The sequence below is a fragment of the Panthera leo genome, chromosome C1 (genome assembly GCF_018350215.1).
Source record: "Panthera leo isolate Ple1 chromosome C1, P.leo_Ple1_pat1.1, whole genome shotgun sequence".
NCBI lineage: Eukaryota > Metazoa > Chordata > Mammalia > Carnivora > Felidae > Panthera > Panthera leo.
Window position 1 is genome coordinate 8,515,970 of NC_056686.1, and position 137,050 is coordinate 8,653,019.

Here is a 137,050-nt window from a genome sequence, read left to right on the forward strand (position 1 = left end):
TGTGGTTTTTTTTATTTTTTTAATCTTTATTATTTATTTCTGAGAGAGAGAGAGAGTATGAGCAGGGGAGGGGCAGAGAGAGAGGGAGACACAGCAGGCTCCATCCTCTGAGCTGGTAGCACAGAGTCCGACACGGGGCTTGAACCCACGACCCGCGAAATCATGACCTGCCTGAGCTGAAGTCTGATGCTTAACCCACTGAGCCACCCCAGAGCCCCTCCCTGCCCCCACCCCCCGCTGCCTTAAGTGTTTTATCTGTTATCTGCATCCCCCACAACCAGCGCCACTGACCCAGCTTCCTGGACGGAGCCTGACGCTGAGGATAAGCAGGGGGTTGGGCGGCAGGTCTTTCAGATGTCTGTGATCGGGGGTGGGGCACACATATTCGTTCAGTTGGTGTATGTCGGTCCATTCCCTGAGTGCCTACTAAGGCACCAGGCAGGGGGCTGGGCACTGAGGATGTCACACCCTCCTAGAGCTTACAGTCTAGTTGGGGGGTGGGGGGGGGGCAGATAATAAGCAGTAAGCAAGTACACTGATAGGGCAACACCTTCCGACAGTGATAAGTGCTACGTGCTACAGAGAATAAAAGATAGGACGCTGCAATCACCTTGGAAAGTGGCCTGGCAATTTCCTCTAAAGGCAAATATGACCTGCCATATGATCTGGTCATTCTGCTCCCAGATGTTTACCCAAACAGGTGTTCCATAACTCTCCCCTGAATGAATGAATGAATGAATGAATGAATGACTCAGTGTTCTTCATGTCTCTCTCTGTACTGAAAGTGCAAAGATAAAACTTGGCTGAGGCACACACGGTTGGTGAGGGACGCGACAGATTTAAACTTGAATTCCAAAACTGTGCTCACTAAAGCTATGACCCCAAAGCCTTGTGGGATAGGATTTGGGGAGGGGGGCATTTGTCCTTCCATAGTCGGGACTGGGTCATGGCAGAAACTCTGACTCCTTTGAGAATAGTCACTTTCCTTTGTTCCTATGAGCTACCCCCCCCCCCAACCCCAGCCAGCTGGGTCTTCTGCCCCCTCCCCCATGCCTCTGGCCCCAGCTGGTCGGGATGAATGCAGTGTCACTGTGTGAGCGGCAAGGACCTTCCACAGACCCAGCCTTGTGCTTCATCCGCAATCTGTCTTGCCTCCTCGCCTCCCTCCGTCCTTTGCATCCCAGCCAGGGCTGTATTTTCCCTCCCAAGATGGAGGCAGTGGAACCGAGGGGCTGAATGTCAGGGAGGGTCCCAGAGCCAGACCTCCTCGGTCCCCAGGCCAGTTTCATACCCACCAGTGATTTGGATAATCTTTCCAACTTCTCTTAACCTCCATCATCTTACTGTAAATAAGGATCAGGATAGCACCTACACCATGGGGTCATTGTGAGCATTTACTACAGAACGCTTTTCACACCGTGGGCCACAAAATAAGTACTTAATAAATGTCAGTCTTAATCCTAGGAGTTGTTTTTTATTTTCTCCTTCTAATGGGATTGCAGTCTTATTACACCCCTACAGGCTTGGATGAAACACCTCTAGGATCTCAGGCGGATGGGGACTTTTTCTTAGAAAAAAAAAATTGATAAATAATAATATAGTGTTATAATATCCACCATTTATTGAGGAATTACTCTCTTCTCGGTATCCAACAGCAATAATTAACAATAACTAATACTTAATGACAATAGCAGCCAATCCTGATTTAGTGCTTACTATCTGCCAGGCACTATTCTAAACGCTTTTTGTGTATTAATTACTGACAACCCTTTGAGGAAGTTACCATTACGATCTTCCTCTTACACTTGCAAAAACTAAAGCACAGAGAGGTGAAGCAACTTGCCCAAGTTCAAACAGTAAGTGGCAAAGCCGGGATTCAAACACCTGTTCCGCTGTGTGCTAAATCACAAAAAATCAAACTAGGTGTAGCCGTTTACCAGGTCTCAACCACGGTGGCCAGTTTGCGCTTCTCTGCCCCCTGGGCTGGAGGACTGCATCTCCAAAAGGGCATTAAATTAGGCCAGTAGGCCCTGGAGTCTTGCAAAAGTCTCCCTTCATGTCCGGAGAGAGTATGTGTCTTGTTTTTGTTTTTGTTTTTTTAAGGTTTGTTTGTTTATTTGGAGGAAGAGTGCGTGTGTGCAGGCGCGGGGCAGAGAGAGAGAGGGAGAGAGAATCCCAAGCAGCACAAAGTCCCAGTTGGGGCTGGATCCCATGAACCGTGAGATTACGACCTGAGTCGAAAACGCTTAACCGACTGACTGAGCCACCCAGCCGCTTCCAGAGGATGTGTCTTGATTTGATCTCAGGACCCTCCCACGCCTCACCTCCCACCGCCAATCCCAGGTAGTTTTGTAGCCTCCCATGAGGTTTCTCCCTCCTAAAAGCAAGAACAAGCACTCAGACGCATCCGAGGGGGTCTCTTACCCCAAGTGACTCTAATGGAAGCTGGTGCTCTCCAAATGAAAATTTTCTCTGGTTACGGGTGAAGGATGAGGTGGGGAGGGGGATGGAGGTAGGGAGAATTAATGTTCCTGTCTGGGTTGGGGAGAGGGTGGTCAACAGTCTAAGAGAGGTGCCAGGTAAGACGGCCCTTTCCTTCCTCAATTCTTTCCATTTACAGCTGAGGGGCAGACAGTGTTTAGATACAATCTTTTGCTCTCCAATCTTCTTCTTTCTGGAGACAGTTGTGTCCTGTAGGTTTTCTGCTGGTTTTCCAGCTAGATTTTCCAGCTAGCTTTTGGTATACTGACTCAAGTGGGCCCAACCAGTATAGTGATAATAACCTTCTGTTTGGCTAATAACAACAGCTCATGTGTATTGCTCACTTACTAAGTGGTAGGCACTGTTCTGGGCATTTTACCTTCACAAAGACACTATCCGTGATCAAATTTTAGCTAGGTTCCTTTGAGCCCTCTTCCAGACTAGGCCTGGCCTTCTGTATCCAGCCTATCCTTGCTGGGACTGCAGAGCCCTAAGAACCCTGCTAAATCAATTTAGTGAGACTCTCCCCACCCTTGATATCTGATCACCGTCCATATCTGATCAAGTTTCCTATCCCCCACCTTTGGTGTCCTCGCCCGCCTTTAGCAAGAATCCTGTTGGGTCAGTTTAGCAAGAATCTCCCTACCCTTGATGTCTGTTCTTGGTATTTTCCATCCACTGACCCTCCCTCTGCGCCTGTCCTTGCTGTCCTGGGAGGTGAGCTTCCTCAGGCTTCCCCATTGCAATACCCCTACGGCAACAGTCTTCCTTACCCGTCCAGCAAGTGTCAGAATAACTTTTTCATTATCAACAGGAATCAGTTCATTTAACCTCACCAGGATCCTATGAGGTAGGTATTGTCAGTGTCTCCACTTTGACGCCAGGAAGCAAGGAGGGGGGTACCCGCAGGGACGAGACCAGACACCAGCTGTGGGCACCTGGACGTTCCCCCCAATTCTTCAGCTGCAGGTGGTCCCCTCGATCCACCTGTCAGGTTACTAACCAGGCGAGATACTGCGCCCTTGGCGACACGAACCCCAGCGTTCTCCAACCGCCTGCGGGAACTGCCTCCGAGGCGGCCGGAGCTGGAAACCCGGAGGAGGGCGGGCGCCGCCGGACGCCGTCTCCTAGCAACGGGGCAGCGATCACGTGGCCCGCCTCACGTGGCCCGGAGCGGCTCTGGAGGTGGAGTGGCCGAAGCGGGGCGGGGCGGGGCAAGGCAAGTTTGCGCCCGGAGTTCGGAGCCCAGGAGCCCCCGCGGCCGCGGCGCAGGTGCCCTCCGCCTAGCTCGGGATGGAGCTCCCTACCGTGAACTTGAAGGTGGCGACGGGCAGGGAGGGGCGCGGGCGGGGCGGGCCCTCCAGAGTGTGTCGGGCGTTTGCTTTTTTTTTCCAAGAAGGATTTTAGAGGTGAGGGGATCAAGAGCTTGGGGCAAGAGGGGTAGTAGAGAGAAAGAGTCCGTGGAGCCGAGCCGGGAAGGAGATGCGCAGACCGGAAAAGGAAAGGGATCCAGGGAAGGGCCGGCAGGGAAGACCGCGAGGGAGCTGGAGGCGGCGGGGGCGGGAGGATCGCTTCGGCCCAGGAGCCCAGAATTCCCCCCGGAGAGGGTGGGAGGGGCGGACTTGGGGGCGGGCGCTGAGAGCCCGAGGGGGGTCTCGGCGGCTGGACACCTGCCCTTTCCCAGAGAGAGGGGGGCAGACCTTTCACCTGCACGCCCAGCACCGCCCTGCGGCTTTGTTGGCTTAATCGGGTTAAGAAAAGCCGAAATTCCCAGACGAGTGCTTTTTCCAAAGTTGATCAGTGGAGCGTCCCTGTTTCTTAAGAAAACGGGAACTCCGAGAGAAGTTACTTAAAAGCAGAAAACCCCCACCGTATACACTTAGGAGGACGCTGAGAGCCTTTCTGGGGTGTCTTCATTTCCTGTGGCGTGTCCTCAGCTCCTCAAGATGCCAGCGGCTTCTTCATTTTCTCCCCGCCCACCGCCGGCGGCCTCCGCTTCTGGGCTGAGTTTGCCAGCGAGGGGCTGGGACCTTTGGCTCTGGGCAGCAAGGTGTGAGCCTTGGGCCAGACCTGCCATTTTGGGTCTGGGCGCCCTCCCCCTTGAGGCTATATCCAGGAATGGCCTCTTACTCCCCAGTGACGAAGCACTTAGCACGCGTGGCGTCCAGCACCAAAGGAATCTAACGCCTAGAGGGCTACAAGACAACACGTGATCCGTCTGCGGATTGTTAGACGGGGTCGTGTTCGGACTCCACATGGGCAGGTTTTCCTTAATGCCATTTGCCTCCCTGAAGCTTCCAGCCTAAGAGGTTTACAGGAGGGCAGCTGCGGTTTGTTGGGGTCAACATCCCCTGTGTTCCGGGCAGTTGTGAGTCAGTGCCGGCTGCCTTTTCTCTGATGACAGATTTGCCTACAATAATCGCTAGGAGAGAATCAGGTGAGGGGCAGAGCTGCGGGAATGGAGAGGGCAGGGAACCCTCCTCATTCCCAGGAGCCAGGTTGTTTACTCGATCGCAGCCACCTTCGATCGCAGCCACCTTCTGAGAAAGCCAATACTGTCACCTTTTTACAGAGGAGCAAACTTCCGGCTCAGGTCCGATAAGTCACCTGCCGAGGTCCCACAGGGATTCAGTGGCAGAGTCAGGCTTTGGACCAACTGGGGTCAGACTTCAAAGCCAGGTCCTTTCCTGGCCTCCAGTTAGGACTGACTTCTGCCTTGATGGTTTCCATCCACTGGGGGAGCCTTAGTCCGTTTGGGGCTTCCTTTGTTTTTGAGCAACTTCATGTGCCTAACAGGCCAAATGTACCCACAGGTTATGTCCTGGTATTCGGTGCCCCAGAGTGACATGGCTGGCTGTTCCCTAGGCAGAAACAAGACCCCATGTTTCCAAAGGTCACCGATGCTACCAGTCAGAGATAAGGAAGTACTAGGAGGCTCTGAGGGGACAGGTTTGCCAGGTAGCATACAGGACAGCCAGCTGAATTTGAATTTCAGACCAACAACGAGTAACTTTTAGGCATAAGTATTAGGCAATATTCGGGACATACTAACAAACTGTTTATTAACCAAACTTCAGAGTTCACTGGGCGTTCTGTCTTGTTGTTAAATCCGGCCACCCTATAGAGAGCGGCTGTTAACTCCTTCCCTGGAGGCACCAAAGTGGGATGTTCTGAGATCAGGACCCCCGGGGAGCTGGGAAAACGCACCCCTGTGGCCCCGCACCCCCTCATTTCATACATTCCTTGGCAACTGGTTGGATGCCGGCTTGTGCCCAGCCCAGCCAGAGTGGTCAGTGGTGACAGGTGAAAGAAACAGCTGCCACAGGCCCTTTACCCAAAGGGCAGCCCCTAACCGAGCCCCATCCGAGAGGCAAGTCCTCAGCTGCAGAAATGACATTGCGACAAGCTGAGAACAGAGTAGACTTGGGTCCGTGAGGTCTTGTGAGAAAAGATCTTCGGGAGGAGGGGCCAGGGAATAGCGGCATTCGGTTAAAAATTAGGAAGCCGACTTCCTGACGGGAGTAACGAGGATGGCCGTGTGCTGAGGGCTGCCTCCCTGGCAGGCACTGTGTTGCGTGTTTCTACCTCCCTGTGCCGCTAGATCCACATGACAACTCTATGACCCGGGCGTTATTGTCCCTACTTCACAGATGAGCAAACAGCAGTTCCAGGAGATCCGGTAACTTGCCCGAGATCACACAGCTTCTACATCATGGAGCCAGGATCAGATCCAAATCTTTGGCCTCATTGCCCAGGCAGTTAACCACCGCCCGACTCTGCCTCCCCGCTGTGGCGTTCCTGACGTGGGTCCCTCAGCCTTAGCTGCCCTGGGCGGTCTTACTGCCTCACGTAACAGGCTGCTGAATGTTTACACAGGACTCATAGAACTATATTCCAGACACTGATCTGTAGGTTGACCTTAGGTCTGTCTACCACCTGTCTAGGAATCTCCCCCGCACCCAACCCCATTCGTCCATGGGCCCTCTAGTGGCAAACAAGGGGTCTAAGTCATGGTCCACATGACCGCTTGGGTTCCCCTTAGCCTTCCCTTCTGCTTAAACCTCATTTCCATCCACCCTTGCCTTTCTCCTCCAGATCCCGACCGTGTAGCATAGACTTTGCTACTTATTAGCTGTGTGACCTTGAACAGGTTTCTTAACCTGAGTATCAGTTTCCTCACTGTAAAAAGAGGATAAAAATAAACCCTACCTTCTAGGGTGCTAAGAGAAGGATCCAGTGGTCCAGAAGTTGGTGGAGCATTACACATTTTTTTTAATGTTTATTTTTGAGACAGAGAGACAGAGCATGAATGGGGGAAGGTCAGAGAGAGAGGGAGACACAGAATCTGAAGCAGGTTCCAGGCTCTGAGCTGTCAGCACAGAGCCCAACGTGGGGCTCGAACTCATGGACCGTGAGATCGTGACCTGAGCCGAAATCCAGGGTCGGACGCTTAACTGACTGAGCCACCCAGGCGCCCTGGGGCATTACATTTTTATTAGCAGAAAAACTCAGACCAGACAGACCGATTCGGAGATTTGCATCTGAGCTCTCTTGTTTATAAGTGTTCCAGTTTGGGCCAGTGACCTAATCTCTCACTGCCTCCGTTTCTTCACAAGTAAAAGAACCTTCATACTCTCTCCCCCATACAGTTGCAGGGTGACATGGTCCAAGTGTTCAGGGCAGTGTAGACACATGGCAGACAGGTCCTCATCAGTAACAGGAATTGTGTTATTGACGCTGTTCCAAGATGCCTGTTCACGGGGGTACTTGGCATGACTGGATACGTACAGTAACTATCAGACGCTGTCTCTCTACAGTTGAGGCACCCCGCTGGGACATATGGGGACATAGGTATTGCCTCCATTTCACAGAGAAGGACCCTGGGGCACAGACACAAAGGGACATGGCCCCTGGATCAGAACCCAGGTCTCCAGTCCAGCATCCTGTGACCCCTGGCCGCCATGGCCCATTGGCCCTCCCCTCCCCAGTCTTCTGACACATTGGATGCTGCCTGGGGAAGAGCCAGGCAGGCCCCCTGTGCCGAGCACTGTATGAAGAGTCCAGGAGCTCAGGTCTCTGTCCTCTTGCCCAGCCAGGAAGGGCTGCCCAGGCACGTTCTCAGAGCCCAGCGCCCCCCCCCCCCGCCCCATCCCCCAGTCTCTCAGGCAGTACCTGAGAATCCCTGGTGTCCCCTTGGTTCCCAGAAACCTCCCCAACAGCCGGCAGACAGTTCTCTGTGCTGAGATGAGTCACTGTTCCCTCCTGTGTTGGGAAGGGCAGGGCCCATTTGGCTCGGTGTCTGGTTGGAGCTCTCCTGGACTCTAGGCCTGGGTGGGCGTGTCCTCTCACTACAAAGATGAGGAAACTGAGGCTTAGTCTTCTGTGGGGGTTCCTTTTCCCAGGGCCTTAAGAGACATGATCAAAAGGTGCTTAATTTCTTCAGTATTTATAAAACAAAAATGATGTCTGTCACATGGTGGGGACACCCTGTGTCTTCAAGGATCCTCAGTATTTCCAGGTTGCACTCTTTTCTTCCCCAAACAGATGGCATAGTTTTGGACGTTAGGCAGGCGCTCGCTGCATTTACAGGTCTTTTCGGCTCCAGGACAAATCTTTATCTCACAGGTGACACAGAGCGATTTCCCCACAGGCTTGCCTGGGCATCGGCGGGCACCCTGGGGGCCTGCTCCTCATCCAGCTCCCCTTAATCAGGCAGAGCTCTGCGGGGCCCGTTGTGTGCATGGTCTGAATGGAGGAAGCAGAGCACTTGGAAATTAAGACGGTTCCTGGAATAGAAGCCAGCAGTGCGGAAGGCTTAGGTGTTGATTTTCAGGAGGAAGGTGGTGATGTGAGCCGCCTCCCCTGTGCTGTCTTTCTCAGTGTCTTCTCTTAGTCCAAAAGCCGGACACCAGGACTCTCGCGACTGGTCACGTGCTGTGGCCTTCGAGGCAAGACTTCTCCCCTCTTGTGGGTAGGGTTTCCTGTTAAGACAGACCGGGTGGTGGTGGTTAGCTCTTGAGATAAAGATCAGAATTCTTTCCCACACCTCCCAGGCCCAGCCCTGCCCACCCCCCAGCTTCCTGTCCGTCCTCTGCTCTCCTCTTCGGTCCGACTGCATTGGCTTCTTTTCAGTTTCCAAAAGGTTCCATGTTTCCTTCTGCCACAGAGCCTTTGCAGGCTCCGTCCCTTCTGCTTGAAAGGCTCTTCTTTGATCTTTGCCCCTAGTTAATCCCCTGCTTAAAAGTCACTCCCGGGGCACCTGGGTGGCCCAGTGGGTTGAGCTTCTGACTTTGGCTCAGGTCATGATCTTGCAGTTCACGAGTTCGAGCCCCGTGTCGGCTCTGGGCTGACACCTCGGGGCCTGGAGCCTGTTTCGGATTCTGTGTCTCCCTTCTCGCTCTGCCCCTTCCCTGCTCGTGCTTTCTCTCTCTCTCTCAAAACTAAATAAACATAAAAAAAAAATTTGTTTTAAAGTCACTCCCTCAGAACCACCCCACGGCCCCACCCCACCCGGCTGTAGAATGGGTCTCCGGTTCCTTTGCTATCACCCTCCTTCTGGAAGAGGTTCTCACTGGAGCCTTCGTTTCTAAGGTGATGATCTGATCAGCAGGTGTCCTCCACCATGTAAAAGTTCTGGAAGGCCCGCAGGGCACCACATCTCCTCTGCTCACCGTTGAGTCCCCAGGGCGGGTGCCTAGCAGGTGCCAGGGATGCCGGGTTAAAGTATAAATGCCTGAGAAAAGGAGCACCATGAGATCGCATCTCTTAAGCCTCTGGGGAAAAAAAAAAAAAAAAAAAAAAAAAACCTATGGCAGGGGTACCCGCATGGCTCAGTCGGTTAAGCATCTGACTCTGGATTTCAGCTCAGGTCGTGACCTCATGGTTCATGAGATCCTCTATTTTCTCATGTTGCCCTACTTTATGCCCCGTGTCAGGCTCTGCACTGACAGCACGGACCCTGCTTGGGATTCTCTCTCTCTCTGCCCCTCCCCCCTCTTAAAATAAATAAACATTAAAAAAATAAATAAAAGGAAAGGGTGCCTGGGTGGCTCAGTCAGTTAAGCGTCTGACTTTGGCTCAGGTCATGATCTCGTGGTCCGTGGGTTCGAGCCCCGCGTGGGGCTCTGTGCTGACAGCTCAGAGCCCGGAGCCTGCTTCGGATTCTCTGTCTCCCTCTCTCTCTCTCTGCCCCTCCCCTGCTCACGCTCTGTCTCTCTCTGTCTCTCAAAAATAAACAAACATTGCAAAAAACATTTTAACAACCCCGTGGCAGACTAAGACTTCTCTGCCTCAGTTTCCCCATCTTTGTAACGGGAAGAGCACATCTGCCCAGGCCCAGAGAGGCCTGGCAGTCAGACAACACTGGGCTAATGGTCAGATTTGAATCTGTTGAGTGGCTCTGCCACTGACTTACCTCTGAGCCTCAGTTTTCTCAACTGTAAATGGCACCTCCACGGACTGTAAGAATGAGGTGCGTCCGTGTATAGAAAGTACCTAGTATGGGGGTCTGACACTTAGGAAGCGCTCGGTAGTAAACAAAGGTAGCCAGTCGTGAAGATTCCTTTTTCTTTTTTAAGTTTTGTTTATTTAAGTAATCTCTACACCCAACGTGGGGCTCGAACTCCCAGCCCTGAGGTCAAGAGTCGGATGCTCTAACGACTGAGCCAGCCAGGTGCCCCGCGAAGATTCCTTCTAGCGCCAGCCTCCCATACTGTACAGACTTGTTTTTTTCAGAGTCTTGGGACCTCCATAAAGTCAGGAGCATCAGTCCTTACAGAACTATTCTCCTAGTCTGTTGAGCTTTTGGGCCATGGCACCAAAGCTTTTTTGGTTCACTCGCACTGGGGCGGAACATCCCAGCCATCTGCTCTGGATTTCACCTCCCCCATGTGCAGAAAATGTCCACATTTGTCGAAAGTTCAAATGGCTTTTCTCCGCTGAAAGCCCGGGCCTCCGCTGCAAAGTTGGGTGCCCCGGAGGCACACTTACAATTGAACTCTGGTTTTACCATTTGCCATCTCTGGAATCCGGATCGACTTGATATTCCTCGGAGACTAGTTTTCCCATCTGTAAAATGGGAATGATCTTTTATTTTATTTTATTTTTTGAAGTAATCGCTACCCACGCAACGTGGGCTTGAACTCATGACCCAGAGATCGAGAGCTGAATGCTCCCCCAACTGAGCTAGCCAGGCCCCCCAAAATGGGAATGAGCTTCGTGTCTGTTCCAGAGGCTGTTCTGAGGCCCCAAGGAGGTTGTGTAAGGCTTTTGGCACAGAGTATGTGCACAATAAGTGGTAACTCCTCTCGAGGGGCTTCTCCCTCCCTAGCCAGGGTTCTTTCTTGCAGGTGGCGACCCCCACTTCTGCCCTTTCACCAGTCCAGAAGCCGGGGCCGTTCGCTATACACCCTTGCTCTGCCTGCCCTGGCTCTCCGCTCTCCGGGCCGGCGGGCACGCTATCCCCTCCCCATGCTCTCGGCATTCCCCCCCCTCCCAGCTTGACCCCCACCAATCCCTTGAGTAACTCCTTCAGGGTCCCCCATCCACCACTGGGACCCCATTGAAGCTCCTGACTTGGGGCTCCTGGCCCCCCATGGGTTCAGCACCACTCCCTCTTCCCCTTCCTGCCTCCCCGTTCCTGTTGTCACGTGCCAGCTCAGAACACCTTTCTCTCCTCCCCTTCGCCTGGCGGGTCCCCGCTTACCCCTTAACACCGAGTGCCCTCCTTCGGAAACGCCAACTCACAGCCGCCCTGCCCTCCCCATAGCATCTGCTCCCTCCTCCGTCTGCTTTCCAAGCAGGGCCCTTTTGATTACCAGGAGGAGAGACCAGTTCCAGTAATGGGGGCTGTGATTTTAAGGACATCTGGGGCGATAAGAGGGGTGGAATAGTGTAGACATTTAGAAAAGAAGCCAGAGGGATTTTTTTTTTTTCTTAACCAGGTTACTTCGTTGCAGAAAAGCCTTTGGTGGTGTCCCCTCCATGCACTGAGGATGAAATCCACGTTCCTTGCCGAGACCCTCAAGGCCTGCCTCCCCACCCCCAACCCTCCTCTCCTCCTGCTCTTCCCCTCCTGTGTTTGCGAAGCCCTCTTAGGTGCTAGACAGGGGCTTGCGTCCTGTGTTTTCTGGCTGCAAAAGCTCCGCCGCGCCCCCCCCCCCCCCCCCCCCCCGCCATTTGGTGGTCACATTCATAGATCTTTTCTTTCCCTCTCCCCTATTCTGTGCCGCAGACGATCCTCCTGGTTCACTGGCTGCTGACGACCTGGTGAGTGACTCCACAGGTGTCCCGGCTCTGTGTCCACCTGTCTCCCGGGATCTGGGTGCACATATCGCCAGGGTCTTGTCCGTGTGTCGCTTGGGTCTTGTCCGCGGGTCTCCTGGCCAGTTCCAAAGCCAAATAGCACCTCCGCCAAGAACGTCCTCAGCAAGCTCCCCACGTCCCAAGAATGTACGAGGGGCAGGCAGTTTCCAGAGGAAACTTAGACCCCCTGAGTCATTTTCTCACCTGCACAATGACGGTATTACCGATACCCCTCCTTACCTTGTAAGGTCGCTGGAAGGTGAAAGCATAGCTTTAGAAACTGTCATAACCGCTAACATTTATTGAGGGTGTCTCGGGGCCGGCCGCTGGGCTGAGCGCCTTCTGTGGCTTAGCTCAGTGGCTCAGCAAGTAGATATTGTATGAGCTGAGAGACGCAGGGTGGTCACTTGCTTGGGGACAGACCCTTACTCTTCCATCACACTCCTGCCCAGAGATGGCAGATTCAGGATTATATGGCCCCGGGCAGGTCCTGGCCCAGCCAGGGTCCAGCCGGGTTGCCTTAGGCAAGTGGCCCACCCACCGCTTGGGGCCTTGGTTTCCATCTGTCAGATGGGTATATGGATGGCGCATCCCTCAGGAGCTGTGGGGGAGAGGCGTGGCTGTGCTCATCCCACACTCCCTGGGGCCACAAAGGGAGGCTCAAGGATTGCAGGGCTGATTTTCATTATTGCCGCCTAATGAAATAGACGGTTGAGCTGCTGGGGAGATTTCTCTGCCAAACCAGGACTGGAAACAGGTGAGCCTCTGTGTGCGTTTTGCAGACTTCAAGGTACACTGCCTGCGTCAATGGCGGTGTCTTCCAGTGTCTTCTGGAAAAGGGCTAAGGCTGTTGGAGTTCAAATCCCAGCTCCCCCACTTAGAAGCCGAGTGGCCCTGGGCACGTTACCTGATCTCTCTGTGCCTCACCTTCCTCATGTTTAAAAACGAGGCCGGTAATTTGTGCTCCCTTTCTAGAGTTGCGAACATAAATGCACATAGATGAGTTCCTTTAAAGCATCTAGAACTGTGCTAGTCGCTAGCAGGGCCTCTGTGCTAATAGCGTCATTGGGTTGACAGGTCGTAAACACATCCGTCGGGAGTTGGTAACGATCCCCCAGAACAGAAGATACGGGCGGGTGTTGTGTTAGAAAGTGACAAGGTGGTACTTAAAATTAGGTGGTCGGGGAAAGAGTCTCAGAGGTAACGTTTGGGCTGAGACTAAAGTAACACAACAGGGCCAAGTGTTCAGGGTAGAGGACACAGCACGGGCAGTGGCTGGGCCGTAAGAGAGTCTGTGTCACGGGCCGGATCCCACAGGGCTCCTTAGGCCACGGGAAGGGTCTGTATTTCACTGCAAGTGGGAAGGGAAACTGCTGGAGAATTCTTAGCAGGAGAGCGACATCGTCGCCCCTGGAAGGGCAGGAATGGAAGTGAGAGACCGGTGGGCAGAGGCCACAGAGATCAGTCCGTGGATGTATCCAGGGGAGGATGGTGTTTTGGAGCTGGAGGGATATGGCCGGATTCGGGGTCCCTTTGGGAAGTGATGCCAAGGGGATTTGCTTGCTGACATTTCCAGGGCAGGGGAGGTGCCCTGGAGCCGGGCAGACGGCACGTCAGAGGGTCCTGAGGCCCGGGAGCTGGAGGGGGCGGGCACCTGGGGGGCGGTCACCTCATGTGACTCCGGTGCCTCTTCCCACAGGGGCTGCATAGCGTTCGAGGGCCCCTATCCCTGGGCAAACTTCACCATCCTGGCCTTGGGCGTGTGGGCCGTTGCTCAGAGGGACTCCATCGACGCCATAAGCCTGGTGAGGCGGGGGACGCAGCGAGAGGACTGGCTTCAGGGTGGTCGCGGCCCCCCCCCCCCGGTCTCCCCCTCACCCATCCGGATCCTCTCTCCTCTTAGTGCCCCCGTTTTCCATTCTCTAAAGCCTTGTGAATAAGCCCACCCAGGCTACCAGCCCACGTGTGTCTTCACTAGCCTGGCCTGCTTCTCGGCCTGCCGGGCCCAGAGCGCCCCGAGTCTGCTCAGGGCCTTCCCCGAGAGAGTGGCACGGGTGGGGTCCCCCCAGGCGCCCCAGAGTGGCCGCTCCTCGATGGCACTGGACCCCTTTCCTGTAACCCGCCTCTAGGTTCTGGTGGGGAGGGATGTGGCTGGAGACCCACGAAGAGGGAGCTCCTGTACTTACGAGGTCAGAGTGGACACAGCCCTGCTGAGCTCTGTCATGGACACCCGCTACGCCCCGGCGGGTGGTGGGCGCTCCAGCACCGGCCCGTCAGGATGACCGAGGAAGGGCTTCCCTGGTGCTGGAGACAGATTGGGCGAACTCCAAGGGACCTCTGTCTTGGAGGTTCTGGAGCTAAGTCTCGTGCCCCATCATGGCCTCAAGGGCAACAGGGGCAGTGGTGGGGGGTGGGGCTCTGGTGGAGCCACAGGCTAGGTCCGGACCGGGTCCCCGCGTCCCCACGTCCCCGTACTCGGTGCTACAGTCCTCGGGCAGGCGCCTCATCCACAGGGTCCTGCCTGCTTGCTGATGTGTTTTGCAGCAAAGCCTGAGGACACAGGAGGGCACAGACAGAGCTTCCGGTCTGGTATATGGGAGGGGTGGGGGGTGGGGGCATGAGGGCATGATAGGGCGCCGGCACGCTCTTAAGCCCTGGTGACACATGGTCACCACGGGCCCTGCGCCTGGCCTGTCTTGCAGTTTCTGGGTGGCTTGGCGGCCACCATCTTCCTGGACATCGTCCACATCAGCATCTTCTACCAGCGGACCGGCTTCTCGGACACGGAGCGCTTTGGTGCCGGCATGGCCATCCTCAGCCTGCTCCTCAAGCCCTTGTCCTGCTGCTTCGTCTACCACATGTACCGGGAGCGCGGGGGTGAGCTCCTGCTCCATATTGGTGAGGCCACCACCTGCGGCCGGCTCCCTGACTGTCCTGTCCCCGGCCCAGGTGCTGGCAGCGCCTTCCTCGTCTCCCCTGACTCTGTCTAGCCTGGCCCACAGCCCCTGCCCGAGTGGGCCGTCCTTGCCCTGGGGACAAAGGCTCAAGGTGCAGGGAGGAGTGTGGTGTGGATGCTGAACCCCAGGCCAGGAGGCGTACAAGCTCCGGCTTCTGCTGCACCAGCCCTGTGCTCCCAATCCAGCCTGCTGGGAGCTTTCCCCGGCATCAGGCCGTGGGCAGAGTTGGGGGTGGCGACCGGACCCCCCCTATTAGCCCGAGCACGGATACAGCTCGGTGTGCCCCAGTTCCGAGGCAGCTCTGGGCGGTAGCAGCCTGGAGCCTCCCCTCCTGCCATGTGGGGTCTGGGTGGCCAAGGAAGAAGGCGCTGGCACGGCATGGGCCGCGGGAGCCTCGGCTGAGCCCCGGGTGCTCTCCCTGCTGACATCTGTGTCACCCCGCCCCGGCCCACCGCTACCCCTCCAACACCGGCTTTGAGCTGTACCCCTCTCATGGTGGCCAGGCCGTTCTCCTGTTCTCTCTGACATCTCATCTCAGACAAGTAGGGGGAGGCTGGGGGGCAGTCTTGCCCTGTTCCGTCTGGAGAAGAGAGGCCCAGAGGGGCCCATGACCTGCCCAGGGGAGCAGCCGGGCCAGGGCAGGGGTGGCCTGTGGCCTCCCCCTGGCTGACCTCAGCACTGCCGGGGGGTTGGGGGAGCCAGTAACGTTCCTCCGTTGGACACATGAAGGAGCTGGCGCCCTTAGCCCTTGGGACCTGCTCCGGATCACGGGACAGATGTGCAGGGCAGGGATGGGAGGGAGGGCATGGGCACCTCGAACCCTCTCACCTACCTGGCACCCCCAGCCCAGCGCTCTGGGCTCCGCGGCTGTGCCAGCTCTGGGCCTTCTGGACGCAGTAACACGGTGTCCATTGTGCCTCGGAGAGGAGCCTGTGGGCCCAGGGCTGGGCACCCTCTCCTCGAGTTGCTAAGCGTGCACTGTGCAGGGCCAAGCGTGGTGGCCGAGAGCACTCGTGCTGCCTTGGCTTGACTTTTAGTGTCCCCAGCTTCAAGCTCCCTGCTCGCAGGCAAGTCAGTCCACCTCTTTGACCCTCAGTTTTCCCGTCTGTAAAGCGGGGGCAACAAGACGCCTGCTCTGTAGGGATATGGGAGGATTGGCTGCACATATGCCAGTAGCTTGGGGGCGGTGCTCTCGCCATCCCTGTCCCAGGGCCCCCCTGGTGGGGGTGGGTGGGTAGAACATCGCGAGTCCTCACCCTTCATTTTTTTCTCCCCTACCCCCATGTCCCCCCGCCCCTAGGTTTCCTCGGACCGTCACAGGAGCGCAGCGACTACCAGACGATTGACTCATCAGAGGCACCCGCGGACCCTTTCGGAGGCTCGGAGAGCAGGGGTCACGCCCCGCAAGGGTACTGAAGCCAGGCTGCTTTGCCGGGCCCCAGCCTGGGGCCAGTATGACAGACCGTGGAGGCGGCTCAGGCTGCACCACCTTCCTTGCGCCTCGGATGGTGTTCTAGATGCCCCCCCCGCCCCGCCCACCTTGGACTGTGTTCTCCTGTTCCTCATCTCAGGGGTTGCCTGAATCAGGTGCCCCGAGTGGCCAGGAGCCCCATGCATACCTGTCCCAGACTCCCTGAGACCTCCTCTCCCTTCAGGGTAGCTCACTGGCCCGTGCCAGTGAGGCCGGGAACCTGGTCTCTCCTCACCCGCCCGTGCAGCCCCAGGCCGAGCTCCGCCTGGGCCAGGCCTTGCCCACAGTTTGTTGACCCCACCCGCAGAAGCTCTGAGAGCTTTAAGTGGTACTCAGCCCTCAGTCCCAGGAGCAGTGCAGCGTGGCAGTGAGGTCCCTGGGCTTCTCGCTGCCTGGTCGCTCGGTGCTTGGGGACCTTGGGGCCGGAGACGGAGGGGTGTCGGCAGCACCTGAGACCCTCTGCAGCCTCCAGCTGCCCTTCCCAGAGCCACGGCATTAAAAGCTTGGGGAATCTGTAGCTGGGTGTGTTTTGAGCCACGTTTAATCTCCCAGCCGGGCTGGGTCCGGGACCTGTCATTCCTGAGATTTCTCCTTTGAGTCCCCAGGGAAACTGGGCTTAGTTGCCAGTTCTGTCGTGGCGGGAGGAAGCCTGGGCTCACGACCAGCTGGGCCTGCCGTGCACCCAGCTTTGCCCTCGCCGGGGCCTGGGCAGAGGAGGGCCCTCTTTGGTGTGGCAGACGGGCATGTGTGTCTCTGAATCAGATGACTTGGGTATTGGTTTGAATCCCTCTCTGCCACTTCCTGGCTATGTGCCTTTGAGCAACTTAACATCTCTGACCTCAGTGTCTTCTGGAAAAGGGCTAATGCCCGCCCGGAGGGTGATGCCACACACAAAGAGTGCAGTGCCTGGCCCTTGGAAAGTTCCCGAAGTAACAGCATTGGTGGGTTGCTCCTTGAGCCTGTGATGACGTGGGGTCAGTAGGCAAAGGGTGACATCTCCCTGGCAGACCCTGTGTCTTGGTGTGAGGGCTGAGCAGGACCAACACCTGTCCAGAAGCCCCAAGCGTCCCGTGGCCAGGGTCCCGCTCCACTCCCACTGGACTGAGTGTTGATCTCCGGGCCTCATGTGCCTGGACTTCCCCAGGCCGTCCTGGATTGTCCCCGGCACAAAGAGATCAAAGCCTAGTGCACAACCCCACCATCCTCCTGTGTCCATCTGTCCTAAGGGGCTTAGTGCCTGCTGCGGCAAGTGCCTGGGGCTGCAGGGCTGAACCCTGGTGCCTGCTCTCAGGGAATAGACATTAGGAGTCCGCTGTCAGGAGGCAGGAGCTCCGAAAGGAACCTCTGGGACCGAACCTGTGCTCTGGACCAAGGGTTGGTGAGTGGCTGCAGCTGTAAGAAACCTGGAACTAGCTTCACCATCAGAAGGGGACGGATAGATAATCCGTGCTGTATTCATCCTGTGGCTATGGTTCAGCAGTTCAAATGAATAAACCAGACCAATTTCTTTTTTTCTTTTAAAGTTTATTTTATGAGAGAGAGCGAGAGTGCAAGCAGGGGAGGAGCAGAGAGAGAGAGAGAGAGAGAGAGAGAGAGAGGGAATCCCAAGCAGGCTCCTCGCTGGTAGTGCAGAGCCCATCGTGGATCTCGATCTCACAAACTGCAAGATCATGACCTGAGCCAAAATCGAGAGTCGGATGCTCAACCAACTGAGCCACCCAGGCGCCCCAGACCTGTTTCTTATGGACATCGGTCCCCCTGTTGTGAGCAAAACAGGTTGCAGAATGGCGTGTGCAATATGAGAGTGTTAGCATGACTTTAAAAACCTCCAAGCAATCCTGTATGTCGTTCATGAGGGTACGTGTGGTGAAATATTGAAGAGTGGACTGGAAGGAAACACCCCTCAAGGTCATGGTTGAGGTGGCCTTGGGTTGGGGAGGGGTGTGGCCTTCGAGGAATGGGACTAAAACCCAAGTTCCAATTCTCTGGTTTCTACCAGTTCCTGGCACATGGGAGGCCTCCAGTGGGCACATGCTCCCGTGTGTATGTTGTGAATATGTCAGATTTCCAAAGGGAATGAAAAGGTGAGGGGGGTGGGGGGGGGGGGACAGCTAAGAGAGCCTGTGTCAAGCAGAGGGGATAGTATAGCCAGAGATCCCTCAAGTCTGACCGGATCTTTATGGGGGGCAGAGGAAGGTTCCTATCCTAGGTGGGCATCCCCAGAAGCAGACCCTGAATGCAGCGTGTGACTCAGTACAAAGCAAGGGAGCTGGGCTTTCCGGTCACTGGCCAAGGGCTGCTCCGGGGGCGGGGGACCGTGACTTAAACTTCCAGGCTACTCTGGCGCCCTGACCATGCAGACCAAGTGGCCCCAGGAGCCAGAGGACTGTCCTGCAAGAAGAGTGCCATCAGAGGCCCAGAGAGAGCGAGGGCCACCGGCAGGGTGCCCCCTTTCCACACAGCATGTCTCAAGACTGATTTTGTAACATCCATTCAACAAGCAGCCAAGAGCCTATGGGAACTGGGAGGTTTCTAGATGCTGGGCTACCAGAATCAGACCAAAAAAAAAAAAAAAAAAAAAAGCCCCAAGTGTCAGGGGATTGCATCTGGCGTGAGGTTGCAGGCAGGGGAACAGCTCATAGGAAGGCCTGAGCGGGTGTGTTCCTGTCCAGCCTGTTACCGAGCATGGCCAGGAGGGCCAGGAGGCCGATCGGCTGGAGCCAAGGGAGGGATGGAGGAATGAGGTCAGAAAGGCAGCAGGGACCAGCTGGCAAAGGGTTAGTAGGTCATTTCGAGGACTTTGGCGCCTTTTTTTTTTTTTAATGTTTATTTTTGAGAGAGAGAGAGAGAGAGAGAGAGAAAGTGAGGGAGGGGCAGGGAGAGAGGGAGACAGAATCCGCAGGAGGCACCAGGCTCTGAGCTGTCAGCGCAGCGCCCGATGAGGGGCTCGAACCCACGAACTACGAGATCTGACCTGAGCCGAAGTCGGACGCTTAACTGACTGAGCCACCCGGGCGCCCCAGACTTGGGCTCTTTCTGAGTGAGATGGGGGCCACTGGAGGGCTTTGCACAGAATGGGACACAATCTGACGCTCTGAAAGGACAATGTTGGTGGCTTGGGCTGGGAGGTGGGGGTGGGGACAAGTGGCCACATTGAGCAGAACACCACGCACCGGGTATCAGTTCCAGGGAGGACATCAGACAGCTCTGCCCGCTGCACCCTGTGGCCAGAGGCACCCGGGAAAGGGATGCAGTCCAGCACTGGATGAATCATGCTTTGCTCACGCCGAGGAGGCAGCAAGATGAGTTTTGGCGGTTGGCGGCAGTCCCCCGTGGCCAGCAGGCCTCTCCCAGTAACTGGCACGGGGCCAGTGGCTCGCTCTCCCCGCCTTCCTGCCACAGTGGCAGGACGCTCCCCTCCCCGAGAGGGAGGAGAGGGAGAGGACAGATCTAGCAGTGGGGCTTGGCCGGCTGCCCTATGACACGCACCCATAAGCAGAACAAAAGAGCTCACCTTGGGCCTGAAACCGGGAAAGATATTCCCGCTCGAGGTGACAAGGTCAGCACGGGCTGTGTGGGGTGGGCTCTTTATCTCTTGGTAAGGAAGTGTTCCAGCCTCAAGGCCCCTGTTACCAGGCATGTGGGGTTGAAAGACCGCATGGAAGGGGTGCCCGGGGCGGGGTTCAGTCCGTAAAGCGTCTGACTTCGCTCAGGTCAGGATCTCGCGGTTGGTGGGTTCGAGCCCCGTGTCGAGCTCTGTGCTGACAGCTCGGAGCCTGGAGCCTGCTTCCGATTCTGTCTCCCTCTCTCTCCAACCCTCCCCTGCTCTCTCTCTCTCTCTCTCAAAGTAAAATAAACATTAAAAAAATTAAAATAAAAAAGACAGCATGCAAGAGACTGCCTTTCCCCACAGGGCAGCTCAGGGGTATGTTTTGGAAACTGCCCGCCCCAGGAAGCAGATTTCCTCCTGCCTCTGGTCTCTGGCTAAGGAGGGCTGAAGCCACTGGTCTGGTTCCCAAATCCTGTATTTCTTGCTTACACAACGCTGAGCCTTCCAGATGAGGGAGCCAGAGACGAGCCCTCCTCCTCCTGGGAGAGATCGAGGTCTTCTATTGGCCCAAACTAGACCAGAGCCAGCCATACATGCGGGGCCCTTGCTTTGGGCCCGGGGGACGAGTCTCCAGAACACCCTGGAAGTTCCAACTCTCCCAGCCTCCCTCCAAAACAGCTCTAGAGCCAGCAAGGGCTTGGTCAAATCCCTACTGCACCCTGTGACTGGCTGTATAAGAGACAGGACAGTGTCCTAACCTCGCCGTGACTCAGTTTCCTCATCTGAAAAGTTGGATAATAATAGTGCCTGACTTATGGATTAGTAAGGTCTGAAAATGTGTCACGTCAGTGTTTCTCATTACCTGTGTTGCCACGTTTAATTATTCAGAGAGAGGGAGGGAGTGAGGTAAGGAAAGAGTTTTCCTCAACCCTTTTAGGGTCACTGGCTGGGTCTGAAAAGTGAACTGACAAAATTAACCGGGAAATCGTGTACGTTTTATGGGACGTTTACACGTCTACGAGAACCTTCACAAGAGAAGGAAGGCCTGAAGTGACAACAGCAGGAAGCGTTTCTACCTTTCACACAAAGAAACAAATGTGTGAGCGGGGCGCCTGGGTGGCTCAGTCGGTTGAGCATCTTACCTCGGCTCAGGTCATGATCTCGAGGTTCAGAGTTCGAGCCCCACGTCAGGGGCGGGGGTCTCTGGCACAGAGCCTGCTTTGGATCCTCTGTCTCCCTGTCTTTCTGCCCCTTCCCTCTGCACCCCCGCTCGCTTGCTCGCTGTCAAAAATAAATAAACATTTTTTAAAAATGTGTGAAGAACCTACAGGACAAAGGGGTGTGGGCTGGGGTAGTGAGCGGTGAAGAAGTGTCTAGGGATATAAGGGTCCGTTTAACAAAGGTTGGTTTCTACAGATTTCTTGGCCATACGTTCCCTGTCTCCGGTGATAAGAATGTCCTCTTTCCTCCCGGTTCAGGAAGGGTAACTTTCACGTAGTAGATTTGGGACCTGTTTCAGGAAACGACAGGGGGAGGGGTCAGAGTGACTTTCCTGCTTCTGCCATTTTTTCAAACGCTCAGGTTAAGATGTCCATGATGCCAAGATGTCCACGATATCCAAGATGCCGTATTCTGGGGGTAGCATGTCGTGAGTCCCATCACCAGTCTGTCTGACCGCCCATTCCTTTATTGATTCTTTATTAGTCCTCTAAACATTTATTGAGTGCTTTCTACAAGTTTTGAAAAAATTGTCAGGAAGGAACACAGAGGTTTTCCTCTGGCAACAGCAGACCTCTGTGGGTCCAGTTCTTCAGGTAGTTGAGGGCTTACGTTCATACCTATTAGTCTAGCGACTATGGACAGAGCCAACCCGTTATTATAAAACATTATCAGGGCGCCTGGGTGACTCAGTTGGTTGAGCGTCCGACTTCGGCTCAGGTCATGATCTCACAGCTCATGAGTTCGAGCCCCACATTGGGCTCTGTGCTGGCAGCACAGAGCCTGGAGCCAGCTTCAGATTCTGTGTCTCCCTCTCTCTCTCTGCCCCTCCCCTGCCTGTGCACGTCCTCTCTCTTTCTCTCTCTCAAAAATAAACACTAAGACAATTTTTTTTAATGTTTATTTATTTTTGAGAGAGAGAGAGAGAGCAGGGGAGGGGCAGAGAGAGAGGGCGATGCAGAATCATAAGCAGGCTCCGGGCTCCAAGCTGTCAGCGCAGAGCCCAGCGCGGGGCTCAAAGTCACAGACCGTGAGATCATGATCTGAGCCGAAGTCGGATGCTTAACTGACTGAGCCACCCAGGTGCCCCTAAAATATTTTTAATTAAAAAACAAAAATCCCAAAAGCAACCAGGTAGAAACGATGTTGTCCTAAAAGAAATGACAATTACACTGGCAATTGATGTCTCAACAGCATCAAAAGGAGTCAGAAGACAGGGAACGATATGTTCAAAGTGATGTGAAAAATAACATAAACCTGAAATTGTGGACTAGGAGTTATCTTTCAGGAACGAGAAAAATAAAGGCCTATTCAGAGAAATGACAATAGGGTTTATCACAAACAGACCTTTGATACAGAAACGTATAAAGAATCTTCTTGTAGAAGAAGGACATTTTTCCATGAGGAAGATCTGCCATTCACAAAGGAAACAGTAAACATGTGGCTTAGTGTTCAGAAAAATGCTGGTATATTTCAGGAGGAGCTCACCAGGGACAAAGTGTAATAAAGACCTTTTCTGTCTGGAAGGAGAGTAAACACTGGATTAACTTTAGGCTTTGTTAAATTAATGTCTTGGAGAACCACTGAAAGAATAGAACTAGAATGTGTGATTTCCAAGACACCATTGGAGGGAAAAAAGGAGGAAAAAGACAGCCTTGATCAACTCCTTTGTTGTTGCTATGTGAGCAACTCTTCAAAAGGCAAGAAAGGAGAAGAAAGAAACATGAAGTCTGACCACTAGCTAACACAAAAATAGATGTTTTCATAGATACACATCATGATCATACCTTGTAAATGATTTTCCAGGAACTTCCAGCTCTATTGTGTTTATAAAAGACACACCTAGGGGCTCCTGGGTGGCTCAGTCGGTTAAGCGTCTGACTTCGGCTCAGGTCATGCTCTCACAGTTCGTGAGTTCAAGCCCCACGTCGGGCTCTGTGCTGACAGCTCAGAGCCTAGAGCCTGCTTCACATTCTGTGTCTCCCTCTCTCCCTGCCCCTCCCCCGCTCACACTCCGTGTGTGTGTGTGTGTGTGTCACTCTCTATCTCTCTCGAGAATAAACATTAAAAATTTAAAAATTAAAAAAATAAATAAATACAAGACACACCTAAAATATAAGAACACAGGAAAGCTGAAAGTACAAGAATGAAAAAAGTTAAAGCCTGGCTGGCTCAGTCTGTGGAGCACAGGACTCTTGATCTCAGGGTTGTGAGTTCAAGCCCCACGATGGGTGCGGAGATTACTTAAACATAAATCTTAAAAAAAAAACAAAAAAACTTTAGGGACATCTGGGGGCTCAGTTGGTTAAGCATCAGACTTCGGACTTCGGCTTGGGTCATGATCTCTCAGTTGGAGGGTTTGTGTCCCACGTGTCCGGCTCTGGGCGGAGCCTCGAGCTCTGTGCTAAGCCCGGAGCCTGCTTCGGATTCTGTGTCTCCCTCACTCTCTGCCCCTCCCCTGTTCACACTCTGTCTCTCTCCCCCCCCCCCCAAAATAAATACACATTAAAAAATAATTTAAAAAAAACTTTACTAAATTAGTATCAGACCAACTTGCCTTTAAGGCATAAAGTACTACTTGAGATCAAAGAACACCAAGATCTAAATAACAAACGATTCCATCCACCAGGTTTAGGAGGAAATGTCGGATACACCGACTCAGGAAGTAATAAATACCCCCGCCTTTAAGAATTGCTTTAGACTTTAAGAAGCTCTTTGGCATTTATTTATGAAGTTCTCACGTCAAACCTGTGAGATGGTAGAGGAGGCCTTACCACACCCTTTTTGCAGATGGGAAGCTTGAGGGTCAGAGAATCGAAGGACTTGCCTCAGGCACACAACTGCAGCACCCAGGTAAGTCACCGGTCACCTGCCCCGAGGCCGAGGGCTCTTTGCCCTCCCATCTCGGGGAGGAGAAAGCATGAAATCTGGACTGAGGGTGGAAAGGCAAGGCAGGACTCCCAGGGAACAGCATGGGCAAAGGTCGCAGGTGGAAAATGCCGAGAGGGCAGTGGGACCGGGCGTCACGGGGCACTGGAGGAGTGGGGAGGGTGCACTCCGGGCGGGTCCAGCGGTACACGGCCACGGCCAGCTTGGCCCGTCTTCCGCACGCCAGCCACTTGCACGAAGCCACGAGGCTGGATCTCAGTCCCCGGATGAGGGGCGGAGCCGAGACTCCGGCGGAGGAGCACGCGCTGCCCTGTAGCCCTCGCCGTGGGAACCTGCGGCCACGCTCGCGACTCGTGGAACCGCCCGCGCGCCCCCAGGCTCCGCGAGTTCTCTGACGTCCCGCACCTTACCCGCCTGGGTCGTTAGCCCTCGCGGGAGGTCCCCTCCAGGTTCAAACCGGACCAGGCGGAGGACCTGAGGAAGACAGACGCCCGGAGGACGGGTCCCAGAGGCCAGGAGCACTGACCACCGGTTCTTTGGGGGGGAAGAGGAGGGAGGCTCTGATGTCCCTAACTGGACAGGGATGGGGGTGGGTAGCCAGGGAGCAGAGGGTGGGAGTGAGGAGCACGCAGATGAACAGATGAACCCAGCCACGGGGCGGGGACACTAAAGGTAGGGATACTGTGGGTTGAGCTGTTTGAGATCTCCTTTGGAAAGAGGTGGGGGCAGGTGGTCTTGGTTATGAGCATGCGCCTGGAATCAGCCCCTCCTCCATCCGTGACCCCTCTGCCGCCACTGACCAGCTATAGGCTTTGGGCCGGGCAGGGAGCCCCTTTAAGTTCCAGTTTCCTCATCTCTAGTTCTTAGGGTTAAATGACAGGGTGTCTCCTAAAGCTGCATGAGGTTTACGACGGTCAGTCGCTCGTTTCACACGGTGTAGAAGCCCCTGTTATGTGCCCAGCACTGTTGCATGTGCTGAAAATACTGCAGGGGGAAAAAAAAAATAACAGTGGCTCATAGACCCCTGGAGGGATAGGAGCAAACAATACTTTCTTTAGTCTGTTAGGTGGTGGCAAGTCATGGAGAAAAACCACGAAGGGTAAAGAGAGGACAGAGTGGAGAGGGTGCTAAAGTCTGGGAGAACAGTCATGGAAGGGCTCACTGCTGCGTTTGAGGCAGGCCTTGAAGGAGAGAGGGAGAGACAGTTCTAGGCAGCGGGGACAGCAAGTGCAAAGGCCCTGGGGCGGCAACATGCACAGCATTTTTGAAGGACAGCAAGGAGGCTGGTGTGTTTGGAGCAGAGAGAGCAAGGGGGTCTAGGGGTGAGGCCGATAAGGTAACTGAGGGCCAGATGATGCAGGACAGGGATCAGAAAACTTTCGTAAAGGCCTAAGAGTAAATGCTTTAGGCTTTGAGGCCCATAAGGTCTCTGTTGCAACTACTCTGCCTGTATCAAGAAAGCAGCCAGAGACAAGCCATTAAACCACTAGATGTGGCTGTGTTCCAAGAGAACTTTACTTACGTAACAGGCACCCTGCTGTGGGGCCTTGAAGGCAAGAGCTCAGCAAAGGAGGAACCAGCAGAGGTGACTGGGAAGGAGCTGGCAGGCAGGAGGGAGGAAAGGAAACCCAGTCAAAAGCCAAACTCAGCATATTGAGTAAAAGCAGGAAGCCTGAGTAATTGCAAGGCTCTCAACCTGCAAGGCAGGAAACTCAGGGCTCAGGAAGCAAGGAGTTCCGATTGCTCGTAAAGGGTTTTTATGGGATAAATACAGAAGTGATCTGGCTTTTAGAGCTGGTTGGCTGTCTAGTGGTCATTTTTATTTGGATCAGGATAGCTAAGTCAGGGGGACAAGGACGTCCAGAGAGACTTGAACAGGCATGAACAGACTTGGTGGTTGGGGGATTGGCTGGTGACCTCTGCTGATTTCTGAGAAGAGCTGTGAGTTCCTGTAAGGTTAGGTTAAGTGTCCTTTATGCACCTGCGTTGACCTGTCTCCATTCTGTTCTTGATATAAGTGACTCCCTTTGCGTTTGGTTCGATACCCAGGGGGGAGCACCCTGGAGTCAGGGAAGCAAGGGGTCCCAGGAAGATGAGTGAGTGACCACTGTCCTGCTGTTGCTGCTGCCTTAAGAGAACCCAGGGCCGGCCAGGGGTGTGATGTCTCGGGATCACCTGGAGGAAAGCAGCCTCGGGCAGGTGGGGGTGGGGTGCCGAGTGCAGTGAGGCCAGCAGTTGGAGATGGGAGAGAAATAGGGGGACTTGGGTGTGGTGTGAGGGAGCGATGACCTGGGACCTGAGGCTCAAGAAGGGTGGGGGTGGGGGTTTTGCTTTCTGTTTTTAATTTTGTTTTTTAACATTTATTTCATTTTGAGAGAGAGGCAGAGTGCGAGTGGGGAAGGGGCACAGAGAGAGGGGGACAGAGTATCTGAAGCAGGCTCCAGGCTCCGAGCTGTCAGCACAGAGCCTGATGCGGGGCTTGAACTCGTGGACCAGGAGATCATGACCTGAGCCGAAGTTGGATGCTTAACCGACTGAGCCACCCAGGCGCCCCTGCTTTCTGTTTTACAAAGTTGGAAGACATAACCGCCTGCTTAAGTGCTCATGGGAATGACCTTGTAAAAAAGGGGGAAGTACTGATGGGGGTGTGGTTTCTCGAAGCAAGGACATGGCCCTGACCCACCATAGCCTGTGTCCCACCCCCCAAGCTCTGTGTCCAGGTTCGGGCCTGAGTCTGCCGTGGGGCTGTGGGGGTCATGGGTGCCTGTCTTGATGTCCAGAATGGCACCTCAGAGGCCAGTGGTGGCTCTGGGTGCTTTCCTTGGGGAGATGAGATGGGATGGTCCCCAGAGCGCAGGGGAAGGTCAGCCTGGGAATAGGACCGCACGGGATGGAGCGGGAAATTGGGGGGAGGGCAGGTGGGGGAAGGCTGTGTCCTGGAAGCTGGCCAGGAAGGAACACGGAGGCATTTCTCTTCTGTTGCCCTATTTTGTGAGTGCAACAGAAAGTAAGGTCTGCTGGGGGGAGAGGGGAGGGGAGAAGAGGTGGCAGGGGCTTGAGGACAGAGGGGAAAGTGTGATTGGCATCTAGGAGGGAGGGGGGAGGGAACTAGTCTCATTCTCCAGCAGCCTTTGCACCCACGTGGGATCAAAGGCGGTCATTTGGAGAGAGGCTGTCGGTGCAGCAGTAAGGTGAAAACCAGTCATCAGTGTTGTGCAGAGGGAGGAGGGGCGCGGTCCAGGGGCGAGGTGTGCGCACGGGTGTTTTTACGTGGAGGGAAGGGAGAGACAGCAAGCAGCAAGGGACAGTCAGAGGTGGTGGGGCCAGAGGATGGGGTCTGATGGGGGAAAGACCACCGGCATGGGGCACTAGAAGGTGGGGGTGGGCTCCAGAACTGGAGCAGGTACAGTTATTTAGGATGCTAGAGCCTGGGGGCACCATGGGAGGGGATGGCTGAGGTGGGACAAAGGGCAAGATGGCAGGAAAGGAAGAGGTCAAGGACTCCGCAGGCCAGGAGTGAGAGGCATCAGCCATGTGGACGGTGAGATCGCCAAGGACTGAGGCGTGTGTTGGTGACTGCCACAGTGAGCCAGAGCTGAAACCTTCAAGGAACGAGGGGACGGGGCCTAGACTGTTTTCAGTCCCGTTCAGCTTTGCGCTGCAGTGTTCTGGGGTCGGCGGGGAGAAGGAAGGAAGTGGTCTGAGAGAGCCGCTCCCCCCCCCGCCAGGAGGGCTGTCTGGGAAGCAGGGGCCACAGAGAGGTCTGGGGTCAGTGTTAGAAGGAGGGGGCGCTGGAGGACATTCGAAAATCATCAGGGGAAGGTGGCGGTGTGGGGGCCTGACCAGGACAGCTGGGCTGGGCCCCAGGGCAAGCAGAGGTGCTGACGGAGGGTACGGTGCGGGCCAGGGCCAGGGCTGGGGTGTGGCCCGGTGGGAGCTGGGCATCCTGTCCTTGCCCTTCAGGACCTATCCGATCAAACAGGCCAGACCGCTGGCCTTAGTGTGGACCAAGGACGCCTCCGCCTTGGCTTCGCCCTCGAGTCCATGGAGCTGAGACAGGACGCCAGCCGCAAGGAGAATGTGCCCCCCAGGCCTGCGACGCCCCTGAGGCCAGGCAAGAGGCTTGGTGGGTCTGGGTTGGATGTGGCGGGAACAGGGTCCCCTCTCGCTATTGGCCCAGAGCTTCTTTTCCGCCAGGCCAGCCCAGGGCCTCGCTAATTCCGGAGGTTAACCGTACAGGGCCAGCTGGGCCGGGACGAAGTCTTCCTAGCCTGGGACGGAGGGAGAGTCAGGATGTCAGGAAGTGAGGCCAGGAAGAGGAGGACCAGGAGTGGGCCTGGCTCCCCGCCCGCCGCCCCCTGCTAAGGCGCTTGGCTACAGAGCCAAGGCTGGAAGCCGCCCCCAGACAAATTCAGATTCTGATGCACGTGCCAGTTTCTCCAAGTCCTAGCTGCGTGACCGTGGGGCAAGTTGCCAAACCTCTCTGGGCTTTAGTTCCTGTCTTCAAACGCACACCTCCTATGGCCCAGTATAGCTGCTAGGTCCCCAGGCGTTTCCTGGTCTCCGGCTGACGCATGGCCCCGGGAGCTGGGGAGACTAAGCCCCACCCTGAGTCACCCAGAGCAGCTCACCTGCAGCTGTTTGCTGTGTGGGTCTTGGCCCTGACCCCCAGCGCTGCTTCCCCATCACCCCTGCCCAAGCCAGGAATCAGTCATCCTTGATTCTTCTCTTTCCTTCACGGCCCCCAGCCCCCCAGCCCCGAGCCTCCACGGCAGATCCGCTTCTGCGTCCTTCTCTCCCCCATCCCTGATCCCAGCCCTGTCCTCTCTCGCCTGGGATGCCCTCAACAGCCTCTTTACTGTCCCCCTGCTTCCCTCTGCCCTCCTCCCCCCTCGCACCCCAGCCCTGCTCCCTGCAGCCAGGCATCGAGTCAGACCACCCCTCAGTCCTGGCCCCCTCCTGCCTGGCATCCTGTCTCTGACCCGCTCCCCCCAACCCACCCGAGCACTGACCACCGCGTCCGCCCTCGGCTCACGACTCTGTCCTCTCTTAAGAGCGACGGAGATTTCCGAAGAGCAGAGGTGTCGGCCGGGGCAGCGGACATGGCCGGTGGGTGCACGAGTGCCCGGCTGAGAGGGAAGGGCCTGCCACCATACGCTCCCCGGGGGCAGAGCGGCGCCAGGAGCCCTGCCGGGTCCAGACCAACCTGGCCGGCCCGAGCCTCGTCCTGAAGGACGCAACTGGCCGGCTGGTGAACTCAGGCTTGCAACAGCAGAGCAACCTGCAGACCCCGGCCGGCAGGCCCCAGGGGAGAGCTCGAGAGCTTGTCGTCCAGCAGAGTAACCTGAGCATAAGGGGGACCAGCTTGGCCGAAGGCAGGAGTCACCTCAGCCCCCGCCTCCGGTCAGAGCTTCTGGACAGCTTCTGGCCCCACCCGATACCCCAGGGAAGCCCTCTATCCCGAGCGTCGCTGGCTAACCCACTCACCAGCCTGAGACAGTCCCGGTGGCTGGGCACAGACACCCCCTGCCCAGACGTCCAGCCTGCTGCAGGCTTCGCCTCTCTCAGTGGGCACACACTTCCAGGCTCCGGACCCTGGTGTGTCCTGGGGAACTGGCCCCCTAGGCTCATGGGGGAGCCCCTCACCCTGGAGGACCTGACTGTCCCGGTCCAGAGCCAGGCTCGGGCCCCATCCCAGACTGCCATCCACCAGCTGCTGGCCTCTGTGCGACACCTGGAGCACGAGGTAGCCCTTCTCAGGTGCCGGGCCTCCCAGGAACCCCCAGGCCCTGCTCACCGGGACCCCTGGACCAGCAGTGGCCGGGCTGGCGGGGGGCAGGGAGGGCCCGGCCAGCCTGTTCTTGCATCCTGGGAGGGGAGGGAGAAACCCGTGCGAGGCCTCAGGGAAACTGCGGATTTCCCAGGGACACAGGGGGCCCAGGCTGGCCTCTCAGACAGTCGGGCAAGCAGTAAGCCTGCGTCACTGGAGGCCACGCTGAGGATGCTGACAGGGGATTTCCTCGACCCTAAGCAGGGGGCCCTTCTGGCCAACCCCGCGAGGCAAGGAGAGAACTTCTCCCCGGGGCCTACATATGGCAGCAGGCCGAAGAGGGACCCCCGGCTCCCTCCAGGGGTGGGTAACAGGGAAGCCAGACCCTGCTCTTCAGCTTGCTCCCGTGCTGCCCGGGGCGGCCCACCTGGGCAGGAAGGAAGGGAGGTGGCCCTGCAGGAGCTTGTCAGCAAGGAGGAGGAGAGGACAGCTTCCTGCCCACCAGATGCAGCCCCAGCAAGGAGCGCCCTGCAGGTAGAGGCCAGAGGAGGCCGGGCGCGGAGCCGGGGGACCTCAGGAGTGCTCCCAGGAATTCCCTTTGCCAGCTGGCCGCCCCTCCCCTGTTACATTCCCCGCCCCCAGGGAGGGAGGCCGGGGACAGGCAGGCTTGGTGTCCCGCCCTGCTTGCTCTTCAGCCTGAGAACCGAGACCTGTTCTTTTGCTTTCCAAGAACAAAGCCCGAAACGTTGGGAGCCTGGAGTCCGGGACGGCCCGGTGAGGCCATGGGCTATGGGGGTGCGGAGGGGGGGTGCCAGCCACACTCCTGGGACAGCTGCTCTCCAAATTGCCTGGGCCAGTGGAGACAAGCACCTGGTGGAGGGCAGGCCCTGGGCGGGGGGGCAGATCCACACAGGACTTAAGGGGGGAGGGGACTTCCTTCACCCTGTCCCTGCTGGGGGGTGTTTCAGATGTTTCAGAGCCTGGTGGCATCGGGTGCGGAAGCGGCGGGCCGTGGCTGCGGCGGTGGCCCTGGGCCGCCGGCGGCTGTTGCGCAGGGGCCTGCGGGCGCTTCGGTGGGCACTGCGGCTCCGGGAGGCCCAGCTGGAGGTGGCATGGAAGCGACACACTCAGGCCCTGCTGGCCCAGAGCTTCCGAAAGGTCAGGGGCCTCCAGGTTGGGCCGTGGGGAGGTGATGGAAGGCTGGTATGTCTGGGGAGGAGGCCACCTGTTTTATACCTCCTGAGTGATCAGCAGTACAGTGGATGATGGCTCGCCCAGACACCTGACCCAGCTCTGCTCGAGTTCAAATCCAGCCTCCACTACTTTCTTTTTTCCACAATTTTTTTGCTGCGTGGCTTTGGGCAGGTTACTTAACCTCTCTGTGCCTTCGTGTCTTTAGCTCCGAAATGGCATAAAAATAATGGTACATACGTCTCGGGATTGTTGTGAGGTTAAATTAATAAATATAAAGGACTTAGGACCCTACTTAGCACATAGGAAGCACTCTGCCAGATGAGTAGCTGCTATGTTTTTCTAACCGTTAGCCAGCCAGGACTGGGAGGGCACGTCTGTGGTCTTCCCTCCTTGGGAAAGGAGTGCTCTGGGAGGGCCCAGCTCCAGGTTTTGCCCCCCAAGGAAAGCGCTGCATTTCTCCATGCATTCATTAATTCCCAAAGGGGCAAGGTAGTCTATAGGTTAAGACCGGAGACTTTGGAGTCTCACAGAAATGTCCCACTCCTGTCCACCATTGGGGCACATTTGAGGCTATGGCCCACATCCTTCTTTCCCTTCTCTCTTGCCCCAGTGGAGAAACCAGACTCTGCAGCAGAAGCAAGGGCAGCCCCGCGTCCAGGCTGGGCCGGGACCCCCACCGTCTGGGACGGGCCAAGGCCAGAGCCCCTCAGGAAGGGAGCCGGTGGCAGACCCCGCCTGGAGAAGCAGGTAGTCTGGGACACCCCGGTGGTCAGTTGGTCAGTGTGGCCTGGGCAGCGCTGGGGGCCTTCCCTCCCCCCGCTTCCTGCCTCAGTGTCCCCTTCTCGACTCCCCCACAAGAGAATGAGAATGACACCAGCAGATGTGGACAAAGATCTCTGCTCAAGTACGTCCACTGCAACATTATTTATACTGGTAAAAACCTCAAAACAGCCTAAATGCCCGATAGCGATTGAGAAAATGACGGTTTAACAACGTGGTGAGCATTTGGCAACCGTTCCGTGTGACGTTTGTCAAGACTTTACAATTTTCTCCCCGTTCTTTTTTGGGAAATTTTTCGTATCGAGTGGCTTTTATTGGTGTTATTTCTAATTATAACAGTCATGCGTGCTTGCTTTGAAGAACATTCCAAATGGTTGAAAGTTTCATCCCTCTCCCTTCCTAGAAGTAGTTTCACGGGTCTTTGCATGGAATTTTTGCTGACAAGGAAAAATGGTTATGATGACGTTAAATGGGGGGGGGGGTGGAGAATGAAAATAGTGTGTAAGATATGCTTTCTGCACGTGAAACAGTACAGAAGGAAAAATCTGTTGCTCAATGAGTTAGCACTATGGGACTGCTCACTCAGAGATGATTAAGGTGGTTAAGTTTTATGTTTGGTGTATTTTACTGCTGTTAAAAATGAACATAAGTAAATATTTCACACACACACACACACACACACACACCCCAAAACATGCTAAGATAAGCAGGTCGTGCTTATCTCTGGAGCGGTGGAATTCAAGTTGACTCTTTTCTTCTCTCTTCCCTCAATCTTCCACCATAGGGGTGTACTGTTTTGTTTTTTTCTCGTTTGCAAATTAACTAGATGTGCTTGACATCATTATTCCAATAACATTTGTTTTATTTTATTTATTTAATGTTTATTTTTAAGAGAGAGAGAAAAAGAGAGAGACAGAGTGTGAACAGGGGAGGGGCAGAGAGAGAGAGAGGGAGACACAGGATCCGAAGCAGGCTCCAGGCTCCGAGCCGTCAGCACAGAGCCCGGCGCGGGGCTCGAACCCCCCGACTAAGCCACCCAGGCGCCCCACTGATAACATTTATTTTAACACACGTTTGTTGCAAGAGCCCAAATAGCACTGAAGAGAAGGGAGCAGAAACAGAACCTCCCTGCAGACTGCTTAGATAATCGGGGTGAAATGAGAAGGGGGTGGGGGAGGGCCAGCTCAGCGCATCCTCAGCGTGGCCGGGTTGGGACTGTGCGCCCTCCCTCTGATGCCTGGGCATCGGTTTCTCTCTGGGCAACTTTACTCTCAGTCCAGGGAGTCAGAGGGAGGAGGCGGGAGCCTGGCCGGGACCAGATGGAGGCGACGGAGAAGTACAGATGCTTCAGGCCTTGCAGCAACTGGCTGGTGAGCCATGGGCCTGCGGGGGAAGCAGGGGAGAGGGAGCTGAGCCCCCACACTGGGCAGGGCAGGGGGTCCTGAGCGAAGGTTTGCTGAGCATCTACTCAGACGGCTTTTTGGACATGATCTCATGTGAGCCTTGGGGGACCCGGGCGAGGCACTGTGCCTAGTTTACGGATGGGGAACTGAGGCACAGAGAAGTTAAGTGGCCAGCTAGAGGACACGCAGTATGAGAGGCACACGTCCTGCATTGGTGCCACCGATGCTAGTTCGGGTCCAGCCCAGGCTTGCATGGTAGAACCAGAAAGTCCCTCAGACATCCCTCACTCACAGGGAAACTGAGGTCCAGAGATGGGGAGCAACGTGGCCGCCTCCTGTCCCTGAGCCTCCCCACTCACTCATTCTCTCTTCTTGCTCTCTCTCCTCGCTTTCCAGGCTTCCTCTTATGGTGCCATCAGAAGGAATGGGCCAGGCAGGAGAGGAGGGTCCAGGGAGAGGCCTCCAGGGCCACGCTGAGGACTCAGAAGAAGGGGAGACCCCCCCAGGCCCGGTGCTCTCATGCTGCAGACGCACCCAAGGTGGCCTCGCTGGACACCCAGCAGCAGAGAGCCTGGCTCGGCAGGTAGGGAGAAGGGGAAGAAATGTGGAGTGGGGACCCCTCTCCTGGAGGCAGGGGCTGGGACGCAGCTGGGAGGTACCCTTTGAGTCCGTTCTTGACTCCTGGTATCCAGAAACAGTGATAAAAATAAGAAATGAAAACAGCTGCGGTTTGCTGAGAGCCGAAGGCACCTCCCCGGAACTCTGGAATTTGGTCCAAAGCAAAGCTCAGTGGTAGTCCTGCCCCCGCCACCCTGGTGGAACCATGGCAGTCACAGAGGGTGTGCTCCAGTCCCGCTGAGTTCAGTGTTGTGAAAGGAAGGAACACAGATCTGTAAGAGGGGTTTTCTCTGGTTAACGTTTTATTATGGGACATTTATATCTTCTACAAAAGGAGAGAGAGAGGGTGTCTGGGTGGCTCAGTTGGTTGAGTGTCTGACTTTGGCTCAAGGCCATGATCTCGTGACTTGTGAGTTCGAGCCCCCGCGTCGGACTCTGTGCTGACAGCTCAGAGCCTGGAGCCCGCTTCGGATCCTGTGTCTCCCTCTCTCTCTGCCCCTCCCCTGCTCATGCTCTGTCTCTCTCTGTCTCAAAAACAAAAAAATAAATTTTTAAAGAAAATTTAAAAATTAGAATAGATCCTAAACCCCAGGGTCCCCATCACCCAGCTTCAAGAAAATCACCTCCTAAAAAATTCATTTCATCTGTACCCCAACTGTTTCCCCCTACGTTATTTTAAAGCAGGTCCCCCACATCATAGCGTCTCATCCGTAAGTACTTCTGTAGCATCTCTAAAAGATGGGGACTCTTTTCAATGACACAACCACAATGCCACGATCACCCTGAAAAATGGACAGTTGTTCCTTAACACCAGAGAATACCTGGTCAGCATTCAAATGTTCAATTGTTTTTTATAGGTATGCATTCTCTTATAGTTTGTTTGAACTGGGATCTAAATCAAGTCCACACGTTACAGTCTTTGAAAACGATTCCAAAATAAGAAATACAAAATATTTTGAGGGGTGGTCACTCACCAGAATATGTGTCCAGCTTCCTAAATGACAACCCAGAAGAGGCCGACATTCATTCAAACGCCAAAACTTTGTACTGTGTTTTTAAAGAATCAGTTTCTTTTCTTTATATTGTACCCAAATAGTGCTTCATTAATGGGGACTTTTTTTCTGACAGCCCACAGACTACTTATAGAAAATACTAGTTGTTGAAACATTAAATTTAATATTTTCTCTTTGGAGTACTTCAAGAAGTTAAAATAGATGTTGGGGGGGGGGGGGTGCCCTGGGTGGCTCAGTTGGTTAAGCTTCCAACTTCGGCTCAGGTCATGATCTCACCGTTTGTGGGTTCGAGCCCCGAGTTGGATTCCAAGCTGACAGAGACAGCCTGTTGCGGATTCTCTCGCTCTCTCTCCTGCTTTCTGTCTGCCCGTCCCCAACTCGTGCTTTTTTCTCTCTCTCAAAATAAATAAATAAACATTAAAAATAACATAAAATAGGCGTTGGAATTTCATTAGATTCACTTAGATTCATTAGATTCATTAGATTCACTTAAAATATGATCTGTTGCCTTCAAAAAAGAAAGAAAGGCAACATGTTAAAGTCGGCTGGAATCTTTAGCAGGCTGCACACTTATCATGGAGCTTGACTCTGGGCTCTCTCCCAAGACCCTGCAATCATGACCTCAGCCGAAATCCACAGTCAGATGCTTACCTGACTGAGCCACCCAGGCGCCCCTCATTATGGGGTCCCCTCTAGTTTTTTTCTCTGCAGTTTATCTGTTGAGGAAACCAGGCCGCTGGTCCAATAGAGTTAACCCGTCGATGTCTGCATCCTGCTGACTGCATGTCCCCCCGGTGCGGTTTTCATTTTTCATATATATATTTTTAAGTTTGTTTGTTTGTTTGTTGAGAGAGAGCTCAAGGAGCAGAGAGAGAGAGAGAGCAAGACTCCCAAGCAGGTTCCACAGTTAGTGCAGAGCCCAATGTGGGGCTCGAACCCACGACCTGCAAGGTCGTGACCTGAGCCAAAATCAAGAGTCAGATGCTGGGGCGCTCAGCTCGTTAAGCGGCCGACTTTGGCTCAGGGCACACGATCAAGCCCCGCATCCGGCTCTGTGCTGACAGCTCAGAGCCTGGAGCCTGCTTTGGAGTCTGTGTCTCCCTCTCTCTCTGCTTCTTCCTCACTCATGCTCTGTCTCTCAAAAATAAACATTAAAAAAAAAAAGAGTTGGATGCTTAACCGACTGAGCCACCCAGGCATCCCCCCCCCCCCCACCACACACACACCGCCAAGTGCGGTTTTCCATGAGACCTTTGAGTGAAGGTTGCTGAGCTAGACTGGGGTTCAGTGGAGACGTGAGGCTGGGTGCTTGGCCGGTTAGTTGAGGGAGAGCCGGCAGGAGAGTGCCCGGCGAGGGAACAGCACAGGCACAGGCCTGTGACAGAGGAGCATGAGAAGCGCAAAGGACACCAGTCAAGTTGGAGCCCCGCGGGGGCCGTGCCGGGGCCAGACCTTGCGCGGCCTTGTGGGCCGTGCAGAGTAGCTGACATTTTGTCCTAAGAGCAAGGGGGCAGTCACCGGACGATTTCAGCAGGGGAGCGAGATTGACCGCGTTTGAGATTTGAAAAAGATCACTCTGGCAACTGAGCAGCGGCTGTCTGGAGAGCCGTTGCAGGGGGCCGGGCAGGAGGCTGCTGAGGCCATCCGGGCACCCAGAGGCCCGGGTGTGGCGGCCTGAGCAGGTGGCGCAGTAAGTCCTTACAGCTGCCCCATTTTACATACGGGAAGCCTGAGGCTCTGAGAGGTGATGCGGTATGGGGCAGGCGGCTGTTGCTGCAATCATCGCTCTTAGTACCAGCACCTTCTCTCGGCTCCCCAGGTGCTTTGGGGCCTGGCAGCAGTTTGTGCAAAGAGGGGCCCGGTACCGGGACCGCCTGGCTCACCGCCGGGCCAGGACCCTGAGGATATGTCTGCAGCAGTGGGTGCGAATGAAGCAGCTCCAGGCCTCAGATGGAGCGAAGGTGACCCAGCTGTCCCTCTGCCGGCAGAAGGCAGGTGAGCAAGCGAGTGGCGGGCGGAGGGGCTCCCTTTCCCTCCCACCCCAGCAAACAGCGTCACCTAAGCTCCGTCTGTGATGGGCCCCGGTTGAACCGATGGCTTCTTGGGATGGGGGATGGTGACGCAGGGAGCTTTCTGGGGGGGTGCAGTCTGACGGGCGCGGGAGGGTCCAGGCGGGGTCCCCGGAGTGGGCAGGCTTTGGCTGGGCCCCATTCTCATCCCCAGTCGTGAGCTTCTCTGGACAAGGGACTTTGTTCTGTCTTCTACCAGAGGGGGATGTGGTCCCTGCTCTCAGGAAGCTCCTGGTCTGGGGGACGCACAGACCTTGTCCCCCACCCCAAAATCTGAAAGGGAAAGATGGGGCCTCTGAAGGGAGGATTTGGAGGCAGTGGGAGGAGGCAGTGCCTGGGAGGGGAAGGGTCCTCAGGAGGGGCGGGGGGAGGTGAGGCAGCAGCCTCTGTGACAGCCTCTGTGACTGCCGTGGGTTCCACCAACAGATTTGGGTGGAAGGAGGTCACTGGGGACGGGACTGACTCATCCCTCGACTGCTTCTCAGGGAACGTGGCCCTCTGCAGCTCAGCCCCTGGCGTGGCCACAGCCCAAGGCCTGGGGACGATGGCCCAGGTGCAAGGTGGCAGCTCCCTGCGGGAAGCCTGCCGGAGACTGGCCCTCCGCCGGGCGCCGCTGCTCTGGAGGACGCGGCTCTCCCAGCGTCGGAAGGCTGAGTAGGTGTCCGCGAGCCTGTGGCCCGGGGCTGGGCCTGGGGGGTGCGTGCAGGGTGGGCACGTGAGCGGTGCCCAGCACTGGCAGGAGCGCCCCATAGGGAACAGGCCAGACCCCGCTCTTCCCCGTGGCACACTGTGGTTCCCAGCAGGTGTGGGACTGGGGGGAGGTGGCCCAGGGACCTGGAGGCCGTGATGGAGCAGAGAGCTGCAGGAGCCACGGGGTAGCAGGGGACACAGACACAGACTTCTCCCCGAGGGGCTGGAACCCTGATGAGAGAGGTCGGTTTCTTGCTCATCTCCCGGCCGGGTGGGAGCCCCCGGGTGGCAGGAACCGTGTGTGTCTCACCTCTGTCCCCCAGTGCCTGGCAAGTGTCTGACACGTCAGAGGCATGGGAAAAATCCTGTAAGGGAGTAAGTGCCCCTATCTGCCTCATCATACAACTAGAGAAACTGAGGCTCCGCGGGTCGAACAGCTTGCTCTAAATCACGTGAAGTAGGAGGAAGACGGTCCCCGTTGCTTTTGCACAAGACAGTCGCGGCCGGGATTCAGAGTCCCCGGGATGGTCGTGGTGGGTGAGGGGGGTGGAGGGGGTCAGGAGGGACCAGCTGCGTCGATGATACGACAGGTGGAATGTACACCAACAGTTGTAGGGAGAAGAATTCTGTCACTGAACGCCACATGCCTAGCATCCGTTATCCCCCGCCCGCTCGGTCCGCTGGGACCCTCAGTCTCTTGTAATGTACCCCTAGAACTCTCGGGAAAGTCAGTTCACCGTGATCTCCCAGAAGGCAGCTTTCCCTCCTCCAGTCCGTCCTCTACCCTTTGGGCATCAGGGAGCAGTCCCTATCTATCTACGACATAGCTGGGGCCACCCTGTGACCTAGAAGGAGTATTTGGGGGTGCCTGGGTGGCTCAGCCGGTTAAGTGTCCGACTCTTGATTTCGGCTCAGATCTCTCTGAGTTCCAGTCCCACGTCGGGCTCTGTGCCGACGGCGAAGAGCTTGCTTGGGATTCTGTCTCCAACTCTCTCTGCCTCTTCCCTGCTTGGCGCGTGTGCACACATACCCTCTCTCAAAAATAAATAAACATTACAATAATTGTAGAAAAGAAAGAAAATAAAATGAGTATATGGAACCCACATCTTCTGCTATTTGGAGTTTGGGGAAATGACCTTTCACCAAGCCTCAGTTTCCCTGTCTTTCTAACTGAGCAGAGGCAGAAGTGGTTATACCTGCGGCCTCTTGAATCTGGGGGCCTGGGGCCTGGGGCCCAGCTCCATCCCCATCAGGAGTGTGGCAGGGATCAGCCAGGTGATGCAGGTGTAGCAGTGGTCTCAGCCCGAGAGGCTCACGAGGGTCACTCTGGGAGCTTCGGGAAAATTAGGAAGCCCAGGCCCCACCTAGGTTGTTAAGTCAGAGACTCTGGGGCCGGGATCCCAATGGGCCTCAGTACTTCCCAGGACTCCCCAAGAGTCCCATGTGCAGCTGGCTTTGAGAGGTGGTGCTCTAGCCTTTGTTTGGCACGCGGTGGCTCCCTTCCAGCCCAGCGCTTTTGCAGGGACCCAGCTGGGGGGTAGCACCTGCTTGGGGCCCAGGGACTCACCTGCCCCTTCCTGTAGCTCCTTCCTCCAGGGCATGCGGCAGCAGATGATTCGGCGTATCCTGAAGGGCTGGTGCCTGAGGGCCTGGGGTCCAGGCACCCCGTCAGACAGTGCCAGGACCACCTTGGCCCCGGAGCTCCTGGGCAGCATCCCGGGGGGGGAGGACTTGCCGGGCTGCAGCACACCCCGAAGCTCACTAGAGAAGGTGAGGGGCCGGGGGTGGGGACGGGCTAGGGTGGCAGGTGGGAGGAGAGGGTGGGGACGGAGCAGGGGCCCGGGGATCCAGGACTCCATCCCTCCTTCCCCAGGTTTCCAGGGCCCCCACCCTCCTGGAGACGCTCCGGCTGAGCTTTGTGTGGGCAGCTGGGCGGCAGCAGAAGAGGCGGTGCCTTCTGCTCTGGCAGGTGCGGGCACAGCAGTCCCGGAGGGCAGCGAGGTGGCACCGGTGTACTCTTCGGAGGCGGTAGGGACCCCTCCCCTTGAGGGATGAGCCATGCTGCCCACCACTCCATAGACATCCTGTCTCCCAGCCCCCTTCCCATCAGTCCTTGTCCTTCACCACTCATCCCTTTGGGGTCTGCATCCTAGAGGGCTCCCATCTCACACCCCCAGACTCAGATCCTCTGGACGTCTCCTGCCCTCTTGGCCTGCCCTGCTGACAGGGAAGGGGGCCTGAGGCACTCTACGGGGTAATCGTTTCTCCCAGAGACTTTGTTAGCTGTGGCGCATTCATTTATTCATCCGTAGCACAATGCTTAATTAAGGGTCGGTCTGCCTGGGTTCTAATCCCAGCTCTGCCCCTCGCTGGCTTGGCTGTGTGATCTTGGGCAAGTTGCTTAACCCCTCTGAGTCTCCGTCTCTCCATTTGTTCAGGGATAATAATAGTACTCCAATGGGAATCGACAAGGTAGGGGCCTGTAATCCCCTAGCACAGTCCCTGGCACATAGCAATGTTTGTCACCAGTGGCTGAGCCCCAGGACTTGGCGCTGGGGTCCGGGATCCCATTTTATCCCTACCGCCTGTCACCGTGACACTCAGAGTAGCGTTTGAGCGGTCCGGCCCCCAGCAGCCCGCCCTCCCCCAGGATGGAAACAGGGAGAAGAGTCACCCGAAGCTCCCGACGGAGGGGAGGGCTGGGAGAGCCTGGGGTGGCCGTGCCCACCCTCAGGGTGGGCTCTCCGCTTCCTAGCATCCTTCTCGGCTGGAGCCACTGGGCAACAGCCCAAGGGGCCCAGAGAGAGCTGGCTGTTGGCTGGGCCTGGGAGCGGAGCTGCAGGGCCGCACTGGGCTTGTGGCGGCGGCGGCTGGCGCAGAGGCTGCAGGCAGAGCGGTGCGTTCGGGCCCGGGGTCGCACACTGGTCCGGGGCGCCCTGCACCGCTGGCACGGCTGCTGGCAGAGTGAGTCAGGGCCTGGGTCCGGGCCCCCGCGGGTGAGAGAAGGGCCAGGGCTCATCGGGGCGACCCGGGATTTTGTGTCCTCCCGCACAGGGTCCGGTGATGGGACGTCCACAGAGCTCACCCGGGATGGGGAGGGGCAGAGCAGAACCTGGGGGCGTGGACACTGTGAACACTGCCCTTCCATTCCCCAGCTGTGTGGACCTTACACAAGCCACTCAACCTCTCCGAATCTCAGCTTACTTACTTAGCTGGAAAATGGGAATCGGGGCGGCACCCTCCTCAGGGGGCAGTTGTGGGGACACTCGGAGACCATCCATGCGCAGCGTTTGGCTCAGAACCCAGCTCCCCTCGGATGTTCCATTGTCCTCGCCTCTGTCCTCATCTTCATTATCCTCACCTGGCCTTCAGGAGTCATGGGTCTGAGCGCTGAGTCACGGTGCCCTCAGAGCCCGACATGGGGGGTGGGGATCGTCGGGGGCCCCTTTCGAGGCTTCCCACTGCACAGATGCATCGTATCGATGGGCTGGCAGGTGGGGACCCGGTGGTTCTGGAGAACCCGTGTCCTGTTCACTGAGGACAGCTGCTGCTCCAGTCCACTTGCTGTCCCAGTGTGGTCAGACCTAGCTTCCAAAGAAAAGCTGGAAGTCTGGATTTCAACATGAATTCTCCTGATTCCTAAACATTGCCAAGAAACGAAAAACAGCGAGTTGGGTTGATCTGGTCGTCACTGGACACTTGTAACCGAAGCATTTATCTATCTATCTATCTATCAATCTGTCTATTGTTTAACCTTTATTCATTTTTGAGAGACAGAGAGAGACACAGCATGAGCGGGGGAGGGGCAGAGAGCGAGGGAGACACAGAATCCGAAGCAGGCTCCAGGCTCCCAGCTGTCAGCACAGAGCCCGACGTGGGGCTCGAACCCACGAACCGCGAGATCGTGATCTGAGCCACAGTTGGATGCTTAACCGACGGAGCCACCCAGGCGCCCCATAGCCCCCAATGGTTAGGGGGCCTCCTCTGTCTGCATTTGGCTGAGGAGGGCCCCACAGTCACCCGGGGCCAGAGGGGCGAGGCTGGGATGAACACGCAGTGGCATTTCAGCCTCTCTCTGGCCACAGGGCGGCAGCTCCTGCACGAAAAGTACCAGCAGTGGGTGCAGGTGCAACTCCAGGGCCTGAGGAGGTCCGTGTTCCGGGACTGGCGACGGGCAGCAGCTCGTCGGAGACGCACAGCGGCCCCGCCAGAGCAGCCCCTACTGCAGAGGTGGGTGGGCCTTGCCGGTAGGGGGATGAGGGTCACACCCTCTCTGGAAGAAGCAGGGAGAGAGCCCAGAAGGAGCCAAAGAGCCACGACCACCGACCTTCTGTTACCTGCTTTGTTTGAGTGGTGGTGGGGGGTGGGGGGGGGTGGTGGCAAGGCTTTAACTCCACCCGATGCCCTGATGAGCCCCAGATCTCCGACTCCCGACCGGGTCAGTCCTTTGGTTTCAGAGGACACGGTAAAGATGGGGGAATTCAGCTCCTCAAACACCCAGCATATCGTGTGTTCCAATACCACGTGTTGTTCAAACACAGGCAGGCTCTCCTCTATACCATTGCCAAAGGAGTGAAATCTTGAACAGAGATGTTCTAGTAAAACGCCTATACGTCATTCGTGCGTATTTAAAAGCAGAGCGGGGGGCGCCTGGGTGGCTCAGTCGGTTAAGCGGCCCACTTCGGCTCAGGTCACGATCTCGCGGTCCGTGAGTTCGAGCCCCGCGTCGGGCTCTGTGCTGACAGCTCAGAGCCTGGAGCCTGTTTCAGATTCTGTGTGTCCCTCTCTCTGACCCTCCCCTGTTCATGCTCTGTCTCTCCCTATCTCAAAAATAAATAAAATGTTATAAAATAAAATAAAAGCAGAGCAGGCAGATGACGCCTCTTCCCACCGTTCAGCCACAAATACCCTGACGTTCACGGTGTCCGCACACGGGCCACCGGCCACAGACCGCCGAGCGGCTGACTCCTGGGCTTTCACCCCTGAGCAGTGGACACCGTATTTTCTGGCCCCTCCTGGAGTGGGTGCTGTGCTCCCCTCACTGACCTCCTGCCCCGGAGTGGGCTTGTGAAGGGAGACCGGGCCTGGCTGCTCCCCTGATCGCACTGGGACTGACTGGGACTGGACCCCACATCCGCTGGGTTCCCACAACCTCCCGGAGAGCCCCTGCCGCCCTGAGTCAGTTGGCTCCTGCAGCAGCTCTTAAAAGCCAGCACTTTGACCTGTTACACGTGGGTCCGTGCATTTTTAATTTTTTTAGTGTTTATTTATTTATGAGACCGAGAGGGACAGACCATGAAGGGAGCGGGGGTGGGGGAGGTCAGAGAGAGGGAGACACAGAATCCGAAGCAGGCTCCAGGCTCCGAGCTGGCAGCCCAGAGCCCCGACGCGGGGCTCGAACTCCTGGCCTGTGAGATCATGACCTGAGCCGAAGTCGGATGCCTAACCGACTGAGCCACCCAGGTGCCCCAGGGTCCGTGTGTTTTTTAAGGTGCAGGGTTGTATGTGCAAAGCCACGTATTACCTCTGACATTGTGACTTCTGACTCTGAAAGCCCGCCGGGCCCCTCCTCTGCTCCTGTTTTGCAGCCATTTCCAGGCCCCGTGTGGAGTTGTGAGAGACACAGGGGTGTTCCCAGCCACCAGAGCCTTTCGGGATGGCCCGAGAAGGGCCCTGGGGACCACATTTTCCATGTGGCGGGAAGCCGGAGCAGCCAAAGCCTGGGCACAGGGGCAGCACGTGGCCCGGGTCCCCGTGACCCACTGGAGAAGCCGTGCACGGGGGGGCCCGACGGACGGGCAGCTGAGGAGGTGAGTGGCTCTGGGCCGGCGCTGCAAGGCCCACCGGCTGGCGGAAGAGAGAGCAGCTCTGTGCTGGACGCGGTGGGTGCGTGGGTCCCACCCACGCTGAGTCAGCAGAGCCCATGCTGCCCAGAAGCTGAGCGCCAGGTGGGTGCCCACGGCCCGCGGGCAGCCCCACACTGTGCTTCCAGCTGGGTTTGTTTTTGAGGTCTTGAGCTTGTTTGGGGCACAGGTAGAAGGTATTTGGTGGCTGGTGACGGGGCTTCGGAGGCGGGGGTCGGAGGGAGAGGTGATCCCAGCCGCTGGGGCTAGTGCTGGGGTCCAATTCCAGACTTGCGCTTCCCAGCAGTGTGACCCCTCTTTGGGCAAGTCTCTAACTTGAAAGGTCAAAGGGAGAGAACAGGCCTGCCTTATAGACATACCGCACGTAAATGCTCAGTTCAGGGGTCAGAAACACAGCAGGTGCTCAACAGACAGTGCTCTTTCTTGTGAAGGAGGGGGAGGAGCAGTGTGGCCGCAGGACTACCCACTCTCTGTCCCCTCAACGGGGCGCTTGTCCCCCCCGCGTGTGATGTTCTGCAGCTTTCGGTGCCTGTTCGAACCGGATCTCCCCAGAAGAGGGATGAGGGGAGGAGCACTGGCAGGGGCTTGGCCTGGGGCAGGGGAGGGCTCCTTACAGCCCACCACAAACATGGGCTCCTGCCTCTCTCCCAGGGTCCTAGAGGCCTGGGCCCAGGCAGCAGCCAGGGGCCGTGTCCGGGGAGCCGCCATCACCCAATTCCGGCAGGCTGCGTCCAGACGCCTCCTGTGGACCTGCTGGGCCCAGTGGCGGGCAGTGCTGCTCAGTGGGCAATTGGAACCACAGGAGGCAGAGGCCCAGGAGGCCTGCCCGGTTGACCGCAGGCAGCGGCCCGGGGTGGCCAGCAGAGGGCGCCTCCTAGCACTGATGGACACTCCAGCTCCGTGGAAGCAGGTGAGGTAGCCTAGGTGGGGTGGGAGGTCCAAAAATGACCTGAGGGCCAGTGGCCTCAGAATCAGCTTGTTTCAGCCCAAGGTGGCAAGCGTGGCTGGATGCTTATCCGGGGGCCCACCGACCTTGGGGACAACACCCCTACCTGGTTGTGGGACGGTCTCCTGGCTCTGGAAGACTGCCATCTTTGGGCCCATCAGCCAGTGCCAGCCCAGTGCAGATCTGCCCCAAAGACAAATGCTCTGGGCACCATCTACCAGGGAGACGGGCACCTAAACTCACACATGTCACGGTGCAACCTAGATCTAGATGGGTGCAGGGGAACAGGAGCAACTAGCAAGTCCTTTTTATTCTTTGTTGGAAAAATTACGCATGGTCACTACGGGGAAATCAGGAAATATAAATGGAAAAAACAGTTTATTTCATAACCCTCTCCACCCAAAGATAAAACACCAGTCAGTCACTCTCCAGACCAGAAGCAGTTGGTTCTGTGGGTACCTGGCTGGCTCAGTCGGTAGAGCACGTGACTCTTGATCTCAGGGTTGTGGGTTTGAGCCCCACATTGGGTATAGAGATTACTTAAAAATAGAGAAACAATTGGGGGGCACCTGGGTAGCTCAGTCGGTTAAGCATCCAACTCTTTTTTTTTTTTTAATTTTTTTTTAATACTTTATTTATTTTTGGGACAGAGAGAGACAGAGCATGAACGGGGCAGGAGCAGAGAGAAAGGGAGACACAGAATCGGAAGCAGGCTCCAGGCTCCGAGCCATCAGCCCAGAGCCCGACGCGGGGCTCGAACTCACGGACCGCGAGATCGCGACCTGAGCTGAAGTCGGACGCTTAACCGACTGAGCCACCCAGGCGCCCCAAGCATCCAACTCTTAATTTCGGCTCAGGTCATGATCTCACAGTTCATGAGTTTGAGCCCCTCGTCTGTCTCTGTGCTGACAGCACAGAGCCTGCTTGAGATTCTTGCTTTCCCTCTCCCCCCCTCTCTCTCAGCCCCTCCCCAGGTCGCACATGTGTGCTGTCTCTCTCTCTCTCAAAAATAAAACATAAAACATTTAAAAAATAATTTTTTCAGTTTTAAATATCTTTAAAAGAAAAAAAACAGTCCTGACACTAGCAAATGGCGACAAGAGCTTGATGGCAAACAGGACTGATTCAAAGCCACAGTGAGAGCCGGGGACAAGGAATAACACAGCATAGCAGCCTTGGGACGTGTCACTGGAGGACACACAGCCCCAGAGTTACCGGCCAGACACTTAGTGTTCCTAAAAAGGAATTGAAATCATCAAGAATCCTGTTTCAGAATGCTAGGAAGCATAAAATAAATTCTAGAAAGAGTCTAAGAAAAAAGATTAAATTGTTTTTTTAAATGGAATAAGGGGCTTGCTTGGTTATTTGCAGAATCTGTGTATTCACATGTATAGGGCTATGGCAACAGCAGATTCTGGGGTTTCAGAGTATTTTATTTCTAGATCTGTGTCACAAGACAATTTTATTTTCAGAGTGTGCTTAAGAATATTAACATTCCGGGGGCGCCTGGGTGGCGCAGTCGGTTAAGCGTCCGACTTCAGCCAGGTCACGATCTCGCGGTCCGTGAGTTCGAGCCCCGCGTCAGGCTCTGGGCTGATGGCTCGGAGCCTGGAGCCTGTTTCCGATTCTGTGTCTCCCTCTCTCTCTGCCCCTCCCCGGTTCATGCTCTGTCTCTCTCTGTCCCAAAAATAAATAAAAAAACTTTGAAAAAAAAAAAATTAAAAAAAAAAAAAAAAAAGAATATTAACATTCCGGGGGCGCCAGGGTGGCTCAGTCAGTTGAGCATCCGACTCTTGGTTTTGGCTCAGATCATGATCTCAAGGTTTGTGGGATCGGCTCCCACGTCGGGCTTTGCGCTGACAGTTTGGGGCCTGCTTGGGATTCTCTCTCCCCTTCTCTCTCTGCCCCTCTCCTGCTTGCCCGCACTCTCTTCCAAAATGAATAAACATTAAAAAAAAATTTTTTTTAAATATATTAACATCCTGGGGTGCCTGGGTGGCTCAGTCGGTGAAGCGCCTGACTCTTGATTTCGGCTCAGGTCATGATCCCAGTGTCATGAGATGAGCCCCGTGTTGGACTCTGCCCTGTGCGTGGAGCCTGCTTAGGATTCTCTCTCCCCCTGGCTCTCTGCCCCTCCCTAATTCGTGCGAACGTGCACATACTCTCTCCAAATAAACATTTAAAATAAATAAATTAACTCGTTATCGTTCCATTCTTATCGGCAAAGGCAGGCGGGGATCCCATTTGCTGGTGGAGAAACAGGCATACGGAAACCAAAAGTAAATGAGAACTAGGGTGCTTGGTTCCAGGCCTCTCCTTTCTAGCACATGAACGCACGCAGCCAGGCAGCCCTCCCCCATCGACACGAGCAGGTTTTTTGCCACCTCGTGGTGCAGAGGCCTTCGGACAGCCCCTGGCCTGTAGTCGAGTAGAAGCTGGGTCTCAGGCTCTGGAGTCACACTGCTCCCGAGACAGGGGGCCTCAGACAAGTAATCTCATTCTGTAAAGCCTAAGTGGGGGCGGGGAGGGGGGCAACCTGCTCACAGGCTGTGCTGGCACCGGTACGCTGTCACCAGGTGGTGGCTGTCACTGGCCTGCCCTCCGCTTGAATTTCCAGCCTCGCTGGGGAGAACGGGGAAGAGGCTGTAATGTGTACCGATGGCCATGCTACACCTTCTCCGTCTCCCCCTGGGAGCCCCAGGGCCGTGTAAGAGCAGGAGGCCCTGCTTCTGGGGCAGGACAGGAAAGGATCCTGCCAGGTCGCCTGTGTGCCAGGGGGTGCAAACCCCTCAGTTTCAGGTTTTGCTCTCCGGCTGTTCCCTCAGACCCACCGCTGCAGGACGCGGCCCAGCCCAACGCGGCACCACGGCGGCGGTGGACCGAAGGAGCAGAGAGAAATGTCCTGGGCTCAGAGTAAGGAGACCTGCCCCTGGGGTCCATCATCTCGCAGGCCTGGAAATCAGCTTCCGGCGAGGTGGCAAATCCGTTCTATGTACTTATTCTTTATTAACCTCTTCTTTCCAGGTGACAGAGAGCCTCGCCTCTGCCGTGCCTTCCAGGTCCAGCTGCAGTGGCCTGGACGCACCAGCCAGGCCCAGGGCCCGCCGCCCGGAAAACCAGGAGGGGACTGCAGCTCTGAGGCCAGCGTCCTCAAAGGCCAAGGCGTGGCCGCTGAGAGGCAGCTGGGGTAAGATCAGCTGCGCGTGCGTGTGTGCGTGCGGCAGGGCCCCGGGGCTTGCCTGAGCCACGGCCGGAGCTGGGCTCTTTCTGGCCGGCGCTCATTCCTGGGGGATCCTGGGGAATCCGTGGCGCTGCCCTTCTACCTGGTCATGAAGGGCTCGTGACGGTCTGGGCTGTCGGGGTGCTCAGCAGGGCCTCACCCCACCAGGAGGAGGTACCTGCAGCGCTGGCACCTTGAGGCCTTGCTTCGCCGGCTCCAGGGCTCCCAGCAGGCCAGGTGCCTGGCGGCAACATGGCAGCACTGGGTGGACGCTCAGGGAGAGGAGCAGCTGGCACGGACGCTGGTGAGCAGGCTCAGCCCCGCCCGCCCCCCCCCCTTCCCAGCCTTGTGCTGATCTCTCAGCTCATCGCACCTCAACCCTAACCCCTAGAAATGAAGCCTCCCGAAGCATCTTGGTCTGCATCCGTGGGGTCAGGCGACGGGATCTGCGTTAACACACCTCAGGGGATACCCCCGTCCCCGCCCCATCACGGCCCCTCTGTCCTGTGCTGCAGGGGTGTAGGGGGAAGACGTGGCAGAGGGGCGGCGGGCCAGCTTGGGGCCTCACCACCTGTCCCCACAGCTCAGGCAGTGGCACCTGAAGTGGGCCTGGCGCGTGTGGCGGCGGCGAGTCCTGCGGCTGCGGGCGGCTCGGCGATTGCAGCAACAGGAAGGCGGCCGGGTCCTTTCCCAGGTACTGGGGGGTACCCCCCCCCCCCGGCAGGCCTTCCCAAACTAGGGTCACACCTGGACATTTCTGAGCTGGAGGCCCCTTCGTTTCCCGGGGAGGAGTCAGTTCCTTTGAGAAAACACAGCTTGGATTCTGATTTGGCTGCTGGCCATGTGTTCAGCCCAGTCCTACCCTGCCACTCAGCGTGGGAACAAGGCTCAGTCACAGCACAGCTGCCACTCAACGCCAGCCCACGCTGTGTATGGGTCCCCGGGTGCCCACTCCCTCATCTGCCCCACTCAGAACACAGCTCCCCAGACCACAGATCAGAGCTGTTCTGAGCCTCTGCATTTGGCCTGGGGCAGAGCCGGCTGAGTAGCTGGGGCGGAGGGAGGGATCTCCTATTCCCTCTGGGGACAGAAGGAGCTGAGCACAGGCATTCGCCTAGCACAGACAGCACTGACCCAGGAGGGGGCCAAATAGCCTTTCCTTTCTCCTCTCTGGCTCCAGGCCTTTGAGAAGTGGTGCCAACAGCTGGCAGCCAGGGGCCGGAAGAGAGGAGCCACCGGCAGCCCGGTACCCCCTGAGCAAGGCGGGCATCGGGAGCCCTGGGAGCAGGCTGGAAGCTGCTGGGGTGGACGTGGGCGGGGCAAGGGGCCCAGCTGCAGCTGTGACTTGTTCCCATGGAAAGAAAAACAGAACTGTGCCCAGCCTTCGAAAGGAAGGAACCACGTCCCACCCATCCGGGGAGTGCAGGCTCAAGCCACCAGGCACTCATCCCACAGCCTGGGGACAGAGCTCTGAAGGACAATAAAACACCCTCCTTGGTCCCAGCTGCTTCTCTTGCTCAGTCTCTCCTAAGGGCTGCCCCTCTGCCTCAACCAGCCACCCTGGGAAGGAAGAGGGTAGGTAACCCACGACTGTGCCTGCCTCTTCTGCCATCAGGCTGCTCTTTGGACACCCACCCCCACCCTTGCTGAGCCAGCGAAGGCCAGCAGGCAGGGACGGGGACAGGGACCAGCTTCTGTGCATCCCCTGGTCACTGTCCCTGAGCAGTGGGGCTTGAGGGCTGACTCCAGGGGAGCAGGGCCAGGCAGACAGCTTTGGGAATGGCGAGGGAGTGGGGGGGGGGGGGGAGGGAGCAGAGGGGACAGAGCAGCTGGTAGGAAAAGGTCCCATCTAAAAAAATAAGCCAGGAAGAAATAAATCCTGCTCAGTGGAGCCTCATCTTTGCCCTTGACGGTAACAGGGTAGTGCTCCATGGCGGGGGTTGGGGGGAGGGAAGGCCGAGGGCTCCACCAAGTAGAAGGTATAGATGCCTTCAACCTTTAAGAGACACTTTCCCTCTCGAGCCGCCAGAACATAGAAACGGCTCTTTCAAAAAGCAGCCTTGTGGAAAGGTGAAAGCCCGGCTGGCTCGCAGGCAGACGCTGGCAAGAAATGCCCACGCTATCACGTTTCAGGCCAAGGCCTGTCCGGAGGCCTGGGACGCGGGCAGGTGGGCAGGGCAGTGGTCTGCCCCTCCCGCCCACGAGCACTTAAGTGCCCGGCGGCCAACACCTCGGAGATGAGGGTGCGGCGCCCTCGCTCTATGTCTCTTCTGCAGCACTGCCCGCGCCCGCTACCCAGGTTCGCTTTGCCATCCCCGTGGGTCCCAAGTGCAAGGTCACTGGCAGCCCCAGGCCGGCTCCCAGGGGCTGCCCTGGTTCGAGGCCTCAGTCGGCAACAACCATCCTCTCTCCTTGTCAGGGAAGATGCTGTTCCACCCCCCACGGTCCTCTGCAGGAGGGGGGTGCTTCTCACCAAAGAGCACTAGGCCGAGCCACAAACGCCCCGTTCCGACGTGGGGCGGACTCAGGCCCAGCCGGGGCCGGCAAGCCTCACACCAAGTCTAGCTGCCATCACCGTGTGAGGAGTGGAGGCCAGGGCTCGGGGAGAGATGGAGGAGAAGAGGGGTCCCCAGGAAAACCAGGACTGGGGAGGAGGAAGGCAGGACACGAGTGGCCTCAGGCCAAGAACATCAGGGCGCGGGATCACAGGGTCTCTGTCTCCTGCTCTGGCCCGGGTCTGTTGAGCAGCTCAAACGTGTCTTCTACCACTTGCCACAGGCAGTTGTCCAGCGGAAACTCGTTATCTACCAGGTTGACCAGGAAGTAGTTGTCGTGGATGTACTGGATGATCATGCGGGACGGAGACTCCTCCTCGTACAGCTTGCCCCACTGCTCGATCCACAGGGCAAAGGCTTCATCCTGCACACACGGGCACGTGCGGACACACACACACACACACGCACAGACACACACACACACAGACACGGGCAAGGTTAACAGAGCCGCAGGTCAGGGCTCCACGCTCAGTGCCCCGAGGGCCTCCATGCTGCCCAACAGGACATTTCCCGGAATAGAAACGAGGCTCACTGCCAGGGTCGCGTCCCATCCCCCAGCCCCGAACTCAACACCTCGAGGCAGAGTCCACCAGCCCTGGGCTGCCGCTGCCACTGCCAGCCTAAGGCTGGCAAGGTGGGCAGGGCAGGCCCGCTCCCAGCGTCCTTACCTTCCAGAACATGAAGCTGACAGGATCCACCACTGTAGGCTGGATGATTTCTCGCCCAGGGAAGATGCCCCAAGTGACTGCATTGGGCTGCAGCTCGGGGGCATTGGTGATGTTTTCACCCTGATGGGGGTGGGGGGTGGGGGTGGGGGAGGGGGTCAGAACAGACCCGGGCCCAGACACCTGCAGTCCTTCCAGTGCCTGCGAACCCAGCTCACCCAACCCTCCGGGAGTGCGCTCTGTTCCATCCCCTCCACCTGCCCCTCCCAGCTCTGCCACCCTGTGAGAGGCCACAGGCTGCTTCCTTCCTCCTCCCAGCCTCCAAGCTCCACTCCCCCCCAGTCCCATCCCCCACATCCGGTAGCTCCTGCCGGCTTACTCTGCAATCCGTCCCCTCGGGGCTGCCCAGCCGGGCCTGTCTTTGCCACCGGACTACCACAGGGGCCTCTGACTCTAGTCTTCCTTGGCCCTACCATTCGCACCACCGTCCGCCCTGACTTGCCTACGACAAAACACGGAGCCAAGCTACCGCTGCTGGGAAAGGCTCCTTCCTGTGTTTAGGGGAAAACCCAGCTTCCAAGCCGGACAGTCGATACTTAGCCTGACTCTGAACCCACTCCGCGGCGTCCCCACGGGCTGTGCAGACAATGCCTTCGCACACCCTCTGCCCTTTCCCCGTGATGTCCTTGCCCTTGTCCTCAAAGAGTCCAGCCAGCCACACGGGACCCCTCTAAGCCTTCCCTGACCTCCCCGGTCAGACGTCCCTCCCCTGGGTCCCAGCATCCCATACTGAACTTTATTGTTAAAAGTGCAGCTGGATTTGTAATTACCCACTGACTGGGCCCCCTCCCTAGGCTGGGGGCGCTCTGAGCTGAGGGCAGGGGCCTGGCTCTGTGTACGTGTATCCGTTTCCTCCGTGCCTGGCCAGGGCTCGGCGCTCGGTGCTCGCTGAGTGGAGGAGTAAGCGTGGTGCCTTCAGCCCCGGGTGTCTGGGCCTGCTGAGTGCTGTCGACACCCCGGAAGCCGGCCTACCTTCACGTCCACGATGTGGTAATTAACCCGGAGCTCGTACTTCTTCAGCACCTGCAGAAGCGCCCCCACCGTCTCACGGGAAGTAAAGAACTCCAAGTAGGCCTGCAGGAGAGGGGCGGGCACCGCCACATCAGCCCCGGGCCTCGCACGACCCTGCTCCGTGTGCTGCTAAGCACACCACGTGCTCCGCGACACCGGGCGCTGGCCCTCCGGACCGTCCCGGGGAGGCGCCCACGCCCACACGTGTGGCAGGACTTGAGGCACTGGGACTAGCGTGGCCGTGCGGATCGCATCATGAATCCAGGCAAGGGGGACAGGAGCAGGTATCTGAGGTGTTTCAGTCTGGACAGGTCTGAGGGACACCTGCCCCCCTCTCGCCACTAGGGAAGGTTCCACGGAGAAGCCATCTCAGAAAACGGACGGGAGGCCCAGTCTGACGAGCTGAGACATGGGAGAGAGGCCTGACTCATCCCAGCCTCCCCGCTCCCTTCACGGTAACACTGATGGCAAGGGCTTCTTGAACCCCAACTGCCCGTCAGGGGTTGAGTGGGGGCACTATTGTCCCCATTTCTCACATGGGGAAACTAGGTTCAGAGACGTTGAGCAACTTGGCCGCACGGAAGGTGCAGCAGACCTGGTCCTCAAATCCACGTCTCTGAAATTTCAGAGCCCACGGGCTTTAGTTTATAATGTAATTTTACCTCTAGCACCCCTTTCTAGAGGAAGGTGCCAACTCAGGAGACCAGTAACAGTTCCATTTCGTGAACGCTTCCCGCGTTCTTCCCACGTGCTAAGCATTTCCCATGCGTTGTCACGTTTCCGCCCCGGAACGTGACGGGATCTATCCCCATTTTGCAGAAGAGGCAGTTGAGGCTCAGAGCGGTCACGCGACCCGCCTGCCCAGGTCTGCCTGACATAGAGCATGAGCTCCTATCCGCTCTACCTCTCAGAATAAAGAGACCCCAGAGAGGAAGGCTTCTCTGTCCTCCTCTCTGGGGAACCCCTGGATGCCGGCCGGGGTGGGGAAGCCCCATGTGTCCCTGCCACACCTTCTGGAAGACATAGCCCCCACTGGGGCCCCAGCCCACAATGGGGTCGGAGGATGGCTTCCCGTTGATGTTGGGCTGGGAGTTGATGGTGAGGATGCCCTGCCGGTTCACTCGAAGCAGCTCCTCCTTCATCAGGCTGGTCTCGGCCGCCAAGGGCTCGTCATTCCAGGGCAGGCAAGTCACCTGGGAGAGAGGGCGGGCCAGGCTGGGGTGGCATCACGCCCGGCAGCCCGGCATCCTCCCTCTTGCGGGCTCCGCCGGTCACCGGGCACCCCAGGCGGGGACTTCCCAGCTCACCCTTCCCTTTGCTGAGGTGCTGTGTCCAGAGAGAGGTGAGGCTTAGGTAAACAGGGGGCGGCATGAGTCCCAGCCCCGAGGCCTGGCCCACAGGGAGACAGGGCAGGGGACCTAACAGGGCCCCCCGCGGCCCTCACCTTATAGCCATTCTGGTTGGGCTCTCCCGAGAGGTAGCAGGCAAAGACTTCAAAGACGCTTTCTTCCCCGGTCAGCTCCTCCCCCCACATCTTCAGCAGCTCCTCCCTCGGGGACTTGCTCGTCAGGTAGAAGAGATAGTAGTCCTTCAGCTCCCCGAAGGCTGGAGAGGAGGAATTGCCCCTGGCCAGGGAGGCACCCGGAGGGCAAGGCACACTCCTGACCCGGGGCTCCTGATGGAGGGACAGGCGCCCCCACCCACCCGGGGGCATTCTTGCGGATCCTGTCCCTGACTGCTCCCCAGAAAGCATGCAGAGAAGCAGGCAAACTCCCTTCAGCTCCCTCCCAAGAAACAGGACACACTCGCACTTGCTACGGGGTCCCCAGCAGGTGCTCACCAGCGGCCGTTGGGGAACTCGTCCCACTCCTGGGTGCGGTAGATGTAACTCTTTGGTCTGGAGGCCCAGAAGATGGGACGCACGTCCTCCTCCCGGCGCTTGGGGTGGGCACTGACGGCCCAGGGCAGGGGACGCCTGGGGGAGAACGGAGACAGAACGAATGAGCAACTGGCCAGAGGACGCAGGAAAGAGGGGCGCACCACTGAGCCGGATGGAGACCCCTGCTCTCACTCTGTGCGTGGACTTCCCCCTGAGGCGGAACCCTAAGTGTACCGCTAGCCAGGGGAGACCTCCCTCTGGACGGCTGTGGCGGCCAGCACCACTAGGGCATGTTCACTCTGTGATTACTGACTTCTCCGCCCACCCGACCTTCCTCTGTGGCTCCTAGGCCTGAATTCGGGGCCGCCGGCTTCACCTGGGGTCCTCAATCCACATGCCCAGGCGCTTCAGCACCTCTGTGGTGGCCATCTCGCGGTTGAGGGTGTAGAAGTGAAGGCCTGGCACCAAGCCACTGGTCAGAAGCTCCTGGCACAGGCTCACAGCCTGCTCGATGCCATAGTTGCGGATGGCAGCGTCATTGTCTTTGATTGGCTCGATCACGTCCTTGATCTGCTGCGGTACCTCCAGCTTGGACAGTTTCACAAGCTGCCGAAGGGAGTGGTAGCCCTGCCCGAGACACAGGGGACTCTGGGTGCCATCTCCCAGCCCGTCTCTTCCCCGAAATACTTACTGCCCTCCCCATCCCTGCCGGGCCTCCTGGCCAACTGTCGCGTGGCACAGAGGGACTCCGGGAGGTCAGACCAGACTGTACACGTGCCCTCGCCCTGTCCTGCTTCTTCCACTCCACAGAGCATACCGGCTGCCCACGGCATTCCTGCCCTCCGTCTGAGCCAGCCCTTCCGCCCCTAGTTGTCTTCACTGATAACATAGTGGGCATCAAGGCCAGTGGTTCCCAAGCCACACTGATCATCAGCACGGCCTGTAAAACTTAAGTAACGTGAGAGTTCCCAGGCCCTACCTCAGATCTATTAAATCAGAACCTCCAGGCATGGGATTTGGAAACCTACATTTTGAAAAAGCTTTTCAGATGATTCTGATGACGGCCAAGTTTGGGAAACATTGACTTAACCAAGATTTATAACGACAGTGATTATCCCCTTTAGTGACACTTGTCAGCAGGCCCCTCCGACAGCCCCTGTTGCTGTCTGGGAGGGTGGGAGACGAGGTAATCAAAATGGGGTGGCATTTTCCAAGGACTGGAGCATCTGTCAGAAGGGAAATCCAATGAGCATCAAAGCACTTTACCAGGAACCTGGCATTTCAATTTCACCCCAGGGCCCTGGCCTATGCTAGGACAGCCCTCCTGGGACCCTCACCTGGATAGGAAAGATTCCGGGGAGGATGGGGCAGGTAATGCCTATCTCGCTGCAAGCCTTAACAAAGTGGAAGAATGTGTCAGCCTCAAAGAAAAGCTGGGTGATGATGAAGTCGGCTCCTGCGGATACCTTCTCCTTCAAGTACTTCAGGTCGGCCTCAAAGCTCCCTGCGTCGGGGTGGCCTTTGGGGTAACCTGCCGATAGGGATGACAGTTGGGAGAGGCTGGCTCCCACCTGCTCAAGGTGAATGACGAAGAGACCAGAAAGCTGGGAACCCAGAGTTCTCTGCCTCGGGGGTTCTGGACTCGTCCCCTGCAATACTGCAGCACGAACGGGCCGAAACAGTGGGTGGCTGGGCTCGCAGGGATGTGCCTCTCACTCTGGACATGACCCTCAGTGAGAGGCAGCCTATGGCCACCCGCCAAAGAATTGTGGGGGACAGCTCCCTGACCTGCCTCACGTCCCTTGCAACCAGCCAGGCAAAAAACCAGGCCTGCACTTTGTGGCCACAGAAAAGAGGAAGTACCACATTCAGCACGGGTCAGGCAGCATCTGGGGTCTGGGCAGTGGATTAATTGAACATCAAAATTATTCAGGGATCCAAGAGACTGAAAGTTCGAAACCATGCACACACAGGGAAGCCTTGACTAAAGTGGAGATGTTCCACCTGAAGGAAAGAATGGACGGAATTCCGTAACTACCGCCAAAAGCCCAATGGTCTGTCATACGGGGAGAAGGGATTCACCTGCATCAAGTTCCTTATCAGTCATAGTCTGTCGCTTGTGATGACAGAGCCAGGATCGGTCCCAGCGAGCAGCCCCACCAGGTAACAAGCTCCTGGAGGGTGAAGCACTGGGGCTGCCGGGGAGGCTGAGGATGGGATTCGGGAGGTGGGACCACATGTCACCTAGGCTCCTCCCTAGCTCTGGAAACTGATTGCTTCCCTGAGCGGCCCTGCCTGCAAAGGATGACGGTAGGCCTTGATGAAGCTACAGCGGAGAGGGGCAGAGGGAGAGGGAGAGGAGGAGACAGAGACAGACAGAGACAGACGGAGAGAGGGAGACAGAGACAGAGAGAACCTCAAGCATGCTCAGCGCAGAGCATGACACGGGGCTCAATCCCACGACCCCTGGGATCATGACCTGAGCCAAAACCAAGAGTCGGATGCTCAACAGACAGAGCTACCCAGGTGCCCCCATTTTCAACTTTTTATTACAGAAGTTTGAAAACTTACTACTCCCAAGTAATGAAAACAGTATAATGAACTCCCAGATCTCTAACAGGGATCAAGCCAGAGGAAAGGAATACAAATATCATCGGGGACTGTCCAGTGAAAAGATGCCCACAGAAGAATGCCCTGCCGTGGGTGCACAGCTTCTGGAAGCAAAATCTGGTTAGAAACTGCATGCATACTCCTGACTCTGGTTTTCTTATATTTTTATTAAATTTTTTTTTTTTTTTTTTTTTTTTTTTTGCTTCTCCTCTGTCTTCTTGATGCTGAGCCCCAGGTATCACCAAAGTTAAATTATGTCCTGGTGAGGGGTGCTTGGGTGGCTTGGTCGGTTAAGTGTCCGACTCTTGATTTCAGCTCGGGTCGTGATCTTAAGGCTTCTGAGCTAGACCCTGGTGTTAGTCTCTGCACTGACAGTCCGGAGCCTGCTTGAGATTCTTTCTCTCTCTCCCTCTCTGCCCCTCCCCTGCTCATGCTCTCTCTCTCTCAAAAATAAATAAAAAAAATTTTAAAAATATATGTGAAATCTTAAAAAAAAAAAAAAAAAAAAAAAAATGAAGCTATCGGGAGTGCTGGCTTCCTCAGCCTCAGCCCTGGGCAGGACCCTGAGCCAGGCTGCGGAGAGACAGCCTGCTTTGCTGTGATAAAGGCAGTTTTGTTCTGAAGAAACTGCAAGTCAAAAGGGAAGATAAAAACTCTTGTTTCAAGGGGTGAAACATGGGACTGAGCACCACAATTTCACTTTCAATAACAAGCTATTCTTCCAGCAGGAATTTCAAAAACAAGGCGATTTTCACAGCTGAGACTAGAGCTGTAAATCATCAGTATCAGCAAACACAGCACATACTTACATTTAGATTTTGCTCCATTTACTGTATTTTCTGTCACAGCCCCAATCTGCTGTTTTCCAACCCTGGGATCAGCCTTCTCGCCCACTTTATGACAGGCGAAGCACCAGACCCCTCGGTACCTGCAAGCTCACAGCTCAGCCAGTCTCCATGCGTGTAATGCCTACTGCACATGTGCGTGTTCCTCAATTAACTGACCCAAGGGTGGCCAGTGTGGGCAGCTAACACTTGAACAGGTGGCAATGCCCGCCATGTGCCTGACTCCTCATCAGGGCCTCCTACACTCACCTAAACACGCCTGTTGACTGTGAAAAGTGGATACGTACATGGGGGCCTGGGACTAAACCCAAAGCCATAGGCAACAACTAGCTACCTTGAAGCCACGTGGCTTATTTTGTAAAAATCACGTCCCTTGGACATGCTACTCCAGAATGTGGCTATGTTTGTTTTAATATAAAAATGATATGATTTTCCCAAAAAATGTTTCAGAAAAGTTGTCACGCTAAATGATGTGTCAAAGCAATCCCTGGACTTCTGGTATCCCTGGCACATTTGCTTCACCGTACCCAAGCCCTGGTTTGAGAAGCTGAGGCCCAATCCCAGTAAGCGGGGGTAAGAGGGAAGGCCATTTCCAGCAAGTGCAACTTGCGTCTTGGCTGTAGCGCACAGAACGGACGCTGAGCTGATCCAATGCTCTCTCCTGAGAATTCAGAACCGATACTGAGACCTGTCGGTCAGTCTGGACTATTGGCTGGACGTGATCACGTACACTTACGAGCTGGCAGCTGGTCAGTGTGTGTAAAAGCAGACCTATCAGAACTATCGGAAGCATGGAGCAAATGTGCGGTGGGAGGTAGAGAGGGGGTCAGGGTGGGGGTGGGGGGACTATGTGGCTCCAGACAGAATGAGGGAGGCCTTGGTTTCTGACTGCTTTCTGAGCCGGGGCCTAGTGAGGTCAGATGCCATTTCCTGACTGGGGTTCCGAGATTCCTTGCCCCCCCCCTCCCCCCCACCATCTTAATAAATATTCTTTTTGTTTAAAGAAGAAGAATAGGGCTAGGAAGCAAGGTAAGAGTGCAAAAAGGCAGAGGAATAAAAATTCAAAGGGTGGGGCAAGACAATGAGAGCAAGGGCATTGTGTGATGCACCCCTGAGCCTCCCTCACCTGGCACAGGCTCAGGCCCACGGCGCCCTGGGATATCGGGTCCTGAACTGAGTGCTGGTGGGCGTTCTGTGCCCTCTGGGCGCGTCATTCCTTCCCTCCCCTGTCCCCATGCACTGGGAAGGCCCAGCCACTCACCTGCCACACAGACGTCAAAGTAGTCTCCAAACTCGCTTCGGATGTGCCTCACCAAGTCTGCAGCATAGCTGAAGCCTCCTTCCTCCTCTTCCCACTGGTCACCCACGGGGTCTGCGGGGGTGGCAGAGGTCACAGTCACTGGGTGTCACCCACCCTCCAGACAGCCTTTCTGTTCCTTCTCCCCACCCCCCACCTGGGTTGTCAGCTCCTCAGAGGCAGAGCCTTGATTTCCTCCAGGGTGCGCGTCCCTTCCTCCCAGCGTGGCACTTGGCAAATGGTGGCCAGGAAGACCGTGGCCATCCTGCCAAACGCTTACCGAGCACCGACTCTGCGGGCAGTGCGCCGGCAGGGCTAACCAGGGGGCAGCTGCGCCTCCTCAGTTAGCCTGGGGCGTCGGAGACCCCTTCCCTACCCCAATCTGGCTGTGTTCAGGCACCCTCACCCAACCCTACTGCTTACTCTCCCGCCCTCTTGGACCTCTTGCCTCCCGGGAGAATGTCTACTCAAGTGAGTTCTTGTGGAGGGCACGAGGCCACAGAATCCCACCCGTCCGGCTCTTCCTCCTCACACTTGGGTGGGACAGCAGGTACTAGAGGCACCGGCGACTGTCTCACCCCTGGGATCGATGCCAGAACCACGCTCTTTGATTGGGCCCAGGGCTGGGTACAGCCAGCGATCGATGAAGCTGTGTGCGGCCAGGGCAGAGGGTTATCAGGCGCTGGCTGCATTCCCACCTGAACTACGCCGGGGTCAGGAGGTCAAGAAGCGGCTCCGTGTGTGGTACCCACAGTGCTCACTACCCACAGTGCCCGTGGACACTACTGGCAGGGAGGGGACTGAGCGCGCTCAGTGTGGGACCCAGAGAAAAGTAAAGGACCGCTCCAGGGACAGAAGAGGCCTTCGAGGAAGCGAGATCCCAGATAGCAGGGTGCGGGCTCCACACCTCCCCTCAACGCCAAGATGTTCTTCAGGCCCAGCCGCTTGGCCTTGTGCAGATAGCCTGTGATCTGTTCCCGGCTCTGACAGCAGCAGGTCATGTGCAGGATGGTCTCCAGGCCACAGTAGTTCACGGCGGTGCTGGCGATCACCATGGAGGAGGTCTCCTTGTCTGAGCCGGGATCCCCTGCCGGGTGCCAGGTCACATCTATGAAGAGGGGGCCACCTGCCCCCATCCGATCAAACCTGTATGGAATTTCTTTCTGAAGAGGGGCTCCTGAGAGCACACTACCCTTCACCACCTTCCCTTGGGGCCCAGGGGTTAGGGAACCATCACACGCAGGTGGTAATCGGGCCACCTCCATTCATCTCCTGCTGGCTTTGCTGCTTATTAGCTGTGTGATCTCGGGAAAATTACTTGATCTGTCTGAGCCCCAGTTTCTTCACTGCAAAAACGTGCGAAGAACGGTACCTACTTCGTGATAACACTACGGAAGTACTACCATAGACAGCTCCACAGCTCTTAGAAAAGTGCTTGGTATACACCGAGCACTCAGGCAGTGTGAGCTTCGATGATGATGATGACGACTGTAGAGGTAACTGATGAGCGACAGCGAAACCCTTTCGTGTGAGAGCAGTACATCAGCCTTTTCAAAGCGTTTGCACGCTCATTATCTCGGGTGAGCTAAGACACTTCGATGGTCAGAGGTTTGGGGAACTCTCAGAGTGGCAAACAGAGGCTCACTCTAGGAACGGGGAGAAAAGAGGGTCGGCAGACACAGGTTTCTTTCATGCTGCCTCCCGGCTGCGGTGCAGCGGCCAGCGACCTTATGGAACAAGGCCACGGTTCCCCAAGAGCCACAGGTGTGCACACGTGCACGAGCTGTAACAGGGTATTTAAACATCCTTGTGCCTTTAAACCTCAAAACCGTGAGAGCGAGCGACACGTGGAAGATACAAACGGTAAAAAGCAGACACTTTCTTTCTTAAAAAAGGAACTGCAATTCATAACGTGCTAACGTAACTCATTTCGCGTTTCTAGATTTCAAGAGGCCTAAGTCAAATTCCTAACTTGTGGAAAATGTTCTCCAAGCCGCTGCTTTATGACTTCCTAAACTGTATTTGTGCACGAGCCCCAAGTTCCGCCAAAGAATGCGGTCTGAGAGAATGAACATTTTTAACCCGTTGCGTGCAGTGTGTGACTCTAAAAATTCCAAGTTGCTTGCAGGGTCTGAAGCTGGCGCTCAGATGATCTCCCCCCCCCCCCCCCCCCCCCCCCCCCCCGCTCTTTTCCACCCCCTCTGGCGGCCTTCTTCTGCCGGGTCAAAGTGTGGCCCTGCCCCCGGGCTGCCAGTTTGCCTCCCCCACCCCCCTCATTCGGCCCCTATTTCCTAAGGACATCAGCGCACCTCGAGATGAGATTGACGGCCCCCTGAGCGGTCCGAGGAGGGAAGAATTCTAGGGAGAACCACTTGTCACCAGATTCCATCCTCCGCCTCATCTTCTCCCTGAGTCTGTCGTGGCGCTCGGGGTCCAGCCCCGGCGTGGAACATCTCGAACTATCCTTGGAGCTCTCGCTGCCACTGCTGCTGCCCTCCGAGCGGGATGTGGGGCCACCATCCCCTCTGGGTTCGTTCACCATGGCCGGGTTCCTGCTGCACGGGGTGGAGGGCAGGAGCGTCAGAGGGCAGGCAGCCAGGACCCGGAGTGGCAGGGTCAAGTGAGAGATGCTGCATTTCCACGCGGGAAGAAGGCTGGTGAGGGTAAGGGTGACGGTGCCCCCACCCAAGGGCTGCACACACCACAGCTATGACTGTCTACACTGCTTCACTCAAAGCTTTGCCCTCCACAGCTGCCTGGCTCTAAATAAACCAGCCCCCACCCGGCACAGAAACACGCTCTTTCAGCCCGTGGATCCTCGGTGACAGCTACCTGATGGAGGGTGGCACTGAGAACCTCCCGCTGTTGGCCTCCAAAGCCCACATTCGTAGGGAGGGGCAGCGGGGCCTGGCTAGGAGGACCTTGGGTGTTGGATGGTCCATCTCCGCCAGCTCAGACCCAGAGTGGGTGGGGACAAAACAGGAGGAACCTTCCCCCAGCCAGTGTGTTTGTCTGGGCGGAGGGAGGTGTGACAAGGGAAGAGCCCAGAGCTAGAGCTGGGGCCCTGCGCAAGGGGGCGGGGGCAAGGCTTCTAGGCGAGAGAGAGAGAGAGAGAGAGAGAGAGAGAGAGAGAGAGAGAGAGCTGGGGCTCTAGCAGCAGAAGCTGGAAGGAGGGGGATGTTGACTGGAGGCTGCAGGGGTTGGTGGATATGAGACCAACAGACGTTCAGGGTCACTGGATCACTCTCCCAAGAAGGCAGAGCTCAGCCTGGCCCTGCCTGGAATATCTCCTGTTACTTGGAACGGTTTGTGTGCTTGCAGGATGGAAGGGTGCGGGCATGACAAGGCAGCCAGATTTCTCCTGAGTGTACGCTTCTCCAAAAAAAGACGCGTCATGGCTTAGAACTTGACATTAAGTAGGTTCCACAAGGAAACAGACCCAAATTCAGTAAGGGCGTGAATTTATGTTCAACTCAGAACAAAAGCTGTCCGGTCTGTGCCTGCCTTCCAGACTGTCCTCCTTACACACACCACTGAAGTCAGTTAAAGTAATTATAGTGACTGCACAGCAACCACATAGGAAGCCCTGAGCCTTGGCAACCACAGGCAGGCCAACGGAGAGCACGGCGTCATTGGCCGGTTTGGTGGGGAAAATAAGACAAATTCTTAAAAACAAAACAGAACGCTACTCTTGCACAGCAACGTGCAAACACACACTTTTGGTAGCGAAAATCCAATGTGTGGTGACTTGGGGTCATCAGAGGAACAACCAGGCCAAGTTCATTCTTTTCAGGGATCATCCACTGCCAAGCCAGTGTTCTTAACTATTTGGGGGCTCTAGACTCCTGAGAAATTGATGAAATCCACTGCTCCTCTCCCCCGAAACACACACAAGTGCACATAACACAAGTTTGCACGTCCAAAGTCAAGGAGTCAGGACCAGAGTAAAAACACTCATACCGACGATTTTTCTCCCTAGGGATGCCCATTTTGATCCTAAAACTCGAGGTTCTCGGCAGGAATGGCCAACGTGAGTGAAGAAGGGAAGAATGTCAAGATGGGCCTAGCTGGCCTTCCTCCTGAACTCAAGAGAATGGCTCATTAACTGTCTGCTGGAACAAAACCAGGAGAGGGGGCAGGAAGCAGAACCACCCACGAACTACCTGCTCTTTCATTTCTTTAATAAAGACTTACAGCATTCCTAGAACGTGCCAGGCATGTGCCTTCTTTCAACCTTCTACCTCCCAGCACTACTTACCCATTTTAAGCTGGACTCCCATAGCACCCAACACAGGGCTGTAATTGTGGCTTCACGGTTTTGTCTCCTCTCCTACCCCCCCCCCCCCGACCCCAGTGCCCTGAGAGGAGAGCCCAGTATCCTGCCTATGGCATCCCCACGATGATAAAAGCCAGCACTCAGCGCCAACAGGTCAGGCACCGTCACTCTCTTCTCAAAATAACCTTCTGCCATTTACTGACCACTCGCTTAATCTGTGCCAAGCACCGCGCAGTGCGCGAATGCAAAACCCATCGCTCCCAGAAGGGCCAGGGGTGGACACCTGTGCGCAGCCCGACGCAGTGGGCACCGCAGACGGCAGTGCCAGCGGCCCACAGGTGCTCAGCTGGGAGGCAGGTTTAAAAGGCTGGAGCCGGAAAAACGCCACCGGCACCCGGGTGGCTTCCAAAACCGCGAATCTAGTCACCGGGTCACTGGGTCATGGTGGGAGCGGGGACGCGGACCCAGACCCGGTCCCGAGGGTCTGGGTCACCACCCCCGTCTCAGGGCCGCCTCTTCCCCGGGGTCCCTCCGTCCAGGTCGGAGACTGCAAGGGAGTCTTCGTTTCAGGGTTGGAAGTCACTGAGGTTCGCAGCCATTGGAGGTTACAGAGGTCCCCCGGGGGGCGTGCGCCGAAGAGCTGGAGCCCACCACCTCGAGGGCCGGGCCGGGCCGGGCCTCCCTCGCTCCCCGCCCCTCGGTGGGTGGTCCCCACTTCCCGGATACCCCTCCCTGGCGACCCCACGCCTCGCTTCCACTCACCCTCCCTTGGCGGGTGACTCAGAGCCCTCGCACCCGCCGCAGCTGCGTGACCGCTGTGTGAGCGCCGGAGGACGGGCGGGGCGCGCGGGGGGCGGGGCGCGGCGCAGGTGTCAGGTTGCAGTGCAGACGGAGGCGGGACGAGAGGGCGGAAAACATCCGTGCGGGAGACCGGAAGCTCCATCCCCAATATGGCCGCGCCCAGAGGTCTCTTTGGAAGTGGTCCCTCCACCGTCATGTGACGCGGGCCCTCGCCCCACCCGTCTGCAGCCACTCCCTGTCTCGGTCCCAAGCTCGAGAGGGCCACGTGACACTGTCGGGGCCAGTCACGTGAGGCGCGGATTCTGGGTGGGAGGGGGTCGGTGGAGGGTTCCGGAGTGGCAGTGAAGGAGGGAGATGGCGGGGTGCAGGGGGTCCCTGTGCTGCTGCTGCAGGTGGTGCTGCTGCTGCGGTGAGCGTGAGACCCGCACCCCCGAGGAGCTGGTAAGGAGCAGGCGGAGCCCGCCTGGGGAGGGGGCGGTTGCCATGGGATGGCGAGAGGCGTTGCCGGGGGGTGGGGCCGAGCCGCGCTGGGGCCTCAGGTGGCAGCGGGTGGGGTCTGGGGACTGCATCCTAAGCTCTCGAAGCATCTGCCGGGCTTCACGTGCCCAAGTCTGGGGTCTTTTCTCATAACCCCTCCCTGGAATCTGAGGGAATATCCAGGCCCGCTCCAGTTAATCCCCTCCGTGTTTTCTTTTATTTCCATGTGAAAAGAGTTTTGAATGAAACCAGCGTTTTCAGAATGAGCCCCTTCGCTGGACTTTGTGCTTATCATGCAGCTGGCTTAGTTTCCCCAGCCCTTTCTCACCGTATCCCTCACCTTTTCTGGGTCATTGATAATCCAGCTTCCCTCTGCAAAGCACCCTGGGAAGACTTGAGTTGCTGTGTCCCAGAGTTGACAGGTCCCTTCTGTTTTCAGATTCGCCACATTGTCAGATGGAACCTGATTTTTTCCCCCCTTTAGCTGGCAAGGGACATCTTTGAGGTGTCCTGAAATCGTTATTTGAAGAACACATCAATAGAAACAAAGAGCTCAGCTGGATGACTGTAGATTGCCACCCACAACACCCCCTATCCGAAAAGTGGTTTTTTTTTTTTTGTTTTTTTTTTTTGAGGTCTTGTTCCCATTTGATAATAGTTCGAGACGATTTGGAAATTAGCAACAAATTTCCATAAATACTTCTGTTTATTTTTACTTTTAACCGTTAAAAGAGTCTTGCTTTTGTGGATCTGTTTTTCTAGACCATCCTTGGAGAAACACAGGAGGAGGAGGATGAGATCCTTCCAAGGAAAGACTATGAGGTGAGATTCTTAGATGCTGTCTTGGGTAACAAAAGCAGTGAGTGACCTGGTCACTTCCGACCGAAACATTAGGATTTCAGTGAGAGATGCTCTTTGTCTCTCCCAGGGAGTGAATGGGTAAGAAGAGGTCATGTGTCTCTCTCTCGAGAAACGAGCTGTTTAACAAGCCCTTTTCTCACCATGACCCCAAAACAGGGTCTGGGTATGTCTCCATGCATTCACAGGTCTATGGTACCTTAACCTGGATAGCATATGTTTGCTGTTAAACTATTTGCTCTTACAGCTAGAGACCCAGAGTCAAAGCCACTGACAGTGTGTGTTCATAACAGGTATGGGACAGGAGTGTGTGCTTCTCTTCTGAGAGAACTTTGTTTTCAGATAGATGATTGTTTCCTGCCCAAGGAACTTTTTTCTGAAGTGCTCTTAATTATAGTCCTTGTTTCAAGTATGGGATTTTTAGTGTGTGTGTGTGTGTGTGTGTGTGTGTGTGTGTGTGTGTTTAGTAAGGCCAGTGCTGCTGGAGTGAAACCAAACAAATACACCTCTTTATCATTTAATCCGTTTACGATAATGTGTCTGTGATTTTTGAAATGACAAAAACAAGCCTTGGTTGTGATGGAGAATTCTTAAACTGTTTACAAAAAGAAGCTAGAGAAAAACCCATAACCCTGTTCATTAAAAGATGACCATTAACCTGACTGAATGTCCTTTTCTATGTTCCCATTCCTGCTTTTTTTAAGTAACAAGTGTGATTTTTACTACATGTACTATTTTAACATGTTTTCCCCCAACTTGAAAACAACTTTCGTATTGCTAAGTACTTTCCTACAGTATCTTTTTAAATAGACAAATATTTTTTATGAAGCCACAATTTATTTAATTTGATTTTTTTATAGGATGAACTGTATAGTCTTGACTATCCTTTCTTGTTCATTTTTAATCGCTTCCTTAAGCAATTCTAAGAAGTGTAATTAATCATGCATGTATAACGCTTTTTTAAAAATGTCACATGGGGCGCCTGGGTGGCTCAGTCGGTTAAGTGTCCGACTTCGGCTCAGGTCATGATCTCACGATTTGTGAGTTCGAGCCCCGCGTCGGGCTCTGTGCTGACAGCTCAGAGCCTGGAGTGTGCTTCAGATTCTGTGTCTCCCTCGCTCTCTGCCCCTCCCCCACTCATGCTCTGTCTCTCTCTCTCTCTCTCAAAAATAAATAAACATTAAAAAAATTTTTTTTAAATGTCACATAGACTAAAAGTTCAATATTTTAGGGCACTAACAGACTAGTTTTCTTTTTAACATTTTATCTTTTGCTGTAGAATTTAGTACAGCTAATAGGATTTATTAGAATAACATGGAATTTCAAAAAAACCTTTCATTATAGAGAATTTCAAACATAGAGAAAAATGGACAGGATAGTATATTGAAATCCCTTGTACTCATCATACAGTTTCAGCATTCAACTCCTGCCCAACCTTGTTTCATCTGGCTCCCATCCTCTTCCCCTTCCCTTATTATTTTGGAGAAAATTCTACCCATCACGTTATTTCACCCATAAATAATTCAACATGCATCTGTAGAGGATAAGGTTTTTGTTTTTTTTTTAATGTTTATTTATTTTTGAGAGAGAGGGAGAGAGGTGCAGAGTATGAGCGGGGAGGAGCAGAGAGAAAGGGAGACACAGAACCTGAAGCAGGCTCCAGGCTCCAAGCTGTCAGCACAGAGCCCAACACGGGGTTCAAACTAACAAACTGTGAGAACATGACCTGAGCCAAAGTAGGACATTTAACCTACTGAGCCACTCAGGCGCCCCAGGGATTTTTTTTTTAGCAAAACAGGATACCATGTTCATACCTAAGAATTTAACAATAATGCCTTGATATTAAATGTCCAGTGTTCAAATTTGTCAGTTGTCTGATAAATGTCATATAATTTTTTAACAGTTTGTTTCAACACAGTTCCAAATAAGGTCCTCACATTGCATTTGTTTGATTATCTTTTAAGGTATTTTTAAACTTTTTTTTTTTTTTTAAGTAATCTCTACTCCCAGTGTGGGGCTCAAACTTGCAACCCCAAGGTCAAGAGTCACAAGCCCACCAGGTGCCCTCCTTCTAAATTTTTTTTAATCTGTAGGTCTCTCCTTCATCTTTTTCTTCCCTTGCAGTTGACAGAATAATTTTAGGACTCTGGCATTTGCCAGTTGCACCACCGTGGTATATGCTACACTGACGGGAATGCTTTTCATGAATCAAAATAAAAAAGCACAGTATCTACTGTGCACACATCTACTGATGTGTTTTCCCATATTTCTAAAATATTTGTGTCCGTGCACACTGTTGAGAGGTTTGCAACAATTAGTATAAGAAGCCCCATATTGCGCTGTCACCTTACATTCCCTCACTGAGCCCAGTGATGTCACCCTGAATGTGTGACCATGACTGGAACTTTCTGGCAGCCTTCATCTACCCCCTGGAACTCACCATGGTTTCTCTGCTCCTTTGATCCTGCTATTCCCAAGCCTCCTTCTCTCCTTTTACTAAATTGCACTTACGTTTGTAATGCGTTTACTTTCACCTGATATGCATATTTATGTAAATGTTATGGGTTAATGTTCTTTCACGTGAGTCATTAATATTTCTCAATTAACTATCTTCGAGGATGAGCTTCTTGAGAACATTTGCCTTGCATAAGAGCAAATTTAGCTGGACGCTTAATCAGAAAAGTCTGCTCAGATTTTATTAGGGATCAACTAGAAAACCCTTCTTTTGAAAATCTTTCTAAAATGTGCTCCTTCTCATTCCTGCCTCACTAAGAGTTCATTACACCTACTTGACTAATTTCTTTGATAAGTTGGGGGTCTTACAAGATGTTAGGATTGCTGTTTTGACATCCTGTCTCGTTCTGGATGGTTCATCTGTGGGATGAGTCTGTTAACAGACAGTGATGTTTCATGCTGGTCACAGACCCTCTATTGCTGTTTTGAATTAGGGAAAGGCACCCCTCAGAGCAGAGGATTTAGAATAACAGGCCTCTCCCTCTGGGCCACAGCAGCTCCTGTAGCTCAAGACCCATTGAAAGTGCTTCTTGTTGGTGGAACATGGGCTGCCTTTCAGCCCCACTTGCCCTCTTCCCCCGCTCCCCCCACCGTGGCTGTATACCATTTTGCTCATAACCTTGGGCAGCAGGACACCTATACACATTTTATTAAAAAAAAAAAAAAGTTGAGGCGCCTGGGTGGCTTAGTCAGTTAAGCATCCGACTTCAGCTCAGGCCATGATCTCATGGTTCGTGAGTTCGAGCCCCACATCGGGCTCTCTGCTGTCAGCACAGAGCCCACTTCAGATCCTCTGTCCCCTCTCTCTATGCCCTCCCCTGTTCACGTGCACACGTGTACTATCTCTCTCTCTCTCTCTCAAAAATGTAAACATTAAAATTTATTTTAAGTTGTTAGCCCCCCACCCCCGACCCAAGAGCAGAATACAGCAGAAATAAAAGGAAGTTCGTTGTCACAAAAGAGAAGTAAATGATATCTCGTTTTAATGAATAAATTATCTAGTCCATTGGTACGTACTTAACGAAGTGTCAAACTCAATTTTAAAAAAAGAAAAGATCGATGTCCTGGTGTTAGAATTGTTTTCAAAATGTCCCTTTTAACAGTTTTATTGAACTTATAACTCATAGTCTATACAGTTTATCCATCTGAAGTATATGATGGAGTGGTTTTTGTAGTATATTCACCGAATTGTGCCACCATCCCCAGATCACTTTTAGAACATTTTCATCACCCCAACGGGGAACCCTGTACCCATTATTGGTCACTGCTCACTCCCCTTGACCTTGACCCTCACCCTAAACAACCACTAGTCTACTTTCTGTCTCTAGAGATTTACCTGTTCTGGACATCTGAAAAACCTCTTAAATGTTTATGAAGCCGTAGCATTATTAAACAAACCATGAAGCACATAATTGGCTGGCAATTTCTCTATATGTTTGGTATGAAGGACATTCATATTTTTCAACATTTTTTCCCTGTTTGTTCCTGGAATGTGATATAACCTTAACGTTTTTTTTTTTAAATGTACATATATATTTATATGTATGTATATAAAACACATATAAATATGTATGTATTACGCGCACATACTCTATATCCCACCTCTTGCACAGTAAAAAAATCTACATATAACTTTTTGACTCTCCAAAACTTTCTACTAATAGCCTACTGTTGGCCTTACTGATAACATAAAGTCAGTTAACCCATAATTTGTATGTAACGTGTATCATATGCTGTATTCTTACAATAGAGTAAGTTAGAGAAAAGAAAACGTTAAGAAAAAAGAGAAAATACGTTTACAGTACTGTACTGTATCTTTTGAAAAAAATCTGTGTACAAGTGTATTTGCTCAGTGCAAATCAGTGTTACAGGGTCAACTGTATTACACGTATAGTATGTTATGTATATGTAATCACTAAATACATACACATCCTCATCATTCACAGATGAGTCCGTTTCCTGGCAGAAGTATTTTTTACCTACTGCGGTATTTTGTTTCGTAATCAGAAAAAAAAAGTCTTTTTTAAATATAAAAAGTACATGTGAGAATTTCAAACAACACCCAGATGTGAACAGCCACCTCAGAGATATGCATTGTTAACAGTTTTCCCAGGGGTGCTTGGGTGGCTCAGTCGGTTAAGCAGCCAGCTTGATTTCAGCTTAGGTCATGATCTCACAGTTCATGCGTTCAAGCCCCACATCAGGCTCTGTGCTGACAGTGTGGAGTTTGCTTGGGAGTCTGTCTCTCTCCCTCTCTCTCTACCCCTTTCTGCCTCTCTCTCTCTCTCTCTCTCTCTCAAAAAATAAATAAGCTTTAAAAAAATTTTTTTTAAAGTTTTCCCAGATGTCTGGCATTATCTGCTGACATTCAAATAATCTTAATTTTGTGTCATCAAAACAGGATCATATTATATATTTCATTCTGCATCTGGCTCTGTTTGTGTACTTTGCATTTTCTTTTACTTAATAACTTCTATACATTTTCCACATCCGTCTGGAGACCTATCATAATTATGGTTATGTAGTCTTCCATACTTGGATGTTGGATCATCGATTTACTACGTTGCCTGTCGATGCCCCAGGACCCTTTTAAAAAAGGGATTTGGACTTTGGGGATACGTATGGATGGAATAAATTGTCACGTGTCACACCTGTGTTTGGCTGACTGCTGACTCTTGTCGTGGGAGTGTGGCTACCGGGCCAGCGTCCAGCTTGTTCACCAGCCTATGCGTAGGTAGCAACAGGTTTAGGAAGGAGAGAACACACAACACATCATTTCCTTTGTTGCCAGACTGCTGCTTCTCTTACAAAACATAGAAGAAATAAAATTAGTTCCTTTGAGTTGTTTCTCAAGATGCCTCTGGCACACACACAGATTTGTTGCAGAATAGCTGTGTTGCAGAATAGCTCAGTTTAAGGAACACTGCTGTCGATGCAGTTTTAGGAGCTGTGCTGAATCTGTGCCTCTTCCCAACATAAGCTGAAAGTTGCTTTTTAAAATACCTTGCACGTTGGTTCATCTCGTGACTAACCTCTTTCTCATGGAAGCTGACTACTGAAGAGACTTGTAATTAACTGATTCTCTAAATGAATTTGGTTCTGGTTAGTTGATGTAGTGGGATAAGTTGGGGAACACTGATAGCCAGAGGTCTTTTCATGTTTCGCAGAAGCAGGATGTTTAAAGGTAGGTAATCGAACGCTTTTCCCACAGCAGGAGTCTGTAGCCGTGCTGCTGGAACGTTCGTGCACGTCCAGCACCAATTCTGATGTGACAGATCAAAGGTCTGAGATGCTGCACTTCTAACCAGCTCGCCCCGCCCCGGTGCTACAGGCCCACTGCCCTACCCGTCCACACTTGGAGTAGCAGGAACCTAGAGCTTTATTTTCCAGGTTTCGGTAATTGTTCCTGTCTTGTGACTTTTCTTACTCCCGTTTGTCTTTCAGAGTTTGGATTATGATCGCTGTATCAATGACCCTTACCTGGAAGTTTTGGAGACCATGGACAATAAGGTGAATCCCTTATTGATTTCTTGGGACTGGAGAGATCTCACAGTAGCTTCCTTTTCCCATCTAAATGCCCCTGTGAATAGCCTTACTCCCGTGGCTTTTAGCCCCTTTCTTTTTTTTTTTTTATAAATTTTTTTATTTATTTTTGGGACAGAGAGAGACAGAGCATGAACGGGGGAGGGACAGAGAAAGAGGGAGACACAGAATCGGAAACAGGCTCCAGGCTCTGAGCCATCAGCCCAGAGCCCGACGCGGGGCTCAAACTCACGGACCGTGAGATCGTGACCTGGCTGAAGTCGGCCGCTCAACCGACTGCGCCACCCAGGCGCCCCTTTTAGCCCCTTTCGTGAGATATCTGCATTTACTCCTGAAACCTTCACCCTGTCAACCACAGTACCCACAGCCAGTGTACCTGGCCCAGCCTCTTACAGTATATCCTTCTAGCCTTGTAAAGCACCTGCTATAGCAGACGCCATTACCGTGCTTGCTGTCCCTGTGGAATCTAGCCTGACCCTGATTGGCCAAGATGTGTTCCTTCCTTGCTGCCAACAAAACCGTATAATGAACTGAGCTTGTCTTTCTCTGTGTGAACAGAAAGGTCGCAGGTATGAAGCCGTGAAGTGGATGATGGTGTTTGCCATTGGAGTCTGCACTGGGCTGGTGAGCAGGCGGGGGCGTGGGGATGTGGCGGGCCAGAGGGGTGGCAGAGGTCAGAGGGCAAGTCATTTGTCATGATAACAGAGACCACCTTTTCTGTTTTTCTCCCCCGCCCCCAAATAATAATCCTGACACCGTTTTCATGTCTTGTTTTTCTCTTTATGAAAGTGAACCAGACATCACTGGTACTCTTTAAAGCACTCAAAGGCTTTAAAGCACTCAAAGTACTGAGTGGAATTTGAGGTCACTCTGTAGGGAAAAAGCAAAGTAGTGAAACAAAACCGACCGTCGTACCCTTTCCTTTAGTATGGCGTGCCCATAAGCAGGACACTGTAGACCTCAGTGAATTTATTGTCCTGGGCTGCTTCCCTGCACGTGGCTTGTTTTATCTAGAAGGTAGAGCTGGTGGCTGTGGGTGGAGGAACATGCCTGAATGCATGTTCAGCCGGCTGGGGTCGGCTTGCTCGTACGTGAATCACAGACCAGAAAAGATTATGAAACACTGCCAAACTTGAGTAGTAGCACAAGGCCTGGAATCCCAACTGCTGACCTAACCACACTTAAAGCTGGGGAAGAGAAACTGGAAAAGTCAGCAGTCAAAATGAGATGTCAGATATGATTTGCCATCAGTACAGTGTTAGAATAGGCAGTCTTCCTCCATCAGGGCTGCCTTTTATCCTATAATAAAAACACCGACTTGCAGGGATTTAAACGACAGGTGTTTATATCTCACGGTCCTGGAAGCCAGGAAGTTCAAGATCAATGGTACCAACAGATCTGTGTCCTGGGCTTCCTGGCTCCTGGCTGTGTCCTCACAGGGCAGAAGGGGGCAAGAGCTCTGTGGGGTCTTTTATAAGACTACTAACCTTATTCACGAGGGCTCCATGCTAAGGACTTACTTAAACCACCCAAAAGGCCCCATCTCCTAAGGTCGTCACAATGGGGGTTAGAATTTCACCAGATGAATTGGCGGGGGGGGGGCATGCAAACGTTCAGTCCAGGACTGGGGTTATAAGTATTCCTAAGCAGCAGCCTGTTTATCTCTCTGGAATGACTACAAGTCTCACCTTGACTCTGTATGATATACCCATAAAATGCAAACATGTGTTTAATGTAACGTACCCACAAAGGCTATGACCAATTTTTATTTTTCTGGCGCTTGTCAAATTTTTACTGTAGTAGATTCAGAGGCCAAGGACCATCTTACTAGTTAAGACAGACGGCACTCAGAAGGCCTCTTTAGTGACATTCTGATGGGTGCCGATGTGGGGGGAACTTGGGTTGACCGGATTGTTTTACTGAAATTTTAGAGTGTCTACTTTGTTGTGTATGTTTCTGGTTGCAAATTTCCCGGCAGTAAGCATCTACATGTTTAGTCTTTCTGCTACTTTCATATCAAACTCCTTTGAGCTGCCATTTACCGGTACCAGCAACTATACCACGTACCTTCGTGTTATTGGAAGGCAGACTTGCCTTTATAGCCTAGCAACCAGCCCTTGTTACTGCTTGGCTCTCTTATCCTTAGATCTGTCACGGTATCTGCTGCAGTACTTGAAAGCCTCCAGGCGTTGGCTTGAGGGAAGGCCAGAGTCAAAGGCATGAAGCCTTTGATCCTGAATCCACCGAATCATAAACCTTTCCTGAAGTTCTCCTTTAAGCCCCGAGCCGAGACTTGGGGCTTAACATGGACTGGTTGGTGAAGCTTTTCCATACACACCTGAGTAAATGTTGTTTTTCAAAGTTACATCCTAAGCTATATACTTAGCTAAGCATCACTGAAGATATGACTGGAATTCTTCATCTGAAACTGCCTTTGGAACATGCTGAGCAGTCCACGATTCTGGATATTACTGTAGTCACAGGATGGCCTTCCTCGGTTTCACGTCTTTTCCGGCATCCTTTTCCCTCTTTGTCTTACTCTCCTTCTCTGGGCAGAGCTATGCCCCCGTCCTTTGTTCTTTGGAGAGGCGGTGGGGCCAGGCTGGCAGGGAATCTCCTGGAGAGTCAGAGTCCCTAACAGGAAACCTGTTTCCGCATTGCCTGTTGGTAACACGGGTGCAAGTGCCAGCCAGGAAAGGCCAGGGGGTCATCCCAGCATCTGAGCAAAGTACCTGCGCCCCGGTGGGGAAAAGCTGTGTGACGGTTTGCTTGCTCTTCACAGGTGGGTCTCTTTGTGGACTTTTTCGTGCGCCTCTTCAGCCAGCTCAAGTTTGGAGTGGTTCAGACCTGTATCCTTTTCCCGGTTCTTGGCATTCCCAGATGTCAGCAGTCTCTGACTTTGCTCTCTTACCTAAGAACAGTAGACAGGGCCTGTTGAAGAGTTTTTATTAGCCATTCAGCTTAAGTTTTTTAATGATCATTGAAGGACACAGGAGGAAGAATTTGATAGAGACTCGTGTTCAGGTTGGTAAGACAGATCCCACAAAGATGCCTGCTCTTCCCAATCATCTGTAAATTCAGTGTGTTCCAGTCACAATTCCAATAGAGTTTTTGAGGAACTGAAAAATTCTCTTCCTAAATTTGTTGGAAAGAGTAAAGGGCCAAAGGTGGTCGAGACAGTTTTGAACAAGCAGGGGGAACTTGTCCTACTCAACGTGAAGGCTCGCATAATTTAAGATATAGTAACTGAAACCATGTCATACTGGTGCAGGAATTCCCAGTTAGGCCAACGGAAGGTAACAGAAGCAGAAATTAGCTTGCACATGTAGAGAGGTATGGTGAATGACAGAGTTAATGTTGTAAGTCTGTGAGGAAGAGATAGATAATTTAACAAAAGATGCTGGGACACTGGTTATCCATCTGGAAAAATATAGATTCCTTCTTTGCACTGTAAATTAATTCCAGATGGATTGAAGATGTAAATAAGCAAAACAAAACTTGAAGAGACCACGTGATGTCAAGAGTAGGGAATAATTTCTTAAAACTCCAGGAGGCGCAGAGTGAAAGGGAAAAAGGTCAATAAACTTGACCACAGCAAAGTAAGTTTGTTTTTCTTTCTTTTTTTAAAAAAATTTTTTAACGTTTATTTAGTTTGGAGAGACAGAGTGCAAGCAGGGGAGGGGCAGAGGGAGAGGGAGACACAGAATCAGAAGCAGGCTCCAGGCTCTGAGCTGTCAGCACAGAGCCCGCCACAGGGCTCGTACTCACAAACCGTGAGATCATGACCTGAGCCGAACCCAGATGCTTAACCGACTGAGCCACCCAAGCACCCGAGTTTGTTTTTCATGCAAACAAAAAACCTCAAACCACAACAATAAAACACCATAAACAAAATGGAAAACGAGTGCACAGCCTAGGAGAGGTGGTTCACCATACATTTAAGAGGCAAGCAATTCGTATCTGGAACACAGGAAGAGGTGCAACTCGGTAAGGAAAAAGCCTAGTAGAAAAATGAGCAAAGGAGCAAACAGGCAATTCTCAGAAGAGGAAAATTGAATGGTCAGTAAATAAACCTGGGGAAAGGGTTCCCCTCACCACTAACCAGGGAAATGCCAACCAAATAGACAGCAACTCCTGAATCCCTCTTTTTCCTGCGGACCTTGGACCTGGGACATGTACGTACCGGTTCATTACAGCTTTGTGATTGCAGAAAGGTGAAACCACACCAGGTGGGAGAATGGAAACATTGTACCACTACAATGGTACCATGGTACAGTGGTTCGTATGGTGTGATTTTACGCAGAATTTACAATGAATGGACCAGCGCCGTATATATCAACATGACTAATTCTCAAAAACTTGATGTTGAAGAAGAGAAAAGAGGAAATTGTAGAATGTGTATGAAGTGCAATCCCATTATTTTAGTTTCAGAAACATATACTACGATACGGCTACGTATAAAAACACAGAAAGACACACAATAATTTCAGGTTAGTGGTTTCTCTGAGGGGAGAGAGGGAGGGAAACAAAGGATTTTTTTTTTTTAATGGTATCTAATATTTTAATTAAAAAAATAACCTGGAGCAAATTCAGGATTTGTTAAAGTAAGGATGGAGGCGGGGCGGGGGGGGGGGGGGAAGGGTGTTTGTTACTTTTTATAAAGTGAAGTGTTGATGTGAAATGTTGGGGTCCGGGAGTGAATGGTCAAGAAAGATTCCTGCGATGTTTTCGGTGCAAAAAAAGGTGGTCTTATTAAAGCACAGGGACAGGAGCCATGGGCAGAAAGAGCTGCCCCAGGATTGTGAGGAGTGAGTGATTATATACTTTTAAGTTGGGAGGGGGTCAAGGATAGCGTTAAGTCTTTTTTTTTTTTTTTTTTTTTTTTTTTGCGTTAAGTCTTTAAGAAATTTGGAAGCAAGGTTTCCAGGGCCTTGAGAGGCTAGCTGCTGTTAAGATAAGGTTATTTACCATTGTCCAGTAAAATCTTTGTCGTGGAACCCTTCAGATGTGTTATCAGTGGGCCGTATGTTTGAAGGATGATTGCTAACATAAACCTTGGGTTGGGAGTTCAGATAAAAGAAGTTTCCAAAGGGATTTTCGTATGTTAAAGAAGACTGAGGATCCCGGAGGTCGAGCAAATGTCACACTAAAGTTGCCCTTTGCCAGGAGCATTAAGGGTCAGACATTTGAGCTCCTGGAGGGCAATCACTGTACCACCTCAAGTATTTGTCGATGGGCTGCAAGTTGTAAGGTTATTTGAGTTTTTCTACATTCCTTTTGCCTTTGTTCTCCCCATCACTATTTCATAATTTAAAAATGGCCCCTCACGTAGAAGACATCTCAGGCAGTTTCCTTTTTTTTAAGTTTACGTATAGAGAACAGGAAGATGCACAGGAGACAGCCACCACGTCTTAGAGGAAGGGACACCGCACCATTTCAGGTGATGGTGGGAACGCCCTTGACTGGCGGAGCATGTTTTCCTTAACCCTGGTTCTGTAGCGGTGGAGGAATGCAGCCAGAAAGGGTGCCTTGCCCTGTCCCTCCTCGAGCTCTTGGGTTTCAACTTGACCTTTGTCTTCCTGGCAAGCCTTCTCGTCCTGATTGAGGTGAGGTGGTGTGGGTGTTGCCTTTTTGCTAACGAAGTTTCGGATTCTTTCGTGTCCACTGCTGGAAATGCCGGGAAGCTGAATCAGACTTAGAAATGTAAGTTCCGGCAGAAAGTGGCCCCTCCTACACTTAAGAGTTGTTTCTGAAAGTAAAGGTTTCAGCCTCTGGTGAGATTACAGAGGAAAAGTCCAGATTAGGAGGGTGGTTCTCAACCGTGGCAGCACATTAGAGTCACCTGGGGGACTTTAAAAAATGACTTTAAACTAACTTTAAAAATGGCAGATACCCGGCTCAAATGAATGAGATCGGAGTCTCTGGAAGGCGAATGTCTGCATTGGCAGATGCAAGTTTCCCAGGTGATGCTGACTCACCAGAACCTGATAGGAATGCAGCTGTTTCGGTTTCCCCTCAGACCTGCTGAGTCAGAAACTCAGGGTGGGGCCCACCGGGTGATGCTGATGCGAATGAAGGGCAGCCCCACCCCCCACACACACACCTTGGTAGTGAGGCTGTTGCCAGTAAGCCATAGGACCAATGGATTTTGAGTTTACGGGTGTCCTACTCTCCCCCCTCAGCCAGTGGCAGCAGGTTCTGGAATACCCGAAATCAAATGCTACCTGAACGGTGTGAAGGTGCCCGGAATTGTCCGTCTCCGAACCCTGCTCTGCAAAGTCTTTGGAGTGCTGTTCAGTGTGGCTGGAGGTAAGGAAGCTCTTTCTGACTTTTATCCTTCCAAGTATTCAGGGGGTGAAGATAACAAGAAGCATCAAGTACGTAAATTAAGTCGATCTGGATTTGAAGGGCCTGCCCTCTGACCCCTGCACTGTTTCTTGGTAAGTCATTGTTTTAAATGTAGACACGTTAGGAAGTTACCAGAGATATGTGACAAACACATTTAGTTTTGGAGTAGTGTGACCATCTAGTTGGTCCATGGAGTTGGCTTTTAGCAAAGTCAGCAAGCTTTTTGTGTAAACAACCAGACAGTAAATATTTTAGGCTTTATGGGCCAAGAGACAAAAGGGGAGATGTTATGTATGTACTTAAATCTCTATAACCATTTGAAATAGATCCATGTAAGGATGTAAAAACCAGGGGCACCTGGCTGGCTCAGTCGGTGGAGTGCATAACTCTTGACCTCGGGGTTGTGAGTTCGAGCCCCATGTTGGGTGTAGAGATTGCTTAAAAATAAAATCTTTAAGGAAAAAAAAAAGAATGTAAAAACCATTTTTAGCTCCCAGGCTGTAGAAACAGACATTGAATCTATCTTGGCCCACAGACTATAGTTTTCTGACACCTCAATTTAAAGAGTATTTTCTCTTATTTGATGGGAATTTGACTCTCTTACAAAGTCATATAATCATCTCTGTTGCACGGCTGTCGAGAGAAAAGTCTACATAACAAAGGTCTCCTAACCAACTGGGGTGTCTGTGCTGACTGATGGTCTCCCCTTTTCCACCTGTTCCCAGGGCTCTTTGTGGGGAAGGAAGGCCCCATGATCCACAGTGGAGCAGTGGTGGGAGCTGGCCTGCCTCAGGTAAGAGTTGATGGGCTGGGACGATACGTCCCTCCCAGCGGGCCCCTGGGCAGGGGCACATCCATGGTTGAGTTGATAACCAATTCGTCGGGAGCACCTAACGTGGCTTTGGAATCAGATGTCAGTTTGGGTTGAGGTGGAAACTGTCCTGTCATCCAGGAGAGTGGGTAACTGGTACCTCGAGGTTTTAACAAGGCCCTGCTGAGTGCCCGGAGCAGCCATGGGACATTCTGTTCGCATGAAAGTCACCTGGTGCGCCCATAGCCATCGCCGAGCACCTGCACGTCCAGGGGCTTAATGGGTCATCTACATGCTGCCAAACCTGAAGAGGCTGGAGGCATTGACCAAGGCGGTCTCAGGCCTTGAGACCCCTTTGGGGTCGCACAGGAAAAGTAGCAGCCGCTGTCTGCTGAGTGCCCTCTGGGCCAGACTCTCCATATACCGACTTCTTTCTTCTTTCACGCCGCCTCAAGGGTTTGGTTGGCCTCAGTCATCCCCATTCGCATTTGAGGAAACTGAGTAGCCGGCTCGGGACGCCAGAGCTCCCGCTTCTCACGGTTTTTCTGGATTCCCCAGCTGCCAATTGGAGAAGTCTGTGTTTCCTTGTAGACAGCCCTCGTGCTCTGAGGGAAGAGTCGCTGTGGCTGTGGGTTGTCCAAGCCCATCTTCTGGTCTCTCTCTTGCTACTGCATCATCTCCTTCACGTCAAGTGCTCATCCTGGCCTCCCAGGAGTGAGCGGAGACGGGGGGGGAGGAGGCCAGGCGAGGGCTGGGCGGCAGCAGCCTGAGAATTTGCTGGACACATTGGAGGATGGCTCTCCGGGCCCCTTTCTTACTGACCTCCCCTGAGCAGAGCCTATCTCGTCTTCTGCTGCAGCTTTCAGATCCTCCTTTTGCTCAGCAGTTTCCCCTTTTGCTTTGCTTTGTTTCTTTTTTTTTTTTAAGATTTATTTATCTTGAGAGAGAGAACATGAGAACACGTGCACGCATATGTGTGTGCGCACGTGAGTGGGAGAGGGGCAGAGAGAGAATCCCGTGCTGTCAGCGCGGAGCACATCGTAGAGCTCAATCCCATAACCCTGAGCCGAAATTGAAATCAATAGTCGGACGCTTAACTGAGCCACCCAGGCACCCCTCTTCTCTTCCTTCCTGACTTGTTGACTGTGCACTAAATGCGATTTCCAAAGATCCTAGAAATATGGGGGCAGGAAAAGAAGTTCTTTCCAAAAATGATGCCTTCCCTCCCCACCCCCCATGTTGTTCTTCTGGACTTCTCCTTCTTGTAACACATCTGGCTGGGTGTGCTCAAGCAAAGGGACTTTCCAGGGCCTCGGTCCCTGTGGGCCCCCTTCTGACTTTGTTTTCCCTTCCTCTAGTTTCAGAGCATCTCCTTACGGAAGATCCAGTTTAACTTTCCCTATTTCCGAAGTGACAGGTATGAAAACCCAACCATCAGAGAAGGGGGGGCTTTGAATGTTTCTGAGAATACGCAACTAGGGCCATGCTGGCATCGTGGCTTCTATTTTATCATGACCTAAGGCCTAGAACCATCTCAGGCAATGAAGAAGACAGCCCAGTATCGAATACATGACCAAGAAAGTCCATAGGCGTATTGTCGAGAACGTGTTTTATGTTCCAAAATGTCGTACTTGGTCAGCTGCCTCTGTGGGTTGCAAGGTGCTCTTCCTGGTACTTTTTTGCCCCGTGGGATTTGTGTGTGTTACTGACCTGCACGCCTTGCTGGGCCCTTGCAATCAGGGGCCCAGGTTCAGAGCTGTCCATCTTCTCGTATCAGGAGTCCCGCCGGTCACTGTTAACGCTCCTCTGCATGTAAACAGCGCTTTGACATTTTTCACTGATGCTGAGGCTTGCTGGAAGAAAGATCTGGTGAGAACCTGGCTCAGCAGTGACCGACAAAAGTCTGCACTCAGTCCGTGTTCAGAGCAGACTGACGTCAGGGAGCCCCTCCGACTCAGGAGTGTGTTTGGCTCTTAGGTAAACCGTATTTGCTGCTGAGTCGGCCTCACCAGACACCTGCCCTTCATGAGCCCTGACTGCGTGTCACAAGACGTTAGTGGACCAGGAAGTAAAAACTGCCTTCTGCGGCCTGAGGACTCTTTTTTTTTTTGGGTAAACCACCTGTCTGTCTTCTCTCTCCCAGAGACAAGCGGGACTTTGTATCAGCGGGGGCCGCTGCTGGAGTTGCTGCAGCTTTCGGGGCTCCCATCGGGGGGACCCTGTTCAGTCTGGAGGAGGGCTCATCCTTCTGGAACCAGGGGCTCACGTGGAAAGTGGTAGGGAGGACTTTGAGTGAAAACCTTTTCCTAAACCTAAAACCGCTCCCGCCCCCGAATTAAACTAGACATCTCTTTCTTGGTGTGTTTACCTGTCATTTGGTTGAGACCAGGACGGGTGACTGTATCAGAAAGTCCTTTGCTCTAGCCCCGTAACCTCCAAACTTTGGACTTTTCTGTACTTTTCCCGTTAATGCCCCCATCCTCAAATCAAACTGCCCTTGTCCTCTGTTGATGAGCCGTCTGGCGTGACAATGGGAGACCGGCTGAGGTCAGAGGCAGGCAGTGGCAGAGCTTGGACTTGAATCCTACTAGCGTCCTACCTCAGACGACTGTGTTCCTCCTCTTGTATTTGCTGTTCCTTTTAGGGCATAATATCCAGTCCATAATAGGCGCTAAATAAACGGACTCTCCCAATAGGCTGTTGAATGCATACTTCTTACGGCCTGATTTCACACTTTCTCATGCTTGAGGTGTGCCCACGGCGGGTTTCTATGCAGGGCAGTAGGTTTCCTGAGGCCGCGTCCAGCAGAAAGTAGGACTTGTCACTACTGAATGTTCTCGTGCGTCCCCTTTTCTCCTAGCTCTTTTGTTCCATGGCCGCCACCTTCACCCTCAACTTCTTTCGTTCTGGGATTCAGTTTGGGAGTTGGGGTTCCTTCCAGCTCCCTGGATTGCTGAACTTTGGCGAGTTTAAGGTAGGTTTTTATCCTTTCTTCCATAGTTGTTGGTTTTGGTTTTTGTGTTTGTTTTTACTTGACCTATGAAAATCGCTCTTAAGTACCAGAGAGAAGTGGTCAGAAGGGCAGGTATGGCTTCCGGTGGGGCATCTCTGCCCCGTTAGTCTCGTGTGTGTGCTCAGTGCTTGGCGTGGGTGGGCTTCCAGCACCGCACTGGCTCTTGTAGAAAGAAAGCAGCCTCGCCTCTTACTTCTTTCTTCTCTGCTTCTATCCCTCCCTGTTCTCACGGGCACTATGGTTTTTCTCTCTCCCTCCCTTGCCCCTTCTCTCAGTGCTCTGACTCTGATAAAAAATGTCATCTCTGGACAGCTATGGATTTGGGTTTCTTCGTCGTGATGGGGGTCATTGGGGGCCTCCTGGGAGCCACATTCAACTGTCTGAACAAGAGGCTTGCAAAGTACCGTATGCGAAACGTGCACCCGAAACCTAAGCTCGTCAGGTACCTGTGCAGTCGCCTCCCCAGCCTGCCGTGGCTCCCTGAGCTTCCTGTGGACCGGGCCACCTCTCCCTAGGAGGGCGAGCGTGTGAACTGACCCTCCTTCCCGTGCCACCTTTGATTTCGTGTCTCAGACGGAAAACACAGACGGGGTCGTAGATCTCCTCTATTTGTCAGACAGGCCAAAAGGCTGAGTCTGAGCTTAACTTACATCAGAGTTGCTGGTTGAGTCCCCGCCGCTAGGACACGTGACAGAGTCAGAAGGCTCTCACCCCGGGACCTAAAATGGAGGGCCATTTTGTTCCTCTGAGAGAGATGATGTGGATGTAGCAGCCCGTGTTACTGGCTACCCACTGTTTACATACGCCTTGCTGGGATGCAGTGAGTCGCTGACAAATTCTGCGCAGATGCTGACTGACTAGAGGCTGCTGGGCGTGCTCTTTGGGGAAGTGAAGGTTGGGGGTAGACAGGGTTGTGGCTTTTTAGTTCCCAGGACTGGGGTGTCTTTTTGTCTTGTAGTAACAGCTGTGCTTTGCTTCCTAGAGTCTTAGAGAGCCTCTTGGTGTCCTTGGTAACCACTGTGGTGGTGTTCATGGCCTCGATGGTGTTAGGAGAATGCCGACAGATGTCTTCTTCGAGTCAAATCGGTAATGACTCATTCCAGCTCCAGGTAACCCGTGTGCACCTGCTACCTTTGTCCTCTACCCACAAAAAAAAAAAAAAAAAAAAAAGAAGAATCCAGAAATGTATGACCTGCCTCTGCTTAGGGCTAGTAGCTACGTTGGGTTCATTGCTCTGCGCCTGTGTCAGATTGCTAAGAGACAGAGGAATCTGTAGTGGCCTTTCTACTGAAGCAAGAATGTGCACGCTCTGTCCTTTTCACTTTGGTGAAGAGTCATGGACATCCTAGAGGGGAAGTCTTCTCTCTCTCCAGCCCCCCGGCCCCCCTTTCTGTTGATCCATATTAACTGGAGACCAGCTCCAGGAAGCTGATCATCCCTTCTTCATCAAGCCCCAGTTTCCTCTTCTAACTCTTCACCCCTGAAAGGTGCCCACCAGCCTCATCGTGAATGTGAGAATCACCCCTAAGATGGGGAGAAAGGAATGTCTGTTTTGGGGTGATCAGTGATCTGGCTCTCCTGGCATCTTCTGGTTCTTACTGGGTTTAGGTCATTTACTGGCATATGTTCTTTTTCCGTCTCTCTTTCTCTCTCTTTTTAGGAGTATTTAGTATTTTCTAGAACCTTTCCCTGAAAGAGCAGGGTCATTGAGGGAAGCATTAGAGCTTTGTCCCGCAAGTTTTTGGTCCAACCTGTTGGGTTTAGAGAGCCGCATCTGGTCAGCCAGATGCAAGGTTCTGGCCTCTAGGTTAGGGGCTCAGGAGTGTTCACTAAGTCCCCTGTCCTCTTGTTGCCCCTGAGTAGCCGCTAAGCTCCCTCAAGGCCTCGGTAGGGACGTTGTCTTGGATGACTGTCCTTTTGGTGTCCCCAGGAGCATCCATGAATAGCACGTGTTAGATCAGGTGTCAGCAAACTATGGCCCACGGGCCAGAGCTGGCCTTTGGCAACTGCTTGTTTTTGTGTAGCCCCCGAGCCAAGAACAGTGTTTACATTTTTAAAGGCCGTTAAGGAAAAGAAGAATGTGCAACAGAGGCTGTCTATGGCCCGCAAAGCCTAAAAGATTTATTATGTGGCTCATTATAGAAAAAGTTTGCCAGCCACTATCACTAGTCAGTCCTGAGGCGATCTCATCACCAGCCCAGCATTTTCCAAATGTGTTTTGTGGAATGTTGACATATGTGATTCGGGAACAAACAGAAAAGAATTCTGCAGTCTGACAGGTTAGCCAGAATTAAACAGGTTGCTCTAATATGGGACTTCCTGGGGCCTTTAAGATTCCAGGAAGTGTGACAGACGTTTGGAATGTTTATTGGGTGCCAGGGATTCCACTAAGCACTTCACGTGCATGACTCCATTGAATCCTTACCACTGCCGTGTTGGCACCCCATTTTACAGGTGGGAAGACAGACAAAGTGACGTCTTGACCGTGATCTCTCAGTAGCATATAACATGAGGTCGGCATTATTCCCATTGCATAGGTGAGGCAGCTGAAACTTTCACAGAATGAAATGCCTCTCCCACGGGGCTGGCGAGGGGCTGGTTTAGAGGCCAGTCCTTCTGCATATGGAGCCTGTGCTCTGCCTTCAGCAGGTTCCCTGATCTCCAACAAGTGCTGTGCTGCATCTCGGTGCACTCGACCGCAGGACTCTTTCCTGGGAGCCCTCGGGACTGGGGTTTCTCTAGACATAGTCTAGGAAACACTACGCCTGTTGGTCATTCCGCGGTCACACACACATTTCTCCCTTGGCAGCTCCTCCCTGCCAGGTTCCTCCAGTAGGGGGCACCGACCTGCTTCCTGCGGCCCTCATCCAGCTGTATCGCCCAGGCCGGCTCACCTGGCAGGACTTTGCAAACCCATCACCTCACAGGAGGGCATCTCTAGAATGTCCTCAATAGAACTGAATCCAGGCAAGATCCATTCCTCGTGATGAACTTTGTAGTAACAGTGTACCCGTACACACAGTGTTAAGTACCCCACCTGTACCGTTGTGTACCAGAAGCTAAAACACAGGGACTGTCCTACCCCAAATGCCCTTGTCCTCCGATGAGTCCGGCCGCTACCAGGATGTCCTCTTCCCACACAAAATGGCGGAGAGAATGAGAGGTCTGAATCGTGGAGAAATCACCTCTTTTCCCTGTTGGGGTTTTATTCAGCCAGACGGGCCTGGGAGGGAGAGACAGCCAGGAGCAGAGCATCTCCTCCAGGCCTCGTGTGGAACTGGCTTTTCTCCTGCAGAAAATGCCGGGGGGAGGCTTTTTCCATTTGGACCCGAAGTCGGGGCATTGGGTCAGGCAGGACCCTGGCCTGTCCTCCACCATCACCTGCCACCTCCCAGCAACTCATCTGTCACCCACCTCCTCTTCCCACAGCCCACGGGGCTCTGGGGTCAGGCTTCTGGCAGTGTCACCTACTAAATTAGCACCAGGAGAGGAAGCAGAGGCAGATCCATGGCGAATGTCATTGTAGTAACTCGGGAGCCCTCCTCCCGATTCTTTCATCCTCAAAACATAAGGAATACAGCATTACGGTTGGCTGCTCGTGGCTAGAGATCTGTTTTTGCCACAGGTTTAATTTCTGGGTAAAACTTGCGAGCCAGACTTTCTCAACCTGAGCAGAGACATCCCACTTGAAGACGCTGAGCGCCCTGGTCCGGTGTATTGACCCTTTAGTGACCTTGTGCCTACTTTTTGATTCCTGTGTCCCAGGTCACATCAGAAGATGTCAATTCAAGTATCAAGACCTTTTTTTGTCCCAACGAGACCTACAATGACATGGCCACACTCTTCTTCAATCCCCAGGAGTTTGCCATCCTTCAGCTTTTCCACCAGGACGGTGAGAATCCGTGAGCCTGCCGTTCTCGGGCGATCGCTCTTTTCTGCAGGGAACAAATTACCATTTCTCTGCCCCTTCCGTTGGCCCATGGACACAGCCACGCTGGCCCTCAGATCTGAGCAATGGGACTTTCCTTTTTAATACCACCCCAGACCAGGCCAGAGTTTCTGCCTCCAGTGTCGGAGGTGGACCAGCAGGGTACGGAAGGATCTGGAAGGAGCCAGGGCAGCCCGGTGGGCCTTGGTGGCATCCGGTGGTGGGACTGAGGGTGGCCCTTGCCTTGCAGGCACTTTCAGCCCTGTCACCCTGGCCTTGTTCTTCGCCCTCTATTTCCTGCTCGCGTGTTGGACCTATGGCACTTCTGTTCCCAGCGGCCTGTTTGTGCCTTCCCTGCTGTGTGGAGCGGCTTTTGGGCGTTTAGTTGCCAATGTCCTCAAAAGGTACCATGTGTGCGCGTGAGCACGCCGTGCGTACATGCTCGCGGGTGTGGAAACCTTGAGATCCTCAGCCAGGGTCTCGGTTTCCTTCGTCCCCAGCTACATCGGCTTGGGCCATATCTATTCGGGGACCTTCGCCCTGATTGGTGCCGCAGCCTTCCTGGGTGGGGTCGTGCGCATGACCATCAGCCTCACGGTCATCCTCATCGAGTCTACCAACGAGATCACTTATGGGCTCCCCATTATGATCACTCTGATGGTGAGTGCTCCCCTTCCCGGCCTCTCTCAGGTGCGCGGCCAAGATTCCCCACACCCCCCACCCCGCCCCCCACAGCAGCTTCTTTTCAAGTCTTTGTTTCCTGTTTCAGGTGGCCAAATGGACGGGAGACTTTTTCAACAAGGGCATTTATGACATCCACGTGGGTTTGCGAGGCGTACCACTTTTGGAGTGGGAGACAGAGGTGGAAATGGACAAGTGAGGCCACGCCTTGTCTTCGTGTGCTAGTTTCAGAATTTATAAACTCTGGGGCCCAAGGGATGTTTGTATCAGGGTGGGAGGTGGTAATTAAGGTTCTGCGGTTGGACTGCAGGAAGCATGTGGGTGTGGCGGGGACCCGGGGGTGGAGGACAGAGGGGCCTGGTGGGGGCAGAGGTGGGCAGGCTGCTTCCTGGTGGTCTTTGGCTCCTGTGGCATTCCGGTTAAACGCGAAGGGGGGTCTCTCGATGAGGCCTGTGTCGTGACGACGTTTAAGGGTCTGCCGAGCCCTGTTGAGTGGGAACCAGCCTGCGTCCCACATGCCTAATGAGTGTCATGCTATCAGCAGTGCTTATTCTGGGCATAATCACCAAATTCTCCATCGGCCCACAAATGGTTTGGGCCGCCTGTGTCTGGGTATCCCACCCGGCCCTGAGAGTCCCACAGAGGGATCAGCAGACTTTCTGCAAAGGGGTACATAGCATTTTCAGCCTTGCAGGCCACGTGGTCTCTGTTAACGTATTCAGCTCGGCCACTGCAGTGCAGACGCGGGCACAGATGGCACGTACGTGAGCGGGAGAGGCCAGATTTGATCTGTAACCTACAGTTGCCACCCTGGTGTGAAAGGACACCCCACGCTTTTTTTTCTTTTAATTCCAATAGCACGATTAGCAGTTCAGTGGTAACACAAGCAGCGTGCCATGGAGGGCTGAGGAAGGAATGGCCGATCACCCGGCCAAGTGGTTGGGGTCTGTGGGGAGGGGACATTTTGTGTGGAGCTGAGGGGTGAGGAAAGGCCCACCGGTTTGGCAGAGCAGGGAAGGGCGTTCCAGGCACGGGGAAGGGCATTTGCAAAGGATAGAAATCCAGAGGAGCTGCCGGAGAGAGAGGGAGACACAGAATCCGAAACAGGCTCCAGGCTCCGAGCTGTCAGCACAGAGCCCGACGCGGGGCTCGAACTCACGGCCCGCGAGATCGTGACCTGAGCCGAAGTCGGACGCTTAACCGACCGAGCCACCCAGGCGCCCCAAGAGGAGCTGCCAGAGATGGTTCGGAAGAGGGACCCCCACGGTCCAGGAGTGTAGGAGCGCCGGGACTCGCTCCCGAGTGCTGTGGGCTCTCTGCTGAGGCCGGACGGCTTTCCTCCCTCCTCTAGACTGAGAGCCAGTGACATCATGGAGCCCAACCTGACCTACGTCTACCCGCACACCCGCATCCAGTCTCTGGTTAGCATCCTGCGCACCACGGTCCACCACGCCTTCCCGGTGGTCACGGAGAACCGGGGCAACGAGAAGGAGTTCATGAAGGGCAACCAGCTCATCAGTAACAACATCAAATTCAAGGTACAGCAGCCCGAGGGGAGCGGTGGGCGACAACCAGGCGGTTTCTTGACACACACCCTCATCTCGTGCCTGCCAGCCCGTAGATGGGGTGCCCTGGTTGGCTCTCGGCAGGGAGAATCAGCCAATCAGCCTCTTCATTACGTGCGGCGAGCGAGTGAGTATAGACACGATAGCAAGTGTGGACTTCGTTAGGCCATTGGGACATGTGTCCGTTCTCATTCCGGCAATCCGTGTAGGCGGATCTTTTGTTTTAATTGACGTGATTTATGGCGTATAAGTGGTAGCAGGGGGCTCTCTAGAGTTGTCAATGACAGAGATGGACTTGGGCCTACTTAAAGACAGAAAAAGAAACAAGCCGGAGGCTGCAGGACTGACAGGAGAGCTGGAGAGTGGGGAGCAGCACGCCGGGTGTGCGGGCGGCTGGCAGACGCCCTGGAGGGGACGCCAGCCGCTGCTCCTGATTTGAAATCCAGGCAGTGGGAGAGTCCCGCTGCCTCTCGGAGGCCTTGTGCCCACCCCTTGGCTCTGGGGGCCAGGCCCACATACGTCGACGGTCCCCCCACGACGTGACGTAGGAGAGGGGCTCTCCCTTGGAGAGTTGAGGAGGGGCTGCTCCCAAACCGAAGGGGTGGGGAAGTTGGGCCGGCAGAAAAGCGCAAGATCCCAACCCCGAGGCTCAGAGAGGTTCCTTTCAATCCCAAGCCCCCTGAGCCACCGTGAAGATTTCTTGCAGTTCCTCTGTCGGCTTATGCTTTTGACCCCACCGTCCCCCAAATCCCCAAGCTACGAACATGCCACGTTTGTGTGCCCGCGCCCAGCCGTCGCTGGCCGCCCCGCTAGAAACCTGTCCCCTCCCCTCCCGCCCACGCACAGAAGTCCAGCATCGTCACCCGGGCCGGCGAACAGCGCAGGCGGAGCCAGTCCATGAAGTCGTACCCGTCGAGCGAGCTGCGGAACGTGTGTGACGAGCACGTCCCCGAGGAGCCGGCCGAGAAGGAGGACCTTTTGCAGCAGATGCTGGAGCGGAGGTGAGCGCGCGGGCTCCGGAAGAGCCGGCGCTCTGCTGTTAGCTCCCCGGCTTCCTGGGGATTTGGGGAGCTGGCTGGGGACGCGGGGGAGAAGCAAGAAGCAGTCCCGCTGAGGGTGTGCTAGGCAGCGTCTGGTTTTTATGTAACAGATACACTCCCTACCCCAACCTGTACCCTGACCAGTCCCCGAGCGAAGACTGGACCATGGAGGAGCGCTTCCGCCCTCTGACCTTCCACGGCCTGATCCTGCGGTCACAACTGGTCACGCTGCTCGTCCGAGGAGTTTGTTACTCTGAAAGTCAATCAGTGAGTGTCTCTGGTCTGCACTGGGATTCTCGAAGGCGCGGGCTGGCGGGAGGACAGTCCCTGTGCCTCCGCTGGGGAGGCCAGGTGCCAGCGGGCTGCTGTGAGGGGTGCGTGCGGCCCGCGGCTCCCTCTGCCGCGGTCCGTGCCTGTCAGGTGACCCTGAGCCGCAGGGGACTCTCCCAGTCACCTTCCCCTTAGTCTGTGTGCTGGCTGTCGAGTGTCCTTCTAGCCTGCGGACTTTTAACATAGTTTCTACGCTTTGATTTCTGATTCGGGGGAACTTTTGTACGTACGTTGCCCAAAAATACTGTTTTTGCCATTAATTTCCTTTTTCCTTTCCTTTGGTGTTTATGGAGAAAAGCAGGGATAGGAGGGGGTGTCTTGTTCAAAGTGGTCCCTGTGGCGACCTGAAGACCCTGAAGGTTGCCCAGAGGCCCGGTTTCCAAACCGACGCTCCCGGTTCGGCTCTTGCCCACAGAGGCCAGCCTGAGGTCACTCGTGGTCCTGGTGGCCTGTGGAAGAGAGCCAGCGTGGGGCAGGACAAAAGGGGCCACGGGGGAGAGCGGTCTGTGGTGAGGACAGCCTGGCTGGATGAGGGTGGAGGTGGCGTGTGGGGCACAGGAGGGGTGAGGTGGGCTGGGTGACTGAGCAGAAACCAGCCGGAGCAGGTGCCGCCCGGCAGGCGGCGGGTGGAGGACGCTGTGTGCAGAGAGAGCGGGGTCCCGGGGAGAGAGATCAGGACAGAGCAGTGACTGGCGCTTGCAGCCACTGTGCCCCGCCTGAGTGCCAGTGGTGGTGGCCCAGGAGCCCAGGGAGGGCGGAGGGAAAATCTAAAATGCTCAGAACGCGGGGATGGTAACAGAGCTGCCGTGTCCGTTCCCCGTGGCTGCCGTATCCAGTTGCCGCAAACTGGGTGGCTGCAAACCACAGAAATCTATTCTTTTCATGATTCTCAAGGCCGGAGTACCAAGTCCACACGTCAGCGGGCCTTGCTCTCTGGAGAGGCTCCGGGGGAGGGGCGTTCCTTGCCTTCCAGTCCGTGCTGGCTGCCGGCCATCCTTGGCACGGCGTGGCTGTGGATGTGTCACTCGAGTCTCTGCCTCCGTTGTCACGTGGGCTTTTCCCTCCGCATCCTCTCCTCTGTTTCGAGGGACAGCCATCATTGGATCTAGGGCCCACCCTAATCCAGTATGACCTCACCTTAAGTGGCTCACATCCGCCAAGACCCTGTTTCCGATACGGCCTCGTTCCCAGGCAGCAGGAGTTAGGACTCAGATCTTTTGAAGGATACAAGTCAACCCACGACAGCTATTGGCTAGCTCTTCTCTCATTTAGACTCCAGAATAAGCCACATCCATCTTACAGGTGAAGAGAAGCAGGTTCCGAGAGATCAGGAGACTGCAAGGGTGGCGGGCTGGCGGGGAGCCGGCTGGAGATGGCGGCGGCTCTCTGCCGAGCGCTCTGTTCTGCGCTCCTTGCGCCGGGTGGGGCCGTGGCTGGGGGGGGACATGGACTTAAAGGGGGAGGGGCCCTAGACGTGACCCTGACGGTCGCTGTGCCCGAGCAAGGACAGTGTCTCGGTCGGGATTGCAGAGCGCCAGCCAGCCTCGCCTTTCGTACGCCGAGATGGCCGAGGATTACCCGCGGTACCCGGACATCCACGACCTGGACCTGACGCTGCTGAACCCACGCATGATTGTGGTGAGCGGGGCTGTCCCTTTGGGGCGGGGACCCCAGAGAGGAGGCCAGCAGCCCGTCCCACGCGGAGCTGGTCGGCGCCGTTCGCGCCTCATCCTGGCTAGGGCGGCGGTGGCCGCCGGTGACTTGTGTTGTCCCCTCTGCAGGACGTCACCCCGTACATGAACCCTTCGCCCTTCACCGTTTCACCTAACACCCACGTCTCTCAAGTTTTCAACCTGTTCAGAACGATGGGCCTGCGGCACTTGCCCGTGGTGAATGCCGTGGGGGAGGTGAGTCTGACTTCCGGTCTGCCCACAGCCGGGCCTCTTCTGGAGAGGACCCCGTGACCGCAGCGCCCCTCCCAACCAGCAAGGTTCCTGGGGCCAGAACCTCCTCTGCAGCCCTCGGAGGACCTTTGCCTCCTGCGTGTTGCTGACGCGCACACTCCGCTCGGCCAGCAGGTGTCGCCAGTGTCACGGCAGCCTTAGCACAGTCCAGTTTCAGGTTTCCAGGTTTTCGTCACCCTCCGTGGGGGCCTCTACTTCCTGGAGGAGGGGCTCTGCTCTCCACCTAGGATGAGCATTTATAACATTAAATGAGAGAACGTCAAGCAAAACACTTCAACGGTTTTAAAAGATACAGCCAGGTACAACTAGTAATCATTGCTGCAGACTTTTCCTTTTTTTCTTCTTAGAACTCCATTTTTTTTCTCTCATTACACAGGTATTGTTTGGTTGCTAAAAAGACGTATATGAGAAAATGTAGAGAAGCAGAATATAAACAAAAAGAAATACCAAAGCGTTATTTCTAAGAGGTAGCCACGCTGTCTAGCCAAGGTAGATCCTTTGTAGTTCTTCTCCGCATCTAGGAGTAGAGATTTTATGTATCAAGTTTTAATGAGAATGTTATTAGTTTATACTGTTTAATACCCTAATGCTTTGTTTAATCTAGAGGAAATGACTTTCCGTGGCAGAAAACTTCGTTGGCCTACAGCATAGATATATTTTTAAGTTTATGTTTATTTTGAGAGAGAGAGAGGGAGGAAACACGTGGGGGAGGGGCGGAGGGGGAATCCTAAGCAGGCCCCCAGCTGTCAGCACAGAGCCCGATGCAGGTCTCAAACTCACGAACCACGAGATCATGACTTGAGCAGAAATCAGGAGTCAGGCGCTGAATCGACTGAGCCACCCAGGCGCCCCCCCCCCCCCCCGCCCTCCGGCATATGGTATTTTAGTTGGCTGGATAGCATTCCACTGGCTGGCTGTCGGCCACTTACCCAGCGGTCCTCTGTTGGGGGATATTTTGTTACATGTCACTCTAGTGTTCACCCCCCTGAGACTTTGGATCTGTGCTGCCAAGTGGCCCCCCACCCCCGGGGAATGAAACCTCTCTAAATAGAAGCATCCCGTGGCAGACGCTGGCACCCCACAGCCTGCTCTTCGTGGGTGTAGTTGTGGGGGACCAGATCGTGTTCCTTGAAACACAAGTGCAGTGAGGGTTCTGACACGTTTCACGGTGCAGAGTACCCACGTGAGTGACAGATGTGTGTGCCCGCCTCGGTCACAAAAACCTGTTTCTCTGGATGCATCCTCTGCTGTACTTCTGTCCCTGTTCCGCACACGGGTGGTTCCGAGTCTCTGAACGCCGGCTCGGCGTCCCACGGCGTAGCTCGTTTCTGACACCATGCACCTGGAGGTAGCATGTGACCGCACATGTTAAGGGCTCAGCCCTACCGGCCCCTCCCCCCACTTCGGATGTCAGTCAAAAGTCCAGTTGTCATCTGTGTTTCTGGCTAGGCGGCTATAGATTGGAGGTTCCCGTGATCCTCTGCTCCTAGAACTCAAGAAAGCAGTTTACTTACCCGATTACTAGTTTACTCTAGAAGACTGTGGTTCGGGAACAGCCAGATGGGAAGAGACGACGCATAGGACAGGTATGTGGCGAGGGGCGCCACACGTCCACGCTCTGCAGCACGCTGCCCTCCCAGCACAGAAGCTCTCCACACGCTGTAGTTCAGGAATCTTCTTGGAGGCTCTATTACGTAGGCATGATTGATCACATCATGGGTCATTGGTGATTGATTCAACCTCCAGCCCCCACCCCCCGAGATAGGGGGTGGGGCTAGAAGATCCAATCCTGTAGGCACATGGTTGGCCCCCCTGGCAACTAGCCTGTGTCCTCAGGAGCTTCCTAAAAGTCATGTTATTCACGTAAACTCAGGTATGGTTGAAAGGAGCTTGCTATGAATGACTAAAGACACCTCACTCTCATCACTTCATTCCACGAATTTCAAGAGCTTGTGGCAGGGACTAGGACGAAGACCTGTTATAAATTTCCTATTATAAGTCCCATTATAAATCACAGGATCATAATGACTCAGGTGATGCTGAGAGACCATATTTATGAGCTGTAGCGGGGTCTGGGCCTCTCGGAAGCCTGCATTGAGCTATGCCTTTTGGACATGTGCGTGAGGCAGGCTCTAGGGGTGGTGGGAACTGAGAAGGTTAGGGAGCATGTGCCTTGCTCCAAAAGACATTCAAATTCAGGGGCGCCTGGGTGGCTCAGTCAGTTAAGTGTTTGACTCTTGATTTCAGCTCAGGTCATGATCTCAGAGATCTTGAGTTCGAGCCCCACATCGGGCTCTGTGCTAACAGCTCGGAACCTGCTTGGGATTCTCTCCCTTTTTCTCCCTCTGGCCCTCTCCTGCTCGTGTGCACCCTCGCTCTTGTGCTCGCTTGCTCTCTCTCTCTCTCTCAATCTCTCTCTGTCTCAAACATTTTTTTTAAGACATTCAAATTCAGATTTTAGCTGGCCCGACTAAAACTCCTCTTGGGGGTGAATTTGTCCCATTGGCCTCCAGTTTACAAGCCCTGGTTACGTTGATCTCCTTCTCAGCTGGAAACTGGGTAACCTTGAAGTGCACAGCGTGACCGGGTTGTCCCCGCGCTCTACAGGCCCGGACTCTGTCTCCTCCGCCTACTGTGAAGGACCGGGCAAGCTCCCTTTGCTCCTGTTCTTGCCCCAGTGAATTTATTCTGCAGGTGACGTGGGTCTTCTCTTTGTTCTAGATCGTTGGGATCATCACTCGACACAACCTGACGTTCGAGTTTCTGCACGCCCGACTACGGCAGCACTACCAGACCATCTGATGGGCCAGGGTGGCCAGCCCACCCTCTCCCAGAGCTGCCTGAGGGCGCAGCTCACTCATGCTCCGCCGCCACGGCTGGCTGGGGCCGTGCCAGGGCACGGAAGATTCCCACACACCCACTCGCTCGGAAAGCCTACAATCATCGAACACTTCGCTGGTCAGACATCCCGGGGGTGGTATTGCACCAGGAGAGCGTGAACTTGCCTGACTCTCTCAGCAAGTATCTTCCTGTCTCCTGCTCACTGCTTTCCTGCCGTCCAGCATCGGCTCAGGCCCCAGGCCCCTCCACCCCACTAGTGCCAGGACCAGAGGGGACGTCAGGCCTCACCCCCCAGAGAGTAACCCCCAGAGCAGTTTTCCCACCCCTTCCTGCTGCTTTCCTAGGGAGCCCAACTGTTGCCTTAAATTGTAACAGGAGGGACTTTGACCAAGGCAGACACTGGGGCAAGCGCCAGTCGCAAAATTAAGTGAATTCCCAAATTTAGGGATTGGGCAGTGAGAAAATGACCCCTTTCGGGGAGGTCTTCCTTCGTTGGGACCCTCAACTCGATGTGCTCAGCAGTTCGTTTGGAGGAAGCACCTGTTTTCTGGAGGCGGCTGCTCTGGGCGCACCCCTGCGGCCGCGGTCTCCTTGGGGGCGGCGCCTTCCAGAAGCACAAAGCATTAAGGTCCCACTGATCGTCCCTGAGATAAGTCTGACCATACGCCCGGATTTACAACCCCCCCCCTAGTTTTTAACATTTCAGCTTCTCTCTCCTCCACTCCGTCCCTCGTCCCTTTGATCTGCATTGACTAACTTTCCTTCAGTTCTTACGTGCGTCTTCCTGGTGAAGCAGCCTAGTGAAGCAGGAGGATCTTGGCGTTCCCCCTGCCACCCCAAGTTAGCTAAAAGGGCGCCCCGCGATCAAACTGCTCTACCTAACTCCGGGGGGGTGGTACAGTTGTGTCTCAGACAGAAAGAAGCGAGCCCTGAGCCAGTGACCTCGGCAGGAACGTGATGTAGCTGGAGAAGCCAGTGTCAGGATGAAGCTTCTTCCCGGAGGAGGGTGTGTGCCCCTCACAAACCTCTCTCAGCCCCCTGCTGCCAACCGGTCCCCAGGGTGGGCAGGACCAGGCCCTGAGGCTATAGCGTTAACCTTAGGAAGGAGGCCTCTGGCTGTCAGTGACCTGCCTCCCTCCGGGCCGGGTGGTCCTCTGACTGGGCACCCAAAGTGAGCACTTGCCGTCGGGTATTTGCACTTCTCCCCTGTCGACCCCCGTGCTCTCCCCTTATTGTGTCCCCATCCGAGGCCCATCCTGCAGCCCTGGGCCAGACGCGCTTTGGGACTCAAGACGGCCATTCCTTCGCATTTAAGTTATTTTTGTAAATTGTGGAAGATGCCTGAGGGCGTGGACACCAGGGCTTCGGCAACACCTCTTGCCCTCTGCCTGGGGGTGGGCGTCCGTCTGTCCTTCCGTCCTTCTGTCCATCCGTCCATCCGTCGGGGCCGGGCCGGCCCAGGCCTTGTGCTCAGCACACTCTGCTCACTCAGGAGGCTGCTTTCAGGGTCTTTCCCACCTGCCTGCGGCCCCCTCCGTTCTTCCCGTTTTCTTGCCTCTTTGACCAAAAGTACGTTAACTTGTACATTTTTCGGTTTCCTTGGATGCACTTGACTTGTGAGATGTGGATGGGACCCCTCCCCCCCAATAACTAGTTGGGGGAATCACAAGGACCAAAAACGGCAAGCCCTTCTGACTGTGACTGTGTTTAACCGGCTGCCAGTGTGTTTTAAGGCAGCATTCAGAGCTTGGCCAACATTAATCTTTCCCTTTATTAAGAAAGAAAGCAGTTCCCCGAGTCAGGCAAACGTCAGGACCACCCATCACAGGAACAACCCCCTCTTCCCATCCCTCCCTGGAATCGGCAGAACTAAAGTGCTGCGGAGGGACCTCTGGCCTCGGGGGGTCTGGGACGCCAGCTGCCTGCCTCAAGGCCGCCCTGGGTGAATGCTGTTGGAATGTACCCCCCCCCCCCCCCCACCGCAGTGCACACTGCCTTGCATTTAAGTCACCAGATACTTTGGCCCCACTGGTGTAGCCCAGAGGCAGATGGCACCGTGCAAATGCCTGCCTCCATCCGCTGGCCGCCACCGACCCAGACTCCCTCTGGGAAGGCACGTTGCTTCCTGTCCTTTGTGGGCGTCTGCCCCTCCCAGATAAGCCCAAAGACAGCGACTGCCCCACTTATAACAAAGTAACTGGAAGCCTCACCCCTTTGATAGTGAGAAGCCCACGTTGTCACCATCTCCCCCATCACCAGCCCCGTCGCCTCCGGGTGGGATGGCATGTCCATAAACAGAACCCACAGGAGGACCACAGGGGTGGCCGGAGACAGTTTTCTGTGTTTCATCTCGTGCTTGGTGTTTCCGGTTCCCCAGCTGAGGTGATCGGGAGCTAGGGAGCGAGAGTCCCTCCCGACCGTGGGACCTTTGCGCTCTGGGGGGTGATTTGCTCATGACCTTGATTAACTAACGGTTCCTGGCTGGGATGGACGCTTGCTTGCTTGACCCAACCAACTCTATGACATTTCTGATGCAAAATCGCGTACTGACGCGGCCCTCGGAGACCAGAAAGCCTCTGGAAAGGCCAGAAGCGCCCTCCTGGGCCCTGCGGGGTCAATGTACATACAGTGTTGCCTCACAGCTCCGTGGACCTTGGTCACCTCGACAGTAGCAGCTTCCTTTTCTCTGTTTGCACTGTTGGTTTGTATAGTAATACTAGCTAATCCTGTTGTGTACATAAATTGTATTTTTTTTTAATTTGTAAAATTCTATTTTTATTTGGACTTTTGGAACTTGGAAGTTCTCATTGTAACCGTAACACATCAGAATAAAATGTCTTCATCTGTCTCCTTCGAGCTTTTGTCCCCACGGTGCTCTTTCTTTGGAGTTGCACTTCGCTTTTACTTTGCTCTCTAATATGGAAAAATCACAGAGTAGATGTAGCGTCTCAGCTGTCTCCTGCTAGAGCTCTGCCAGCAAGAAGGCTTCGTCCCCAGGGGTCCATCTACTCCCACCTTAGTCCTGTGGATCTTAGCAAAAATCAACCCAGTTCCCAGTCTTCCGTTTCTCCCCTCCAATGAACACCGTGCGATCTCAGTTGCTGATGCTTTGCACCCGCTCCCTCAGCTACCGCTGTCCCCTGTCCGCTGTCGCTGTCGCTGTCCGTAGCAGGAGGCAGAGGATCCATTTGTAGGCCTGAAGGGCTGCGTGTAGGACTTCGCCCCACCGACAGGTTCCCCGACACCCAGCAGAAGAAGTGAAATCCATACTGAGTCTGTAGATGTTTAGACCTTGGGGCTGGCTTCCCTGGTGCCATCTGTCATTCTCTTTGCTCTGCCAGAAACAGGATTCTCTTTGTCTCTGGTTGATCTGCTCTAAGTTACCCTTCGACCAGCAGTAGAGGTGGTCTCTGTTCAACCCTGTCCCCTGGTTTCCTAAGTGCCAGGGGCACTTTCTGTGTATCCGGCACTGTCTGTCCGTTCCGTTCCGCGAGAGCCCGCCGTGTCCCAGTGGCCCCTCAGGAGCGTGTGTGCGGTTCACCACGCTCCCCTCCTAGCAGCCCCTCCTCCCCGGACCTCGGCAGCCACGTTTGGACAGACACTTCTCCCTGTCGCTGCTCTTGTCCTTGCTAGGCCTTCCCTGCTTCTTGGTTTTCCATCCTGTGCTCAAAGTCCACGTGAAGAATATTTTTATCAGAGGTGGTTAGATTAAAGGTCTTTCCCCACCTCTACTCCCGAACTGTCAATTCACTTCTGGCCTCCCCTCTTCTCTACGAAGAGCGAATTACTACTTTATTTCCCTCTTTTCCTAATTTCTGTACACAACCAAGACAATTTGACTTTTTTTTTTTAAGTTTATATATTTTGAGAGAGAGAGTACATGGGCAGAGACAGAAGGAGAGAAAATGGATCCCAAGCAGGCTCCACACCATCCGTGCAGAGCCCAACACGGGGCTCCAGCTTAAGAACTACAAGATCATGACCCGAGCTGAAACCAAGAGTCTGGCGCTTAAGCAACTGAGCCACCCAGGCGCCCCGACAATTTGACGTTTATAGGGCACCAAGAATGCCATGTGCTGCAGAGGTGCTGACCAGGCCTTCACCTTTAAGGAGCTTCCAGTCCAGGGACACAGACACAATCGCATACCAAGGCAAATTGTCTTGTGTTGTAATAGTCCTATACAAAATGCTGCCGGTGCAGAGCTTAATTAGTACCGGGCATGTGATCTCAGGGTTGAAGTGGCATTTTCAATGAGCCTTGAATGTGTAGAATGTTCCCAGGAACGCTGGCTAAATCGCATTACAGGAGGGCATGAAGTGAACGTTTTGGCGGGGGGGGGGGGGGGGGGGGGGGCGGGAGCTGGTCAGAGGAATGTCGTAGAATCTGACATGGAGAATGAGGCCTGTAGGGCGGGAAAACAGGTTCGAGCACAGTTCCCTGTTGTGGGTGAACCTAGTGCCTGGGACTCTCTGCTTTTCAGAAACGGACACAAGGAAACGGCATCCTCTCCAGTGCAGCCCTGCTCCGTCACCTTGGGCCTGAATTAGAGAAAGCTGGCGGCTACTTTTTAATTATGTGTTAGTACCCAAAAGGCACATAAATGTGCGGTTCGTCAGCAAACGTTTTTTCTTCACTTTGCTCAGCATTTTGGGGAGGGGGGGGAGAGAAAAAGAGTGCATGAGTGAGGGAGGGGCAGAGAGAGAGGGGGACCAAGGATCTGAAGTGGGCTGCACGCTAACAACAGCGAGCCTGATATGGGGCTCCAACGCAAGAACCACGAGATCATGACCTGAGCTGAAGTCGGATGCTCAACCGACTGAGCCCCACAGGTGCCCTGCTTTGCTCAGCTCTTAAACCCAAATGCTTTGCCCACTTTCTTAAAGTGCAGTCACTCAGCTGTGCCAAGTAACTCTCTCAAAATGTATCAGAGAAAGTTTTGTTAGTGCCCTCATTTACAAATGTGCCTTGATTTTTTTTTTTTTAGGCTCTGAGTATATATGTGCCTCCAAAAACAACAACAGCAACAAAAACAAAACAAAAAACTACTGGGTGTACAAAATTGTCTATGGGGTACAAGCTACATTAGATGTAACCAGAAAAAAAAAAAAACCCAGATGTTTGTAAGTTTTCTTTTTAATAAATAAGTGCCCTGAATATGAGCAAATCTGAAAAATAAATGCCCTTTCAGTCTCCTGGGGCATTTCCAGGATCTGTGATAAGGCCGATGTGAGAGAGTAAACTGTGAACTGTGGTTTGTGCCCCACCTTCCACCAAAGAAAAATTTAAGGGTAAGAGGTGGGAGGGAATACAAGCAAGAATTTGTCCAAATCCACAGCATGCCACCAAGAGTGACCCTAATGTCAGCTGTGGACCCTGGGTGACAACAATGTGTCAGTGTAGGTTCATCAGCTGTCACAAAGGCTCCATTCTGGTGGGACACATTGATGACGGGGCTGGCTCTGCATGTGTGAGGGCAGGGGGCCTATGGGAAGCCTCTATACTTTCTGCTTCATTTTGCTGTGAACCTTAAATGGCTCCCCAAGATAAATTCTATTATGTTTAAAAGGAAGAAGAGAGAAACCGGGCATTCTCTCTGACAAAAGGTAAATGGGTATCAGGCTGAATTCTCTTCCCAGGAAAAAGAAAGAAATCACCAACCCGAGCCTTCGGCTTCTGTCCGTGGTGCTGAAGTTTATTCATGATTCAAACAGCTTTCAGTAATGGGTGAGCGTCTATCCTAAAATTTAATGCATAGGATGGGAGCAGAGGGGAAGCCACAATTAAACCACTTGGTCTACATTCAGCATAAAATGTGAGAAACGTTGACAAGAGGCTGCAGCTTGAATAGGGTGCTCATCACGGCTCAACTTGATGGCAATGAGATGGGACAAAGTTGAGTGAGAGACCCCAAAGGATGAGGGTCTCTCGAAGTCTGCGCAGGGCCTGGCCTGCCTTTTCCTCCCTGGCCATTATCTTCGGTACTACAAAGAGAACAGAGACAAGGTTGGCTTGGTGACCTGGCCCTATTGGAAAAGTCAACCTCACAGGACTGTGCTCACTTCCCAGCAGCCCCCACTCCGGCCTGACAACCCTGAGTTTCATGAACTGGTACACAAATTGCTTGTTAGAAGCTATAAGTCAACCCTGGTCATTTTCATTTAATCCTTCGGGGTCTGACAATTCTGGGGAGGCACATGAACTGCCAATCAGCAGAACAAAGGTGACTTGGCTCCATGAACATTTTAAGTCCCCAGTGCTCATGGCAGTAACTTTTTTTTTCTTAGCATTTCCTTAGCAGCCTGTAGCTGAGAATGATGAATGATGTCATTGCCCCAAGTTGGGACACAAAATTTCCAAAAAGAAAGCTTCTACTCTGGTCTCTTTACTGCAGGAGGCATCCCCTGGTGGTGTTCTTTGACAAAGTTTGAGTCTCAGTGAAACCATAACCGCCTTCCTCCCCACTCCATTTCCACCCTCAGCTCCTCTTACCCGGAAGCTGTTGCAGCCCAGTCCACTCTGAGCTCCAATCCTGTCCATCCTGCCTCCAAAGCAGCTGGACCTCCGCAGACTCCGAGGGGCAGCAAGCAGTGCCCTCAACTTGCTTTTCAGGAGGGCAGATCTATCGGAGGAGTCCCAGGAGCCCCGCCCAAGGGCACCCCCATCTCTCTGGGCTGGGTTGACCTCCCCAGCCCAGGGAGGCACCTCAGGGAGGGGGCTAAGAGCTGCCCCAGCTTCCTCATTCTGCTCACTTAGTACTTGTGGGGGCACGACTTCATCTTCTAAAGGCATCTTGTCCTCCAAATGGTCCAGCAAATTCTTTACAAAAAGAACACACGGGGAAAGGGAGAGGTCTCAGTGACCAGCACAGTGTCACAAAGCCCCCTGGTCCCAGACTGTGGCCCCTGTCCCGGTCCTACCTTGAAATCCATCAGGTCTGCGTTGGACACAGAGCCATATACCGGGTTAGCTCCTGTTTGCCACAGGAGCTGACACGCCAGGAAGAGGAGGAAGCTCGCGGTGATGGTGGAGAAGGAGCCCATGATGGCGTCGGTCAAGGAGTGTTCTGGTGCTTGCTGCCTCTCTGTCCTCTCTTCTCCTTCTCTCAGCCTCCCTCCGCCTGTCTCCCAGCTGCCCTGCGCCTCCTCTTTTTATAGCCCCCCAGCTCTCCAAGAGCGCAAGAGGGACGGAACCCTCCCCATTCTGTCACTTGCAGCGATAAAGCAGCTGAATGAGGGAACAGCAGAAGATGACCTTTTAAAGCTATCAGCCCAGCAGAGCCTGTCACTGCCCCCTCCACCTTGAGCAGCCCCAACAACCCCAGACCCTCAGCTGCAAGAGCCACATTCTTGTTGATTTGCCTCAAGAGGTTCCCACTTCAAAGGTGTGAGAAGAGCAAAAAAGAGTCCTTGGTTATCTCACAGTGATGCCTGGGGCTTCTTTCTCCTGGGCAACAGGACCCATGCGGAGAGGCAGAGGGTGACGGTTGGCCAGCGCCCAGCTCCCCGGGTAGGTTTTTCGGCTCAGCTGTCAGGGGCTCCAAATAAGGGCGGGAGAGGAGGAAGTGGCAGGCGGCCGGCAGCTCGGGACAAATTAGTCCAGATGCTCAAGCCGGCCTCACACCTGACTCATCAGCCGTGAGGGCAGTCCTCTCCCTCCAACTGAGCTGCCCTCACTCCTGGCAGTCATTCTCGGCAGTCAGGTGAAGAGGGAGTTATTATTTAGAATATTAAGTCAGCCGGGAACCAAATGTGATGAACATCCCAAGAACTCAGCTCCCACACGTAAACACCAAGAAAACTTTTGGGAACGCAACCATCCCTCTGCCAAGCTCCTCCTCCTTCCCCTCCACAGTGTTGAGGGAGGTGGGCACTTCGAGAGGCCAATGGTTTCATCCCTGTCACCTCGCTGATTAGAGCAGCTCAGACTCTGAGTTTGAAGTTTATGATGGCCCCAACACTCCCAGGAAAGCTCCTGTGGCGAGTTGGCTGGTGGAGTGACGGGGAAGTGAATGTGGCACCCAGTTTCCCTTAATGTCTTCCATGACCTTCCATGAGGCCAGGCGAGTGATGAGCCACTGAGGCCTCCATTTTCCTGACCCACCCCCCCAAAGAAAATTAGCAGGCAGCAAGTCTTCCCCCACCTTTTTTTTCAAGATTTTAACTTTTTTTTTTAAAGTTTATTTATTTTTGAGAGAGAGAGAGAGAGAGAGAGTGACAGAGCATGAGCAGGGGAAGGGCAGATAGAGAGGGAGATAGAGAACCAAAGCAAGCTCCAGGCTCTGAGCTGTCAGCCCAGAGCCCGACACGGGGCTCGAACCCACAGACCGCGAGATCATGACCTGAGCCGAAATCAAGCTTAATCGACTGAGCCACCCAGGCGCCCCTCAAGATTTTAAGTAATCTCCACACCCAACGTGGGGCTCGAACTCACAACCCCAAGAGCACGAGTTGCACACCCTCCCAACAGCCAGCCAGGCTCCCCAAGGCTGCCCACATTTAATGAGCGCCCTCCGTTCACTAAGCACTGAACTCCATGTTAGGGTACTACTCAATGCAAGATGGACTTGGGGGGAAAACCCCAAATTTGAAGGGTTGAGAGACCCGTGCTAGAGCCCCGAGCAAACCAAGTTACACCAAGGTACATCGTCACAGCCTTATTTTCCCCATGCTCTACCCACCCCTCAGTGTTGCCATGAGTTAGATGAACTACCAATGTGTGCATTCTGCACACACGTTCTCAAGTGTGAAGCGCTATCTGTTTGAAAGATGGTGAGAACGGTTGCCCGTGTTGATCAGCGGTAACATGCCCGACACCATGTGGACAACTTTAGATGGATTATCTAATTTTCATCACAGCCCGCATGGGGTGGGTAATATTGTTCTCATTCACAGAGGGGCAGAACTAAGACAGAGGTTATGTCACTTGCCCAAGGTCACTGCCTAAGTGGCGAGGCCAGGGCTGGAACCCCAGGTCTGACACCAGCGCCCGTAATTCCTAATCCATTTCACAGATGCTGCTGCCCCTTAGCATGACAGTTCCTTGCCAGCCCTTTCGGTGCAGTCTCTGATTAAACACACCCCGATCCCCACTCTCCAGGTGACCTCTGAGCAGCTCCTTTACCCTCCCCCTTCCTGGGCAGGGGGTGTGCTTGGCAAGTCCGTGAGCATGCGTGTGTGTGTGGACTACCTCACGGAAAGGGTCATCCAAGCCCCGCGACCGGCCGACACACCCGATGTGTTTCGAGGGGCTCCCCGGAAGCCAGGAAATGCATGTGCCAAGCCCCCTCCCTGGCTGGTCAGGTAGAGAGGCTGTTCTGCGGGCGGGCAGGAAATCAGGGCAGTACGAGGCCAGAGGTCACAAGAGGTATCCAGGGTGATTTTATTCTAAGACAGAAGGAGAAAGGAGCGCTCTCCAGGAACGTTATCAGGGTCAGCCGAACTCAGCTTGAAATCCAGAGTGGGTGCAACCCTGAACAGGAAGTCTGGGGGCAAAACCCTCGTATCCTGATGAGTCCCTGGAATGTGCTCACAGCTTAATCGCTCGGTTGGCAGGGTTATTATTAGCAAAGAGGATTCAGTGAGCAGCCACACTGGGGGAACTGATGCTCCTTGCTGTGTGCATCACACGGCCGATCCCCTGGAGATGCCCTTTCAGACAGGCCTTTGAGGCGGGCGGCGACTTCCGGAAGGGCCTTGTGGCAGGTAGTCCCTGCAATAGCTCGGCCCGAGGGCCTGTGCTGCTCCTCTGTCCTGAGCCACTTCTGAAGTCTGCAGGTGGCCCGAGGAGAGGGGGAAATGCCCTTCCAGGTTCCAGAAAGAGAATTTCAGAATTTTCCCGGCTCCTTGTATTAAAGTAACCTCTCCTCTTCCGGAGTGAAGCCCGAGCAGGGCCTCAGTGTCAGTTGTCGCATTTCTTCTAGTAGCCTCGGCTTTTTGTCCGGGTTGCATTTGGTTTTTATTGCTGTCTATTTTGTGGAAGGGGGGTGGCAAGAAAGAGCATATTCAGTTTTGCTGCCCCGAGGACTTGACGTTGAACCAACTTACCACCTTCTGCACTGACAAGGCTTAGTGGAAACAGAGACCAGCCCCAGATTGTCTGATTACCCCAATCCTGGTGAAGCCTTCCATTTGCACCTGAGACAGAAAATGGCTTGATGTGAAGTTTCTCTTTTTTTCCATGCCCCGGCCCAATTTTGGGGGTGTGCACACCGCCCGCGTGGAGAAGTTAATATTTGACGGCGTGTTTAGAAGCCAGCCTGGAGGAGTGAGGCAGAAGAAAAGCAAAGGCACAGAAAAGCAGATCCACCCCCCACCCCCACCTCTCCCACTAGCTAAAAAGTCAACAGCCTTTATTTCCTTATCACTGGAAAGAAGTTGTCTCAGTCACACAATGGAATGAGCATTGCAAATGGGGGGGAGGATCCAGAATTGGGGAGTCTCTAGCTTCTATCGCAGAGTCCCCATCTCAGGATTCTCCGCGGGGACGCTGTGGGCTGCTTCGGGGAGCCATGAGGTCCCAGGAATGTCACACATGGTCTGCAGCAGAAGCCCCAGTTGGAAGAAATTGGCAAGATCCTGCTGCACGTTTAGGGATGGTTGTTTCTGACTTTGAAAATGATGTTCGGGGCGCCTGGGTGGCTCAGTCGGTTAAGCGTCCGACTTCAGCTCAGGTCATGATCTCGCGGTCAGTGAGTTCGAGCCCCGCGTCGGGCTCTGTGCAGACAGCTGGGAGCCTGGAGTCTGCTTCGGATTCTGTGTCTTCCTCTCTCTGCTCCTCTCCTGCTCACATTCTCTCTCTCTCTCTCTCAAAAATAAATAAACATTAAAAAAAATTAAAAAAGAAAACATTCAGTCCCAATACTATCCTGACTTCTGTAACCTCAACACTTGGGACCCAGCAAAGCCCATCCACTCTCTACTTAAATCCTTTCCAGCTTTGAAGACGTGGGTTAGGGCTCCTGGGCTCTATTTTCACCAGCACATCTTTCTGGGAAGATGACAGTGATGAGCATCTACGGAGAGATATAATCTGGCAGCTTCGTTGGACAATGAGGTTGATAATAGAGAAGTCAGGGAGGTGAATGCCATGGCTATAGCTACGTGGGGGGGGTACATTTGAAGGGGTCAGGGTCACAGGTTAGGGAGGGCCATGTTTTTTTCATGTTTATTTATTTTTGAGAGAGGCAAGGAAGGGCAGAGAGAGAGGGGGACCGAGTATCTGAAGCGAGCTCTGCGCTCATAGCAGACAGCCTGACTCCGGGCTTGACCTCACAAACTTCAAGATCATGACCTGACGCTAAGTCTGATGCTTAACTGACTGAGCCACCCAGGCGCCCCAGGGAAGGCAGGTTTTAAAGGGCATCCATAGGGCCACCTGGGTGGTTCATTTGGTTTCGATTAAGCGTCTGACTTTGGCTCAGGTCATGATCTCACGGTTAGTTGGAGTTCCGTGTCAGGCTTGCTGTTGTCAGCACAGAGCCCGCTTCAGATCCCCCGTCCCCCTCTCTCTCTGCCGAACCCCACTCTTGCATGCTTTCTCTCTCTCTCAAAAATAAACATTTAAAAGAATTTTAAGGGCATCTATAGACAGGGCGTGTTTGCATTGCTCCCCACAAACACCAAACACGAGGGGAACTCAATGAGAGGTCCCTCCATTGAGGGGGTGGCTACCCACCCCCATCCTCCAACGGTCACATTTGGCTCCTTTGCTGTTCTCTCTGCGGTCCTCTTTCTCAGACTTTTGCCTGCGGAGAAGACCCAAGTAACACACGTATCATATGTACAGACCCCACCCACCTGAGCCCTATATATGGATAAGCCAGACTCACTGGGAAGAAGCGTTGGCTGGATTTGGGGAGTGGGTGTTCTGGGAAAGGCCCGCCTTCATCACCTGAGCAGAGGGGAGAGGTCACCAGCGGGCAGCGGCAGTTCACCAAACGCAGAGCCGAATGATGCCATTAGGAGGGCAATTTTCCTCCCACCAGCAAACCTGCTTCACTGACTTGGGAGGGACGGGGTGATGCAGTGGTTAGGGACCTGGGTGCTGGACCTGAACCCTGGCTCTGCCACTTACTAACTGCATGATCTTGAGCAAGTCACATCACCTCTCTGTGCCTTAGTTTCCCCCTCTATTAAAATGAGGGTTAGTAAGAGCTCTTCAGAGGTTTGTTGCAAGGACTATAGGAGTTAACGAGACAGTAGCTGGTGCCTGATGAGGGCTTTGTGAAAGTTAACTACGCTGAGTATTCATTGCACTCCCTGGGTCGGAAACACCAGGTAAAGGTGGCTCACAGTTTTATTAGAAAGCAACTCGCTCCTCAACCTCATTTTAAAAACCTTAATTGATGTCATCGGCTGTCCAGAACCTTTGGCACACACTGGGCTGACATGAGAAACGACACAGAGACCTACCACTTGTGGTTCCCCTCGGTGGCAGCAACATTAGCTGAGAACAGCAGGAAGGTCAGGAGAGTGAAGTTCAAGGCCAGGAGCGCGGGGAGAGGGCACAGGCTCAAGAGTCACTTGGCTCTCCACTCAGTGGGAGAGCTCAGAGCATCCGTGGCCACATGCGGCCAGGTAGGGGGGCTTCGGTTTTCTGGGTCTCAGTTTTCTCATCCATCAAATGGGGATAAGAATAGTCCTGTCCCTTCTGCGGAGCTAGCATCCTAAAAGGCATTCTGGGCAAGGGGACTGCAGGAGCTGAGGCCTGGGAGCCTGAAAGCAAAGGAGTGTGGCCCGGGATGCTCGAGAGGCAGGGCGCTTGGGAAGGGGGGACCGTGGGGTACAGGGCAGCGTACCAGCAGGACTCCCTGCTGAATAAGACAACCCAGTATGACTCTGGTGGTTGTTTCCTTTTCGGCCCTAGAGATGAGAGGTTTCTCTCTCTGAGGCAGAGAGGAAGTAAAGATGTGGAGCCCCCGGAAAAGGGGCACCCTAAATGCTGGGCCTTTTGTCAGACACTTCTAAACCTGGGATGGGGAAATGAAAATGCTATTGAACTCAGGGCTTTAAAGGAAACAATCACCAGGGAGAATGTCTCCGATGGCAGAATTCCAGACAGAGGGAAAGCTAGTGAGCAAACACTGACCCACACTCCCGTGTTGCGTGAACGTCTCAGGGCCCATCTGCACTCCCAGGGAGAAACTGCCAGCTTTGAAAAGCAGTTTCTGCGAAGTGTCTTGAGTGCTTGAGGTATTTGTAGACATTTCAGAACAAGAAAAACCCTTCAGGAGAAGCAGGGCACCCCTACTCCTACCTGACCAGCTCTGATGCCTTCTCCCCACCCCACCATTAGGACACTTTTAGAACCTTCAGGAAAACAAAGGCTTTGGGTTTTTTGGTGTGTGGGTTTTGTTTTTTTTTTTAATGATGTATTTCTTCTAATGCACTAAGACGCATCAGTTTCTTTTCTTTAACATTTTTTAAGTTTATTTATTTATTTTGAGAGAGAGAGAGAGAGAGAAGGAGGAGCAGAGAGAGAGGGAGAGAGCGAGAAATCCAAGCAGGCTCTGCACTATAAACGCAGAGCCCGACAACGGAGCTTGAACTCACGAACCGCGAGATCATGACCCAAGCTGAAACCAAGATCCGGAAGGAAGCTCCACCAACTGAGCCACCCAGGCGCCCCAGGACAAATCAGTTGCGAAAGAAGAAGATAAAATGTTGACTTTATTTCACCGTGGAAAATGTGTGCTCGGAGATAAGAATCATCTTATATAAAACAATCACAATAAATAAATAAATAAAAATAAATAAATAAGAATTGCTTCAAAGGGGCTCAGGGAGTTGATGAAGAATCAGACGCAGATGTCTGCATCGGCACTTCCTCTTAATGCCTTCTCAGCACTGTGTGGGGGGGAGAAAGGGTGATGACGGCGTCAGGTGGGAAACTGAGGCAGGATCTGAGCTTCCCCACATTGGGTGTGATCCCTGCCACCACCACCCCACCCCCATCCTCGGCTGATCTGGGTGTTTGAGGCTTTAGAATAATCCCTCTCTCTGGACCTCAGTCTCCTCATCTGTAAACTGGAAATTATTGCTGCCCTGGTGATCCCGTCCTCTGCCTTTGAGGCTATAGACAGGCTGGGGGAAACCAGGAGGAAAACGTTTAGGACTCTTTCTGCTCCAAGGAGATGCAGCCAGAGAATGACTGGATTCCATCCTAAGGTGACTCTGCCCCTTTTGGTCAGCGAGGCAAGAGAAGGTGGTAGGGACTCGTGGACATAGTAACGAATGATGTCCACATTTAATATTTCTAGAAAGGTGCCCCTTGGCCCTAAGCACTGTCAGCAAGAGAGAGTAAAGCCCAAGTGTCTTCTTCTCAGAATGTGGTTCCCAGAGACAATAAACCCAGAAGTGGTTCCGATGGTGGGACCCATAGGAGTGGGGCAGGGGGATCAAGCTGGCAGGGAGGGGGCTTACCATTGCAGCCCAGGCCACTGAGGGAGCCAATCCGGTCCAGCCTCCGGCCAAAGCACCTTGAATCACGCATCATCTTGGAACTGCCTAGTCGTCTCAGGGCCCGGAGGACATTGTCACGGGGCGCAAGGACCCGCGCAGGGGGTTCCTCCTGGGCCTCCCAGGATTCTGCGGGGCTGTGGCCCTGCTGGAGGGGTCCCAGGGCCATCTGGGCTTCCTGCAGCTCTGAAACTGTGTCCCGCAGACCGTCCAGCAGCTCCTGCAATGCGTGGGGACAGCCCCAGCCTCAGCAACCCGCACCTGGCCAAACCGCCCTAGACGGAGCTGAGATGAACCAACCACCTTAGGTAGGGGTCCTGGCACCCAATCCGGTTGCTTTCTAATCCCTTATCACTAATTCGCTAGGGGGGCTGAGGACCTTTTGGGACAAGAGCTCAGGACCCGTTTAACTGCTGCTACCCACAGCAGCCTTTTCGCAGGCTGAAGCTCTCTCACCTGTATTGCGGACGCTTCCGAGGCGGGGCCGGGGCCGCCCAGCGGGTGGGAGCGACCTCCTAGTGGCGACAGGTGCAAGAACAGGAGGAGCAGGAGGGCCCGGAGCAGCGCCGTCTTGGGGTCCATGTCACCGGAGAGAAAGAGATCGTTGCCGCTGCCGCTGCGCTGTGTTCCGGGTCACGTCTCACCTCCTAGAGGCCGGCGGACGCTCTCCCGGATCCTAGGACAACCTCGGCCTTTTATCCCGGGCCTGGGGTTATCTCTGATTTATCGGCCGCATTCCGGCACGCTGAGCTCAGGGCGGGGGAATGTACCCCTCCGCGCCTGCGACCATACTCGCTGGGGGTGGATGCTGGGGAGAGCAGGCCTTGTATAGCAATGGGCCCGGCCGGGGGGGGCGGGAGCGCGCGGGGGACACCAACAGGTCCTTCGCCTCGCGCTGCCTCCTTTCCTGCAAAACTCCCAGGGCCTCTCCTCCCCACCCCCAACCATTCTCGGAGAAGGCAGACACAACTCCAGCGTTCCGAGGCCCCACGACGCAAGTGCGGGGCGCACGGGGTGACTCAGAGCCAGAACAGTCCCAGCCAACCCCCCCGCCACCGGAGCGCGTCTTCCCTCCCCTCGCCTGCCTGTAACTCGGCACGGGCTCTGCTCTCTGCACCCTGCGCCGCTGCGGGTCTTCAGGGCACCCTGACCGCTGTCCGTGGTTCTGATGGTTCTGAGCAAACTCAACCAAGAGGTCTCGCTCTCCTCAACCCAGGTCTGGCCGGAAAGACAAGCATGCAGCAGGGACCTTTGAGACCCCTCCCCACCCTCTCACAACTGCCTGCACTAGGATGCTAATTCTCCAGTATCATCTGATTAAAAGCCTGGGTATGACAAGGAACTTCTGGAATGCTGACCCTGCTTCCATCCCTTAAACGGTAGAACTGATTTGGCTGGAATTTTGAGAGGCAAGGCCCAGAGATGAAGTCATCCAGGAATGCCTTCTATCAAACCTCCTCCAGGTGCCAACACTTCCTCTCCCCCACCAAGCCAACACGTGACGGAAAAAAGCAAGGATGACTGGAAGATGGTTATCTATTTGGTGGGACACTACAGGTATGAGGAGTGCCCCTCCCCAGTGCCTCCCTCATCTGACCATCCGTGACCTAATTCCCATTAGCAGATGGTCTGGACCTCCCATCTGTGATTGCAAATGAGGCTGCAAGGAAAAATGGCCCTGGGAAGAGACACAGCAGATTAACCACCCCCCCCCCAAAGCGTACATGACTGATGTCACCACCCCTTCCAGATGCCTTGTGTTGACAAGCAGCACGATGAGAGAATGGGGTATGGGTGATGGAAAAAAGGCAGCAAGGGGCAGAAGCAGTGACCTCTAAACAAATCTTACCTTCAAAAAATAGCATCTGCCAGATATGTGAGAAAAATACTGTTTATTGTTTTTCATTTTTTAAATGAGGGAACAGGGGCACCTGGGTGGGTCAGTCGGTTAAGCATCCGACTTGATTCGGCTCAGGTCATGATCTCACAGTTTGTGGGTTCGAGCCCCGCGTCAGGCTCTACTCTGAATCCCTGCTTAGGATTCTCTCTCTCTCTCTCTCTGCCTCTCCCCTGTTTGTGCTCTATAAACAAACAAACAAACAAACAAACATACTTATTTTTTTAAAAAGTGGGGAAACAGAGCTCAGAGGAATTAATATGCTTTCTTAGTTAATGACTAGGAAAGCTTGGGTTCCAACCCAGGCAGTCTGATTCCAGACCTGACCCTCTTAATCACCGCCAGGGTGATTGCAAGGGGTTTCTACTAAAAGAAAAAGTAGATTAATTTATTGTCATTTCCAAAGGTAGAGAAAGCTGTGCCATGAGGGATGTGTAAGTTGGTGGCTGTGTGCAAGAAAAAGGATGTAAAGTGTGGCTAAGATGACCATTTTACAGATGAAGATGGGGGGACAAGGGGTAAGAGCTCCATAAAGATGCCAGTCCTGGGAAGATTCTGGGGGCCGGAGTGTGTGCGTATGTGTGTGTGTGTGTGTGTGTGTGTGTGTACATACACCACAGGAAGAATATCCAGAGATTAGTGAAAGTGAAAGAGAAAACAAAATCCAGTCAAGTGGCAGAGCTGAGTCAGAGGGTCAGAGGCTGCTGAGAATGTAGAGTCCCTCATGCTGACGTTAGAAGTAAAGAGTTGGGGGGCGCCTGGGTGGCTCAGTCGGTTAAGCGTCCGACTTCAGCTCAGGTCATGATCTCACGGTCCGTGAGTTCGAGCCCTGCGTCGGGCTCTGTGCTGACAGCTCAGAGCCTGGAGCCTGTTTCGGATTCTGTGTCTCCCTCTCTCTGACCACCCCTCCCACCCCGTTCATGCTCTGTCTCTCTCTGTCTCAAAAATAAATAAACGTTAAAAAAAAAAAAAAAGAAGTAAAGAGTTGGAAGCAAGACAGAGTCCATCAACCAGCATCTATCAAGAAATGACCCGGGGCGCCCGGGTGGCTCAGTCGGTTAAGCATCTGACTTCAGCTCAGGTCATGATCTCTCAGTTCATGAGTTCGAGCCCCGCGTCGGGCTCTGTGCTGGCAGCTCAGAGCCTGGAGCCTGCTTCAGATTCTGTGTCTCCCTCTCTCTCTGCCCCTCCCCCACTTGTACTCTGTCTCTGTCTCTGTCTCTCTCAAAAATAAATAAAATGTTAAAAAAAAAGAAAGAAATGACCCTGCATGTAACCTGAGCCTCACTTTGCTCTTCTGCAAAATGGACACATACTCCCTCCTTTCAAGGACTACAAGAGAGAAAATGAAGTCTGTGAAAAGCCCAGGGCATCATGGGAAGAGACAAAGAATTAGGAATACAATTTCCCTGAAGGAGATAGTGATCTCACTGGGAGAAGAGTCAGGCCAGGGAAACAATTAAGTGCTAAGCACTCTGACAGAGCCTCCACCTGCCCCGGGGGTGGGCCGGGGGGATTGTAGAGGAGATTTTAGGGAAGACACAGGACTGGATACATCCTTCAGGACCTTCTGTCCAGTGAAGAACAATGTATTGTCAATCAGCTGTCTCACCAGATCATCCCCATGAACACTTATGCGCACCCCCTGTGTGCCACACGTCTTCCACTCCTATTAAGTGGAGCTTGTACCACTATGTCGCAGCATTACTGTACAAGGGTTAAATGAGATGGTATATGTCGTAGACTGCACAATTTTCCCCAAAGATGTCCATGTCCCAGTCTCCAGAAACTGCAAATATATTGCTTAATATGGCAAAGGAGGCTTTGTCTATGTGATTAAAGATCTGGAGGTAGAAAGATTATCCTGGATTATGGGGGGGTGGCTAATATAATCACAAGGGTCTTTATAAGAGGGAAGCAGGAGGATCAGGGTCAGAGAGAGAAAAATGGAAGGATGGAAATGGAGATCAGGTATGAGAGAAGATTCTACACTACAACAGGCATCTTTGAAGATGGAGGAAGAAGCCATGAGCGCAATTGGCCTCTAGAAGCAAGAAAAAGCAAAGAAATGGTTTCTTCCCTAGAGCTTCCAGAAGGAACACAGGCCTGCCTGCCAGCACCTTGAGTTTAGCCCATTGAAACATACTTCAGGCTTCTGATCTCCAGAACTGTAGGGAAATAAATTTGTTATTCTAAGGCCCTAAGTTCGCAGCAATTTGTTTCAATGGTAACGTGCGATTAATCCAGTATACGCAAAATGCCGAGCATAGTGCCTGGTACTTAATAAGCTTCCGTAAAGGTGGTTGTGGCGGCAATGTTGGTTCTTACCAGTGTCAAACCTTAGGCGCTAGGTGCTGGCTACAGAGAAAGAAAGAAGCCCCTTAATTCATTCAACAAGCCTTTATTGAACGCGTGGGGTCTCCGTGGTCTGGAGCCCGGACTCTGAAATCAGACTGCCTAGATTCAACAGCACCTCAACCTTTTGCTACTTATGGGATCTCAGGCAAGTTACCGCGCATCTCTTCATCTTTTCTCATGTCTGTGTTACATGGTTGTCATGAGGAGGGATGAGACTGTGCAGGCAAAACTAAGCTTTCCGCTAGGAAGTGGGAACACAGAATGAACGAGACAAGCTCTGCTCTTGGGGAATGCACAGTGCAGGGAGAAAGATGCAGTCACAGACTCCCCAGGGTGGTGTGGCCACCGACACTGGAGAGTCCTGGGTGTGCTCTGTAAGCACAGCAGGAAGACTCAGTCGAAGGGGGAGCTTCCCGAAGAAGTTATTACTGAGCTAAGGCTTTAAAGGATTAGAAAGAATTATCCACGGGGGTGCCTGGGTGGCTCAGTCGGTTAAGCGTCCAACTTCAGCTCAGGTCATGATCTCGCGGTTTGTGGGTTCGAGCCCCGCGTCGGGTTCTGTGCTGACAGCTCGGAGTCTGGAGCCCGCTTCAGATTCTGTCTCTCCCTCTCTCTCTCTCTCTGCCCCTACCCTGCTCATGCTCTGTCTCTCTCTCTGTCTCAAAAAATAAATAAAAACATTAAAAAACAAAAGAAAGAATTATCCATTAGAAGGAAGATGAGGAGGGCATTCTGGGCAGAGCTGAGGGCTGCTTAACTGACCAACTACCACCTCTAGTCTCTTAGTGTGGGCTGCCTTATAGCAAAATACCATAGACGGGGTGGTTTATAAGCAACAGAAATGTATTTCTCATGATTCTAGAAGTTGGAAAGTCCAAGATCAAGACTAGTAGATTCCATGTCGGGTGAGAGCCCTCTTACTGGTTCGTAAGCACCGTCTTTGCCCTATAACCTCAACTGGCAGAAGGGACAGATGAGCTCTCTGAGGTCTCTTTTAAAAGGGCAGTAATCCCATTGTGAGGGCTCCACCCCCACGACCTAATCACCTTCCAAAGGTCCCACCTCCTAACCCCCTCACATTGGGGAAATAGGTTTCAACAAATGAATTTGTGGGGGAGGGGACACAGACACTCAATCTATAGCATCTAGGCTCTTGTCAGAAGGGAGAAGACGCAGACAAGGAAAGGTTTGGGGCAAATGTGCTGAACTACTTCTCCTCAGCTCCCCTCTGACTCTGACCTCCAGCCCTGGGCAGCCAGAAAGGGCAGCACAATGAGAGCACCGACCTCCGGGGAAAGGGGAAGGAGGAAGCAAGGCACACTGTCCAGGGGGTCCACAGGTGGTAAGTCTCTGCCCGCTGTTGTCTCATGGTGTGGCTTTTATGCACGTCCTTTCTCTGCTCTGGGACTCTGTTCCCCCTTGTGTAGAATGAAGGAATGAAATGAAGATTTCTCACGGGTGCAAAAGCCCTGTGAGAGTCAGCTGCCCCTCGTTCATGGTTAGGTCTGCTCGCCGGCTCCCAGCCCCTGCTGGTATCTGCATCTTCTGTGACTCTTTACGCTTTCTCCAAAGGCCAGAAAATGTCTGCAGAAGAGCCATCAGATCCTTCACAGCTGTGGCATCAATGCAGGTGTGTGTGTGTGTGTGTGTGTGTGTGTGTGTGTGTGTGTGTGTTGGGGGTGTTTTGGAAACCAGCATGAGTTCGTGAGTGTGCAGCTCTTCTTTGCTGTGAAGCGAATCTCTAAACTGATGGTTATCAGAGGGAAGGCTGAGATCAGTAGCCTGGAAGAAAATAGCTCTTAATTCTTCCCATCCCGTGTCCAGCCTCACCAGCAGCATCTGAGCGTAATTTCTATCTCTATAGAAATGACATTTCTCATTTCTATAACCTCATAAGGGAAAAGAGTTCTGAAAGGGTCGCCTTATCCTTCCCACCACCTCCAGGAAGGACTGCACCATATTGTCCCTCTAGCTGACACCCCGGTGAGATCATTAGAGCTCCTGGCCCCAGAAATGCCCAAAGTTAATCTACTTCAGCCTTTGCAGTTATATGAGCCAGTAAATCTGCCCCCCCCACCTTTGTGCCTAGACCAATTTAAGTTCGATTTCTGTCACTTCCACCCCAAATCTTCCTGACACAGTCCCCAAAAGAAATTGCACACCTTTTTCTTAGAAAAGTTTCTTGAGAACAAGGTATCACAGCGCTTAGTAACAGCCTAAAGTCTGGAGCCTTTGCAAACAAAATTGCTGGGCACTGTCTAATTTTTTTTTCTGGTTTACTGCAGAACTTTATTTTCCTCACACGATGATGTAGCGCTGGGGCCTAATGTTCTCACATGACAGTAGAACACCAAAATGTATCGTCATCTCTTGAAGAATTGAGAATTGCATACAAAAACCTTACATAAATTAAAAGGAGGAATAAATGTACAGGTGTAAATGCAAACCATTTTTCAACTCAGGGCAAGTAACACCCCACGGCATTCTGGCAGGAAAACATCAGTTAAGAAAGCAAAGTGGAGGGGTGCCTGGGGGGCTCAGTCGGTTAAGCATCTGACTCTTGATCTCGGCCCAGGTCATGATCTCACAGCTTGTGAGATCGAGCCCCGCATTGGGTTTTGTGCTGTCAGACCGGAGCCTGCTTGGGATTCTCTCTTTCTCTCTCAATCTCTCTTTCTCTGTCCATGCCCTGCTTGTGTGTGCTCTCTCTCTCTCTCTCTCTCTCAAAATAAATAAATAAACTTAAAAAAAAAAAAAAAAAACAAAGGAAAGTAGACAGGGGGCACCTGGCTAGCTCAGACAGTGGGGCATATGACACTAGACCTCGGGGTTGTGAGTTCAAGGCCCATATTGGCTGAAAGGATTACTTTAAAATCTAAAAAAAAAAAAAAAAAAAAAAAAAAAAGAGGGGTGTCTGGGTGGCTCAGTTCGTTGCGTGTCTGACTTCGGCCCAGGTCATGACCTCGCGTTTCGTGAGTTCAAGCTCCACAATGGGCTCTGTGCTGACGGCTCAGAGCCTGGAGCCTGCTTCGGATTCTGTGTCTCCCTCTCTCTGCCCCTCCCCACCCCCTCAAAAATAAATAAATATTAAAAAAAATTTTTTTTTAATTTTTTTTTAACGTTTATTTATTTTTGAGACAGAGAGAGACAGAGCATGAACGGGGGAGGGTCAGAGAGAGAGGGAGACACAGAATCCGAAACAAGCTCCAGGCTCTGAGCCATCAGCACAGAGCCTGACGCGGGGCTTGAACTCACAAACCGCGAGATCATGACCTGAACCGAAGTCGGCCGCTTAACTGACTGAGCCACCCAGGCGCCCCTAAAAAAAATTTTTTTAAGAAAGAACGGAAGTGGGTCCTAAGGCTCAGACTTTCCCAGCCCCATGGGACCAGCAAGACGGAAATGACAACCAGATACGTGGTGGCCCCACCAGGCAGCACCGTGTCAGCGAAGAGGTCCTTCCGGATGTCAGTATCATGACAACTTCGTGATGGAGTTGAAGGAGGTCTCCAGGATTCCCCAGGAGGGAGGGCTGAAAGAGCGCCTCGGGGCAGCGCTGATGGTGATCCCCACCTGTGGGCAGCTCATTGCTTTTCTCCAGGGAGGAGGATGACAGGCTGCTGGCCAGCTCCCGCTCCAAGTCCAAGGTGACATAGCACATCATCTCTGTGACGTCATACATGATTTCCCACTCGGCCACTGTGCTAAAGCTGTAGCCATGCTCCAAGAGGACGTTCGTGAGGTAATTCATCACGTCTTGGGCAGCCAGGTCCGGACGCAGGGTGGCCTGGGCAGGTGTGCAGTGTGGGTGACCCCATCTCCAGAGCCCAGGACAGCACCAGTGGTGCAGCCAAAGATCTACAGGGACAGCACGGCCTGGATGGCCACAACCACGGCAGAAGTGTTGACAGTCTCGAACAAGCATGGGCCGGACCAAGGAACAGCCAGTGCAGAGGCCCTACAGTGAATCTGGCACATTGGAGAATGGCTAACAGGCCAGCGCGGGGAGTGGAGGGAGTGATAAGAAATGGGCTCAGAGACAGGGCGCCTGGGGGGCTCAGTCAGTTAAGCATCTGACTCTTGATTTCGGTTCAGGTCATGATCCCACAGTCGTGAGACTGAGACCCACGTCAGGCTCTGCCCTGACAGGGTGGAGCCTGCTTGGGCTTCCCTCTCTCTCCCTCTCTCTGTGCCCTTCCCCCACTTGTGTGTTCTCTCTCAAAATACATGGATAGACTTTAGAAGAAGAAGAAGGAGGAGGAGGAGGAAGAGGAGAAAGAAATGGGCTCAGAGAGGTAGTGATGTTTCCACAGTGCACAGCTTTCTGGTTAAGACCTTGGCTAACCTTAGCTGGAGTGAGATGGGGGCCGTCGGAGGGTTTCAGGTCAGAGAGGACGTGCTCTGCCTCACTCTAAGTGTGGCCCTGCCCGTTCCGGGGAGCTGACCCCAAACACCTTCTTTTCTGCTTCTCCTCATCAGGCTGGGACCCTGGGGCCCCTCCTCCAAGCTGCTAAGTTTGAAGCATTCCTACGGGCCCCCTGCGTTACCCTAGCAAGGGGGTGAGTGGCAGCTTCCCCCCTCCCTGATACCTAGCGTTCTCTGTTTGCCTTTTCAGGTTCTCAGCGCCTCGTTAACAAGTTTATACATTAAATTCTCTCTGTTAAAATAACTGGTGTGGTTCCTGGTCTCCGACCAGCCCTTAGCAGTAGGCCCAGCAGCAAGGCTTCCCCGGGAACAAGGCCTGGTCTCCAGCCTCAAGGACACCCCCGTAAGGCGGTAGGAAGGAAAGTGCCACCCTCACGTTCCCAGAGATGCCATTACAAATTACCCCCCGGGGGGCGCCTGGGTGGCTCAGTCGGTTGAGCGTCTGACTTTGGCTCAGGTCATGATCCTGTGGTTCATGAGTTCGAGCCCCACGGTGGCCTCCGTGCTGACAGCTGCTTGGGATTCTCTGTCTCTCCCTCTCTCCTGCCCCTCACCCCCCTCAAAAAGAAACACTTTTTAGAAATTACCACAAACTAACCAGCTTAAAACATCAGGAATTTTCTCAGCGTTCTGGAGGCGGGAAGTCCAGAATCAAAGTGTTGGCTAGGCCACGCTCCCTCAGAAGGTTCTAGAGGAGGATCCTCCCAGGATGCTTCCAGCTCCAGGTGCTCTTTCACTTATAAATGTATCTCTGCCTCTGTCTTCACGTCACCTTGTCCCCTCTGTGTCTGTCTGTGTCTCAAATCCTCTCTGTTTTTCCAAATGTTTTTTTTTTATTTTTTAAGTTTTTATTTATTTGCTTATTTTTGTTTTTGAGAGAGAAAGAGAGACAGTACGAGCAGGGCAAGGGCAGAGAGCGGGGTGGGGGTCGGGGGGACAGAGGATCCAAAGTGAGCTCTGCACTGACAGCAGAGAGCCCCATGCGGGGCTCAAACTCAAGAACCGTGAGATCATGACCTGAGTCAAAGGCAGACAGCTAACCGACTGAGCCACCCAGGCACTCCTGTGTATTTATTTTTGAGACAGAGAGAGGCAGAGAGACAAAGAATCCCAAGCAGGCCCTGTGCTGTCAGCATAGAGCCTGACACAGGGCTCGAACTCACAAACCACGAGATCGTGACCTGAGCCAAAATCAAGAGTCGGACCCTTAACCGACTGAGACACCCAGGTGCCCCACTCTTTCTTTTATAAGGATAACCTGTCATTGGACATCGGGCCCACCTCATATCTGGGATGACTTCATCTCAAGATCTTTAATTTCATTGCATCTCCAGAGGCCCTCTTTCCAAGCAAGGTTACATTCACGGATCTCAGGGGTCAGGACGTGGACAGATTCTTTTGGGAGACCGCCATTCTCCGTAACGCAACCCCCAACCCCACCGCCAAATGTCGGTCTTACTGTCCCACGTTCTCTGCTCACCTAACGCCCTGGCCTGCCTCCCGAGTCCCTCATGGTGGGCCCCAACTCACTTTCCACTTCTCCTCTGGGCATAGTCTTTATACCTACACGCCCTGAACCGACGGACCAGCAGTCCTTGAGACCCTAGGCCCTTCACACTGTGGCTGCTTCCTCCATCTGGAAAGCTCTGCTCAGCTTGGCATCATGTTTTCTATGATGCTGGGATGCTGGCTTTGATCCTGCCAACCATACCCTCCCCCTACCGTCCCCCTCATGAATGGCTTGGAGCAGAGTGTTCACCCGAGACCCAGATCATGAATGACTGTCCCAGAAGACGCTAGAAGTTGTATTTCCTCCTTCCCCTGTGCCTCCCAGAGCATCTGGTGCGGACCTCCATTGACAGGCTCCTGATACTATAGCGTAATTATTCAGCGGCTGTCTGTTTTCCCTGCCGGGGTGGGAGCTGCACAGGGCACGGGTCAGATTTACCCATTTTGTATCTGAAATGGCTGGCACAGGTCTGGACACATGGAAGAGGCCTCCTTAGACATGTGTTAACCCAGAGATACGCAAATATGTCTGTTTGTGGGGCACCCTGGTGGCTCAGTAGGTTAAGCATCAGACTCTTGTTTTATGCTCGGGTCATGATCTCGCAGATCGTGGGTTCGAGCCCCGCGTCCGGCTCCTTGCTGCCAGCTCAGAGCCTGGAGCCTGCTTCGGATTCTGTCTCTCCCTCTCTCTCTTCTCCTTCCCCGCTCGTGCTGTCTCTCTCTCTCTCTCAAAAATAAATATTTAAAAAAAAGAAAGCGCGTAATTCAATAGCTTTTAGTATACTCGCAGATAGATGCAGTCATCATAGGCAATTCTAGAGTATTTTCGTCACCTCAGAAAAAAACACCTCCATGCCCTTCAGCCATTATCCCCTCCCCTCTGACACCAGCCCCAGGCAACCACTAATCTTCCTGTCTCCATAGATTTACCTACTCTGGATTTTTCATATAAATTGAGATCATAAATGTGTAACCTCTTGTGTCTGGCTTTTTTCACACAGCGTAATGTTTTCAAGGTTCGTCTATGCTGCAGCCTGTATGAGAACTTCGTTCCTCCTTATGGCCAAACAATACTCCATTGTGTGGACGTCTCACGTTGTGCTTCTCCATTCTTCCGCCTTTGCAGTTACTTCCGCTGTTAGGCTATCATCAACGAACATTCACGCACAAGTTTTTGTGAGGCCGTACTTTTTCACCTCTCTTGTGTATATACCTAGGAGCAGAATGGATGGGCCATCCAGTAACTCTGCTCGATCATTCGAGACATTTGTACATACAATTATCTATAACATTCCTATATATAAGTTTTCATATAGTTCTCAATGTAGCTAAAGAGCTGTCATATTTACTCTTTTAAATTTTTTTCAATGTTTATTTATTTTTGACACAGAGACAGAGCATGAACGGGGGAGGGTCAGAGAGAGGGAGACACAGAATCTGAAGCAGGCCACAGGCTCTGAGCTGTCAGCACAGAGCCCGACACGGGGCTCGAACTCACAGACCGTGAGATCATGACCTGAGCCAAAGTTGGATGCTTAACCGACTGAGCCACCCAGGCGCCCTCATACTTATCCTTTTAAATGGTCGTTTTATAATCCACTGAATTTTGTATTCGTAATGTCATTATTTTCTAATTTGATAAGTAGTGCCTAGACTTCTTTTTCGTTAGTTTAAATGACGCCGCTATAAAAACCTTTACACATGTAGGCCTTTTGTCCTTTTGGGTGTGGGTTCCTCTTCCTCCAACATGTAGACATTTGGGGCCAGATCCTTCCTGGTCGGGGTCAGGGGCGGGGGGGCGGGGCTGTTCTGTGTACCGTAGGATTCTTAGCAGCATCCACGGTGTCCATTCATCACACGCCAGTGGTGTCCCTCTCACGCAAATAATGAAGGCCAAAGGTGTGTCCAGACGTTACCAGATGTCCTCTGGGGGAGCAAAACCCCACCTGGTTGAGAACCACTTCTGTATTTCACTAGGCTACATGCCCAAGAGTTACCGAATTGAAAGCACGAGCATTTTCAGGACTCTCAATGCTGATGAGGGGCTGGCCCCCCAACTGGACTGTAGCAGCTGACAATCTTTGTCACAAGGCTCAAGAGAGCGGAGTCAGGGACCCTCGTGAAAGTGGTGGGGGTGTCTGCGAAAGAGGAGACCTTACACGCGGGGAGAGAATGGCACCCTACTGCTGCGCGCACACCTACAGGGGGCACCGTTCACACGGCAGTCCCTGGGAAGGGCTGCGCGGGGCACATCTCCGAGCAGACGTTGCTCACTTCCGGGGCGATGTGAACACAGCAGCCTCTAACTCCGGGGGGGTCACTCTGAAGAACAAGCACATCGTGGCTTAGATCCTGCAGGCTCTGGAAATGGAAAAGGGCAGGGAGGGAGGGAAGGAGTGGAAAACAGAAACGGCCACAGGAGAGGAAGAGGGAGCCGGCCAAGCCCGGAGGGTCACATTCATGAATGGCTTGGAGTGGGGGGGGGGGGGGGGCGGGCACACGTGAGGCCAAGATCATGAATGGCCGTCCCGGAACTTCCACATGAGAGCTATTTGAGGAGAGAACACTCTGTGCCTGGGAGGGTCACACAGGAGCAGGGCCACGTGCGGGGGAAAGAGCTCTGTGACACTCCCACTGCCGGAACAGGGCACCCAAGGCCTTCTGGTTGGCTCTTCTCCCTCAACGCTACTCCCCAGAGAAGGGGGCAGTCCCCAGGCGCCTCAGAGTTCCAGGCCCTCCGAAGCTAGCTGCATCCTCCGGGACATGTTTGGGGACCTGTCCCCGTGGTCAGAGCCATGTTCCCTCATTTAAAAGGGAATGATGTGAGGGGCTGGGAAAGTAGGTCGGGGGTGATAGGAAGATCAGACAGGGGCCATTGTGCTGGGTTGAACTGTGTCCCTTAAAATTCATGTTCTCCCAGAACCTCAGAACATGACTTTATTTGGAAATGGGATCCTTGCAGATGTCATTAGTTAAGACGAGATCATACTGGAATAGGGTGGGTCCTAATTCCAATATGACTGGTCTCCTTATAAGAAGAGAAGAGACACAGATCCAGACAGACAGGGAGGGAGGGAGGGAGCAGTGTTAAAAACAGAGGCAGAGTTAGGAGTTAGGAGCCATGTGTCTACAAGCCAAGGATTTCCAACAACCACCAGAAGCTGGAAGAGGCAAGGAGAGATCCACCCCTAGAGCCTTCAGAGACAGCCCAGCCTTGCCGACACCTTCATCTCAGACTTCCAGCTTCCAGAACTGGGAGAGAATAAATTTCTGCGGCTTGAAGCCATCCAGTTTGTGGTGCTGTGCTGTGGCCACCACAAGAAGGAACACAAGCATCTTGGATTTACAAAGCGTCTTTGGCCTGGGCTCCTGGGTCCTTAGGTTTATGCCGTAGGTCTCCGGGGGGCTTAGGCTTTGATAGGACAAGGTAGGGTCTGGGTTCCGGGAGTCAGCCTGCCTGAGATTTGGAGTTTAGTCCCGCCTCTTCCCTCTGTGGCAGATGGCCACAAGATCTCCCACGGGACATGCTCTTCCTACAACGGGATCTGTAACTCTCCTTCCCTCCGAAAGAGGGTCCACCACGTTCCCTCCTCTGGAACCTGGGCAGGCTCAGGGTTATGGCAGAAGTCACACCGACTTCTCAGGCTAAGTCTTGGAAAGTGAAGCAGCTTTTGCCCTGCTCAGCAGATCACTTGTGCTGGAGGCCAGAGTCAGCATGTGAGGAGTCCCACTGCCTTGAGGCCGCCATGCCATGAGGAAGCCCAGACCAGCCCACCTGGAGAAGCCCTGAAGCCCCACGAAGAGAGAGAAACGCCAGGCCAGCCCCACCTGCCCCAGTTCCAGCCACTGCCTGTCTGCTGTAGCATCCAAGACCCTGAGTCAGAAACCGCACAAGGCCTTCCCAAACTCTCGGCCCACAGAAACCCTAAGACAGAATAAAATGAGTGCTGTCGTTTTAAGCCACTGAATTCTGGGGTGATTTACTACACAGCGATTGATAACCAAGGGCTAACTGTATATCTTGGGCAAACCACTTTAGCCTCCCTTTGCCCGTCTATATTAGCAGCACCTACCTCAGGGGGTGATTGAAAGATTAAATGAAATAATATATGTAGGGGCACCCAGGTGGCTCAGTCGGTTAAGCATCTGACTTCGGCTCAGGTCATGATCTCACGGTTCATGGGTTCGAGCCCCACATCGGGCTCTGTGGGAAGGGGTGGGGGCGGGGGACAGGAGATCCAAAGTGGGCTCCGTGCTGACAGGAGCAAGCCCGACGCAGGGCTTGAACTCATGAACCATGAGATCATGACCGGAGCTGAAGTCAGACACTCAACTGACTGAACCACCCAGGTGCCCCCTCTTTTTTCTTTTTTTTTTTTGAATGTTTATTCATTTATTTTGAAAGAGAGAGAGAGAGAGCGCCCATGCACATATGCAAGGAAGGGGCAGACAGAGAGGGACAGAGAATCCCAAGCAGGCTCCTAGCTGTCAGCACAGGGCCCAACACAGGGCTCTATCTCACAAACCATGAGATCATGACCTGAGCCACAATCAAGAGTTGGATGCTTAACTGACTGGGCCACCCAGGTGCCCCCTGTTTTCGTAAGTCATTAAGTTTGGGCTACTTTGTTACACAGCAACAGCTAACTAATACAGGTAATACTATAATACAGGTAGATATTATCATCTCTGTTCTATAGATGAGGAAATTAAGGAAATAATTCATCCCTTCGGCAACTGTTTACCGAGTGTCTACTCTACGTGGCACTGCCTTAACACTGGGGCCAAACAGGCACCAAAGAATATAGGACTCCCTTCCTCACAGAGCAGGAGTCCTGAACCTGCTAAGTCATTTGGTCTCGACCCACAGCAAAGTGACACAACCGAGGTTCAGCTTTTATCCATCTCGCTCTAATTGTGTGACCCCAACACCCAGAGATTCCCCCCCCTCCACATACAAAGTGATTCCTGGGAGGCTGATGTGCTCACCTCCCACTGCCCACACCCGAACTGGAGGCCAGAGAGACAACTCCCCATGGAAGTGTGGATCCTTCCAGGGGTACAACCTGTGAACAGGACAGGAAGTCCTGCCCCCCTCCACTGCTCTGTTGTGGGGGGTCGGGGGGCTGTCAGGCACTTGCCACTTGAGAGGAAACTCTGATGAGGGAGGAAAGTGACAAGAATGTCCCCAGGTGGGGACACTTAGGGATAAAGCCGACCGACAGCTTTTCCGTTCTTCGGCAACCACTGTGGTCATCTCAAGAGGATCGTTTTGGTTGCGTGATGCCAAGCAGCTCTTGGCCAGAACTCCAAACCTGCTAAAGGTCATTTAGCATTCATGGTCACTGACAGATGACTCCTGCTCTTGGGGACCCACCAGTCTGTTCTGCTCTTTCCAACTCCAAGGCGAGGGCCATAGACGGGTCTTTCCTTCTAGAACCACACGGCTGCCTCGTCGCCTCAGGTCCCAGCTGCACAGAGGTGCCCACTTGTGCCCAGAGAATGGAGCCCATGCCACCAGGACAGCTCAGCCTCAAAAATGAACAAATGAATGAATGGGGAGCTCTAAAATCACCCATTTCCAACCCCTCAATTTAAATAGAAAGAGAATCGGAGGCCCAGAGAGGTAAAGCCGTCGTTCCAAGTTACGGGATCAGCTTCTTACCTTCCTCCCTCCTTTCCTCCCTCCAACCCTTCCTCCCTTCCTCCTTCCCTTCTTCCCTTCCTTCCTTCTTTTCTTTCCTTCCTTCCTTTCTTCTTCCCTGTGCTCACACATACACCAGGAGCCCTCTAAGGGGCCCTGGGAGACAAGCTAATGTTCACTGAGCACATAGCGGGGGTCATGAACGGTTCTACACGCTGAAGGTAGTCATCATGTCATTTACAGCGAGGAAGAAATGAGCAGAGCCGGGGCCGAGCAGCACTCCATAAATGCTCACTCGTATTTTTATTATGCTGGGGTGCAGAAGGGCCAGGTGCCTTGCCCAATGCCCCTGGTGGGTGAATTGTGGCAACAGTGTCCTCTGTCCCCCACCACTCAGTCCCCGGGGGCCTCTGGGGAAGGCTCAGGGAATGTTCCAAGGCTCCGGAAGACAGGTTTCCCCTTCAGGACTCAGGTGCTCAGAACGGGGTCTCTCTCCATCGCTTTTATTCAACACCTTTGCGTTGAGCACCTACTGTGTGCCAGGCACAGGGGCCGACTAAGAAAGTTCTCTCCACAGAGGTGACATTGGAGCCAAGACCCGAAGAATGAGAAGAAGCCAAGACTCCAGGGAAGAGTGATCCAGGCAGCAGGAAAAGATGCCAGGCCTTGAGGAGGGAAGGGGTGCTGTGAGGAACAGCAGAAAGCCAGCAGGCTGGCAGAGCAAGGGTGAGAAAGGCTAATTAAAGGCCTCCAAAAGATGTCCACAGCCTAATCCCTGCAACCTGTGAGTGTCACCCTACCTGGCCACAAAAGGACTTTCCAGATGTGACTAAATTAAGGCTGTTGAGGTAGGGAGATTAGCTTGAATCACCCAAGTGGGCCCAAAACGCAGTCACAGATACCCTTGTAAGAGGGAGGCGGAGGGGGACTTGGCCCAGGCGGAATGGAAGAAGGCCACGTGACCTCCCAGGCAGAGGCCAGAGCGACGCGCCACGAGCCAAGGGACAGCAGCCACCAGGAGCTGGAAGATGTAGGGAATGGACTGTCCCCAGGGCCTCCCGAGGGAGTGTGACCCTCCCACACCTTGACTTTAACCCGGTGATACAGATTTTGGACTTCTGGCCTCCAGAACCATGAGCGTTGCGTCGTTCTGAGCCAGCACGGTTCTTGGTTCCTGTAGTTTCCAGACGGTAAGAGTGAAGGCAGGGAAGACAGCAGCAGGGGCAGCGGAAGTGGGAAGGAGCCGGGATTCTGGTCCTGATGTGGCTCCCTGCCCTTTCCCCCTTCTCCTGCTCCCCTCCTCCTTTCCCTGCCAGTGCATCCCGGTACCCCCACCCCTTTTATTTTTTTCAGTTTACTTATGTATTTATTTTGAGAGAGAGAGAGAGAGAGAGAGAGAGAGAGAGCAGGAGTGGGGGTGGGGCAGAGAGAGAGGGAGAGAGAATCCCAAGCAGGCTCCACACTGTCAGCACAGAGCCCGACACAGGGCTCAATCTCACAAACTGTGAGATCATGACCTGAGCCTAAACCAAGAGTGGGACACTTAACTGACTGAGCCACCCGGGTGCTCCAACACCCCACTCCTTTTAAAATGACTTGTAGGGGCACCTGGGGGGCTCAGTGGGTCGGGCTTTGGACCTCGGCTCAGGTCATGATCTCCCCATTAGTTGAGTTTGAGCCCCCCATCGGGCTGTGTGCTGTAAGTGCAAGGCCTGCCTCGTATCCTCTGTCTCCCCACCACCACCACCCCTGCGCTGCCCCCTCCTGCTCTCTCTCTCTCAACAATAAACAAACGTTAAAAAAAAACTTTTTTTAATCGATAAAAATCTAGCAAAATATAATACAATAAAATAACTCGCAGCCAGCAGGCATCAGCTTTGAAACTGCAAACACATGCTTAAATCTTCGAAGGCAAGCAGCGGGAGGGTGGGGGGAGGGGGGAAGCAGGATTCATCTCTGTCTCTCTTCTCAACGCCATTCTTGCAAATGTCCCTGCAAAGCGCGCCTCCGCCCTGTGCTGGGAACCGGAGGCCAGAGGCCCGGAGCCCAAGCTGCACCCCACCAGCCCCTGGCTGTCAGCACCCTTGGCCCGCAGGATTGCTGCAACTCTGTCACTCTAACAGCTTGATAAAGCCCCGCGACCTGCTCGTCTGGAGCCCGGGCCTCTATGCCTGATAAGGTGGGCCTGTCAGCGGGCTTGTCCACACCTGCTCCTGGCCCAGCCTCCCTGGGCCCACCCCTGCTCTGGGCTTCCTGCTGCCTGTTTACAGCCAAGCCCCGGCCACCGTGCCTAGGCCGGGCCACAGTCACCTTGAGGTGACCCCTGAGAACCAGGCTTGTGTAGCAGGATCGGGAAGAACAGTTCATTCAAGATATGGAGTGGGTCCACGGTGCCAGAGATTTCCTGCCCCAAGTGCAGGCCAACCCACTATTTCCAGAACCTTCCTTGGTTTGGGGGGTAGGGGGGGCGGTGGTTAGAGAGAGGTAGGCGCGGGATTCCAAATGCAGCAGCACTGGGGCCTTTCCTAAGGCAGCCAGCTAAGCCAGCAGGGCCTTGACCCCTGGAAGACATTTGGAACGCCCAAGACATCACTGTTGTCATAACAAAGGAGGGGGGTGCTCCCCACATCTATGGATAGAGGCCAGAGAAACTGCGAACCATCCCACAGTGCACAAGACAGCCCCCACAACAAAGAACGATCAGCCCAACATTTTGTTGACAAAATGTCAACGGTGCCGAGATCGAGAAACCCCGGCTGAACAACAGAGAAGTAAGCCTGGGAGCGGGGCCTTCAGATCCCTCACCCAGAGATGCAGAAGTCAAGTCCAGCAACTGTCTGGAAGCCCGGGCATGGGCCAGAGCCAGGGCAGGGCCCTGCCTTCAGGCATCAAATGCCCCTGGAAAGGCCAGCGTCTCCCCGAGGTCCTTCCTGACCCCACGGTCTCTTGGCCAAGTTCATCCTAGGAACGCCGTAGAAAATAACAGCTGAAGGGCATGTGAGTAGCTCAGTCGGTCGAGCGTCCGACTTCGGTTCAGGTCACGATCTCTTTGTGAGTTCGAGCCCTGCGTCGGGCTCTGTGCTGACAGCTAAGAGCCTGAAGCCTGCTTCAGATTCTGTGTCTCCCTCTCTCTTTGCTCCTCCCCCACTCACACTCTGTCTCTCTCTCTCTCTCAAAAATTAAATAAATAAATAAGAAAGAAAATAACAGCTGCTGTTTTCCTGAGCACCAGCTATGAGTTGGGCATTGCATCGAACATTTTTCTTCTTTGTGGTGTTTCTACACAGCAATCTGGGGAGGAAGGGATTGTCTCCAGCCTCATCTCATAGACAAGGAAATTTTTCTTATTAAAACAAATTTGTTAAACATTTATTTACTTTTGAGAGATAGACAAAGCGTAAGTAGGGGAGGAGCAGACAGAGAGGGAGACACAGAATCCAAAGCGGGCTCCAGGCTCCGAGCTGTCAGCACAGCGCCCAACTCAGGGTTCGAACTCACAAACTGTGAGATCATGACCTGAGCTGAAGTCAGAGGCATAACCGACGGAGCCACCCGGGTGTCCCCCGCTGAGTCATTAACTAACTTACCCAAGGTCACCGTCATGGTCACGTTGGAGTACCAAACCCTAGTCCCTCAGAATTTCCTTATTTGGAGATCGGGTCTTTGAGAGATGATCAGGTTTAAGTGAGAACATTAGGGTGGGTCCTAAAATCCAATATAACTGGTGTCCCTCTGAACAGGGGAAACTTGGGCAGACACCCTAGCATTTAGCAGGTCCCCTAAGTAAAGTTTCTGCTTCCAGAAGCTTCATTTGGTTGCTGCTCATAACACCTAAAATAATGCTGCTAAATAATAATAAATAATAATAATAATAATAAATCAGTGTGAGCACCATCCCAAGGTGTGCTAGAATTTTTTTTCCATAATAATTCATCTGGGCCACCCAGGCAGTAAGGACTAGTAGATGAGTAATTAGGAGAAGAACCCCGGGCTCTAGAGGTCTGAATGACAGGCTTGGGTCGAAATCCCAGTTCTAAAGCCCACCAGCTCTGCGTGATCTTAGGCACATCACTCCGGACCCGCCAGCCTCAGCTTTCCCAATCCGTAAAATGGGTATAGCAATAGTGCCCACCTCATGGGGTTTTCACGGAGGCTAAGTGAGACGATGCCTGTAGGAATCAGCCCAGCATCATTCTCTGCACATTGTATTCCCCCCATAATGAGCTATTGTTGTGACTCTGATTATCACTATGATGGTGACTTTGTCCCACTGTCCCAGGAGGACAGAGGGGAGTGGCTACCCACGACTGGCTCTCCTTGTTGAATCTCCGCTCCAGGTGCCCCCTAAGGGGGCGGGGGAACACTGGGGAGTCAGGAGAGGGCTGTGGGGCCCTCACCCGGCTCCTGCGGGAGTCACGTGGGTGGTCACATGCGGAGCACGAGGCACTGTCTGCGTCTCCGTCACATTCCCGGGATTCCTTAGTGAGAGAGACTGAGCTGCTGTCCCACGGGATGGCTTTGCCCCACGCAGGATAGCGCTACGCCCCCCACGTGGTGCCCGGCAGGCATTGCTAGCTGGGCCTGAGACAGCTGCCACGAAGCCACCAGAATCCGTGACAGGATGGACGTGTCTGGTGGAGAAACCTCTCAGAAGAGGTGGAAGGAAGACCAAGGACTGGCGCCACCAAGAGACCCCCCCTGGACCTGTTGCTTCTGAGAGACAGGCTGGGTGTCCCTCCACCCGCAGGACGCAGCAAACGTCCAGCAACACTGACCAGAAGCCTGACACTTTGTGGCACAAAGGGGGACCCCAAAAATGTCCCTGCCCTCGAAGCATTCGTCGTCGAGAAGGAGGGAAAGACCAACACATCTTTCTGTTGTTGTATTTTGCTTTGTTACGTGATGAATGACAAAGGCCAGATCTCCCCAATTTTCCTGCCAAAGTCCAGAAATAAATGATAGAAAAATAACAAAGGAAAAAACCCTAGTCGTGTAAGAGAAAACTGGGAGTCCAGCCTAGGGGGAGGACGGTGGCAGATGATCGACCTTTTGTTTTCTTTAATTTTCTTTCTTTTTGTTTTTCTATAAAGTTTATTTATTTATTTTGACAATGAGAGAGTGCACAGGAGGGGCAGAGAGAGGGAGAGAAAGGGAATCCCGGGGCTCAACACGGGGCTCAAACCCAGAAACTGCGAGATCGTGACCTGAGCCTAAACCAAGAATAGGAGGTTTAACTGTTGACCCACCCAGGCACCCCTTTAATTTTATTTTTCGGGCAAAAGTAACACACGTCCCCAGTAACAAAAAGGAAATCGGGCTTTGGAAAGAGTTCCGTCTGGATCCCCACCCCTCAGCTCTACTCGGATCCCGGATGCGCGCTGATCCATTTCTCACAGCCCCTTGCATGGATCGCTCAGCCACACACGGGCACATGCATGGACATCCAGTCCTTTGCATTTTCCGCTTTGTTGCTTAAATTATCCAGCAATTCGGTTACTGAATTACATGATCTTAAAGACCATTCTATACGAACATATAGACCTAATGTATAGACCTCATGGCATAATCATGCCACAAAGTCCAAACCAGGTAGCTTTCGAGCATGAAATGGGGTGGTGTTAAGAACCAGGACTCCCCAGGGGGGCCTGGGTGGCTCAGTCGGTTGAGCGCCCAACGTGGACTCAGGTCGTGGCCTCACGGTCCGTGAGTTTGCGCCCCTTGTCGGGCCCTGTCTGTGCTGACGGCTCAGAGCCGGGAGCCTGCTTCAGATTCTGTGTCTCCCTCTCTCTCTGCCCCTCCCCGACTTGTACTCTGTCTCAAAAGTAAATAAATATTTTTTAAAAATGAAAAAAAAAAAAAACAAACCAGGACTCCCTAGACAACCAGGTCTTAGAAGGAGTTGTGAAAAAGCCCGAACCAAAGTTGAGTTGGATACAGTTGGACAATCGAACACATCTTTCCTGAGTGCTCTCCGTGACTTCTAAGCAGGCCTGGGGGTAGGAGACACCTTAGGCTGGGCTCACCTCATCGGTCCTCAAATCTGAGCGACTCCTAGGGAAGCCCAGTGTGCTAGACTTTGGGGACATGTATGTCATTTTCCTTGTGGATTCTCCTACTTTCCCTTCAAAACTTCCAGCAGTCTCCCTGAGGGTTGATTGAAGATCTATCTGCTTATCTGCTCTATTCTTTTTTTTTTTTTTTAATGTTTATTCATTTTTGAGAGAGAGCATGTGTGAGCAGGAGAGGCGCGGGGGGACAGAGGATCCAAAGTGGGCTCTTAGGCTGACAGCAGAGAGCCTGCGAGGAGCTCAACACACGAACCCTGAGATCATGACCCGAGCCAAAGTCCCAAGATCCAACCGACTGAGCCACCCAGGCGCCCCTGCTGTATCTATTCTGTGAGAGCCCAGGAACCCAGGCTACAGGGTGAGGACAGGAACAGGAAGCCCAGTTGGGTGGGCCAGTAATCGATGAGTCCCCGCTGTGGGGAGCGCCATGGACACAGCCCCCAGACCCTATTCCAGCTACGCCCCTCCCCGCTGAGTCCCGGCTGCAGCCTCCCTTGGCGGACCGGTCCTTCTTCACCCAGGCAGCCCGTCTACACAGGTCCCTGGGCCTCGAGGCCCCTGTTACCCGAGAGTGGCCGGGGCACTGCCCTCCCGGTTCCATCTCAGCCTGATTCAACATGTGTCTTCAAGCGCCTAAGTCCTTTCCGAGGAAGTGACACTGAAGTTGAGGGAGTGGGGCTTATCTGGACAAGGGGGACAGGAGGGGGACAGCAGGGGGGCGGGCTCCATCAGATGGACTCGGCGTGTTGGGCAATGGAAGAGACCGCCATGGGGCTGGGCTGTGGGGAGAGAGGGGGCAGGCTGGACCTCGTGGGGCTTTCGAGATCGTATCCCCAGAGCCACCGGCAGGAGTTAAAGGAATTCACTCGTGTGTGGTGACAAGACCCAAGGTGCCACCCTCCCCGCCGTGGAAAACAACTTGGGGTGAGAGGAAAGTCAAATGACAGTCTTGGGCCTCAGGCCAGGGCACGGGAGAGGGAGAGAGGGGTCGTCTCAGAGCCAGGGGACTGAGGGCTCCTGGCACATCATTCCAGGAAGTGGCTTCATAGGACTTCGACAGCTTCCTGAGAGGTGGCCGTATCCCTGAGGGCAGGGGTGAGGTGTACAGACTGAAGGAGGAGACAGGGGAGGGGTATGGGGGCCGGAGCAGAGGCCTGGGCCCAAGCGGCCGGAACCCCAGGCCCCTCTGGCTCACACTCCCAGCTAGGCAGTGGGTATAGCTCAGGGGTAGAGCATTTGCACCCTCCCAGCCAGGCCTCTGGAGCCCCAGGCCCCAAGATGGCTGTTCACCTGAGCACCCCCTCCCCCAGCATGGAACAGAAAGCAGGGGAGACAAGGGGACAGTCAAAAAAGGAAAAACACGGCTGGGAAGGTCAGACAGCCCCGGGGACGGGTGGCTCTGCCCCCTCGCCCTCGTGCTCGCTGGGCGCGGACAGGAAGCGGTTGGAACCAGCTCCAGAATTTTGCAGGCGGGGCCGCTGGGGGGAGAGGTGCCCGTGACCACTAGCCATCGGGCGGCCCCATTGGTCCTGCAGGCTGACCTCACTGCCCAGGCCCGCAGGAGCGCTTCCTGGGGTCACATTCCGCGCTGAAGAGCCCCTCTCCAAGGTCTTGGTTGGCGCCAATGTCTTTTTAGGAACCAAGGGTCTAATTTTAGTGTCCCGGCCTTCGACACCTTCTCAAAATAGCTCCCTGTTTTCCCTCTTGTCCCTGCCCCTTCCTTGGAGAAGGTGAACCCCCTGCATCCCTGCGGTCCGGGTTGGTAAGCTCAGGCCCAAGGCCTTGTATGGGTTTTGTTAGAGGAACCCGTGTCCATGTGACCATGTGTCCAGGTTCCATGTGACCTGACCCAGAGCGCTGGCCTCTGGAGAGGGTGGCTCACTGGGCCCACCGGGCCAGGGATGCCCCAGCAGCCAGAACTCACGCCTGCCCCCTCCCCGTCCGTCTGCCGTGGCTCAGGTGTGACCCAAACTCAGGTCCCCACCCTCCTGGAAATCGAACCTGAATAACCCCGCCCAGCCTCTACCCGTAGGAAGTATGGGTCGGCTGACCCCTCGACCCAGGGAAGCCTCTATTTTCTTTTTTGCAGGTTCTGCCATTCTTGTGTTGCTGACAATTATTGCTATTATTTTCTGAGCACTTTCTGTGGTGCCAAGTGCTTCTCGTGCATGATTTATTTCATTTACCTTCTCAGCCACCCTGTGAGGCGGACGCTGGTGGTGTTCCCAAGACTGTGGGGCCGCCAAGGGGCGGAATGGGATTTGAACTCAGGAGATCTGACCCCCGGCTTCTGCTTTACCGGTGTCACCACACAGACACCTTCCCTGGATCCTCACCACTGCCCTTTCTGCACCACCTTTGTCCCAGCCCGTGTCCCAGATACTCAGATCCTTCTAGGCATCCCAGGCGAGCAGGCCAGAGGGGTCATCCCGCTTGCCTGAGGTCACACAGCAAACTACCCAGCCAGAGCGGAGCACATCAGGGCCTCGGGATGCCCTCAAGAGTTGGGCAACCCGCCGAGCCACCCAGGTGCCCCAAGAGCCAGCCACTCTTCCAAAAGGAGCCGGAGACCAGCAACGTTCCTAAATGCTGTCCCCTCCACAGTCAGTGCCCAGTGCCAGGCAGATGGCCACGCTCGCCAGGAGGAGAAGGGAGGCTGTTACTCAGCCAGAAGTGGTGCCAAGCCTTGAAATGACCAGAGGGACTGATGATAACCCTGCACTTCCCATGTAAATAACGCAGTTGCTACAAACACCTATCAAAAGGGGCAGGTGGACCAAAGCAAGCCGGGTGACAAATAGTACTTGACCTGTGACCTCAGTGCCGGGGACACAGCAGGGCTTGCGGAGGCCAACCTAACCCTAACCCTGGAGAATCTTTTGGGGGGTTGCCCTTGTATTGTCAGATGCCGTGGAAAATTCAAAACCTTCTGTAAAAATCTGATTTTTCAATCTTGCCCAAAAATTTTAAGATCTTTCCTGACTGCTGAGTTTCTAACAAGACGTGTATGTGGGTGGTGTCCAGCCATGGGGAGGACCGGTGAGCGGTGGGGGGAAGCATTTGTTGTGAGCTTATGCTTTTTTTTTGTTTGTTTGTTTACAAAGCACAGTGTCTTGTATAATTGTCACCCCGACCCTGTGAGCAGGCTGGGCAGGCCCACCGTGTCCATTTGACAGATTGGGAAAACCAAGGCCCGGGTGAGTGAAGCACTTTGCAAGCGTCACACAGCAGTGGGACAGCACGGATTTAAACTCGGATCTCTCTGATTCCAAAGGGGTGCTCTTCCTGCTTGGATAGGTCAAGGCTGTGTGGTGAGGGGAGGGGTGGGGCCGCCTGCGGGAGAGGAAGCCACAGTCTGCACTTCTGCACCGGGCGAGCTGACCCTACCCTGTTACCTGAACTCCAGGCTCCCAGCTCTCAGCACCTGAGAAAAGCTCAGGGTGAAGCTAAGGAGGCGCTGATGAGGCCGGTGACTCAAAGAGTTTTGTCGTTCGGAAGGCGGCCCCACCCTCCTTGGCCTGGCTGGTGGAATGCAGAAAAGAAGGGTCAGGTGACGGACAGGGCGTCAGTGATGGACAGATTGACAGATGTCAATCCCAGGAGCTCCAGGCTGAGACCCGCCCCACCTCCGAGGCCACCTCCCCATCTGTAGGCTTCCTGTTTTACCCCCCACCTTGGCCGCTCACCCCCCAAAGCGTCCTCACATCACCAGGGCTTGCCTGCCTCTTGGGGCTCCAAAGCCCTGAGGTCCCCCGTGGGGGAAGGGCAGCAGAGATGCCTCCCATTGGATTCATCCGTCCTCAGGGCAGGGATGAACTGATTTGCTGCAGACCCTGCCTTACTGGAAAGCAGCCGGCGTTCCTGGTGCCCTAAAGGAGACCCAAGAGAAGCCACAGGCGGCTCCAGGCTCTGGACACCCCGGGCACAAACGCACTGTGGAAACACCTGTTTGGCGGCTAACCCTGCCCCTGCTGCCCCCCACCCTTCGCTCACAAACATATGGCCGAGCATCCACCAGTTTGTCAGTGGCCTTTCCGAGAAAACGAAACCAAAATCCCCCACCCACAGGACTCGGTTCTGTTGGGTTTCTTAAAGCCCTGGCCTCTGATATGTTTTAACATCACATATAGACAGTATGATGTTTGTCTTGCCAGGCTTTTTCTAGAAAAGCCGCTATTGTTGAAGTAAAATTTTCCCTCCAGCCCTATTTTTTTTTTTAATTTGTTTAGTGTTTTCTTATTTATTCTTGAGAGAGAGAGAGACAGACAGAGCACAAGCGGGGGAGGGGCAGAGAGAGAGGGAGACACAGAATCCGAAGCAGGTTCCGGGCTCTGAGCTTTCAGCACAGAGCCCGACAGGGGACTCGAACTCACGAACCGTGAGACCATGACCTGAGCCGAAGTCGGACATGTAATCGACTGAGCCGCCCAGGCCCCCCCCCTCCAGCCCTGTTGTAAAAGAAGCAAGAATTATCGGAAAATCAGGATGATGCCTATATTACTGTGATTATAAATGCACTTGAGAAAGCAGTCTCTGGGACTCTTTTTGTCCCACCCCTCAGTTCTGTCTTACCAGGATCCCAATTCTATCCTTACTCAGGGAACAGTGTAGAGTAAGAAACAGCTGCATGCGGGGGTCTGACCACTGACAGGCCACCGACCCCAGGCCTGTGAATGGGGAGGTAACCAACCCCCACTGACCACCTATTACAATCTGGTGCTCTTACATGCTGACCCGTTTAATCCTGATGCTAACCTGAGCATTAGGCATTATTGCTCCATTTTACTGATGAGTAAAACTGAGGTTCAGAGAAATGAAGCAACTTGCCCAAGGTCACACAGCCCTCTAACAGGCAGAGCTGGGTTTGAACGGAGGTCTGGGTTACTGCAAGTTCTATGCCCTTTCCAATGCACCAAGCATGACTCTCAGGGGAGACAGAATGAGGTTGGCTTTGACCCCTGTGCGGCTGATCCCAGGCCAGAAGGGGGACAGGCCCTCCTGCACTGCCTAGGAACACCCACGCAAAGACAAAGATCTCCTATAAGAGTTCCCTTGCCTCACCTGCTCGCCTGAGGTAAGGGGTGGGGAAGAGCCCAGCCTGGCCTCTGGCTGAGCCACAGCGCGGGTCTTCCCCATCTGACCCATCCACCCCTTCCCAGATTCCGGATAGAGCTGGCGGTGTCACTGAAGGGAAAAGAGAGCCTTCAGCGCCACCTGCTGGAGATACAATAGCAGCGTCTGCTGTTTCCCCAGAGCAAGTGCTTCGTGGCCGCGGGAGGTGGGGAGGGGGGTGGGACATGATGGAGGGCAGGGAGGGGGCCATGCTCCCTCTCAGGGGATTAACTCCTGTACTTGACCTTATAAACAGGTGTGGGTATTCCTCCTGCCATAAACTTAGCAGTTGTCTTCGGGAAGCTCACAGTAATTCTGCTATGGACATTCCTGCCCGTGTCTTTCGGTGCTTACACACACACACACACACACACACACACACACACACACACACACAGTGTTTGGCTACGCACCTATGAGTAGAAATACTGGATCATGGGGTATGTGCCCGTTCGGCTTCAGCAGCCACTTCCGTATAGTTTTTCAAAATGATTTTACCAACTGACTCTCTCCCGGCAGTATATGTCGCTCCACATTCTCATCAATACTTGGTATTGTCGGCTTTTCAACATTGTATCCATTCTGGTAAGTGCATAACGATATTTCACTGTCGTTTTAATTTGCACTGGCAGTGGAGAAACAGGAACCCTCTTGCACTGTTGGTGGGAATGCAAATTGGTGCAGCCGCTCTGGAAAGCAGTGTGGAGGTTCCTCAGAAAATTAAAAATAGACCTACCCTATGACCCAGCAATAGCACTGCTAGGAATTTATCCAAGGGATACAGGAGTACTGATGCATAGGGGCACCTGTACCCCAATGTTTATAGCGGCACTCTCAACAATAGCCAAATTATGGAAAGAGCCTAAATGTCCATCAACTGATGAATGGATAAAGAAATTGTGGTTTATATACACAATGGAATACTACGTGGCAATGAGAAAAAATGAAATATGGCCTTTTGTAGCAACATGGATGGAACTGGAGAGTGTGATGCTAAGTGAAATAAGCCATACAGAGAAAGACAGATACCATATGGTTTCACTCTTATGTGGATCCTGAGAAACATAACAGAAACCCATGGGGGAGGGGAAGGAAAAAAAAAAAAAAAGAGGTTAGAGTGGGAGAGAGCCAAAGCATAAGAGACTGTTAAAAACTGAGAACAAAGTGAGGGTTGACGGGGGGTGGGAGGGAGGGCAGGGTGGGAGGGAGGACAGGGTGGGTGATGGGTATTGAGGAGGGCACCTTTTGGGATGAGCACTGGGTGTTGTATGGAAACCAATTTGACAGTAAATTTCATATATTAAAAAATAAAATAAAAAAAAAAAAAGAAAAAAAAAAAATAATTTGCACTGGCAAATAATGCTGAGCACTTTTCATATGCTTACTGGCCATTTGAATATGCTCTTCAGTGAAGGGCCTGTACAAATTTTTCCCGGTCTTCTAGTACACTGTCTGTCATTTTCTTATCGATTGGTAAGAGTTCTTTATATATTCTGGATAGAAATCCATTGTCCCAGATACATATTGCAAATATCTTTTTCCACCTGGTGACCTTACCTTTTTCACTCTCTTCACGGAGTCTTACCAGAGCTTCGTTTTAAAAATTTTTTTTTTTTTAACATTTATTTATTTTTGAGACAGAGAGAGACAGAGCATGAACAGGGGAGGGGCAGAGAGAGAGGGAGACACAGAATCTGAAACAGGCTCCAGGCTCTGAGCTGTCAGCACAGAGCCGGACGCGGGGCTCGAACTCACCCACCGTGAGATCGTGACCTGAGCCGAAGTCGGACGCTCAACCGACCAAGCCACCCAGGCGCCCCAAGCTTCGTTTTAATATAGTCCAGTTGATTAGTCTTTTCCTTCATGGAAAAGTGTTTTTAGACTTTAGGAAATCTCTCAAGGTCATGAAATGCTCTCCTAGTTTACCTTTTAGAACGTGGATTGGTCTACCCTTCACATTTAGGAACCGGTCTGCGTGTGTGATATAAGAAGGGTGTCTCCATTTTGAAACTCGGTTGCTAGAGCACCATGTTTTGAAATAAATTTTTTTTCAACGTTTTTTTTTTTTTATTTATTTTTTTTGGGACAGAGTGAGACAGAGCATGAACGGGGGAGGGGCAGAGAGAGAGGGAGACACAGAATCGGAAACAGGCTCCAGGCTCCGAGCCATCAGCCCAGAGCCTGACGCGGGGCTCGAACTCACGGACCGCGAGATCGTGACCTGGCTGAAGT

The 137,050-nt window shown here is 53.7% G+C and overlaps 6 protein-coding genes and 1 pseudogene across 19 annotated transcripts; 3 read left to right on the forward strand and 4 right to left on the reverse strand.

The window, feature by feature from the left end:
- The first annotated feature begins 3,697 nt into the window (after positions 1–3,697).
- LOC122227204 (angiotensin II receptor associated protein) lies at positions 3,698–17,726 on the forward strand. 2 transcript variants are annotated; one of them, XM_042951550.1, is made up of 5 exons: positions 3,698–3,801; positions 11,714–11,748; positions 13,484–13,589; positions 14,487–14,682; positions 16,042–17,726. In XM_042951550.1, the coding sequence occupies exons 1-5, from the start codon at positions 3,775–3,777 to the stop codon at positions 16,155–16,157; spliced, it is 480 nt and encodes a 159-aa protein (XP_042807484.1). In that variant the 5' UTR covers positions 3,698–3,774; the 3' UTR covers positions 16,158–17,726. The 2 variants fall into 2 exon arrangements, with proteins under 2 accessions (XP_042807484.1, XP_042807485.1); XM_042951551.1 differs by having other exon boundaries at positions 14,487–14,661.
- Positions 17,727–24,204: 6,478 nt separating this feature from the next.
- CC1H1orf167 (chromosome C1 C1orf167 homolog) lies at positions 24,205–48,939 on the forward strand. 6 transcript variants are annotated; one of them, XM_042954140.1, is made up of 21 exons: positions 24,209–24,400; positions 27,833–27,995; positions 28,924–30,173; positions 30,370–30,413; positions 30,608–30,797; positions 31,444–31,580; positions 32,889–32,983; positions 33,413–33,599; positions 36,467–36,642; positions 37,202–37,370; positions 38,990–39,176; positions 39,280–39,434; positions 40,162–40,370; positions 41,492–41,636; positions 42,995–43,216; positions 43,922–44,180; positions 47,042–47,129; positions 47,241–47,403; positions 47,605–47,740; positions 48,020–48,130; positions 48,617–48,939. In XM_042954140.1, exons 2-21 carry the CDS (start codon positions 27,914–27,916, stop codon positions 48,908–48,910), a joined length of 4,299 nt encoding a protein of 1,432 aa, XP_042810074.1. In that variant the 5' UTR covers positions 24,209–24,400; positions 27,833–27,913; the 3' UTR covers positions 48,911–48,939. The 6 variants fall into 6 exon arrangements, with proteins under 6 accessions (XP_042810079.1, XP_042810074.1, XP_042810078.1 ...); XM_042954142.1 differs by having other exon boundaries at positions 24,210–24,400; positions 27,833–27,983; XM_042954141.1 differs by lacking the exon at positions 24,209–24,400 and adding an exon at positions 24,415–24,541.
- Positions 48,940–49,228: 289 nt separating this feature from the next.
- Positions 49,229–63,493, reverse strand: MTHFR (methylenetetrahydrofolate reductase). Of its 7 annotated transcripts, none has more exons than XM_042954151.1 (12): positions 63,397–63,493; positions 60,668–60,910; positions 59,266–59,504; positions 58,323–58,433; positions 54,944–55,137; positions 53,983–54,233; positions 53,568–53,702; positions 53,172–53,352; positions 52,738–52,920; positions 51,689–51,790; positions 50,660–50,779; positions 49,229–50,355 (listed from the first exon to the last, which is right to left on the reverse strand). In XM_042954151.1, exons 2-12 carry the CDS (start codon positions 60,898–60,900, stop codon positions 50,140–50,142), a joined length of 1,965 nt encoding a protein of 654 aa, XP_042810085.1. In that variant the 5' UTR covers positions 60,901–60,910; positions 63,397–63,493; the 3' UTR covers positions 49,229–50,139. The 7 variants fall into 7 exon arrangements, with proteins under 7 accessions (XP_042810085.1, XP_042810084.1, XP_042810086.1 ...); XM_042954150.1 differs by having other exon boundaries at positions 60,668–60,913; positions 63,397–63,475; XM_042954152.1 differs by lacking the exon at positions 63,397–63,493 and adding an exon at positions 62,918–63,355 and having other exon boundaries at positions 60,668–60,913.
- Positions 63,494–63,756: 263 nt separating this feature from the next.
- Positions 63,757–96,204, forward strand: CLCN6 (chloride voltage-gated channel 6). Of its 2 annotated transcripts, XM_042954146.1 has the most exons (23): positions 63,757–63,876; positions 64,675–64,734; positions 70,729–70,794; positions 71,386–71,451; positions 73,610–73,676; positions 76,327–76,433; positions 77,010–77,136; positions 77,901–77,968; positions 79,345–79,403; positions 80,130–80,262; positions 80,847–80,960; positions 81,275–81,441; positions 81,982–82,108; positions 84,765–84,891; positions 85,178–85,331; positions 85,428–85,587; positions 85,697–85,803; positions 86,960–87,146; positions 88,020–88,174; positions 88,324–88,480; positions 90,074–90,181; positions 90,325–90,450; positions 93,229–96,204. In XM_042954146.1, the coding sequence occupies exons 1-23, from the start codon at positions 63,790–63,792 to the stop codon at positions 93,307–93,309; spliced, it is 2,610 nt and encodes an 869-aa protein (XP_042810080.1). In that variant the 5' UTR covers positions 63,757–63,789; the 3' UTR covers positions 93,310–96,204. The 2 variants fall into 2 exon arrangements, with proteins under 2 accessions (XP_042810080.1, XP_042810081.1); XM_042954147.1 differs by lacking the exons at positions 90,074–90,181; positions 90,325–90,450; positions 93,229–96,204 and having other exon boundaries at positions 88,358–88,474.
- A 2,816-nt stretch (positions 96,205–99,020) lies between these two features.
- NPPA (natriuretic peptide A) lies at positions 99,021–100,713 on the reverse strand. Its single transcript, XM_042952031.1, has 3 exons — positions 100,267–100,713; positions 99,839–100,165; positions 99,021–99,330 (listed from the first exon to the last, which is right to left on the reverse strand). The coding sequence occupies exons 1-3, from the start codon at positions 100,387–100,389 to the stop codon at positions 99,319–99,321; spliced, it is 462 nt and encodes a 153-aa protein (XP_042807965.1). The 5' UTR covers positions 100,390–100,713; the 3' UTR covers positions 99,021–99,318.
- A 6,307-nt stretch (positions 100,714–107,020) lies between these two features.
- On the reverse strand, positions 107,021–108,556 carry NPPB (natriuretic peptide B). The gene is made up of 3 exons (XM_042953375.1): positions 108,262–108,556; positions 107,770–108,025; positions 107,021–107,193 (listed from the first exon to the last, which is right to left on the reverse strand). The coding sequence occupies exons 1-3, from the start codon at positions 108,385–108,387 to the stop codon at positions 107,177–107,179; spliced, it is 399 nt and encodes a 132-aa protein (XP_042809309.1). The 5' UTR covers positions 108,388–108,556; the 3' UTR covers positions 107,021–107,176.
- Positions 108,557–110,193: 1,637 nt separating this feature from the next.
- LOC122228440 lies at positions 110,194–116,038 on the reverse strand (annotated as a pseudogene).
- Between the last annotated feature and the right edge of the window lie 21,012 nt (positions 116,039–137,050).

What these genes read in the sequence shown, in the direction of transcription:
- LOC122227204 (XM_042951550.1), top strand. Translation starts at nt 3,775, where the DNA reads ATGGAGCTCCCTACCGTGAACTTGAAG. An exon ending in CCATCGACGCCATAAGCCTG is followed by an intron (nt 13,590 to 14,486) that starts GTGAGGCGGGGG and finishes CCTGTCTTGCAG; the next exon opens with TTTCTGGGTGGCTTGGCGGC. An exon ending in TGAGCTCCTGCTCCATATTG is followed by an intron (nt 14,683 to 16,041) that starts GTGAGGCCACCA and finishes CCCCGCCCCTAG; the next exon opens with GTTTCCTCGGACCGTCACAG.
- CC1H1orf167 (XM_042954140.1), top strand. Translation starts at nt 27,914, where the DNA reads ATGGAGCTGAGACAGGACGCCAGCCGCAAGGAGAATGTGCCCCCCAGG. An exon ending in TCCCAGCGTCGGAAGGCTGA is followed by an intron (nt 37,371 to 38,989) that starts GTAGGTGTCCGC and finishes CCCTTCCTGTAG; the next exon opens with CTCCTTCCTCCAGGGCATGC. An exon ending in AGAAATGTCCTGGGCTCAGA is followed by an intron (nt 47,130 to 47,240) that starts GTAAGGAGACCT and finishes TCTTCTTTCCAG; the next exon opens with GTGACAGAGAGCCTCGCCTC.
- MTHFR (XM_042954148.1), bottom strand. Translation starts at nt 61,300, where the DNA reads ATGGACCATCCAACACCCAAGGTCCTCCTAGCCAGGCCCCGCTGCCCC. An exon ending in CCAACCAGAATGGCTATAAG is followed by an intron (nt 52,921 to 53,171) that starts GTGAGGGCCGCG and finishes CCTCTCTCCCAG; the next exon opens with GTGACTTGCCTGCCCTGGAA. An exon ending in GGGGCTATGTCTTCCAGAAG is followed by an intron (nt 51,791 to 52,737) that starts GTGTGGCAGGGA and finishes CCTCTCCTGCAG; the next exon opens with GCCTACTTGGAGTTCTTTAC.
- CLCN6 (XM_042954146.1), top strand. Translation starts at nt 63,790, where the DNA reads ATGGCGGGGTGCAGGGGGTCCCTGTGCTGCTGCTGCAGGTGGTGCTGC. An exon ending in CCGAAACCTAAGCTCGTCAG is followed by an intron (nt 81,442 to 81,981) that starts GTACCTGTGCAG and finishes TTTGCTTCCTAG; the next exon opens with AGTCTTAGAGAGCCTCTTGG. An exon ending in TGGTGAATGCCGTGGGGGAG is followed by an intron (nt 90,451 to 93,228) that starts GTGAGTCTGACT and finishes TCTTTGTTCTAG; the next exon opens with ATCGTTGGGATCATCACTCG.
- NPPA (XM_042952031.1), bottom strand. Translation starts at nt 100,389, where the DNA reads ATGGGCTCCTTCTCCACCATCACCGCGAGCTTCCTCCTCTTCCTGGCG. An exon ending in CAGACCTGATGGATTTCAAG is followed by an intron (nt 100,166 to 100,266) that starts GTAGGACCGGGA and finishes CTTTTTGTAAAG; the next exon opens with AATTTGCTGGACCATTTGGA.
- NPPB (XM_042953375.1), bottom strand. Translation starts at nt 108,387, where the DNA reads ATGGACCCCAAGACGGCGCTGCTCCGGGCCCTCCTGCTCCTCCTGTTC. An exon ending in CGGAAGCGTCCGCAATACAG is followed by an intron (nt 108,026 to 108,261) that starts GTGAGAGAGCTT and finishes CACGCATTGCAG; the next exon opens with GAGCTGCTGGACGGTCTGCG.